Source organism: Musca autumnalis, unplaced genomic scaffold (assembly GCF_047663935.1).
Source record: "Musca autumnalis isolate F117 unplaced genomic scaffold, ASM4766393v1 scaffold_5, whole genome shotgun sequence".
In the NCBI taxonomy this organism is placed as follows: Eukaryota; Metazoa; Arthropoda; class Insecta; order Diptera; family Muscidae; genus Musca; species Musca autumnalis.
Window position 1 is genome coordinate 19,900,706 of NW_027412088.1, and position 122,882 is coordinate 20,023,587.

The window sequence follows — 122,882 nt, forward strand, 5'->3', positions numbered from 1 at the left end:
ATACACTTTGGTTGATGTTTTATCCACTTTGGTGGATGTTTATCCACTTTGGTGGATATTTTATCCACTTTGGGGATATTTTATCCACTTTAGTGGATGTTTTATCCATTTTGGTGGATTTTTTATCCACCTTGGTGGATATTTTATCCACTTTGGGGATATTTTATCCACCTTGGTGGATATTTTATCCACTTTGGGGATATTTTATCCACATTAGTGGATGTTTTATCCACTTTGGTGGATGTTTTATCCACTTTGGTGGATATTTTATCCACTTTGGGGATATTTTATCCACTTTGGTGGATGTTTTATACACTTTGGTTGATGTTTTATCCACTTTGGTGGATGTTTATCCACTTTGGTGGATATTTTATCCACTTTGGGGATATTTTATCCACTTTAGTGGATGTATTATCCACTTTGGTGGATGTTTTATCCACTTTGGTGGATATTTTATCGACTTTTGGGATATTTTATCCACTTTGGTGGATGTTTTATCCGCTTTGGTGGATGTTTTATCCACTTTGGTGGATGTTTTATACACTTTGGTGGATGTTTTATACACTTTGGTGGATGTTTATCCACTTTGGTGGATATTTTATCCACTTTGGGGATATTTTATCCACTTTAGTGGATGTATTATCCACTTTGGTGGATGTTCTATCCACTTTGGTGGATATTTTATCGACTTTTGGGATATTTTATCCACTTTGGTGGATGTTTTATCGACTTTGGTGGATGTTTTATACACTTTGGTGGATGTTTTATCCACTTTGGTGGATGTTCATCCACTTTGGTGGATATTTTATCCACTTTGGGGATATTTTATCCACTTTAGTGGATGTTTTATCCACTTTGGTGGATGTTTTATCCACATTGGTGGATGTTTTATCCACTTTGGTGGATATTTTATCCACTTTGGGGATATTTTATCCACTTTGGTGGATGTTTTATCCACTTTGGTGGATGTTTTATCCACTTTGGTGGATATTTTATCCACATTGGTGATCCACGTTGGTGAATATTTTATTCACATCGGTGGTTATTTTATCCACATTGGTGGATATTTATCCACATTGGTGGATATTTATCCACATTGGTGAATATTTATCCACATTGGTGGATATTTATCCACATTGGTGGATATTTTATCCACGTTGGTGGATATTTTATCCATTTTGGTGGATGTTTTATCCACTTTGGGGATATTTTATCCACTTTGGTGGATGTTTTATCCATTTTGGTGGATTTTTTATCCACTTTGGTGGATATTTTATCCACTTTGGTGGATATTTTATCCACTTTGGTGGATGTTTTATCCACTTTGGTGGATGTTTTATCCACTTTGGTGGATATTTTATCCACTTTGGGGATATTTTATCCACTTTGGGGATATTCTATCCACATTGGTGGATATTTATCTACATTGGTGGATATTTATCCACATTGGTGATCCACATTGGTGGATATCACACTGGTGGATATTTATCCACATTGGTGGATATTTTATCCACTTTGGGGATATTTAATCCACTTTGGTGGATGTTTTATCCATTTTGGTGGATGTTTTATCCACTTTGGGGATATTTTATCCACTTTGGTAGATGTTTTATCCATTTTGGTGGATGTTTTATCCACTTTGGTGGATATTTTATCCACTTTGGGGATATTTTATCCACTTTGGGGATATTTTATCCACTTTGGTGGATGTTTTATCCACTTTGGTGGATATTTTATCGACTTTTGGGATATTTTATCCACTTTGGTGGATGTTTTATCCACTTTGGTGGATGTTTTATACACTTTGGTTGATGTTTTATCCACTTTGGTGGATGTTTATCCACTTTGGTGGATATTTTATCCACTTTGGGGATATTTTATCCACTTTAGTGGATGTATTATCCACTTTGGTGGATATATTATCCACTTTGGTGGATGTTTTATCCACTTTGGTGGATATTTTATCCAGGTTGGTCAATATTTTCTACACATTGCTGAATTTTTATCCACTTTGGTGGATATTTTATCCACTTTGGTGGATGTTTTACCCACTTTGGTGGATATTTTATCCACATTGGTGCATGTTTTATCCACTCTGGTGGATGTTTTATCCACTTTGGTGGATATTTTATCCACTTTGGTGGATGTTTTATCCACTTTCGTGGATGTTTTATCCACTTTGGTGGATGTTTTATCCACTTTGGTGGTTATTTTATCCACTTTGGTGGTTATTTTATCCACTTTGGTGGATATTTTATCCACTTTGGGGATATTTTATCCACTTTGGGGATATTTTATCCACTTTGGCGGATGTTGTATCCACTTTGGTGGATGTTTTATCCACTTTGGTGGATGTTTTATCCACTTTGGGGATATTTTATCCACTTTGGTGGATATTTTATCCAGATTGGTGGATATTTTATCCACATTGGTGGCTATTTTATCCACATTGGTGGATATTTTATCCACCTTGGTGGATATTTTATCCACTTTGGTGGATATTTTATCCACTTTGGAGGATATTTTATCCGCGTTGGTGGTTATTTATCCACATTCGTGATATTAATGCACATTGATGAATAAATTAACCACGTTTTCGGATATTTTATTCGCTTTGGTGGATATTATATCCACATTGGTATTTTCTACACATTGGTGGATATTTTATCCACATTGGTGGTTATTTTATCCAAATTTGTAGATATTTATCCACATTGGTGAATAAATTAACCACGTTGGTGGATATTTTATCCATTTTGGAGGACATTTTATCCGCGTTGGTGAATAAATTGTCCACATGGTGAAATAATAATCCACGTTGGTTGCTATTTTATCAACATTGGTGGATATTTTAACCACGCTGGTGAATATTTATCCACGTTGGTTGCTATTTTATCCACATTGGTGGTTATTTTATTCACATTCGTGGATATTTATCCACATTGGTGAATAATTCAACCACGCTGGTGGATATTTTAACCACGTTGGTGAATATTTTATCCACGTTGGTGGATATTTTATCCACATTGGTGGATATTTTGTTCACATTGGTGAATATTTATCCACATTGGTGGTTATTTTATCCACATTGGTGGATATTTTATCCACATTGGTGGATATTTTATCCACGTTGGTCGACATTTATCCACATTGGTGGCTATTTTATCCACGTTGGTGAATATTTTGTCCACATTGGTGGATATTTTATCCACATTGGTGGATATTTTATCCACATTGGTGGATATTTTCTCACATTGATGGACAATTATACACATTGGTGGATATTTAATCCACATTGGTGGACAATTATCCACATTGGTGGATATTTTATCCACATTGGTGGATATTTTATCCATATTGGTGGATATTTTATCCACATTGGGGGATATTTTATCCACATTGGTGAATATTTATCCACATTGGTGATCCACGTTGGTGAATATTTTATCCACATTGGTGGATATTTTATCCACATTGGTGGATATTTTATCCACATTGGTGAATATTTATCCACATTGGTGGATATTTTATCCACATTGGTGGATATTTTGTTCACACTGGTGATTATTTATCCACATTGGTGGATATTTTATCCACATTGGTGGATATTTTATCCACGTTGGTGAATATTAATTTTGATGGATATTTTATCCATTTTGGTGATTATTTTTTCCACATTGGTGGTGATTATATCCAAATTCGTAGATATTTATCATTGGTGAATTAATTAACCATCTTGGTGGAAATTTTATCCGACTTTGGTGTAAATTTTATCCACTTTGGAGGATATTTATCCACGTTGGTGAATAAAATATCCACGTTGGTGAATAAAATATCCACGTTGGTGAATAAAATATCCACGTTGGTGAATAAAATATCCACGTTGGTGCAATAATAATTCACGTTGGTTGCTATTTTATCGACATTTGGTGGATATTTTATCCACATTGGTGGATATTTTATCCACATTGGTGGATATTTTATCCACATTGGTGGATATTTTATCGACGTTGGTGGATATTTTATCCACATTGGTGGATATTTTGTTCACATTGGTGAATATTTATCCACATTGGTGGTTATTTTATTCACATTGGTGGATATTTTATCCACATTGGTGGATATTTTATCCACGTTGGTCGACATTTATCCACATTGGTGGCTATTTTATCCACGTTGGTGAATATTTTATCCACATTGGTGATTATTTTATCCACGTTGGTGGATATTTTATCCACGTTGGTGAATATTTTATCCACATTGGTGGATATTTTATCCACGTTGGTGAATATTTTATCCACATTGGTGGATATTTATCCAAATTGAATACTTTATCCACGTTGGTGAATATTTTATCCACATTGGTGGATATTTTATCCACATTGGTGGATATTTTATCCACATTGGTGGATATTTATCCACATTGGTGGATATTTTATCCACATTGGTGGATATTTTATCCACGTTGGTGGATATTTATCCACATTGGTGGATATTTTATCCACATTGGTGGATATTTTATCCATGTTGGTGAATATCCACTTTGGTGGATATTTTATCTATTTTGGTGATTATTTTTTCCACATTGGTGGTTATTTTATCCAAATTTGTAGATATTTATCCACATTGGTGAATTAATTAACCACGTTGGTGGATATTTTGTCCACTTTATTTTATTCACCGCGTTGGTGAATAAAATCTCCACATCGGTAGCGTAATAACACACGTTGGTGGATATTTATCCACGTTGGTGAATAAAATATCCACGTTGGTGAAGTAATGATCCACGTTGGTTGCTATTTTATCGACACTGGTGGATATTTTATCCACGCTGGTGAATATTTATCCATGTTGGTGTATATTTTACCCACACTGGTAATGCCTTATCCACATTGGTAGATATATATTATCCACTGAGGTGAATAAAGTATCCACGTTGATGACATAATATTTTACATTGGTGGATATTTTATCCACTTGGGTGGATATTTATCAACGTTGGTGAATATTTATCCACGTTGATGAATAAATTATCCCCTTTGGTGAAGTCATATTTCACGCTGGTGGACATTTTATTAAAGTTGGTGGATATTTAGAGGGCATTTACTCCATTTTTATCCCTACCCTCGTAAATATTTTTTTGCATACATTCCTTGGCATAATTCCTATTTTACAAACCTTATTTCTGAATTCGCTGCAAAGAATTTTTTCCATACACATCTTATTTAAAATATTCTACATATGCAAGCCAAGTTTTGCTTGCAGCCATCCATGATAAGCTACTGTTTCTCTAGTATTTTAAGTTTATATGTAAAGCAAAAAATGTGACTTGCCACAATTTCATTTGGATGGAAATAAGAACTGGAATTCGGGAGGCGACATGCAGTTTTATTGTCCAAACAAAAAAGGTCAGTGGTAAATAATTTTTAATTTGATTTGTGGCCATAATGAAGCCATTATAATATATTGGAAATGTCGGCGTAATCACCAAAGTGAAATAACGCCACCACAGTGATGGAGGAGGGCGGGGAATATTGCCAAATCTACTGCTACAATAAATTTTCTCCAACATCAAGTGGAGCTCAGAGGGGTTTGCTAACTCACACACCGCTGAGTGACAGTCTGTCTAGCAGACCCGTCACTCTGCGAATTTACCATTCATTATCCTCTAAGCGGTCTCTTTTAAAAATGTCAAAAATTCATTTTATTATCTTGGCGAGATCGTTACGAAGTTAAGAAGTGTTGTTTTTGTCGAGATTTTGAAGTTTTCTAGCTGCTCCTTAGCCAAGCAGGCAGCCAACCACAGAAGTCTATTGTGGCGTTAACCATAAATCCACCCACCTGCAAAGCAGTTGAAAAAGTGCATGTTAGATGTTGGAAGAAACTAGGCATTGTGCGGTTAATGAATGAACGAATTGAATGAATGTTCCAGCACACTTATCTTTCTTGGTGGCTTGATTCGTTGGTTCGGTGGATAGAACCGCAACACCACAAAAGGTAAATAAATTTATTGTCTCTTGTCTATCACAAACTTTGTGTGTTACACTTTATAATGAGCCGAATTTGGTAGCAACATTTTGGTTGGTTGACTTGTCTTGCCGGCTGGATGTCGGGCAACCTGATAACAAATCAAATTATGGCCAATTAAAGTGACAATGACAAGCCGATTCTGATGACATTAGGGCGTTTTAAATTGAATAAGAAAAATGGTTAATAAGAATAATGATTAGATTTTGTTTGTTTGAATTGAATTTAAATTGAGTGAGAATTGTATGTGAAACGGCAAAACATAGCTGTGCAGAGAAGAGTACAAAATACTCGTAATGATAAGGCAATCACCTTAGAAAGGTTATCCCATTCTCCAAGAAATGTCGTTGCAACAGAAATTATTTTTAATTAATTTCTCGTTGGAGTTGAGCTTAAGAATCAAGGATTTTTTTGCGTGGCTTCGAATTTTCCGCTTTCCTTTTTCACTTCCAAAAAAATCTTCGATCAATAATCTCAACTCCAACAAGAAGTTAATTACAAAACGGGCAACATTTTCAGAAATTATTTTTGTTTAGAGAATTCTTATTTATTCCTCTTAATTCAAACCACTTTTGTGGTGACGCCTCCTAAATTCGCTGGTCTACCACAAGCATTGGCAAATTGTGAAATAAAAACGAGGTGTTTGAGGTCATATTGAAAATAGAAAAATTATTAATTATTTGTTTGTTTGTCATAAACTATTTCGTAGTTTGCTTTAAATTTCGACATAACAGAACAGCAGCTATTGTCAAGCATTGAGGGGTTGTATAACAACAATGAAAAGAATAGCATTGAGAACTGCAATAACAACAACAAAAACTAATGAAACACCCAAGAAGAATTTCATTAAAAAATCACGTATTCGTTGGTAGTTGCAAAGCGCAACAAGAAAGGAAAAACAATTCACTTGTTTCCAAAAAGTACAAGCCAAATATCAGAAGCAGTGTGATGGTGTACACCAACCAACTGCTGCTCTTATTAATGGGAAGAATGATATTCATACTGCGAACATTGTTTCATTGGAATTCCTTGATGTCATTTTTTTTCGTAGAACTAATATTATCCTGAAACTGACGTCAAATAGGAAAAGAATCAGGGGGCTTTACTAACAGCTAATGTCTACGAAAACATAAAGGTTCTACGAGCAAACCGGTCTCTATTTAAAAAATATCATTTTCGCAGTTGACTAAATAAGCCATGAAGTTTCCGTCATCAATAGGTAGGCGTTTGTGGAGTAGGTATTATAAACAGCTATGCAGGTATTATAAACTGATAGATCCAATCCAGTCTTCACGATCAAGATCCGTAATAATTAATATATTACAAGAACTCCGCTCGCCATATTCCAGCTTGTGGAATATCTAAAATAAGACCTACTTTCGCAGCAGAGTCCACGGGTTAAGCAAATGAGCAAGATGAGCTTCGCCGTACGGACCCTAAACACCCCAGAGATAGAGAACTGACATTGCAGGTCAATATCCACCACTAAGCAGTTACATTATTTACCACATGCACTGTGAAAACAAAAGCTCCCACTGAATGTGCAGGTTCATGGTCAGTAATTACACTCACTAATTACACAAAAGTTCCGGTAGTCACTTTCAATACCTTATATAAGTCGTTAACGAACGCACGAACAAGATTCTCAAGTCCCTAACCGGCACCATTTACAAACTTTCCAGAATGCAGCCCTGAGAACTGCAAATGTCTTAGTTGGACTGCACACATGAGGAGGCTAAGATATTACCAGTGCGTCGGTACAACAAAAATGTTGGTGGATATTGTATTTACATTCGTTGATATTTTATCCACATTGTTGGATATTTTATCCACGTTGGTGGATACTTTATTCATATTGGTGGACATTATATCCACGTTGGAGGATATTTTATCCACAGTTGTGGATATTTTATCCACGCTGTTGAATATTTTATACACGTTGGTGGATATTTTATCCATTTGGTGGATATTTTAAACATGTTGGTAAATATTTTATGAAAATTGGAGGATATTTTATTGACATTGGTGGATATTTTATCCATGTTGGATTTTCGAATCTGTACCTGCAATCTTAGGACTCTTTATAGAGTAGGTGCAGTTTACGTACTGACATATCTCCTTGGAAAGTACAATGTCGATATTACTGTGATACAGAAAATATGATACATAGCGAAAGCGTCACAACAACAACACCGAGCGGTAACGCAAAGTATTACAGCTGTTATGATACAGAGCACAAGTTTGGTTCAGGATTTGTAGTTTGTCGGAATTTAATATGTTTAGCCTCTAGTGGATGAATTTTTCAGCAACAGTATTTTTTGCGTCCATACACCCATCGAAGACAATGACGAGTAGATCAAAGCTATATTTTACGAACGATTAGAACAAAATCTGTGATCGGTGTCCTGTCTATGTCATTAACATTTTTCTATGGGAAATTGGAAAGGAAATTGAATATTTGGATTCAGTCTCTTATTTAGTTGGTCTTCTACAGGACGTTTGTCCTATAGGTCGACTTAAGATAGACTTCCATTCCTGTCTATTTGTTGTTTTATTTCTCAAAATCGGAATACCGCGTTTTTCAATCTCGTCGTCCATTTGTTTACTCCAGCAAAGCCTTGGCCTTCTAGTTTTGCGTGTACCACCATGCGGGTCGATCATCGCTCACTCTTATGACAGGACTTAGCCAACGCAATCGTTGTATGTCGATACCTTTAAATATGCTGATGTCGTTGTACAGCTGATAAAGCTAGATTTTTCGAAAAAAAAATTCTCTCAAACACACAAAGCACTGCCTTATCTGCTTGCACAAGTACCCAGGCTTCAGAACCACACATTAACACGGATCGTATCATTGATTTGTTTATTGCGATTTCGAGGTGGACGAAGTCTTTAATTACCTCAAAATCATGTGAACCAACTTCCACAGTTGGTCCGAGTTCTAGGAACGCATTTCGCGTCGATACCCCCCAGTGTAGTCTCCCTTGTCGCATTGAAACCGCAATTATTTCTCTGGCAGTATATTATAAGCAATGTGGAACAGACTTATGACCCTGTAGTTATTGACCCTGTGGACGGGACACAGGTAAAATTGTTGCCTTTAACAACTGTTTCAATAAATCACCGTAGCGTTTACACGAAGTAAGCTATTTTACTTTTCCTCAGGTACTTAATTGTAGTGAAATTCCAACATTAGTGGACTAGAACTTTTACGGAACAGCATGGAAAATATTTCGTTTTCATAGAATGATGCCTGAGAGTGCCCTCCTTCAGCCCAATTATATTTTTGTACACTTTTCGTCCATTTAGCACTTTTTAAATTTATTGAAATTACATGGGTAAAAATGTGTGTGTTTTCTATACCGTTTCCGTATTTTTAAGTATATGCATTTTTACATGAGTTTTTTGAAACCCCAAGTAATTTTTTTAATTTTTGAACAAAAAAATTTTTTTTAATATTTTTAAAATTTTTTTATTTATTTGTTTTGCTATTTTGTAGTTTATTTATTGGGGTTTGGTCATTTTTAGTATATGGAAAAATTAAAAACACTCATATTTTTTGAAAAAGAATAAAAAAATCAAAAGTTTAACTTTGACCTTGACCGTTTTTGATTCACTGGAAAGCTGTATGCCTATTCTGTAACTTTTAACAACTATCGATATTGTTTAAATTTCTTTTGTTATTGTAACAAAACCAAAACAAACAAATTAAATTGTCGATATTGTTAAAATTTCTTTTGTTTTTGTAACAACTACAAAACAAACAAATGAAATTGTTGTAAAAGAAACAATGAGTAAAGTTGTTAAAAAGTTACAGAATAGGCCCCCAATAAGCTCTTCGCGTTTCTGATTCTTGGGATTGAACTGAGGAAAAAAGTCCACTAGAGCATAGGTCTACGGTGAAAATCGAGCCTCCCGATTTTGACTTTAAGTTTTTTATCCACGTTTTTAGAAATGTTGGCATATAACAGCCAAACCATTGAGATTTTTTTTTAATCGATTAACAAATAGCTAATCGAATCGATCGAAAATCTCAATGGTTTGGCTGTTATATACATGTCTCTCTACACTTCCTAAAAGCGAGAAGTAAACCTAGAACTTGATGTATTCATCGGAGACAAGTGTATATCCACAGTCAGTATACTCGTCCAACGTCAAAGCCGGTCGTTCCGTCTGAACTTGCTTTCGTACCGACATGTCAAAAACCCCCATTTTTTATTATCACTGATTGTTAATTTATATATGGGATTCGATAGTAAACATATTGAAACTAAGGAAAGCAAAAAATATATAAAAATATTAGAAGGTGTGGGCGTGGCGTGCTCCTAAAAACGAAAAATGTTTCCCAATTTTGGAAAATACGTAATTTTTGCAAATTTCTGGAGAAAGAAACAGCTATTTCTCAGAAACTATAACAGATATTGTGTTCATGTTCATTCAGGTAGGTGGGATTGTTGCCTATAAGAGCCGTTTCAATAAATTACCGTAGCGTTTACACGAAGAGAGCTATTTTATTTTTCCTCAGGTACTAAATTTTAGTGAAATTCCAAGTTTAGTGGACTAGAACTTTTAGGGGACGGCTTGGAACAAAGTTCCGTTTTCACAGAATGATGAACGAGAGTGTCCTCTATCAGCGCATATATACTTTTGTAACAGTTCCGTTCGTTTAACACTTTTTTAAATTTCTTGAAATTACATGGGTAAAACTGTGTATTTTTTCCATACCGTTTCCCATATAAATCATAGTTTTCTTCCACAAATCGTCATTTTTTAAATATATGGGCTTTTATAAGAGTTATACGACTTTTATGAAAACATAAGGAGAATTTTTTCAATTTTAGAAAAAAATTAAATTTTTTGAAAAAGATTCTTGAAAAAAAATTTCAAAAAAATGTTTTCCAATTTTTACCATCAGCATTTATGCTAACCAGGGTATATACACTTTCATACGGGCAAAATGTGCCTCATCGAAGTAATGGTTTTAGACCCCAAGTATGTTTGGACGAAATGTGTTTCAGACAATTTGGAGTCCGTCTGTCTGGCTGGAGCGCACGATAACTCTCGAACGGATGAACCGATTCGGTTCACATTTTGGTTTTCGTAATATTTTGCCCAAAATTAGTTTAAGTTCGAAGTTCGGTCCACTCCTTCCGGTACCTCCCCCGCAAAAGTTCGAAAATGTTCGGAAAATTTGTGAGCACGATAACTCTTGAAGGGAGTAACCGATTTAGTCCATACTATGGCAATCGCGAAATGTGTACCATACTTAGATAACGTTTCACTATGGACTCAATCGGTCCACTCCTTCGGGTACCTCCCACACAAAATTTCGGAAAAGTTCAGTTTAGGGCCATCTCTCAAATCGCTTTGATTTTTGCTTTAGCAACTTGTATTCACTGCCCCTGAGAAAATAGCCGGAAAGTTACAAAAAGCCCTATGACACCGTGTGTAGTTGTTGCAGCGCAAGATAACTCTCGCGCGGAACTGAAATTCGGTCCAAAATGTGGCCTTGTGTTTAAGTTCGAAGATAAGCCATATCGGTCCACTCCTTCAGGTACCTCCCCCACAAAATTTCAAAACGTTCGGAAAAATTGTGCGCACAATAACTCTTGAAGGGAGTTACCGATTTGGTCCATACTTTACAAATCCTAATATATTTACTAGATATAGATCAGGTTCGAATATGGACTATATTTGTCCACTCCTTCGGGTACCTCCCTCACAAAATTTTGGATAAATTCACTTTAAGACCTGCTCTCGAATCACTTTGATTTTTGTTGAAGCAACTTGCATTCGCTGCCTCAATTACGGGAGTAAAAGCTTTTTTAGAGGCAAGTCCATACTTCTTGAGCAAACTGCCCGAAGGGTGTAAAAACCCCCTATGGCACCATATGTTGTGGCTGGGGATCCACTTCCATAACGGTCCTTTTAGCATCTCCTCCTCAAAACTTTTGATCTTTAATCCTAATCAACATTTTTGTCGGTTCAAATGTCCTAAATACATACGTATTTTGGGAAAAAATTGTTTCAATATACACAGGCTGAGGGTATATCTCTGTCGGCTAAGTCGACTGATACTTTTTTACTTGTTAGATATTGCATACATTTTATAGCGCTAATGCAGTTTGTCGAGTCGATTTTTTGTACAAATATTTTCGTTGTTCCCTTATCTTTAATTTTGCTAAAAAGGTCAAAACAAAATTCGAATTGGTTTCCGAGATACAACCGCGTTTTTTTCGAAAAATTTAATACATATTTAGCAATTTTTAGATGAGAACATAAAATCTTAGTTGGATCTGACAAAACAATACCCAACTAGCGTTTTTGTCTTTTGGGTCTGTACTTTCACAAAATCCTCGGTAGAAGTTGTTCGCACACGACAACCTTAAAAATGTTGGACAGTGTTATACTACGTTGATTACAGGAAAAATGCAAGAGGATTTGCCAAATATAGCAGATTTTAACAGTTTTTGACGCAAACAAATTCATTTTACGTCATTATTTTCTCCTACTGTTTAGCAAAATTTTGGTGAAGCGAGTGAGACAAATTTCTTATTGGCTTTAAGATATAGTCCACGCAAAACCCTTCATACATTTTGTCCAATAGACATTTTTCCACGCACGTCCATTGAGTGTAATGCCTCGAGACCTCTATATACATCGAATATGATATAACAAACATGGAGTATATTCATTACGGAATTCGTATTTAATAGTGGAATGAGTAAAGGTCCAAACAGAAAATTAAATTAAAAAAATTAATACTAAAAATGGTCTTTCCCTGGGCGGGAAAATCCGACAAAGTCCGTTATAGACTGGAAAGATTGCAGATACAAAATAATATCTGTTTATAAATTTTAAATCCTCAATGAATTACTCAGTCTGACAATGGACCCGAAGAAGTGAGGTAGAAAATACCTATTTTTTAATTGTAAAGTGTAAAATGCATAAAAAGTTGTCATTAAAAACAATACTACGGGCCAGCAAACCGGACCCGTTTCTGCTAGTAATTAATATATATTTCCATTGCAACAACCGCAACAAAAAATGCTTGTTAATATCCCTATTCTAAATTGCGGCTTAATCTGAAATGGCTTAAAATCATAGAAATCCATGAATTTAAACTATAAATTGCTATTCCCCAATGAACTGCTGAATACTCTCCCCAATCACGTACTGGTGTAAAGTTCAAACACTAAAAACTAATGACCTTGTCGAAGAACATCCCAATTTACACCTAATTAATATGCAAAAGGATGAGAAGAGGTCGGGCGCACCACTTGTATTAATTATTCACAATTTGTATTTTTGAAAAATGAAAAAAGAGTTCAATCGGCTGATCTGCATTTAAAATCCCCTTCAAAATGTACACACTTGAACGCACTTCTAATATCAGCACACACACACACACGAAAAAACAACAACATTTGAATAAAATAAACATTTTCACACCAATACAGCTTCACTTTCATTTTGGTTCAAGTGCATTTCGATTTTTTTTTTCACTGTGAAGTAAACATTTCAATATTTATTGAAATTTCAAAAAAAAAACGAAAAAATCCAGCCGAAAAGATTAACGATGAATGGTGGTGGTGGAGCAGAAACAACAACAACATTCCAAGAAATCGAAACGAATGAACAACTAATTTTTTTATTTTATATTTTTTCGATTTTCTGCTTTTTTTGAGATTACAATGCAAAAACAACAACACCACAATGGATTTTTTTTAATTAAACGAATCTCGAGCAGGAGGGCTAACTGTTGGATGGGCTACCTTTTGTTTTGGGAGCAGCAGCAGTAAAAGCGTATAAGCTGTTGAGCGTAGATGTGCTCACATCGTAACCTCTGTCTGGCTACAAGCATCCACACGCGGGGTTTTAACGAACGAAACGTGTTCAGTTGAATTTTATAACTTGAACGGATTGCATCAAAACGTTTAACGCCAAAAAACTAAACAAAAACAACGCGGATCATCCGCTCGCTTATTCCAACGTTTGTAAATATGTATTTCAATTTGTGCCCTCCTAAATGCAACAGCACCAACCAAATCAAGATCAATTAGTGTAACATACGAGTAGCTTTGCGCGCATGCTCAATACAAGCGTTTTTTTTTTTTATTTTTTCTTTTATTAAAAAAGATTGATCAGTGATCATTATTTGAAATTGAAAACAAACAAAAACAGAAAACTTGCTAAAACACCATTTGGAAACAGTGTGTCATAGACGCGACGGCCCGGCCGCGATTCCATTGCATTGGGCATTTGCCAGACATTCGGTTCGTTTGTTTCGAACGTTGCTATTGGCCCCGCCAAGTCTAACGATGATCACCGTTTGAAAACTTTAACTAATCGGAAAAATCCTCTTGCAGTGGACACACAGCACAACTTCCAGCCAGCAATGAGCTTCGTTTGCGCCGTATTGTCGAAGTTGCTTGCATTCTGGCTGGAAGAAGAAGACATGCAGTAATTCACGTAAAAAGTCAATTGGCTGAATACTCTCTCATTGATCTCCCTAAACAAAAAAATAAAAACCAAAACCAAAACTCCAAGTGGATTGTAAGAGCTTCCCCAACATAAGCAGCAAGCAAGTGTTTGTTGTTGGGGATTGCTTTTGTGGATCGTATGTCCGATACTCCCTCGTTTGATCATTCATTCAACGTTTAACGTATAGCGGCGTATAAGAGAAACCGCCAATCTTTTTACCTTACCTTAAGCTTGTTAAGTGTTCGTGTGTGTGTGTTTTGTGTGCCTTGTTAACCGTGTGTTGTGCAATAATTCTGAACAAATTTCCCTTTCAGTTGCTGTTTTACTGCTGAATTCGCACGTCTGCTTCTTTCTTACGAATTTCTTAAATTTCAAAGCGCGCAAACAATTAATTTTGAAAATTAATTTAGTTTCATTTTTTTAACGACGGTGGTGTTAATGTTCATTAAATATTTTTTATTTGAAATATTTTGGTGAACATTATTGCAAAGAAAAAAGTGAAAATAATATTCCCAAGTGTATTTTTTCACAAAAAAAAATGTAATGATGAAAGTGAAAACTGGAATTTTTTAATTGAAAATGTAATGAAAATAAAAGTGTTTGCCATAGGCTTTCTTTAAATATGTGAATGAATAATATGGAAGTAGAAAATTTGTGGAAACCACAATTGAAGAATAAAATAGATAATTTGCTTCAAAATAAAAGGAATCAAAGTCCCAATTTACATTGGGCGAGTTTACTTGCGGCAATTGTCATTTTGTAGGAGAGAGAGGTGAGGCATATGGTAACCCTTTGCCTCTCAACACCCTCTCTCACCGACAAACTGACAATTGCCGCAAGTAAACTCGCCTAATGTAAATTGGGACAAACTATTACATGACACATAATTGAATAAAATTAAAAAGATCAAACCCTACCGATTTTCAAAAAAAAAAAAATCAACTGAAAATTATGATAAATTATGACAAAGAAAAAATAAAATTTAAAAAAGGTTAATAAATCATTATGAAATAAATTTAAATTCAAATTATGGACAAATCACGGACATTTGTGCCATTTTATTAATAAAAATTAAAAATATAATTTTATTAAAAATTTACTAAAATTTTGAATATTGTATAATAAATAAAAAAATCAAACTACCACATGACACATAATTGAATAAAATAAAAGAGATTAAACCCAAAAGATTTTCTTAAAAAAATCAACTGAAAATTATGATAAATATTGACAAAGAAAAAATAGCATTTAAAAAAAGTTAAATTTAAATTCAAATTATGGACAAATCACGGACATTTGTGCCATTTTATTAATAAAAAATAAAAATATAATTTATTAAAACATTTACTAAAATTTTAAATTTTGTATAATAATTAAATATAATAAAAAAAGTATTGGAGGATGTATTAAATAAATAGTAAAAATATAATAAAAAAGTACATTTGTGCCAGATTAAAAATATTAAAAAAAAAGTTTATTAAAACATTTATTAAAATTTGAAATTTTGTAAAATAACTAAATATAATAAAAAGTGTTGGAAAATATATAAAATAAATAATATAAATATAACAGAGTTTTCTAAAATAACTACTGGAATGTGTTAAACAATATTTCAAAAACAATAAAAAATAAAATAGTTAATTTGGTACTGATACCAAAATTAAAAAAATTAAAGTTTGGTACTAAATGTGTTCATACCTACTCCTTACATGTTAGATTTCTCTAAAATAAATTAGTTATGGATAACTTCTTACTCTACTGTTTGAGAATAGCATCAAAAAAGAAAAATTTTACAGGTTGGATTTGGAGGTGAATTTAGTGCAAAAGTTAGGTGAAAGTAAAATATTAATATAAAAATAAATGAACTCTATATTGACCAACTTTAATTCGAATATTGAAAAACAATGTATTAAGTTAATTTTTATGCAGTTTTGAGTTTGTTACTTTTTGGGATTCATTATTGAATGAGCGTCTTGACTAAAGGACTTTTCGTCGGTGTCATGCTTAAGAGTTTCATACGCCATTTTTGACTTTTTGAGATACAGGTGGTTTCTAGCGTTTTCCGGTATGCTCTTTCTGAATTTCTAGTCGGCTTTCTCCTATCTGCTCTAGTTTCCGAGATATCCACGCCTCGAAGGGAAAGCATAAACTTTTTTTATTTTAGTTATGAAATTAATATTTTAAAAATTTACAAGTTTAAAAACACATTTCGAAAATCAAAATTTTAATTTTCGATTTAGAAGTTTTTAATTTATTGAGGCAAATATAGAACATTTTTTTGTCACTTTGTTCCATGTGATTTACAATATTTCACATTTGTGTCATAAGTGCGAATATAGAACAAATCGACAAAAATTCTTTTTTTAAAAAAAAATCTCTATAACTTTTATATTCCAGTACATATTCCTCTAATTTTTTGCAAATATGTTCTATACACTATTATTAATATTTCAAGTCAAAAATATAAATATTTGCTTTAGTCAGCTCCACACAGTTGTGACGCAAAACATTAAAATGCGATTATCTCAAAACGGGCAAACGGCGTATGGAACACTTAAGCATGACACCGACGTTTTGTAATGTTATTTCTTCAGTATAATTAGTCTGAGGATAATATTTTCAAACTATCAGCTGCATCTTTCCGCGACTTTGGAAATGGTTCCCAAAAAACTGAGGGCATCTTTCAGGGTAGTTTTGTCATTTTTTCAAATGTTTTAAAATATATAGAAGAGACATTGTGCGGTTTAGTTATAAGAAGGATACGTCATAATGTGGTCCTCAATGTAAAATTTGGAAAATTCAGCCATTTTGATTGATTACTACGGCTAGAACCCTAAAAATACCGAATATTGGACGGTACCGATTTATGGGGACAACATTAAAGGGGAGGGGGGGGGGCTTCATTAATCGACAATATTCTGATGGTAACCTACCTCCAGGAAAGATTAAGTGGCATTTCGGCCATTTCGAATTAATAATTAATAAACCTTCAAAATTCCGAAAATAGGTGTGTACCATTCATTATATTGGGACCCTATCAAAACGAGGACACAATTCAAAAATTTTTTGCAAGAAGGTTTGCTAACACTAGGGAATACCGATCGCCAAATTGTAGCCAATTTCATTGAAAGATGTGGTCAAGGCCCCCAAAATGCCAGAAATCAGGGGTGTCGTTCTATGGGGGCTATACCTAAAGTTGGACCTATGTTGATTTTTTTTTTTTTTGCTTCTTTTAATTTGTGTTGCGAAAAACCTAAATCTAAAATTTACTCAGGAAGTATTTTTGGCCGCTCTTTCCATACAAGTTCGACCACAGTGCACTTGTGCAGATAGATAAGACTATAGTTTCGGATGTCGCCACACATATTCATCAGTTCTTTTGTTATTGTGTAACAAGAAAGCCGACCGACCCACCACCGACTCTGTGTGTATCATCAGATCGTAAAAAGTGTCCAGAAAATTTTATATATAATTATTTTTAATTTTTCTATACAAAATGGAGTTTTAAAAAAATTAAAAATTTTCAAACAAAAATATATACAAGTGAAAAGTAATTTCCCACGAAATTAAAATTTATTAAATTAAAAGTTCAACGAATACTGTATTCTAATAGAGATTAAAAATAATAACACTGTACAACAAAATCGAACTTTTTTTAAAATTACAAGAAACCCCGCACAGATTATGAAAGTGGACATAAAAAAAGAAAACACGTGTATCGGCATCACGAGGCATTTTGAAAGTTTACGTCGCTATGTAACCGAAATAGGCGTGGCAAGTTTCGCCCATTTCTGCAGGTTTCGAAATATTCGGCATCAGATTCCTTGGAATCCTTGCATTTTAGGTACAATGTGTCTTTGGCAATATTACTGACAACAATGCGGGGTATCTTTTTATGAAAAAATTAACCCTCATGCGAGTCACTAAACGGGTCTTTTTGGTCCCTTTTTTAAAAATGTAAAAAAAGCTTCGTTAAAATGTGACCGTATCAGATCAAAATATTCTACAAAATTATTTGCCATAAAATTTTACGCGAATACACCAAAACTCTAAATCATACCTAAACGCCAGGAATCTGCCAAAAGTAAAATCACATTTTAGGGTTAGTGTTGTACTTTATCTGAGTTTATTAAGTTTTGTCCCACAAAACTTCATTCTAGTTAGAAGACGTCAAAGACAAAAATATTCTCCATCAAATTTCAATACAAGTCGCGGAATAAATGAAATATGTATTAATAATAAATATCAAGAAAATATGTACATCAAAATTGCTAACAAAACACACAAATATTTAAAAAAAAAATGTTTTGTTCTTTTGTCGAGCTCATGCATGAAAGTAACAAGAAATATAGTTTTAGACGAAAGATGTTAAAGGAGGAAATATTCTACACAAAATTTCACTGTAAGTCCCAGAACAAACTAGATATCTAAGTAAACACTTTGAGATGTTAAATAGTATAGCTACAAATGTCTTTTGGTCAGAGACTGATAATGAAATTTGATTTGGAACATTTCTTCTTTTAACACAATTCCAAAAAAGTGATGTATTTTAGGAGATTTTGACTCAGTATGGAATAAATTTTAATTAAGAGTCTAAAAGTTTAACAACTAATTTTTACCTATAATATCTAATTTTGTAACGTCATTTACTTAACAATGTATTTTACTTAGATATATATGTAGTTTGTTCCGGGACTTACAGAATATTTCTTCCTTTAACACCTTTCGTCTAAAACTAAATTTCATGTTACTTTCATGCGTCAACTCGAAAAAAAGAACAAAACAAATTTATTCAAAAACAAGTAAGAACGGCGTTAAGTTCGACCGGGCCGAACTTGTTATACCCTCCACCACAAGTTGTATTGAAGTAAAATGGAATAATTAGTTTCCTTTCGTGTATGAAGAAGACTTAATACTAAATTTCAGCAATTTCGGTAAAACAATGTGAGGCACCATTCTATGGGGGCTATTTCAAAACGTCGATCTATACCGACAAATTTCTGACGGAAAGTTTTTAGGCTCAAAGAAGACTAAATACCAAATTTCCTATATTTCGGTAAGAGAGTGTGGCTAAAACTTAAAAAATACCGAAAATCAAGAAGTAAGCTTCAATGGGGATATAGGAAGACGTGGACCTATACTGATAACACTCTTCTGGAATATTTTATAACTCTTGGAAGACGAAATAACGAATTACAGCCATTTCGGTTGGATATTGACGTCACAATCATCAGTATTACTAAAATCGGGAGGTACCGTTCTATGGGGGCTATATCGAAATGTGGACCTATACCGACGAATTTTAGTCAGCAATTTTGGTGGAATGTTGAAGACACAACCTTCAAAATACGAAAAATCGGGAGGTGCCTTTCCATGGGGGCTATACGAAGGCGTGGACCTATACCGACAAATTTAAAGAGGTAGTTTGAGTACCCCAACGAAGTCTAAATACCAAATTTCAGTCATTTCGGTGGAATATTGAGGCCACAACGTTCAAAATACCGAAAATCGGGAGGTACCGTTCTATGGGGGCTAATGAAGGTGTGGACCTATACCGACAAAATTCTGGGGGAAAGTTTTATACTCCTAAAGAAGACTACGTACCAAATTTCAGCCATTTTGGTAGGATAATGAAGCTAAAACCCTAAAAATACTGAAAATCAGGAGGTACCGTTCTATGGGGGCTATATGAAAGTGTGGACCGATACCGACAAAATTCTGGGGAAAAGTTTTATACCCCTAAAGAAGACTACGTACCAAATTTCAGCCATTTTGGTAGGATAATGAAGCTAAAACCCTAAAAATACCGAAAATCGGGAGGTACCGTTCTATGGGGGCTATATGAAGGTGTGGACCGATACCGACAAAATTCTGGGGGAATGTTGTATACCCCTAAAGAAGACTACGTACCAAATTTCAGCCATTTTGGTAGGATAATGAAGCTAAAACCTTAAAAATACCGAAAATCGGAAGGTACCGTTCTATGGGGGCTATATCAAAACGTGGACCGATATATCCCATTTTCAATACCAACCATCCTGCAAGTAATAAAAACTTCTGTACCAAATTTTGACTCTCTATCTTTAAAATTGCGAGCTGTATCTTGATTTCAACAGACAGACAGACGGACGGACGGACGGACGGACAGACGGACATGGTCAAATCGACATAGAATTTTATGCTGATCAATAATATATATACTTTATAGGGTCTCCGACGAATATTTCGATGTGTTACAAACGGAATGACAAATTTAATTATACCCTCCATATGGTGGAGGGTATAAAAATATTTGGGTATTTTGTCGGCAAACTTGATGTATATATTTTCTTGATATATATTGTAAATACATATTTCATTTTCATCGGCAACTTATATTGCAATTTGATGGAGAATATTTTTGTCTTTGATGTCTTCTATCTAGAATGAAGTTTTGTGGGACAAAACTTAATAAACACAGATAAAGTACAACATTAACCCTAAAACGTGATTTTACTTTTGGCAGATTCCTGGCGTTTAGGTACGATTTAGAGTTTTGATGTATCCGGGGGCCTATAGTACAATTTTACGACAAATAATTTTGTAGAATATTTTGGTCTGATACGATCACATTTTAAAGGAGTTTTTAACGTATTTTAAAAAAGGGACCAAAAAGGCCCGTTTAGTGACTCGCATGATACCCCGCATTGTTGTCAGTAATATTGCCAAACACACTTTATACCTAAAATGCAAGGATTCCAAGGAATCTGATGCCGAATATTTCAAATCCTATCAAACGCCTATTTCGGTTACTTCGCGACGTAAACTTTCAAAATGCCGATACACGTGTCTTCTTTTTTCGGTCTTCTTTCATAATCTGTACAGGTTTCCCTGTAATTTTAAGAAAAGTTCAATTTTGTTGTACAGTGTACTTGTCAAATTTTCATTTGTAAGATTTTCTTTTTTGGGACAATGGCCATTATTTGTGAGATTTTCTTTGTATACTTGACAATAAAAGTTTAAAAATATTAATTATCTTAAGGAGTTATCCCTACTTGTGCAGACCAAAAAAAAATAATTTTCATATTTTTTTTGAAATTTTGCCTGTTAGGGCGAAGATCATTTTTAATGATTTTTATACCCTCAGCCCTTAGGCTAAGGAGGGTACATACACTTTGATACGATGAAAATGTGCCTCATCGAAATAATGGTTTTAGACCCCAAGTATGTTTGGATGAAATGTGTTTCAGACAATTTGCAGTCGATTGAGCCATGTCCGTCCGTCTGTCTGTCTGGCTGGCTGGAGCGCACGATAACTCTCGAACGAATCAACCGATTCGATCCAAAATTTGACCTTAGTAATATTTTGTCCAAACATAGTTTAAGTTCGAAGATATGCCACATCGGTCCCCTCCTTCAGGTACCTCCCCCACAAAAGTTCAAAAATGTTCGGAAAAATTGTTGGTACGGTAACTCTTGAAGGGAGTGGCCGAATTGGTCCATACTTTATACATCTTAATATATCTACCAGATATAGATCAGGTTCAAATTTGTCCACTCCATCCGGTACCTCCCATACAAAGTTTCGGATAAGTTCATTTTAAGACCTGCAATCGAATCACTTTGATTTTTGTTGAAGCAACTTGCATTACGATGGTATAATTTTTTCAGGGGCAAGTCCATACTTGTTGAGCAAACAGCCCGAAGGGTGTAAAAACTCCAATGGCACCATATGTAATGGCTGGAGATCCACTTCCACCTAAAATTCATCCTTAATCTAGAAATTGGAAATCTAATTATTTTTGTTGCAATTATGCTCTTTCATTTTTTAGAAAATTCTTCATTACATCATAGCTTTTTTGTAATGTAGGTAGGATTGTTGACTTTAAAAAAATATTTTAACAAATTACCGTAGCGTTTACACAAAACGAGTGACATTCCAACTTTACAGTATTTCGTATTTGTAACGATCCAGTCCGTTTAACACTTTTATTAAATTTATTGAAATTAATAGTACCATTTTTGCACAAATGTGCGTTTTTTTTTAAATATATGAACTTTTATATAAAACCGATTTATAGATGAAAAACCAACAAATATTTTATGTAATTTAAAAAAACAATTTAATTTTTTTTTTAATTATTATTATATGTTTTATTTATTAGAGTTTGAACTTTTTTAATAAATAGGTAGATATAAAAACACAAAAACACTCATATTTTGATGCAAAATATTAAAAAACTCAAAAATTGAAATTGAACTGGAATTCTTCTGCAACTACTGAACCAAATTGAATCGTTTTTGATTCACATGAAAGCTGAAAATATCTTCCGGTGAATCAAAAACGACAAAGTTGTTCCTTAAAATTTATAGTCCACTAAAGTTGGAATTTCACTAAAATTTAGAACCTTAGGAAAAATAAAATAACTAACTTTGTGTAAACGCTACGGTAATTTCTTAATACGTTTCTTAAGACAACAATCCTACCTACCTAACAAATAAATAAATCCTATATATGATATAGTTTTCGAAAAATATTTATTTCTTTCTCCATAAATTTTGCAAAAAATGCATATTTTGACGACCAAAAATTGAGGCTTTGGGCAGGAAAATAGATTTCTGAACAATTGTTCATGGTAGGGGAATGGGCGTAGGGCATAGGTTTGCCTACGAAAAAATTGCATATATATCTTTGAAATCCGAGTCGATGAAATTCGATGAAAGTTTCTAAACAAACCCCGAACGGTCATTTAACTGCATTTAAACAAAACTTTTGTAAGGAAGGTCGATAGCAGAAGGAGTTGTCCGAAATAGTATATCTTCGTACTTGATTTAAGTTTGAGAGAAAGAGAAATATTACAATGTTTAACGATTGGACCAACGTCGGTCACTCCATGTCGCACCCACCAGTTATTTTCGTTGGTCAACATAGAATTTCTTAAAGCTTTTGGACCATTATATCGAAAAACATAATATCCGCTATAAATAGGACCACAAGAAGTACTTTCAGTAAAAATTTTAAAATGCTTCTCAAACAATAGCGAAACAAATTATTAATTAAAAGTCAACCAACGTTTAAATTTTGCTTTGGCAACAATCAGTACCAATAAAAATATATTTTTGTTTTCAGTGAAAATTTGTGAAAACGAAAAAAAATAAATTTAATGGCCGGTTTTTCTAAGACGGTTCAAATTCAAATTCGTTCGAATTACTACCAAACTCCTTTTATTGTAGAAATGTTAGTTTGTTTGAAAGCAAAAATAAAAAAAATTTTTTTCAAAACAACGGAAGCTTGGTACTATTTCGAACGAATTTGAATTCGAATCGTCTTAGTGAAACATGCCATAAAAATAAACATACGTTGTCATATTTGCTATACATTTTATTTTTTATTTTTTTATTTTTATTTTTCATTACTTTGCAATCGAAGCCATATGGATAACTCAATGGCCAATTCAGATATAATTACAAAGATTCCACCTTACTTCATAGCTACTCTATAAATAAAATATTAAACATTATTGTTCTTACAAACTATACATAAAAATTAAAAAATAATGATTGCATTGATTATAATTTGCCTCCTTTACATCATAACTACTCATATGTATATTATCAACATATAAAATAGGTAAGAATTAATATAGAATTTTCAAAAATATCATCGGTACAACCAATATTTTCTTCTTTATGCCATAGCTACTCGAAATTTCTTGAATCAGAAAACCATAAACAATTTCGTTATAGTGCGCGAAGGGCTATTTTTGGGCCAATTTTTTACCCTCAGCATTTATTCTAACGAGGATATTTACACTTTCATACGGGCAAAATGTGCATCATCGAAATAATGGTTTTAGGCCCCAAGTATGTTTGGACGAAATGTGTTTCAGACAAATTGGAGTCGATTGAGCAATGTCTGTCCGTCCGTCTGTCTGTCTGGAGCGCACGATAACTCTCGAACGGATGAACCAATTCGGTTCAAATTTTGGCTCTCGTAATATTTTGCCCAACTTAGTTTAAGTTCGAAGATGGGCTATATCGGTCCACTCCTTCCGGTACCTCCCCCACAAAAGTTCGAAAATGTTCGGAAAATTTGTGAGCACGATGGCTGGAGCGCACGATAACTCTCGAACGGATGAACCGATTCGGTTCAAATTTTGGCTCTCGTAATATTTTGCCCAAACTTAGTTTAAGTTCGAAGATGGGTTATATCGGTCCACTCCTTCCGGTACCTCCCCCACAAAAGTTCGAAAATGTTCGGAAAATTTGTGAGCACGATAACTCTTGAAGGGAGTAACCGATTTGTTCTATACATTGCACATCGTGAAACGTCTACCAGACTTAGATGAGGTTTCAATATGGACTCAATCGGTCCACTCCTTCCAATACCTTCCACACAAATTTTCTTCGGAAAAGTTCAGTTTAGGACCTGCTCTCGAATCGCTTTGATTTTTTTTTTTGCAACTTTTATTCACTGCCCCCCCATACGACGGTACAAGTTCCATCAGGGGCAAGTCCATACTTCATGAGAAAATAGCCTGAAAGTTGCAAAAAAAACTATGACACCGTGTGAGGTGGTTGGAGCGTAAGATAACCCTCGAACGTATCTGCCGATTCGGTCCAAAATTTGGGCTTAGTAATATTTTGTCCAAACATAGTTTAAGTTCGAAGATAAACCATATCGGTTTTCAAAGTTCAAAAATGTTCGAAAAAATTGTGGCCACGATAACTCTTGAAGGGACAGACCGATTTGGTCCATACTTTACTCACCTAATATATTTGCCAGACATATATCAGGTTTGAATATGGACTATATTTGTCCACTCCTTTGGGTACCTCTTACACAAAATTTCGGATAAGTTCAGTTTAGGAGCTGCTCTCGAATCACCTTGATTTTTGTTGAAGCAACTTGCATTTGCTTCCTCAATTACGACTAGAAATGCTTTTTCAGAGGCAAGTTCATACTTCTTTAGAAAACAGCCCGAAAAGGGTAAATAATCCCTATGGCACCATCTGTAGTGACTGGAGAGCACGATAACTCCCAAACCGGTCAACCAATTTGGTCCAAACGTTTGATCTCCTTATATTTTGTCCAAGTTTAGTTTAACTTCTAAAATGGCCCATATATGTCCTCTACAAAAGTTCAACGTTTGTGCCTAATGCACTATTCGCAAGTCCATACTTCTTGAGCAAACAGCCCGAAGTGTGTAAAAACCCCCTATGGCACCATATGTTGTGGCTGGAGATCCACTTCCATAACGGTCAATGTCGATCCATTCCATTTAGTATCTCCTCCGCAAAACGGAGGAGGGTTCAAACGCCCAAAATTTTTAAACCCCCTAAATACATACGTATTTTGGGTAAAAATTGTTTCAATATACACTGGCTTATGGGCACTTTACACGATATGTTTTTTACATATGAGTTGTCACTTTGCATATACATTTTGTATGGCAGAAGTGACAACTCATATGTAAAAAACATACCGTGTAAAGTACCCCTTAGGCTATATCTCTGTCGGCAAAGCCGCCTGATACTTTTTTACTTGTTCAATAAAGCGTTTCAAGCCTTATCTTATTAGTAGGTTGTAACAGGTTTGAATATTCTACAAGAATGTCCGCCAAATTATACTAAAGATGTCTAAATATTCCAATTCTATACATAGCCTAAACATCAGCAAATCCCAGTTAACTAAATTGATATGTAAAAATGTGTTAATTAAAAATGTTAGAACATTCTCAGTAATCAAATTGAATTCGCTGGAAAATAAATTATGTTATACCCAAATTCATTTAAAATGTGATAAACATAGTTTGATCTGAACATCTACATACCTACAACCAACCAAAAATAGACAAAAAGAAATCCAACACTTAATTAAATAAAGCAAAAAAACCGAAAACATAATTAATTGCCATCACAAAGTGTATCCTCTCAAATCAACAGCTGTCTAAAGGTCTAACCAAAGAAAAAATATGATTTGTGTTTAAATGTTTATTTTTCTGTTTGTATTGCAGCGGCATAAAATTCTCTAAAAAAATTTAGTGTTTCTATGATTAATGCAAAAAAGCAAAAACGTCAACTAAAATTATGAACGATTAACAAGTGTTTACGATTTTTGTGACAAAACAAATCGAAGCAAAAAAAGAAACAAACAAACGCCGTAGAGCAACGAGACACCTGGACAAGAACAACAACAACAAAAATGGAAAATAATTATAAATTAACAATTAACACAACAAATGCCGAACAACATCGCGGTTCGGTGTCATCGACAAATTCATTGGAGGTGCCAGCAACACCAACACGTTCACCCAAAAAGGTGTCATTCTCTGATGATTTGCCCTATGATAATGAAGGCGATAAAGTCAACCATCATAATAGCAACAACTACTCCATGTCAAAAACAAGTGATAAAATGATTAATAGCTTAAATCTCAATAGTACAACTACCTCGGATCAGCAACAAATGAATACCTCAACGACAACAACCACAAGTGCAGCACCAATTGTGGTGCAACACCACATGGAGTTAAAGTTGGAAAAAGAGTCACCCCCAGCAGCAGCAGCACAAAGTCCAGTTGAGTTTATGTTAATGCAAGCCGCACAGTATTTAGAAAAAATGCATGCTCCCGCCGCTACTGCAAAGGTACCACAACAAAACGAATCTCAGAGTAACAATCAGCATCAGGCCCACGATAGCCATAAGTTTAAAAGTAGTCTAAACATAGATTTAGTTGATGGTGGTGGTGGTGGTGGTAAATATGACTCAGGAAACGGAACACCTCAAACAGCGCAAGCAACAGCCGCCACAAAACTGTCTTATACGCCACCCTCTCCAACCCCGGCAATATTATCACTGCATGGAGATATTACTTCTCGCTCTGGCTCCGCATCACCCACAGGACTGTCAACAACCTCCACAGCTGCAGCACGTTCAATAAAATCCTCCATGTCATCCTCAGAATCCACAACATCTTTGGAACCGCCCTATAAACCACCCAGATCTTCAGTGTTGAATAGCAATAACAACAACAACAATTCAAATACGAATAACATCAGCCCCTCTAACTTAGTTGGGCAAGATTCTTCAAATATGCAAGAAATTAGCGAAGAACAAGCCGAACATGCCATCAAATACATGGAACGCTACAATCTCAATTTAGATAGAAACAACTGCAGTGCCATGGAATTGGAAGCGAAACGTGATAAAATTCGTTGGTTATTAATTTCTGAATGCAGTGCTCTGCTGGGTGAGGGGAAACACACGCGAGAAGGCTTTCGCAAGCTGTTTCTGCAAGAGGTAAGTCTCCATTGGAATACATTTCTGTAGTTTTAAGTTCTAATTGGAATTATATTCCATGGTGTCAGCAAACAATAGAAGATAGATAACTGAACTGTAACACATTGTTGATTCCGAAAACTTAAGGGCAAAAAGTACCTCATTTGTAATTGCTTTTGATCTACATGCTCTCTGTTTGCATTCCTATCCATCTTGCTGTATATGTGTGTAGATATGTGTATACGAGTATATCGAGGCTAGCATGAAGTGTAGCAAAACAAGCGTGTTATTGCTTTGACTCATCCATTAGTTGTGCCCCGTGCGAACTTTATTAATATTAGCAACACGTTTACGACCACTTAAGTGAAGAGCAAACTGTTCGTTGGGGGATTACTTTCCAAAATAGTTGTCTCGACAAAATTTCTTTATTAAAATTGTAAAACATATGCAAACAATTGTTAATAGAGCTGTTAATGTGTCATAAAGAAATCTGAAGCTAGGCAAAGCACCAGATTACCTGAAAATAGTTGACAAAATAGAGGTGTATTGTAAGGTCAGTAAGAAATCAATCTTGATCATATAGCATAAAATCTTTTAATATAAAATGTAACAAGTAAAAAGTATCAGTCGGCTTTGCCAAGGGAGATATACCCTCAGCCTGTGTGGATAGAAATACTTTTTTCCCAAAAAAACCTATGTATTTAGGGGGGTTTTCAAAATTTTGGGCGTATGAACCCATAAAAATATGGATAGGATTAAAGCGCAAAAAGTTGCGGGAATATCGATAGATAGGGCTTTTTTACCATACTAACCTACGAAAAACATAATATCATAATAACCACACAAAAACGTTGAACATTTGTGTGGGTGGTATCCAGAGGATCGTCGGACAGATAGGGCCCAAATTTGAATATAAACTTAGATCCAAAGTTTGGACCAAATCGGTTGCTACGTCTATGAGAAATCGCGCGTTCCATTTTAGCGAATATTTTCGAACTTTTTCGAAAAAATATTACGATATCCAAAGTGTGGACGAACGTAGTATTCTGTTCGATCTCTCCAGTCACTACATATGGTGCCATAGGGGCTTTTTACAACTTTCTCAAGAAGTATGGACTTACCCCTGAAAAAACTTTTAGTGTTGTAATTGAGGCTGCGAATGCAAGTTGCTTCAACAAAAATCAAAGTGATTCGAGAGCAGGTCTTAAAGTGAATTTATCCAAAAATTTGTATGGGAGGTACCCGAAGGAGTGGACAAATATAGTCCACATTCAAACCTGACCTACATCTGGTAGATATATTAGGATGTGTAAAGTATGGACCAAATCGGTGTCTCCTATCAAGAGTTATCGTGCGCACAATATTTCCGAACATTTTTGAACTTTTGTGGGAGAAGTACCGGAAGGAGTGGACCGATATGTCTTATCTTCGAACTTAAACCAAGGTTGCACAAAATATTACGGAGGACCGAATCGGCAGATCCGTTCGAGAGTTATCTTGCGCTCCAACCACTACACACGGTGTCATATTTGTTTTTTTGCACCATTTAAGGCTATTTTCTCAAGAAGTATGGACTTGCCCCTAATGAAACTTGTACCGTCGTATGGGGGGCAGTGAATACAAGTTGCTACAACAAGAATCAAAGCGGTTCGAGAGCAGGCCCTAAACGGAACTTTTCCGAAATTTTGTGTGGGAGGTACCCGAAGGACTGGACCGATTGAGTCCATATTAAAACCTTATCTAAGTCTAGTACACATTTCACGATGGGCAAAGTATGGACCAAATCGGTTACTCCCTTCAAGAGTTATCGTGCTCACTAATTTTCCGAACATTTTCGAACTTTTGTGGGGGAGGTACCGGAAGGAATGGACCGATATGGCTCATCTTCGAACTTAAACTAAGTTTGGATAAAATATTACGAAAGCCAACATTTGAATCGAATCGGTTCAACCGTTCGAGAGTTATCGTGCGCACCAGCCAGCCAGCCAGACAGACGGACCGACATGGCTAAATTAACTCCAAATTGTCTGAAACACATTTCGCCAAACATACTTGGGGTCTAAAACCATTATTTCGATGAGGCACATTTTGCCCGTATGAAAACCTAAAGGCTGAGGGTATAAAAATGTGAAAATTGGATATATTACTGACTTTTGCGATATCTCGGTTTTTTGCCCACTTACGCCAACATACTTTACATCAATATAAAGGCTGGGATTTGAACCCACATCCTTGAAAAACATATCAAAAAATGTTGTCATGGCGTGTTAGCGTTCAAAGCCAAAACTCATAACTTCAAAGTCAGCGCAAAAAGCGTTTGTCGTGAAGAAAATACATTTCTGTGGCCAAGTATCCGCGTTAATGTACAAAAACACATTTGCATTTGAAAAACGATAAGTTCTAGGACAGAGAAGCCATTACATAGTCGATACGTCCGAAGATTTGCTTTACCACCAATGAAACCAGGTAACGTAATTTGGTGACTATGTGGGTTCGAGTCCTTGGCTTTCCTTTTTCACTTGCAAATAATTTCAGATCATCAAGCTTAACTCTAAACGAGAAAATTAACAAAAATCATTAAAAATGATCTTCGCCCTAAAAAGGCAAAATTTCAAAAAAATAAAGGAGATCTTTTCTTCTTCAATTGACGGATTTTCCTTTTGGAATACTCCTACCAGAAGCGGAGATATTCGCATAAAAAAAACGTTGACTTTTCTCCACATAAGCTTTTTGCTTATTCCGACTCCTGAATATTACACTATGCAACACTGAAAATGCAAACAACTTCTAGTATGCATTTTTTGAAAGTAGATATTGAGACAACAAAAAACCCTAACAGGGTTTTCTCTTGTCAGATCCAGTTCGGATTTTATTGCCTCATCTATACCGGGCAAAAACTACAGTTTGTTGCATTTATCGGTCCTTTATCTCAGAAACGATTAGGAATTTGGCCTTACTTTGTTTGGCAATATTGTAGCCCTAAACTAGTAGAACTTATCTTTTGAACAGACCACATAAGAAAAACTCCATCTAGGGCATCAAAATCGATCAAATATAGACAATTTTACACAATTACTGAAATTCTGGTCAGTATCGGCTAAACTATTGGGAGTTGAACCAAGTAACCTTTTGCAAAAATCTTCCAAATAAAATTTTCAACAATTCTAAAATGCTTACTTCATGTTGTTTCAGCCGTATTTTGCATCATATCTTTTACAGCACGTATTTCAAACACAGTTCACACCAACAGTTTATTCTCCCATTTCGGATTTCACTGCCTTTTATTGATATTTTTATTAAATCGTCGTTGAAAAATGTACGTAAAACAATGGCATAGAGGCATTTTACAACAATGACATGTTCTGAAGAGTCGTGTATTACATTCCAGGGAATATTTTTCCAAAAATCTTCAGAAAAAATTAACGGTTTTGGAGATACGGTGTAAAATGTATGCAAATTGTGGAATTTTCGCATATATTTTGAAATTTGAGGCAATAAATGTAGTTTTTCGATTTAATTATTTCTCCAAATATTTTATTCTTGTCCTTATCTACAAATTTGCTTCCGATGTCAGAAGAAGATTCACATTGGTTTCAGAGATATAGTCCCGAATTTCTTTAAAACCCCAATATTTGACCATATTTATATGGGGCCATAAAATCCGAGCTGGATCTGACACAACAAAACCCAACTAGGGTTTCCTGTCGTTTGGGTCTGTACTTTCAAAAAATCCTCAGTTCGAATTGTTTGCACAAAATCACCTTAAAAATGTTGCACAGTGGAATATAAAAAAAAACAAATAAACCATATTTAATATAGAAATGGCGAACACTGAAAACTTTGTTGCACTAAGCACTAATACCAATTATAACCAATATTGAATTTTATTTAAGTACTGTTCGAACCATTTTAGTTCGATTTTCAAAAAAAAAATGAAATGCATGAGGGGCTTTCTGTCATCTGAAGGTAAAACATTCTTGTAAACAAATAAACCCAAGACCAATTATAGTACCATTTAGTACTTTTGGTAGCCTAATAGTAGTAATTTCCGATACCATTTCAGTAGATTGAAGGTACGTATTTCTTAAAACACGTCCATGACCCAACATTACACACCAATACTCGCGCTAACTCAAAAAAATACTAATTTCAGCTCTGTCCCTACACCCTACAACAAATTGAGTAGCACTTAGTAATTTTCGTATACCATATATGGTACGTATTTCCACAACCGCATATCTCAATCCTACTTACTTACTTGCGCACAGAACATTTGTTCCATAAGCCGAACTAAGGATAGATTTCCATTTTCCCCGATCTCTAGCAATCGCTTCCCAGTTAATGGGAATACCACGATCTTCGATGTCATCTTTCACCTGTTCTTTCCATCGAAGTCTTGCCTCGTCTGGTTTACCACCTTGTGGCTCATGTGCATACACCTTTTTAGTGTGGGAATCATCGTTCATTTTTATGACATGACCAAGCCAACGCAATCGCTGTAACTCAATACGCTTAACTATGTCCATGTCAGTATATATCTGGTAGTCCAAAGTATCATCTATTTGCCAATATTATTCGTCTCCTTATTTCAGAACTGATGTCATTTGTTTTATTTGATGCATTGCGCGTCGATACCATAAATTTCGTCTTATCTCCGTTCACTGGTATCCCTACTCTAGCAGATTCTTCTTCTATTCTTATAAAGCTGTTAATCACTGTTTGTTCCGATCGACCTATGATGTCGATGTCGTCGACATAAGCTAGCAGCATGTGGTTCTTATTGTATATCGAGCCATTTCTGTTTGTCTCAGCTTGAAGAACCTCAGAGAGGTTCTTCCCTATTTTAACTGATGATCGCGTTTTTGTTATCGTCATCTTGCAAATTCGTATCAGCTTTGCGGGGATACCAAACTCAGTCATGGTCTGATATACTTTTGTACGTAATGGACTGTCAAAGGCAGCCTTCTAGTCCACAAAAAGATGGTAGGTGTCGATCTGTTTCTCTTAGGATGAAAACCTGTTCAATGGTGGATTTGTCAGGTCTAAAGTCGCATTGATATGGGCCTATTATACCGTTGACTATTGGCTTTAGACGTTCGCATAGTATACTGGATATAATTTTATAGCCGATGGGGAGCAGACGTATGCCTCTATAATTGGAACATACAGTCTTATCTCCTTTTTTATGCACGGGGCACAGGATACTCAACTTCCAATCATCAGGCATACTTTCCTCCCGCCATATGGTGTTAATGAGCTTGTGCATGCATCTTATCAACTCGTCCCCTCCGGTTTTGAACAGCTCAGCCGGTAGCCCATCAGCTCCTGCCGCCTTATTATTTTTCAATCTACTTATTGCCGTCATAACCTCACTATGGCTGGGCGGAATGCATTCAATTCCGTCATCTGGGATTGGTGCTGTCGCCTCGTCATCATCGCTGCTGCTTGTTATCAATAACTTAGAAAAATGTTCTTTCCATGCCTTGAGTACACTTTCGATATCAGTTACCAGGTTTCCTTGTTCGTCTCTACAGGAGAATGTGCCATCAGTTTGACGTTTCACTCTTTGGTAGAATTTTCTGGGTTCCTTTTGACTCCTGTACATCTCGATTTCTCACATTCGCGCTTTTCCATTTCTCTCTTCTTTCTGCGGAAAAGACGTTTTTCCTCTATTCTTTTCCCCCGATATCGCTCTAGCGTGCTACGTGTTGCTACTGATAGTAATGTAGCTTTGTGCGCTGCATTCTTTTCTTTAGTAGCAGTACGACACTCTTCATCGTACCATGTGTTCTTTGGTGAAGGTTTTTCGTATCCAAGCAAAGTTCTTGCAGCTGTGTGCATGGATTGGGAAATCCTTTGCCATTGTGATTTTATGTTATCGGGAAAAGGAGTACTTATTAGGGTTATGACTTTTTTACAACCTCATATCCCTGTATCATAGCGTGGTGAGTTTTGCCATAAGATTACATAAAATCTTAATTATAAGGTGATTCGGTGAAAAAACCTCACGCACAAAATGATTTTAAAATTTGAATTTATCAAAATTATGGACAATTTTTTGAAGTCACTGAAAACAGATATATAATTGAAAATAAACTTTAGATCCACATGAGATAATTAAAATGACATAAAATTTATTTCTTACTATTTTTCTTCAATTCTGAGAATCGTGAAAATGTCGTAAACGCTTTTATTCAAAAAATACTTTTTTAACAAAAAACAAAAAATTTAAAATTTTTTCAAAGTGGCTTTTTTCGCGACTTTTTTAATGTTTGAATGAAACAAACGTTATTATAGTTATTAGTAAGCTTATATTTATTCATTCGTGCAACAACAAATAATTTTTTGAAAAAAAATTTTTTTTCATTTCATATATTTTTTCAAAAAATTATTTTTTTAAAATCGATTTGTGCGTGAACTTTTTTTATATTTCAATGGAATAAACGATAGCATAGTGATTAATAGGCAAAAGTTCATTCATCCCTGCTACAGGAAATCATTTTTGAGGAAAAATGTCAAAAAGTCATAACCCTAGTACTTATATTCAACAATTGCGTTAGTTGAGTGGAATATGCTGTGATTGTCTCCTGGGATTGCAGCTTTTCGATATCCAGCTTTCTCGCTGTGTTAGAACGAATTTTATTCGCTACGTTCAGCCGCGTGTGTACCTTGGCTGCAACAAGGTAGTGATCCGAGTCGATGTTTGCTCCTCGAAATGATCTCACGTCCAGCACACACGTCGCATGCCTTCCATCTATCACAACATGATCAGTTTGGTTTCTTGTTTTATGATCTGGTGACTTCCATGTGACCTTGTGTATATCGGGATGTCTAAACTTGGTGCTGCTAATTATCATATTCCTGGCAGCTGCGAAATCAATCAGCCTCATTCCGTTATCGGATATTTCACTGTGGAGACTAAATTTACCGATTGTAGGGCCAATGATATTCTCCTTTCCAATTTTTGCATTAAAGTCAACTAGAATGATTTTAATGTCATGGACAGGGCATCGATCATACGATCCTTAAAACGTTTGCGGGGGTCGTCAACATTTGGGGGATTTCTATTTTCCTTTGTTTTTTTCACGGTAGTAGGCTTTTTTATAAGGGAGGGTTACCAAACCTTCGCCTAAACCCTCGTCCTTTCTCATCCGGGCTTAGGACCGGCAATGGCGGTCCTACGCTGACATTAATACAAAATTAAAACAGTAATCTCAATTTTAGGATTCCAGCTCTATTTGTTCAGCCAAATCCAAATTGTACAAAATTTAGTACCATTTAGTACTCTTCGTACCCATAAGTAAAATTTTCCAAAACTACCTGAATCAAACAATCCAACAGTAATCTTAATTTCAAATTCCAGGATTGCAGCTCTATTCGATCACCCAAATCCAAATTGGACCAAAATTTGGTACTTTTCGTATCATAAGTACCAATTTCCAAAACATCGTCAATCCTACACTTCAACAATAGTCCTAATTACAAATTTAGGGTTCCAGCTTTATCCGTTCGCTCAAATCCAAATTGTACTCAATTTAGTACCACTTAGTACTTTTCTAACCCATAATTACGAGTTTCCAAAACTACCTAAATCCTACACTCCAATAGCACACGGTGCTCTTGAAACAACTTTAAATAGAAGGTGCTTACACCTGGAAACTGTTTGCGGATTCTGAAACTATAATGTTTATAGATGAGAAAAATAAAAAAAAACAAAAAACAAAAAATCCCGGAGCGCTTTTTAATTAAATCGCGATTCAAGTTGACATTTTTAGGGGTTTTTTAGGTTTTAATGATTTTGCTTGGAAGCCGCAAGCCTTATCGAAATAGGACTAAAGAAATTGTTGTAGCTATGAAAATTCTCTACAAGATTCACCTTTACGATAATTTCGTAGATTTTACCGTTATTGAGATATGTCATACATGGTGCGCCTTAACTAAGTTTAAGTGAAAACCGCTTACACCTGGTAAGTTTTTGAAACAACAATGTTCATAGGTGAGAAAAATCCTAAAACAAGAGAAAATTGCTGGAGGGATTTTTAAATAAATCGCTGTCAAAGTTCACATTTTTACGTTTATTATAGGTTTACGCGATTTTGCTTGGAAACTGCAAGTCCTATCGGAATGGGGCTAAAGAAAATTTTGTAGAGATATAGAAGTTCAGGTCACATTTTCATGTTTTTTTTTTGTTAGGTTTTCACGATTTGCTTGAAAACGGTAAGTCTTATCAAAATGGGACTAGAGAAAATCTTATAGTAAATTATAAATTCTCTATAAGATTGTTTTTACTAATTTTTTCCTAGGTTGTACCATTTTTAGATATTTAAGTTTTAGTTGGAAAATTGCAGTCATGACCTTGTTTTATAAGGAGACGTTACAGTCAATGCATTGTGCCAATTTGAACCTCTATATCTAACGGTAAAACCTACGAAATTATCATATCGCGATTTATTTAAAAAGCGCTCCGGCGATTTTTTTTTTTGTTTTTTGATTTTTCTCGTCTATGAACATTGTAGACTCAGAATCCGCAAAAACTTCCCACGTCTAAACACCTTCCTTTTAAAGTTGTTTCAAGAGCACCGTGAGCAATTTTAGTTCCAAATTTCAGGGTTCTTAGTGTCTTTAATTTTTCGCTCGTCTTTAATACTCCTGCAGTTTCTTCTTGTAATTTTTAAAAAAATAAATTTGACAATCCAAATAAACTTTTTTAAGTATTTTTCCTAAGCCTTTCTTCAAACTCAATTTTTCCCATATTGCATTGCCTCCGTTACACAACATTTCTTTACATTTCGTGCAATAGTCCATGCATCTTCTTCCAAAGTGATTGACAACTTCATAGTGGATGACCTTCACATATGTTCATCATTAATTCCTGTTCCATCCATCACTTTGTGGGCTAATTTCCATATGCACTGGGGAATAAATATAAATTCCATTTCATGAAATACCAATATTTACGAGTGAGTGTTTCTTAATAATCGTGTTACACGATTGGCATCGCTGCACTGCTGCATGCAAAGAAGGTGCAGAACATTAACATAAAATCTTCATTTAATAGCCATTTGTTTATGAAAGGCAATGGCGGTGGGTTGTGTGGATGTTAGGTGGTGCATCTTCATCAATAAACGACTGTTGTGTATAACCCACACCTGGTGGGCCATTGTCGTCATTGATGCACTAGCTGCAACTAGCGCATCATCATCAACATCAGCAGTACCTCCATTTAATGTAAGACATGTTCCACCACATTAACAATCAACAAAACTATTAGCCAAACAACAATTGGAAGCTGATGTCTGGCGTTTATCTATTGACTCTTAAATTACATTTAATCGGTTTTTGCTAAAAATTTCTTCAGCCTCATCAGCTTCCTCTTCTTCAGCCTCAGCCTCATCGTCGTCGTCTTTGAAATAAATTATGGATGTTTGTATGTTCATCAACTAACTGACTGGCTGACTGACTGACTCAAGCTGCGGCTGCACATTATCGCCTAACAGTTCATTAATATTTAATGATTTCAATCAACTGATGATGGCAATTGACTGGTGGTGCGCCGATGTTCATGTTCTGGATGAATGATGTCTATTTGAAAGAAAAACAAGAGAAATAAACATCAGCGAATTAACTAAAACAACACCAAGTGTTGTATTGACCGCTGTCGCCTCCGCCACGCCACTCCAGTACAAGACACGACAACTATGTGTTAGCATTGTTTTGTTTTAAAGCATGTTTAGCTCACAGCTGAGTTAGGTGAGGTGCCACTTTTGTATATTATTTCCTACTGACAACTTCATCCATCCATCCATCATCAATAAAAATACCATGCTATGCTAGACTTAATCCTATTTTTAAATTAGCATTAATTTCGAGTGTTCCCTAAGCGCATCGTATTCGTTTTATTTAAATGTACTTAATTCTGTGCAAGATCTAAAAGCCATAATAAAAGGTCTGCTATTCCATAGATGCAGGGATGGTGCGTTTGATAATTTTTTTAGGTTTTTAAAAGTCCAAAAGTTGTAAACGTCTAATTCGTCATATCTTAATATATAAAAGAGCTTAGTGAAGAGTGACTGACTGCCATATAGGTCTTCGGTTTCATAGAAGATATCTTGAGAAAGTTCTTCTTTTCAATAGGAGAGCTCTCGAAGGTTTCTATTCCAATAGGAGACCGGTTGAAAGCTTTTCTATTCCATAGGAGACCTTTCGAGTCTCGTATAGGAGGTCAGAAATCCCTTAATTAAAATGCCTTAGTAAATGTGGTTCACTGAGAAGAAGATAGACGATATCTTGAGAGGTTTTTTTTCGTACTTATGGGTACGGAAAGTACTAAATTTGATACAATTTGGATTTGACAGAACGGATAGAGCTGGAATCCTGAAATTTAGAATTAAGAATACTGTTGGACTGTAGGCTTGAGGGAGTTTCGAAAATTCGTACTTGTTCGTACTGTGACGCCGTGTTTTCACTTTGAAGCTGGGGTATGCTCAGCGTGAGGCCAGGGTCGTCACAACAATTTATTTTGATTTAGAGACATTAGAGAGAGAAATACATCAGTTGATTTCCTTTTTTTCATAATACGTTAGAAACACACTTTATTAACTATTTTTATCACACTAACACTGCACATATTTAGCACAGCATCGTTGTTCTGACAACTCAATATACTGGTACATAGATGGTAGGGTAAGTTTATATGCAGAAATGTTGGCACGAGATGATATGCTGGACGAGTCAGGTTTGATGTGGCTTGTACATGACGACAGCGGGACACAACAAATAGGGGACAAGGCGACAAATGGTGAAGGCACGGCGATTGGCAGCGACGTAAGCACAGCAACGGCGTCGGGATGTAGCAGTGACGGTCGGGTACGCGCTGTGGTGTTGTCGAAGTTCGTTTTACAACCCCACTCTACGAGACAGACACTATTTCTACGGCGTGTCGAGGTTGGTTTTACAACCCCACTCGACGAGACAAACACTAATGCTTCTGCGCGTCGAGGTTCGTTTGCACCCCACTCGACGAGACAGACACTATTTCTACGGTGCGTCGAGGTTCGTTTTACAACCCCACTCGACGAGGCAAACACTAATTCTTCTGCGCGTCGAGGTTCGTTTGCAACCCACTCGACGAGACAGACACTATTTCTACGGTGCGTCGATGTTCGGTTTACTACCCCACTCGACGAGACAAACACTAATTCTTCTGCGCGTCGAGGTTCGGTTGCACCCCACTCGACGAGACAGACACTATTTCTACAATTTGTCGAGGTTCGTTTGCACCCCACTCGACGAGACAGACACTAATTCTTCTACGCGTCGAGGTTCGTTTTACAACCCCACTCGACTATGTAGAAACTACTCTACTCTACTACCACACAAGCCGAGGTTCGTTTGCACACCACTTGACTCAACACCCGTCAACAGACGACTGCCCAGATTGTCTCCACAGCACCTCCTTTTACACCTGCTGGTGACAAGCCGGCGTTTGATTCACTTCTCATTGGCGTACTGAATATTAGTTTGGCTAGTTGACGCTAGGTGTTCCCCTCAAGGCATATTAGTTTCCTATATTACCACTAGGGGGCATTTGGACTGTTACATTTGAATTTTGATTTTGAAATAAATTCATTTTGTAAGAAAAATAGTTTATTGTAATCAAAAACGAGTACCTACGACTTTTGGGCGTTACAGTACTTGTGGAGTGTAGGACTGAGGTAGTTTTGAAATTCGTACTGATGTTCATGAAAAGTACTAAATGGTACTAAATTTTGTACAATTTGGATTTCGGATATGGAGGTAGTTTTGGAAATTCGTACTTATGTGTACAAAAAGGACTAGAGAGGACCTCTTGAAAGGTTTTCTGTTCCATAGAAGATATATTGAGATGTCTTGTGTTCCATAGAAAACCTGTTGAAAGGTCTTCTATTCAATAGAAAACATCTAGAGAGGTCTTCCATAGAAAACATCTGGAGGGGTCTTCTAATGCATAAAATAACTGCCGAAAGGTCTTCTATTCAACATAAGATATCTTGAGAGGTCTTCTATTCTTTAGAAGACATTGTGACGACGTATTTTCACTTCAAAGCTGGGGTAGGTTCAGCGGGGCCAGGGTCACAAAAATTTAATTGGTATAGGGCATTAGAGGAATGACACACAATTATTCTTTTCTTTCAAAAATGTTATAAACACTTCTTTAGTGATTAGTACTAAAATACACTTAACACAACACTATAATGAACACTATTATGATGCGTGGCTGGATTCGGCTGGAACGAAGTTTGAGCTTAAAAAGGGTAGATACTGATGGCAGGGCATTTAGCACGGCAGCGGGCGGTGGTTGTTGACGGAGAGGAATATTGACGACAGGATAGTTGGTGATGACTGTTGCGACGAATTCGGCACGGCGATGACCAAAGGACGTAGGCGTCAACGTGGCACCACATCGGTAAATATAGGTATCTAAAGCCAGGGGCACGGCAATCCCCCTCCTGACTCCAAACACACCGACACAAAATATGTCTAAAGTCAAGGGCACGTTATAAACCCCACTTGATTCTAAACAACACAACACAATATGCCTAAAGCCAAGGGCACGTTATAAACCCCACTTGACTCTAAACAACAACACAACTATTTTCTGTTTAGCCGAGGGCAACGTTATAAACCCCACTCAACTCCACAGAACTACCACTAAACTACTTCTACATTTGCCAAGGGAACGTTGTAAACCCCACTTAGCACACCAGCCATCAACTGACGACTGCCCCGAGTGTCTGTTTGCAGCCTCCTTTTATACCTGTTGGTGGCAGGCCAGCACAGCAACAAAACTGATTGTGTGATGACGTTTGGTAGTTCTGGTAATTGCCGCCAGGGTTACCGATGTTTATTTTGCTGTTGGTTAGTGCCTCCCATTACCACTAGGTGAGCCATTTTTTCCGTTAATTCAAATAATTTAAGTATTTTATTATATCAATGGAAATACGAAATAAATAAAATACTGATTGTAGTCAAAAACGAGGATATGGCTTTTGATCGTTACAACGTTTTAAAAAATCTATTGTAAAGAAGACTTCTTAAAATGTCTTCTCTATCATAGAAGATATTGTTACGGAATTAGGTTTGACTAATATTTTATTCCCCGATACGATTTGTACCAAATAAAACAGGGTTCGTTTTAGATTACGTTTCTACAATGCTTTATTTACTTTATTACACTTATTCGGAACCGACTTTAATTACTAAGCACACAGCTTGTCTCTAGTTTGCACGCAGCTATTTTTTAACCGATCTGTTCAGTTCAACGATTAAAACACAACTAACTCGCCGTTGCGGCTTCCACCTGTATTTACATCAAAATCCCCTCGTTCAAGAATATTCTAGAACACGTCTAGCAACACCTCGAAGCTGTGCAATGAACACATAGACGTGCATTCGCACTAAGCGAATAACCAGACTCACATACATGGGCGAAGATCAATACAAGCACAACAACAAACAAATGCAAGAAATAAAAAAGTAGCAAACTAAACGATAATTACATGATTATGGCAAAACAAACAAAAGCACATTAAAGAAAGGTAAAGTAAGAACTAGAATGATGAAGAGAATTCAACATGGTAGTTGTTGTTGCTTAAATAAAGTAACTGCGTAATAAAAACTTTACGTTACAATTCAAATTTTTAAATTAACGGAAATTAAACAAAATTAACTTAAATCTATCAGTTACATTCGTAACAATATTTTGAAAAGTATTTTATTTCGTAGAAAACTTGTTGGAAGATCTTCTATTGCATAGGGGACCTATTCAAAGGTTATCTGTTGTATATTGAGAGGTCTTCTGTTCCATTCGTCTATATAATATTTCTCCCGTTGAAAGGTCTTATATTGCAGAAAAGACCTTCCAAGAGTCTTTTGTTAAACAGGAGATGTCTTGAAAGGTCTTCTATTTAATAGAAGACCTGTCTTCTGTTTCATACCTGATACCTGTCTTCTTTTTCATAGGAAACCCTGTTAGAGGGTCTTTTGTTCCAAACAAGACCTCTTGCAGGTCTTCGGTTTCATAGAAGATATCTTGACAGGTTGTCTTTTCCATAGAAGATCTGCTGAAATTTCTTCTTTTCAATAGGAGAGCTCTCGAAGGTATTATATTCCAATAGAAGACCGGTTGAAAACTCTTCTATTCCAAAGGATACCTTTTGAACCTCGTATATTCCATAGAAGATATCTTTAGAGGTTTTCTGTTCTATAGAAGACGTCTTGAGAGGTCTTCTGTTCTATAGAAAATATCTTGAGAGGTATTCTATTCCATAGAAAACCTGGTGAAAGGTCTTCTATTGCAGAGAAGACCTCTTGAAAAGTCGTCTTTTCCATAGACGACCTCTTGATAGATCTTATATTCTATAGAAATCCTGTTGTCCTTTCAACACTCTCTTCTTCTCTGAATCGTCTTCTCTTCCATCGAAGATATCTTGAAAAGTATTCGACTGCAGAGAAGACCTGTTGGAAGTTTTTCTATTCCATAGGTCTTTCACAGGAAGTCTTCTATTGAAGGTAGAGTTGTACAATCTAGTTCATTTGAAAGATCTAGTTCAATAGCTCAGCTCTTTAAACTGAACTAGGTCAGTAATCTAGTTCATAGTTCACTGTCCAGTTCAATCATTCGGCTAAAATCGTTCACCGGCGGCTCTTAATCGGTCGTTTGATGAAAACGCATACATACACCAAATACAAGCAAACAAAAGACTAATATAATTTAACTACTCCATAACAAAAATATTACATTTACATAGTTTTATTGCATTCTTAAAGAAAGATTAATTCATTTTAGAAAAAAACATCCTTCATTTAGGTGGCTGGAAAAAAATTTTATGTTGTGTGTGTGTAGAAATTGTCATTGCGAAAAAGCTTTGTGCGTGTGTGTTTCTTTTTATGTTTTCCCTTTTTTTCTATCCAAAAAGGCAGATTCATTAGGTAATCGATTACATATTGTAATATGTTATGTCTCTATGTTTTTGTAGAAATCTTCATTTTCGGACTGCTATTCCATGTACCTTGATCCAAAACGTAAACAAACTGATCACATTACGAAGGCATCCCTTAACATAGACGACGCCGTCACTTTATGTATTTGTGAACGACTTGTTGAACTAAATTGTGAATCGTTCGTTGATCGTTCGGTCACCGACTGATTATAGTTCAGTGAACTATTGAACTATAATGAACTATATCGACTGATCTAGTTCATACACTCTTTTCAATGAATCGTTCAATTGAACTAGTTCGTTCATGAACTATACAACTCTAATTGAAGGACCTGTTCACAGTTCCCTCTACTATAGAAGACTTGTAAAAAGTATTCTATTCGAAACAATACCTATTAATGGGTATATTATTATATAGAAGTCCCGTTTAAAGGTCTACTATTCCAATGAAAAGCTATTAGAATGTCTTCTATTCTACAAAAGACTTGTTGAAGGGCTTATTTTCTATAGTAGGCCTTCTAAAAGGTCGTATATCCTACAGACGATTTTTTGAAAAGTCTACTTTCTTTCCAATTTCTGGTATAATATAAATTAAATGATCACATTGGCTCTCTTTTATTGATTTTGTATCCCTATTGTCCAACGGACATCAAGATTAGTATTCTACAAATGAATTTAAGTTTTTTATAGATCAACTTGAAAAGCGTATTTTTTTTTTTTTTTTTTTTTTGTCTTTGTTGAATTTATAAACAGTTTAACAAATTCCTCAACACTGCAATTTACATAAATTCTAAACAAATGCAAGCGCAAATATTAAATTTTTGTTAAAACAAAACAGAAACTTCATAGCTTTTTTCCTTTTGTTTAAATGTTTAAGTGTTTTCTGTAATTGACTGAAAACAATGGATTAGGTAGCCACCAGTGGTGAAGATATTAGGAGATGGTCGTTAAAGCGAAAACAAATAATAACCGTAATGCGAGAAACATTGTAGAAACATTGCAAAGTTATAAAGTAATTATTTTTGCACATTTTCACCGGTCATTTTGCTACCTATATGGGGGGTGGTGCTGGCAATTGATTTCCGCCAATTCCCTTCCAAAGACCTTCAAATGTTTTATAAATGTCATTACTAGCCAACTGAGTTTTAATTATTTAAACTTTTGGGGGGTTTTCGAATTTATCTTCATTATTTCATTAAAATTTTGCTACATTTCTGTCTGTTAATTCCACCGCGTTTTCAAGGTTTACTAACCCTAGCCATAGGGTGGAGCCATGAAGTAACAACAAAAATAAATTTAAAACCAAACAAAATATGGCTTCAAATTATGCAAAAATGATATGCAAGCTCACAATTTATTAAATATCAAAAATGTGTTTTGTTTTTGAAATAAAATTAGTATTCCAATTTTTTAGTTACTAACACGAACGCACTGTGGTAAGGAGTGGATGAAGGTGGTAATGCGAAATTCAGAAAATAAAATTAGAGAAAATAATATCCTTATAGAAAATAATATCCTTCGTATTTATTGAGTATTGTTGACAATGACTATCCGCCAATTTTAACCAGTATCAATTAACCACTGTGTAAAATTTGCTTTACAAATATAACCGGTTCGCTAAAGATCACAGTGCTGTTGTCTGCATCAAATAACAAACAAAAATTTGAATTTTGGACGGGTTTTAAATTTTGTTTTCGCATTTGACTCGTCATAAACTTTACTCTTTTCTTCGTGTGTGAGATGGAATTACAGTTAATAACCTCTCGAAAAAACGTGTACCATCTGCCTTTGTATTTAAAAATTAGCATAATTTTTGGAAACAAATAATAGGTATGTGATAGGCTAAGATAATTATGTAAAAACACGCATACTCGTGTGATGCTTAAGTGTTCCATACGCCATTTGCCTGATTCGAGAAAAACTCAAGTTAATGTTTGAGTCTATACAGTCTGAAATGGGGTGTAAAAATTCAATACTTTAAAAGCAAAGAATTTATCAGAAGTTGATTTTAGTCAGATATCTGTTATAGTCTAGAAGTTGTGGCCAATTTTTACAATTGCAAAAAGTTGCTGATTTGGGTTCCAATGGTTCTATTTTTCGTGCTTTTGACAGTTTGCTTCACATGGAACACGTTATGTCACATTTCACCAAACCAAATTTTTGTCAATTGTGTTCCACCTCCCTTACGTGAAGTGCTACTGAGAACCGGAAATTCAGGGGGTTAAACAAAAAAACAGTGGTATGAGAAAGAAAGTGAATGAAAGACTTGCTGCAATTCGAATAAAAGCTAAATTCTTCAATATCAACTTTATTTGCGCTCATGTTCCCACTGAAGAAAAGGACGAACAGACCAAAGATATATTTTAAGAGCGCTTAGAAGAAACATATGACCGTTGCCCTGCCCATCACATTAAAATTATTCTAGGCGATTTTAATGCCAAAATTGGAAAGGAGAATATCTTTGGCCCAACAGTCGGAAATTTCAATCTCCACAGTGAAACATCTGACAATGGTATGAGGCTGATAGACCTTGCAGCTGCAAAAAACATGGTAGTTAGCAGTACCAGATTTAATCATCTCGATATTCATAAGGGCCCTGGCTGTCTCCAGATAAAAGAACAAGTAATCAAATTGATCATGTTGTGATAGATGGAAGACATTCATCGAGCGTGTTGGATGTACGAGGCGCAAACATTGATTCGGATCACTACCTTGTTGCAGCAAAAGTACGTACCCGTCTAAACGTTGCAAATAAAGCACGAACAGACACAACGCGGAAGTTGGACATCGATAGGCTGCAAACACAACAGATAGCCACAGCACATTCCACTCAACTAGCCCAATTGCTTAATGAAAGCACTCCTTGTTCCGATAACATATCAGCACAATGGCAAAATATTGCCCACTCCATGCAAACAGCCGCAAAATCCATACTTGGATACCAGAGACCTCCACCAAAGAATCCATGGTATGCCCAGGAGTGCCGTGCTGCTACCGAAGAAAAAAATGCGGCATATATGGCTACTTTACAATCAGTAGCAACGCGTAGCGCACGAGAGAGATATCGGAGATATCGGAGAGAAGAGAAACGTCTTTTCCGCAAGAAAAAGAGAGAAATGGAAAAGCGGGAGTGTGAAAAAATCGAGATGTACAGGAGCCAGAATGAAGTCCGAAAATTCTTCCAAAGAGCGAAACATCAAACAGATGGCTTTGGTACAGGCACATCCTCCTGTAGAGACCAGCAAGGTAATTTGGTAACTGATACAGATAGTGTACTCAGGATATAGAAAGAACAGTTTTCAAATCTGTTGGTATCCAATAGCAGCGAAGACGACGAAGATACCACAGTCCCAATCCCAGAAGATGGAATTGAATGTATACTGCCCAGCCAAGATGAGGTAAGGACAGCAATAGAGCGGCTGAAGAATAATAAGGCAGCAGGGGCCGATGGCTTACCAGCCGAGCTGTTCAAAACCGGAGGCGACACCCTGATAAGGTGTATTCATAAGCTAGTTAGCACCATCTGGCAGGAAGAATGAGTACCCGACGATTAGAACCTGAGTATCATGTGCCCCGTCCACAAGAAGGGAGATAAGACTGTTTGCTCTAACTATAGGGGCATAAGTCTACTCCCTATTGCCTACAAGATCGTGTCAGGGATATTGTGCGAACGACTATGGGCAACGAGATAATTGGGCCATACCAATGCGTCTTTAGACCTGGCAAGTCCACCATTGACCAGATATTTACCCTGCGGCAAATCCTGGAGAAGACCCAAGAGATGCAGATCGACACCTACCACCTTTTTGTCGATTATAAAGCAGCCTTCGACAGCCCGCTGCGTTCAAAGGTATTCCAAGCCATGTCTGAATTTGGTGTCCCCGCAAAGCTCATCCGGCTTTGTAAAATGACTTTAAATAACACGAGATCCTCAATTAAAATAGGAAAGAACCTCTCCGAAGAGTTTGGTACCAAAAGAAGTTTCAGACAAGGAGAGAGCCTTTCGTGTGATCTCTTTAACATCCTGCTGGAAAAGGTTATACGAGAGGCAAACTTCAAAAGAAGTGGCACAATCTACACCAATAGTCACATGTTACCTGATTATGCTGATGATTTAGACATCATAGGCCGAACAGTAAAAGAAGTAACTGATACCTTTATGAAGGTCGAAGGAGAAGCTGCTAAAGTGGGTCTGGCGGTAAACGGTGAGAAGACCAAGTTGATGGTGTCGACGCGCAATGCGTCCATTGAGCTCGGACCGACTGTGGAAGTTGGTTCTTATAATATTGAGGTAGTAAAAGACTGCGTCTACCTCGGCACCTCCGTAAACACAACAAACGACATCAGTTGTGAAATACAAAGAAGAATTGTATTGGCCAACAGATGCTACTTTGGTTTAAGTAAGCAGTTTAAAAACAAAGCCACATCTCGTCAAACAAAAATAACGCTCTACCAAACACTGATACTACCCGTGCTGATGTATGGCTCCGAAGCCTGGGTACTTGCGCAAGCAGACACTGGCCTTACAGAACATTTGTTCCATAGACCGAACTAAGAAAAGATCTCCAATTCTTTCTGTTTCGTGCTTCGCTTTTTGGAATACCGTGCCTTGTCATCTCTTCATCCACTTGTTTGAGCCATCTATTCTTTGGCATGCCAATTCTGCGTGCACCGCCATGTGGCTGCTTTATAATCGACAAATAGGTAGTAGGTGTCGATCTGCATCTCTTGGGTCTTCTCCAGGATTTGCCGCAGGTTAAATATCTGGTCAATGGTGGAAAGGCCAGGTCTAAAGCCGCATTGGTATGGTCCAATTATTTCGTTGAACATAGGCTTTAGTCGTTCGCACAATATCCCTGACACTATCTTGTAGGCGATAGGGAGAAGACTTATGCCCCTATAGTTGGAGCATAAAGTCTTATCTCCTTTCTTATGGACGGGACACAGATGATCAGGTTTCAATCGTCGGTTACTCGTTCTTCCTGCCAGATGGTGCTAACTAGCTGATGAATACACCTTATCAGCGTGTCGCCTCCGGTTTTAAACAGCTCGGATGGTAGGTCATCAGCTCCTGCTGACTTATTATTCTTCAGCCGGTTGATTGCTGTTTTTACCTCATCTCGGGCGGGTGGTATACATTCAATACCATCTTCTGCGATTGGATCTGTGGTATCTTCGTCGACTTCGCTACTATTGGATACCAACAGTTTGGAAAAATGCTCTTTCCATATCCTTAGCACAGTATCTGTATCAGTTACCAGATTACCTTGCTGGCCTCTACAGGAGGATGTGCCAGTTCCAAAGCCATCAGTTTGATGTTTCACTCTTTGGTAGAATTTTCGGACTTCATTCTGGCTCCTGTACATCTCGATTTTTTCACACTCCCGCTTTTCCATCAATCTTTTTCCTGTGGAAAAGACGAAACGTCCTCTCTCATTTTCTCCCAAAACCTCTCTCGTGCGCTACGCTTTGCTACTGACTGTTAAGTAGCCCTATATGCCGCATTTTTCTCTTCGGTAGCAGCACGGCACTCCTGGTCATAACATGGATTCCTTGGTGGAGGTCTCTGGTATCCAAGTATGGATTTTGCGGCTGTTTGCATGGATTGGGCAATGTTTTGCCGTTGTCCTGATATGTTATGGGGACGAGGAGTGCTTTGATTAAGCAGTTGGGCCAGTTGAGTGGAATATGCTGTGTCTATCTGTTGTGATTGCAGCTTACTGATGTCCAACTTCCGTGTTGTGTCTGTTCGCACTTTGTTTGCTACGTTTAATCTGGTACGTACCTTTGCTGCAACAAGGTAGTGGTCCGAATCAATGGTTGCGCCTCGGAACGATCGTACATCCAACACGCTTGATGCATGTCTTCCATTTATCACAACGTGATCAATTTGATTTCTTGTTCTTTGATCTGGTGCCGTTATGAATATCGAGATGCTTAAATCTGGTACTGCTAACTACCATGTTTCTTGCAGTTGCAAAGTCTATCAGCCTCATACCGTTGTCAGATGTTTCACTGTGGAGACTGAATTTCCCGACAGTTGGGCCAAAGATATTCTCCTTTCCAAATTTGGCATTAAAATCGCCTAGAATAATTTTAATGACATGGGCAGGACAACGGTCATATTTTTCTTCTAGGCGCTCATAAAATATATCTTTGGTCTGTTCGTCCTTGTCTTCAGTGGGAGCATGAGCGCAAATAAAGCAGATTTTGAAGAATTTTGCTTTTATTCGAATTGCAGCAAGTCTTTCATTCACTGGGGTGAAGCTGGAGACCAGGTGTTTTAACCTCCGACTAACTACAAATCCGCAACCAAACTCATGCTTTGTGTCATGGCAGCTATAATACAGTGTGTCACCTTTAGGTGTTGTTGTGACGCCTTTCCCGTTCCATCGTATTTCCTGTATGGCAGTAATGTCGGCCTTGTACTTTTCAAGTACATCTGCCAATGCGTACTATAAAGAGTGCGAACATTCCAGGTACAGATTCGCAGATCATGGTCCTTAAAACGTTTGCGGGGGTCGTCAACATTAGAGGGGGTTGTTTTTCTTTTCTTTCGTTTTTTCATAGTAGGCTGTTTTTTCTAGGGGAGGGTTACTAACCCGACGCCCAAACCCAAGTTTTGAACGTTCTTATGGCTGAACGCGCGGCACATGTTAGCTCACTACCTTTAACGGGTGTTAAAGGCAGTTCCCCAGGTGACACCAAGGGGAGGTCAGTTGAGATGGTCTACTTGAGATGAAAGAGGGACCAAGATAAATCCTGGGCTTTGCCATGTTAAAGCCTGTCAGGACCGTTCCTTGGTATCTTCCATCCCCTACGTCACCCAGCAGGTCTTCATTCGGAAGGTTCTAATTGCTACAATTATTCTATGTGACAGAAGTCCTTTCAAGAGATTACCGCAGTAGATCTCTTGAAAGGAAGAAAATTTTTAAACAGATCTTTAATGGGTTAGCTTTTCTTCAATCAAATATCCAACAAATATTTTATATTTTATTTTTTTTATGTTTTATATTTTGTATTTTATATTTTATACTTTATTTTTTTATATTTTATATATTTAAAATTTTATATTTAAGATAATATTTAATCTATGCAAGCGTGTTTGTATCAATATGTTATCTATTTTTTATATCATGTTCTGACATGTTTTGGCAATAATGTTAATATTAATGTTGCTATTTTTTGTTTGTCATTACAGGAATTTCAAAAGAAACTTTTTCATCTTTTCGATTTGGATGGCAATGGTTATCTGGTGCAAGATCGCTGGATAGAACATTTAAAAGGACGTTTGACGTAAGTTTTGTGTTATCGCTTTTTTTAGTTGCACGAAAAAACTATCACATCCGACTTAACAGAATCAAACATACATACATACATATTTGCATCCATAGCCAGTCACATGCTAAACATTTCCCATTCTCTGATTTGTTAATCTTTTAATGCATGTTTAACAAGTGACTTGACCAAATAACGCACTCAACCACAAAACATGAATATTTACAAATGAAGATTGTTTGGCACAAGGAACATTAGTTGGTCAGTAATATAGGGATGACAATTTCTTTAATGGGAAGTTTCTTTTTTAAGAAAATTTTCAATTAACATCCCATAAGGACCAGAAGGTAGAGCTGTTTTTTCTAACAAACGATGAATCCCAAAACTAGTTCAATAATAAGTCAATGGCTGATACCGTACAGAGTGTCGAACATTAAACGAGACTACTTGCAGAGACGTTTTACACTTTTGTTGAAATACTGAAGAAAATCGATCAACACTACACAAAAAGTTTTACCTCAATACTAATCTCCTCCCTTTTGGGTTTGACACAACTTCCAGAGACGTTTTTCACTTTTGTTGAAAAACTCAAGAAAATCGATCAACACTACACAAAAATTTTTCACTCAATACTAATCTCCTCCCTTTTGGGTTTGAAACACTTTCCTTTTGTTTGCAAGGTGCGCAAAAATTCCCTTTAATTTTTAGCTTTCCTTCCCTTTTTAAATTAATTCTTAGTTCCCAATTAGTTTCACTACACTGCATTCCTATTACCCAATGACATGATTCGGACCATGTTATTCCCCAGAATAACATACAATGTGCGACGACATAAACTCCACTACTTTGGTGTTGACTTGACGTGATGTAAAGACGAAGATGCCACAACTTTGTTGTTAAACAACATTTTTTATAACGAAAATTTAATTTCTTGTTGTTGTAGTTGTTGCTTTTTCTACAGCAACCGTGAAGTGCAGTGAATGGTGTTGGCGTTGTCAATTGCTATTAATTTGTTGTTGAGCGCTGAGCCTAGGTAAATTTCAAATAACATTCATTACACCTACTTACACCTCATATTCATCAGACTATGTTCTTTTTCTATCTAAAAGAGAAGAGTTGCCTCCACAATATATTCTATAGAAGAGTTGGCTCTTCTATCCATAGAAGGGTGGCCTCTTCTATCCGTAGAAGAGTTTGCTCTTCTATCCATAGAAGAGTGGCCTCTTCTGTCCATAGAAGAGTGGCCTCTTCTGTCCATAGAAGAGTTGGCTCTTCTATCCATAGAAGAGTTGGCTCTTCTATCCATAGAAGAGTTGGCTCTTCTATGTATGGAAGAGTTGGTTCTTCTATCTATAGAAGAGTTGGCTCTTCTGTCTATAGAAGTGTTGGCTCTTCTATCTATAGAAGAGTTGGTTCTTCTGTCTATAGAAGAGTTGGCTCTTCTATCCATATAAGGGTGTCCTCTTTTATCCATAGAAGAGTTAGATCTTCTATCAATAAGAGAGTTGGCTCTTCCATTTTTAGAAGAGTTAGCTCTTCTAGCCATAGAAGAGTTGGTTCTTCTATCTATAGAAGAGTTGGCTCTTCTGTCTATAGAAGAGTTGGCTCTTCTATCCATAAAAGAGTTGGCTATTCTATACATAGAAGAGTTGGCTCTTCTATCAATAGAAGAGTTGTCTCTTCTATCTATAGAAAAGTTGTCTCTTCTATCTATAGAAGAGTTGGATCTTCTATCTATAGAAGAGTTGGCTCTTCTATCTATAGAAGAGTTGGCTCTTCTATTCATAGAAGAGTTGACTCTTCTTTCCGTAAAAGAGTTGGCTCTTCTATTTATAGAAGAGTTGGCTCTTCTATCCATAAAAGAATTTGCTCTTATATCCATAGAAGAGTTGGCTCTTCTATCCATAGAAGAGTTGACTCTTCTATCTATAGAAGTGTGGCCTCTGCTAGCCATAGAAGAGTTGTCTCTTCTATCCATTAAAGAATAGCCTCTTCTATGCATAGAAGAATTGGCTCTTCTATCCATAAAAGAATTGGCTCTTCTATCCATAGAAGAGTTGGATCTTCTATCTATAGAAGAGTTGGCTCTTCTACCTATAGAAGAGTGGCCTCTTCTATCCATAGATGAGTTAACTTTTCTATCCACAGAAAAGTTGGCTCTTCTATCCATAAAAGAATTGTCTCTTCTATGCATAGAAGAATTGGCTCTTCTATCCATGAAAGATTTGGCTCTTCTATCCATAGAAGAGTTGGTTCTTCTATCTAAAGAAGAGTCTTATATCTATAGAAGAGTCTCCTTTTTTATCCATAGAAGAGTTGCCTCTTCTATCCATAGAAGTGTTGAATCTTCTATCCATAGAAAAGTTGTATCTTCTATCCATTAAAGAATAGCCTCTTCTATCCATAGAAGAGTTGGCTCTTCTATCCATAAAAGAATTGGCTCTTCTATCCATAGAAGAGTGGCCTCTTCTATTCATAGAAGAGTGGCCTCTTCTATCCATAGAAGAGTTAACTTTTCTATCCATAAAAGAGATGGCTCTTCTATCAATAGAAGAGGCCACTCTTCTATGGATAGAAGAGCCAATTCTTTTATGGATAGAAGAGCCAACTCTTCTATGGATAGAAGAGGCTATTCTTTAATGGATAGAAGATACAACTTTTCTATGGATAGAAGATTCAACACTTCTATGGATAGAAGAGGCAACTCTTCTATGGATAAAAAAGGAGACTCTTCTATAGATATAAGACTCTTCTTTAGATAGAAGAACCAACTCTTCTATGGATAGAAGAGCCAAATCTTTCATGGATAGAAGAGCCAATTCTTCTATGCATAGAAGAGACAATTCTTTTATGGATAGAAGAGCCAACTTTTCTTTCAATAAAAGAGTTGGCCCTTCTATCCATAGAAGAGTTGACTCTTCTATCCATAAAAGAGATGGCTCTTCTATCAATAGAAGGGTGGTCCTTCTATCCATAGGAGAGTGAACTTTTCTATCCGTAAAAGAGTTGTCTCGTCTATCCATTAAAGAATAGCCTCTTCTATCCATAGAAGAGTTGGCTCTTCTATCCATAAAAGAATTGGCTCTTCTATCCATAGAAGAGTGGCCTCTTCTATTCATAGAAGAGTGGCCTCTTCTATCCATAGAAGAGTTAACTTTTCTATCCATAACAGAGATGGCTCTTCTATCAATAGAAGGGTGGTCCTTCTATCCATAGGAGAGTGAACTTTTCTATCCGTAAAAGAGTTGGCTCTTCTATCAATAGAAGGGTGGTCCTTCTATCCATAGAAGAGTGAACTTTTCTATTCACAGAAGAGTTGGCTCTTCTATCCATAAAAGAGTGGCGCTTCTATACATAGAAGAGTTGACTCTTCTATCCATAAAAGAGTTGGCCCTTCTATCCATAGAAGAGTTGACTCTTCTATCCATAAAAGAGATGGCTCTTCTATCAATAGAAGGGTGGTCCTTCTATCCATAGGAGAGTGAACTTTTCTATCCGTAAAAGAGTTGTCTCTTCTATCCATTAAAGAATAGCCTCTTCTATCCATAGAAGAGTTGGCTCTTCTATCCATAGAAGAGTGGCCTCTTCTATTCATAGAAGAGTGGCCTCTTCTATCCATAGAAGAGTTAACTTTTCTATCCATAAAAGAGATGGCTCTTCTATCAATAGAAGGGTGGTCCTTCTATCCATAGGAGAGTGAACTTTTCTATCCGTAAAAGAGTTGGCTCTTCTATCAATAGAAGGGTGGTCCTTCTATCCATAGAAGAGTGAACTTTTCTATTCACAGAAGAGTTGGCTCTTCTATCCATAAAAGAGTGGCGCTTCTATCCATAGAAGAGTTGACTCTTCTATCCATAAAAGAGTTGGCCCTTCTATACATAGAAGAGTTGACTCTTCTATCCATAAAAGAGATGGCTCTTCTATCAATAGAAGGGTGGTCCTTCTATCCATAGGAGAGTGAACTTTTCTATCCGTAAAAGAGTTGGCTCTTCTATCAATAGAAGGGTGGTCCTTCTATCCATAGAAGAGTGAACTTTTCTATTCACAGAAGAGTTGGCTCTTCTATCCATAAAAGAGTGGCTCTTCTATCCATAGAAGAGTTGACTCTTCTATCCATAAAAGAGTTGGCTCTTCTATCCATAGAAGAGTTGGCTCTTCTATCTATAGAAGAGTTGGCTCTTCTATCTATAGAAGAGTTGGCTCTTCCATCTATAGAAGAGTTGGCTCTTCTATCTGTAGCAGAGTTGGCTCTTCTATCTGTAGCAGAGTTGGCTCTTCTATCTATAGAAGAGTTGACTTTTCTATCTATAGAAGAGTTGGCTCTTCTATCTATAGAAGAATTGGCTCTTCTATCTTTAGAAGAGTTGGCTCTTCTATCTATAGAAGAGTTGACTCTTCTATCTATAGAAGAGTTGGCTCTTCTATCTATAGAAGAGTTGACTCTTCTATCTATAGAAGAGTTGACTCTTCTATCTATAGAAGAGTTGACTCTTCTATCTATAGAAGAAATGGCTCTTCTATCTATAGAAGAGTTGACCCTTCTATCTATAAAAGAGTTGGCTATTCTATCCATAGAAGAGTTGGCTCTTCTATCGATAGAAGAGTTGGCTCTTCTATCTATAGAAGAGTTGGCTCTTCTATCTAAAGAAGAGTTGACTCTTCTATCCATAGCAGAGTTGGCTTTTCTATCTATAGAAGAGTTGGCTCTTCCATCTATAGAAGAGTTGGCTCTTCTATCTATAGAAGAGTTGCCTCTTCTATCGATAGAAGAGTTGGCTCTTCCATCTATAGAAGAGTTGGCTCTTCTATCCATAGAAGAGTTGGCTCTTCTATCCATAAAAGCGTTGGCTCTTCTATCTATAGAAGAGTTGACTCTTCTATCTATAGAAGAGTTGGCTCTTCTATCTATAGAAGAGTTAGCTCTTCTATCAATAGGAGAGTTGGCTCTTCTATTTATAGAAGAGTTAGCTATCCATATAAGAGCTGGCTTTTCTATCCATAGAAGAGTTGGCTCCTCTATCCACAGAAGAGTTGGCTTATATATCGATAGAAGAGTTGGCTCTTCTATCCATAAGAGAGTTAGCTCTTTTATCCATTAAAGAGTTGGCCCTTCTATCCATATAAGGGTGGCCTCTTCTGTCGATAGAAGAGTTAGCTCTTCTATCCATATAAGGGTGGCCTCTTCTATCCATAGAAGAGTTGGCTCTTCTATCCATAGAAGAGTTGGCTCTTCTATCCATAGAAGAGTTGGCTCTTCTATCCATAGAAGAGTTGGCTCTTCTTTCTATAGAAGAGTTGGCTCTTCTATCCATAGAAGAGATGGCTCTTATATCCATAGAAGAGTTTGCTCTTCTATCGATAGGAGAGTTGGCTCTTCTATCCATAAAAGAGTTGGGTCTTCTATTCATAGAAGAGTTGGCTCTTCTATCCGCATAAGGGCGGCCTCTTCTATCCATAGAAGAGTTGGCTTTTCTATCCATAGAAGAGTTGGCTCTTCTATCCATAGAAGAGTTGGCTCTTCTATCCATAGAAGAGTTGGCTATTCTATCCATAGAGTTGGCTCTTCTATCCATAGAAGAGTTGGCTCTTCTATCTATAGAAGAGTTGGCTCTTCTATCCATAGAAGAGTTGGCTATTCTATCCATAGAAGAGTTGGCTCTTATATCCATAGAAGAGTTTGCTCTTCTACCCATAAAAGAGTTGGCTCTTCTATCAATAGCAGGGTGGTCCTTCTATCCATAGAACAGTGAACTTTTCTATCCACAGAAGAGTTGGCTCTTCTATCGATAGGAGAGTGGCTCTTCTATCCAAAAAGTTGGGTCTTCTATTCATAGAAGAGTTGGCCCTTCTATCCACATAAGGGTGGCCTCTTCTATCCATAGAAGAGTTATCTCTTCTATCAATAGGAGAGTTGGCTCTTCTATTTATAGAAGAGTTAGCTATCCATAGAAGAGTTGGCACCTCTTTCCACAGAAGAGTTGGCTTATATATCCATAAGAGAGTTGGCTCTTTTATCCATAAAAGAGTTGGCCCTTCTATCCATAGAAAAGTGACCTCTTTTACCCATAGAAGAGTTAGCTTTTCTATCCATATAAGAATTGAGAAGAGTTGACTCTTCTATCCATAGAAGGGTGGCCTCTTCTATCCATAGAAGAATTGGCTCTTCTATCCATAGGAGAGTTATCTCTTGTATACATAGAAGAGCTGACTCTTCTATCAATAGAAGGGTGGTCCTTCTATCCATAGAAGAGTGAACTATTCTATCCACAGAAGAGTTGGCTCTTCTAACCATAAAAGAGTTGGCTCTTCTATCCATAGAAGTGTTGGCACTTCTACCCATAGCTTTTCTACCATACCCATGGCTTTTCAATCCATAGGATAGTTGGGTCTTCTATCCATAAAAGTGTTTGCTCTTCTATCCATAAAAGTGTTGGCTCTTCTATCCATAGAAGTGTAGCCTTTTCTATCCATAGAAGTTTGGCCTTTTTTACCAATAGAAGAGTTAGCTCTTCTATCCATAGAAGAATTTGCTCTTCTATAGAATAGAACAGTTATCTCTTTTATCCATAGAAGAGTTGCCTCTTTCATTAAAAGAAGAGCAAGCTCTTCTATCTATCCATAAACGAGTTTGCACTTATATCCATAGACGAGTTGGCTTATCTCTCTATAAAAGAGTTGGTTCTTCCATCCATAGAAGAGTTGCCTATTCTATTCACAGAAGAGTTGCCTCTTCTATTCATAGAAGAGTTGGCTCTTCTATCCATAGAAGGGTGGCCTCTTCTATCCATAGAAGAGTTTGCCCTTCTATCCATAGACGATTTGGTTTTTCTATCCATAGAATAGTTGACTCTTCTACCCATAATAGAATAGAACAGTTATCTTTTTATTCATAAAAGATTTGCCTCTTTTATTAAAAGAAGAGTTGGCTCTTCTATCCACAAAAGAGGTGGCCCTTCTATATATGGAAGATTTGGCTCTTCTATTCATAGAAGAAGAGTTGGCTCTTCTATCCATAAAAGACTTGGCTCTTCTATCCATAGAAGAGTGGCCTCTTTTATCCATAGAAGAGTGACCTCTTCTATACATAAATGAGTTGGCTCTTCTATCCACAGAAGAGTTGTCTCTTCTTTCTATTGACGAATTGTCTATTACACCCATAAAAGAGTTGCCTCTTCTTTTTATTGATTAGTTGCTCTTGTATCCATAGAAAAGTTGCCTCTTCTATGATAGAAGAGTTCTGTCCATAGAAGAGTTCTATTAATAGAAGAGTTACCTATCCTATTTACAGAAGAATTGTCTCTTCTGGCTTTCATGGTTTTACAATTAATAATTTGGTTTTTTTAATAATTGTGTTTTAAAACTTATTTTAGCGAAGACAGACAAATGGACTATGCCGAACAGCTGGAATCAGTGGCCTATGTGATCTGTGGAGAGAACAGTAGAATTACCTTTAAAAATTTCACCGAAATATGGCATGCTCGTGGTGTAAGTTATCAACATCAACAAATAATACACCCTTATATTTTATATTTTTCTGCTTGTCATTTGTTTCTTTCAGATCTTAGATAAATTATACCGTCTCATTGATAGCGATGGTACCAATTCCATATCCACAAATCAAATCATGGAGTTCATATCTCATTTAACCAATTCCAGGTAAGAAACTTTAACGATTCAAGGTTTTTTGTTTGAATATATGTGGCATTGCTGTAGTGTAGATCAAGCACTGAAGTGAAGGGTAGATGGGGTGGAGAAGTTAATAAATGAACTTGGAAGAAAAATGTGCGGAACAATAAATTATGACCATGTTAACAGTTTACAATTTGTAAAACAAATTGATTTTTCTCCTGCGCCTCCCTCCTCTTGCTGTTCGTTTTTGCAATAGAACACATTTGTAGCTTTTGGAAAATATAACAGCATCCTCACAGGTTACAGAATTATTGAATATGGAACAGTGGTTACAAGAAAATTATTATATTTTGTATGCTAGAAATTCGACTTTGGGAAATATGAAAGTTGTAGAGGATGGAATCTTCAATATAAGGACCACTGTTAATACGTATGTAAATGACTGTTAAGGAGTTAAAAGACGACTGTCATCGGGTGCTAACTTCATGGGTGCATTTATACGCCTTTATAAATTACATTCAATTCTTCCTAGTTGACTTTTTACCACAGTAAATTTACTATATGAGAAAATGAAACGTTACTGATGATGAGGAGGACAACAAACATGGAAAACGTTTCAACACACACACAAGGAGAAGATCCTGCACACATAAAAACGCTGACAAGAACAGGGAAAAACAGCTATTAATCAAATGCTATGTTCTGCAGCTTAGTAATCTTTTAATTAATCTTTAATTTATTACTAAACCTTAACTGCAGAGGCACAACAACAGCAGCAACAACACAAACATCAAATACACCATGTAATGGTCTTTCAACGCGATTTGTAAAACTGGCCAATAGTTTGCCAGCCAGGACAGACGGACAACAAACACCGACTTGGTCAATGCAATTTGTTGGTATTATAATTGTTGTTCCTGGCTGTTGCTGTTGTTGTTCTTTCTGGCATTGCTGCATAAATTATTTATTGTCTATGATGTGATGCTTAAGTCGGCTATTTGTTTTTCTCTCTCCTTGCCTTTCTTTCTGTAGACCACGCACTGGCTTTGATAAAAGCTCTTTGGCCCGTTTGGAGCAGCTCTTTCGCAATACTGTGGGAAATGAACGTGAAATACGACGTGAAGAATTCAAGAAAATTGTTATCTCCAAGAATGTAAGTCCAAACCAAAGAACGAAGCAACCAATGGACGAATAGTCTGTCGTTACTGTTGTTGTTGCCGTTTTTTTCTAAAGGAATTCAATTTATTTATTGTTCGTGTCTGTGTTTTTTATTCTTTTTTTATTTTAGCCTTTCTTTACGGAACGTGTTTTCCAAATCTTTGACAAGGATAACTCAGGTTCAATATCATTACAGGAATTCATTGATGCCATTCAACAATTCTCAGGACAATCGGCAGATGATAAAATACGTTTTTTATTTAAGGTTTACGATATCGATGGTAATGTATTCATTTTGTTGCTATTGGTCTTGTTTATTCCTGTTTTACTTAAGCCGTCTCCATAGTTATCGGGACAGTGATAATGTAGAATATTTTAGGCTTGTTTGTGATAAATGCGTCTGATTGTTGTTTAAAGACAATATTAAGATTTACACAATATTTAAAAAGATAAAGTACAGGGCGATTTGTTAGCATGAAAAATAAGTTAATAAATAAATTGGAAGGCAGCTCTACAGACGTCCGGCCTTTAGGCCTAAAAGGCGTCTTTAAACACGCCCTGGGAGACATCCTTACAGGCGCCCAAAAAGGACGACCTGACAAGCGTCTTAACAAGCGCCGTGAAAAACACATTTAAGGAAGATTAGAATGGATACTTTATAGACGCCCTCAAAGGCGTCTCTATAGACGCCCTCAAAGGCGTCTCTATAGACGCCCTCAAAGGCGTCTCTATAGACGCCCTCAAAGGCGTCTCTATAGACGCCCTCAAAGGCGTCTCTATAGACGCCCTCAAAGGCGTCTCTATAGACGACCTCAAAGGCGTCTTTATAGACGCCCTCAAAGGCGTCTTTATAGACGCCCCCAAAGGCGTCTTTATAGACGCCCTCAAAGGCGTCTTTATAGACGCCCTCAACGGCGTCTTTATAGACGCCCTCAAAGGCGTCTTTATAGACGCCCTCAACGGCGTCTTTATAGACGCCCTCAAAGGCGTCTTTATAGACGCCCTCAAAGGCGTCTTTATAGACGCCCTCAAAGGCGTCTTTATAGACGCCCTCAAAGGCGTCTTTATAGACGCCCTCAAAGGCGTCTTTATAGACGCCCTCAAAGGCGTCTTTATAGACGCCCTCAAAGGCGTCTTTATAGACGCCCTCAACGGCGTCTTTATAGACGCCCTCAAAGGCGTCTTTATAGACGCCCTCAAAGGCGTCTTTTTAGACGCCCTCAAAGGCGTCTTTATAGACGCCCTCAAAGGCGTCTTTATAGACGCCCTCAAAGGCGTCTTTATAGACGCCCTCAAAGGCGTCTTTATAGACGCCCTCAACGGCGTCTTTATAGACGCCCTCAAAGGCGTCTTTATAGACGCCCTCAACGGCGTCTTTATAGACGCCCTCAAAGGCGTCTTTATAGACGCCCTCAAAGGCGTCTTTATAGACGCCCTCAAAGGCGTCTTTATAGACGCCCTCAAAGGCGTCTTTATAGACGCCCTCAAAGGCGTCTTTATAGACGCCCTCAAAGGCGTCTTTATAGACGCCCTCAAAGGCGTCTTTATAGACGCCCTCAAAGGCGTCTTTATAGACGCCCTCAAAGGCGTCTTTATAGACGCCCTCAAAGGCGTCTTTATAGACGCCCTCAACGGCGTCTTTATAGACGCCCTCAAAGGCGTCTTTATAGACGCCCTCCAAGTCGTCTTTATAGACGCCCTCAAAGGCGTCTTTATAGACGCCCTTAAAGGCGTCTTTATAGACGCCCTCAAAGGCGTCTTTATAGACGCCCTCAAAGGCGTCTTTATAGACACCTTCAAAGGGGTCTTTATAGACACCTTCAAAGGCGTCTTTATAGACGCCCTCAAAGGCGTCTTTATAGACACCCTCAAAGGCGGCTTTATAGACACCTTCAAAGGGGTCTTTATAGACACCTTCAAAGGGGTCTTTATAGGCACCGTCAAAGGGGTCTTTATAGACACCTTCAAAGGCGTCTTTATAGACGCCCGGCCTTTATAGGCACCCTAAAAGGCGTCTCTAAACACGCCCTGGAAGACATCCTTACAGGCGCCCAGAAAGGACGACCTGAAAGGCGTCTATACAAGAGCCGTGAAAGATACATTTAAGGAAGATTTAGCATGAAAAATACGTAAATGAGTGACTTGGAATGTATCTCCATAGACGCCCTGAACGGCGCCTTTATGGACACTCTGAAAGGTGTTTTTAATCACGCCCAGAAAAGCATCTTTACAGGCGCCTTTTATAGGAACCCTGAAAGGCGTCTCACTGACGCCACGAAAAGCGTATTTTTTGACGAATTTGTCGACGGACGTGAAGATAAATAGTTGCAGTTAAATATTTATGTTAAGTCAAATAGTTTTTTAAATAGTTATGTTAATAACAGAACTCTGTTAACGTGTTAGCAGAAAATCAAATTAAACTTCTTTAACTTTTTATACCCTCAGCATTTATGCTAACGAGGGTATATACACTTTCATACGGCCTATCATTTGTGATTTTATAGGTCTCTTAACCAGACCTACGTTTAGATTTCATTTCTTATCTGCTCGCGGAAAAATGGGCGATTAGAGAAGGCATTCTACAACAACAACTACTGTTTTGCTTTGCTGCTATTTTGTTTATAGAAACCCTGAAAGGCGTCTCACTGACGCCACGAAAAGCGTATTTTTTGACGAATTTGTCGACGGACGTGAAGATAAATAGTTGCAGTTAAATATTTATGTTAAGTCAAATAGTTTTTTAAATAGTTATGTTAATAACAGAACTCTGTTAACGTGTTAGCAGAAAATCAAATTAAACTTCTTTAACTTTTTATACCCTCAGCATTTATGCTAACGAGGGTATATACACTTTCATACGGCCTATCATTTGTGATTTTATAGGTCTCTTAACCAGACCTACGTTTAGATTTCATTTCTTATCTGCTCGCGGAAAAATGGGCGATTAGAGAAGGCATTCTACAACAACAACTACTGTTTTGCTTTGCTGCTATTTTGTTTATAGAAACCCTGAAAGGCGTCTCACTGACGCCACGAAAAGCGTATTTTTTGACGAATTTGTCGACGGACGTGAAGATAAATAGTTGCAGTTAAATATTTATGTTAAGTCAAATAGTTTTTTAAATAGTTATGTTAATAACAGAACTCTGTTAACGTGTTAGCAGAAAATCAAATTAAACTTCTTTAACTTTTTATACCCTCAGCATTTATGCTAACGAGGGTATATACACTTTCATACGGGCAAAATGAGTCTCATCGAAATAATGGCTTTAGACCCCAAGTATGTTTGGACGAAATCCGTTTCAGACAATTTGGAGTTGATTTAGCAATGTCCGTCCGTCTGTCTGTCTGGGTGGCTGGTGCGCACTATCACTCTCGAACGGATGAGTGATTTGGTCCAAAATTTGGCTTTCGTAATATTTTGTCCAGACTTAGTTTAAGTTCGAAGATGGGTCATATCGGTCCACTCCTTCAGGTAACTCCCCCAAAAAAGTTCGAAAATGTTCCGAAAATTTGTGCGCACGATAACTCTTGAAGGGAGTAACCGATTTGCTCCATACTTTGCACATCGTGGAATTTCTACCAGACTTAGATGAGGTTCGAATATGGACCCAATCGCTCCACTCCTTCGGTTACCTCCCACACAAATTTTCGGCGAAGTTCGTTTTAGGAGCAGATCACGAATCGCTATGGTTTTTGTTGTAACAGCTTGTACTTGCTGCCCCCTATACAACGGTTCAAGTTTCAGCAAGGGCAAGTCCATACTTCCTGAGAAAATCGGTCCACTCCTTCTGGTACCTCCCTCACAAAACAAAGTTCTAAGCTTTTCGCTAAAATGGTGTGCACGGTAACTCTCGAAGATAGTAACCGAGTTGGTCTATACTGTGCACATCGTAATATTTCCACGAGACATAGATTAGGTTCGAATATGGATTATATATGTCAACTCCTTCGGGTACCTCCCACACAAAATTTCCAAAAAGTGCAGTTTAAGAGCTGCTCTCCAATCCCTTTGATTTCTGTTGTAGTAATTTGTATTCGTTGTCCCCATTACGACGGAACTAGTTTTTTCAGGGGCAAGTCTATAGTTCCTGAGAAAATGACCCGAAAGCTGTAGAAACCCTACGACATCAGTAGCTGGAGCGGACGGTAAGTTTCGAACGGATCAGCCGATTCGGTCCAAACTTTGGCCTTCGTAATATTTTGTCCAAACATGGTTTAAGTTCGAAGGTGAGCTATATCGGTCCACTCCTTCGGATACCTCCCCCACAAAAGTTTAAAAAATTTCACTAAAATGCTACGCACTATATCTCTAAAACGGGCATGACGATTTGGGCCAAGGGGATCCAAAAGATCTCCTAATATTTTATCCAAATTTAGTTTAACTTCCAAAAATGGTCCACATCGATCTTCTCTTTAGGGTACCTTCACACAGGCTGAGGGTATATCTCTGTCAGCAAAGCCGACTGATACTTTTTTACTTGTTTTAATGGCTTTTTAATAACTCCATATCCGAAATCAATTTCCGATATCGAACATTTTGGGATTTCTTGAAAATATAGCCATGAACAGTTACACCCACAGTTCGAAAACTATAAAACCTGGGAACAAGCGGCTACCGGGAAATGAAGGGTACCTCAAATAGCTATCATATCCGAAATTAATTTCCAATATCGAAAATTTTGGGACTTCTTGAAATTATACACACGAACAGTTGAACATACAGTTCGAAAAAAGGTACCTCAAGTGGGGAAAAAACGGTACCTCAAGGGGGTATCAAAATGTTAAGGTCCATATCTGAAATTGATTTGCGATATCGAACATTTTTGGACTTCTTGAAATTATACCCATGAACAGTTGGACCCACAGTTCGAAATCTATAAAACGTGGGAACAAGCGGCAACCGGGAATGAAAGGTACCTCAAGTGGGTATCAAAATGTGTAAGATCCATATCCGAAATCAATTTCCGATATCAACAATTTTGGGACTTCTCGACCCATGAACGGTTGGACCCACAGTTCGAAAACTATAAAACCTGGGAACAAGTGGCTACCGGGGAATAAAAGGTACTTAAAGTAGCTACCACAATATGGGAAGTCCATATCCGAAATCAATTTCCGATATCGAAAATGTTGGGAATTCTTGAAATTATACCCATGAACGGTTGGACCCACAGTTCGAAAACTATAAAACCTGGGAACAAGTGGCTACCGGGGAATGAAAGGTACTTCAAGTAGCTACGACAATATGGGAAGTCCATATCCGAAATCAATTTCCGATATCGAAAATGTTGGGACTTCTTGACATTATACCCATGAACCGTTGGAACCACAGTTCTAAAACTATAAAAACCTGGGAACAAGCGACTACAGGGGAGTGAAAGGTATTTCAAGTAGCTACCAAAATATGGAAAGTCCATATCCCAAATCAATTTTCAATATTGAAAATTTTGGGACTTCTTGAAATTATACCCATGAACAGTTGGACCCACAGTTCGAAAACTATAAAACTTGGGAACAAGCGGCAACCAGGGAATGAAAGGTACTTTAAGTAGTCACCAAAATATGGGAAGTCCATATCCGAAATAAATTTCCAATTTAGACAATTTTGGGACTTTTTAAAATTTTACCCATGAAGAGTTGGACCCACAGTTCAAAAACTATAAAATCTGGGAACAAGCGGCCGCCGGGGAATGAAAGGTACCTCAAGTGGCTACCAAACTATATGAAGTTCATATCCGAAATCAATCTCCGATATCGAACATTTTGGGATTTCTTGAAATTATAGCCATGAACTGTTACAGCCACAGTTCGAAAACTATAAAACTTGGGAACAAGCGGCAACCAGGGAATGAAAGTTACCACAGGCAGGTATCAAAATGTGTTAGGGCCATATCTGAAATAAAATTCCGATATCGAATATTTTGGGACTTCTTGAAATTATACCGATGAACAGTTGGTCCCACCATTCGAAGACTATAAAACCTGGAAATAAGCGGCAATCGGGGAATGAAAGGTAGCTACGCCGTAAAAAGCGTTTTATGGATGCCGTGAAAGGCGTCTTTTTAGACGCCATGAAAGGGGTCCTTAGAAGCTGTGAAAGGCGTCTTTATAGCCGTTTGGAGAGTTGTCTTTATAGTCTCCTTGAATGGCGTCTATATAGACGCCCTGAAAGTTGTCTTTACTTAAATTAGGTTAAGAAGAAGCGCGATGAAAAAACTAGACTTGGGTAATTTTTTCTGAAGGATTTTTTTTTGGAATATTATACAGACTCTTACTTTACAATTTATGTGATTTTGTCCCGAGAAGCTTTCAGTTCTTGACAGTGCAAGGTTTTTGGATTAAGTCTACATATTGTCCTTATTGATTTTATCCATCGGGGCATCAGTTGCTGTTTCACTCCGATGGAAATTTATCTGGATGACCTCAAACAAATGTCCGATCATTCACTAAACTGGTTTCGCCTTCCTATTGTGTGCCGCTCGGAGGTTTAACCTCCTGGTTGTTATACCATCAGTATTTATGCTAACGAGGGTATGTATATACACTTCCATAGGGGCAATGTTTGGACGAAATCCATTTCAGACAATTTGGAGTCGATTTAGCAATGTCCGTCCGTCTGTCTGGCTGCTGCGCACGATAACTCTCGAACGAATCAATCGATTCGAACCAAATTTTGGGTATTGTAATATTTTACGTAAACTTGGTTTAAATTTGAAGATGTACCATATCGGACCACACCTTCAAGTACCTCCCCCACAAAAGTTCGAAAATGTTCGGAAAATTTGTGCGCACGATAACAATTAAAGGGAGTAACCGATTTAGTCCATACTTTTCACATCGTTAACTTTCTACCAGACTTAGATGAGGTTCCAATATGGACTCTATCGGTCCACTCCTTCGGGTACCTCCCACACAAAATTTCGGAAAAGTTCAGTTTAGGACCAGCTCTCGAATCGCTTTGATTTTTGCTGTAACAACTTGTATTCACTGCCCCCCATACGACGGTACAAGTTTCATTAGGGGCACGCACATACTTCCTGACAAAATAGCCCTGTGACACCGTGTGTAGTTGTTGGAGCGCAAGATAACACTCGAACGGATCTGTCGATTCGGTCCAACATTTTGCCCAAACTTAGTTTAAGTTGGAAGATAAGCTATAATTGGTCCACTCCGGCAGCTACCTCCCCCAAAAATTTTAAAATTTCAAAAAGTGTGCTCACGATAACTTTTGAATAGAGTGACCGATTTGGTCCATACTTTGCACATTTCTACTAGACATAGATGAGTTTTCAAAATGGACACAATCGGTGCACTCCTTCGGGTACCTCCCACACAAAATTTCGGGAAAGTTCAGTTCAGGACCTCCTATCGAACCGCTTTGTTTTTTGTTGTAACAACTTGTATTTACTGCCCCCCCCCCATACGACGGTATGGGGCAAGTAAATGCTTCCTGAGAAAATAGCCCAAAAGTTGTAAAAATCCCTATGATACCATGTGTAGTGGCTGGAGCGCACTATAGCACTCGAAACTTAGTTTCAGTTCGAAGATTGGTCTACAGCTTTCAGTACTTTCACCAAAATTTAAAAAAATGTCACTAAAATGGTATGCACGATACATTTTCTCGAACGTGGTAACCAATTTGGTCCAAACTTTAGATCTTCTAATATTTTCTAAAATGGCAAATATTATTCCTCTCCTTAAGGTACCTCCCCTGTAAAAGTTCACAATTTTTGTTTATGCGCAGTTTAGGGTCTGTTCGAAGATCCTTTGGAACTGTATTCCGATGCTATTCGTTGTGGTCCTGTTTACAGCGATATTATGTTTTCCGTGGACAAGTTCATGCTTCCTGACATACTGGTCCAAATGTTATACAATGACCCACTGAAATGACTAGTGAGCGCGATATCTATCGAAAAGATGCACTTTCATAATGGACTATGTCGGTCCATTCCGTCAAGTACCTCCTCCGCAACACTTTTGAACTTTAATCCTAATCTACATTTTTGTCTGTAGGTTCAAATTTTCAAAAAGGCCCACACAATTCTGAAAAAACCCTAAATACATTCGATCTGTCCGTAGATGAAAGTTTCAATTCACATAGGCTGAGGGTATACCTCTGTCGGTAAAGCCGACTGATACTTTTGTACTTGTTGTGTTGGTCATTCTCACCCTCGCCGTTCCATGCCCTCACTACTTTAAACTTAATGGCATTTGAGACATAATACGCCATGGGCTTAGTCTTTGTCAGACTAGAAAGATTTAAGTAGAGTAGAGGAGATCGTCTAGTCCCTCTGCAAGGGGAGTGCCATCGTCCTTCTACTTCCAGTGGACGGTATCTTCTCTTCACGTTTATCATCTGGTTGCCAAAGTTTTTGAACATTCATTTCATCTCGATTTTATAGGCATGTCTCTCGAAACGCAGTACACCGCCGCACAGTGGTTCAGAATCGTTTTTTCCTGGTTAAAACTCTGTAACTTTTAAACCGATAGAGTTATTTTCATAATTCTTTCTTGGCTGTTTCTTTCTCCAGAAATGTGCAAAAATTACGTATTTTCGAAAATTGGGAAACATTTTTCTTCTTTAGGAGCTCGCCACGCCCACACCTTCCAATATTTTGATCTAATTGTTCGCTTTAGTTTCAATATGTTTATTATCGAATCTAATATAGTAATTTGTTTGGTTTTAGGACCAGGACCGGCAGCTACTTCACTCGGAGACCTTGAGGTCCATTGTCATCATCCTTAAATTTAGCTGTATGTTGTGGTTGTTTGTTTAAAGTTGAGTGTGGTGTTGATGAGTTGTGATGAAAAATAAGCTGTTGTGTGTGATGACTGGTATATTCTGTGTTGATGTGCGCTGGTTGGTCTATTGCAGATTAGTTGATATGCAGTGTTGTGGTGTGATGAATGTGATGAGTAATGGCTATAGGTGTGTGCCTGCCGAGGTTGTTGTAGATGCTGGATTGAGGTTGTTTGATGTGAAGAAAAAGATGTACTGTGGATGTGGGTGTGTGGCTGCTGAGTCCATGGTTCAGAGATGAGCCGGTTATTATCCCCTGTGTGAAGAAGAATAAAAACAAAAGATAAGTTTTGTTTGCCAAGCCATGCAAGATTTTTGGCAAATTGGTATAAGTAGATGGGGTCTATGTCGGAGAAGAAAGTCAGAGTATTTATCTCATATCTACCGAAGAATCGATGTCTCCTCGTGAATAGCGAGGGGCACCTACATAGTAGATGTTTGACCGTCTCTGTTTCTTCTGGGTCTTGACATAGCCTACAATAGTCTACACTATTGTTGTCCCTTCTAGAAGTTAGGGACCTGACCATGTTATGACCGGTAATGAGTCCTACAGTGGTCTTTATCCCTAACTTATTTAGTGAAAAGAGAGAATTGGTTCTATATTGAGAGTAGCTAAGCCAGATTGCCTTGGATAACATACAGCCAGGTTCCCTTTGCCATCTTTGCCCTGCCTTCTCAAGAAAGAAGACGCGAAGTTTTCGGATGTAGTAGCACTTTGGTTGTCAGGTAGATGACTCAGCTGGTAAGTCAATCGACTGAGAGCCACCCCTTGCTAGTTCATCCGTCTCTTCGTTTCCCTCTATATCTATGTGTCCGGGAACCCAGCAAAGACTAACGATATCACGTACTTCAAGCAGAGCGTTTTTGCAGTCGAGGATAGCTTTTGAATTTATGGTCCACGACTTGAGGGCCTTAAGGGCCGCTTGACTATCGACAAAAATAGTCAACGGTCCTATAAGGCTGCTCCCAAGTTCTTTGACCATCTCCACTGCTTTCCTTATTGCCTGAAAAACGCTGCAATTATCATTGAGTTTGAAGGATTGCTTAATTGGTGGGTTTTCGCAGAAGTAGATGTGTAGATGGCCAGACCGCCAAGAGGAGGGCTACCACTAAACCAGGCATCCCTGCTTGGGATTGTGACGTTGATTTAATTGCGATTTAATTAACTTAACTTAAACGACGAGTTGTATAAATAATTCACATTTACATTTTCTTCATAACTTTAATGAAGCATCCAATAACAGAAACTAGTGTTGATGGATTAAATATATTCGTACATATTATTCATATTGTTCTGGTATAAAAAAGGAATACGAAGGAAATACGAAAATTGCCCTCTTCATCTCTCTACCCGCTAGCAATTCCAATAGTCGCAATTTAAATAGTCCTAAACTAGAGTTAAGTGGTACTAGTTCACAATTGACCCATAAGTAATGCGAAGGGAACCAATTGACACCTATATATCCCCAAGTAAACGACGAAGCGTCAGTTGTGACTTTTTACCACCACTTTTTTATAAATAAACTGGTGTATGACTGTAAACCTGGAACTAGTACAATACCACCTACAGGTAATGCATAGAGTGTCAATTGGTTACCTCCTATGACATCCCCATGCTAAAGTTTACAGTTGATTGCACTGTGATGGGTCAGAAGTGGAACTAGTTACTGTAACGCTGAGAATCGACGAGTTTCCGATGCCGAACTAGTCCATCTCCCACGCGGGTATATAATCAGTGATGTGATTGGATCCACTAAACTCAAGTAAATCGGTGAAGGGGGAGAGGACCTTTGCATGTCCACATCGTGAACACTGCCACACACCTGCCTCTCTAAGCCTGAAAGCCGTCCTCGCCGCCTGAAGGTGGATAGTGATGTCCAGAGGTTGGAGATCAAGTATCACATTCAGGGCGGCTTGAGGTGTGCTTCTAATGGCACCAGAGATTAGCAGAGACGCGGCTCTTTGAACACTAGAAAGATTGGACAGAAGTGCACTGTCCCCGAGAGCATGCCACCAGACAAGCCCACCATAGGTAAGAATGGGGAGAACCATCGTATCATACAACCAGTGTATGATCTTTGGTCTGAGACCGCAACTTTTACCAATGGAGTTCTTGCAGGAATAGAATGCCATAAAACCCCTCTTAACCCTCTCCTCAGTATTCCTTTTCCAATTTAAACGTTGGTCCAGGATAACACCGAGGTATTTGGCTTCCGATGAAAGTTTTGAAAGCTGGACGGTGTTGCCCAGCTTTGATAGCGGGAAATCGGGAATTTTGCGCTTCTTCGTGTAGAGTACGTGCTCAGTCTTTGTTGGATTCACACCAAGTCCATTGGTGCGAGCTCAGCGAGACAGCTGCACTAAAGCACGCTGCATAAGGTCTGATATGGTCGGCAAGAATTTGCCGCTTATGAGGATAACAACATCGTCAGCGTAGCCTATGCCTTAGTTGGTAATTATAGTAATTAACAATCGTTGACAAAAAAATTGTGGTTTTGGTCAGAAAAATCGATTTCTAAACCACTGTGCGCCGCTTCGGTGCAATGAGCTACGGCCTCGAATTTTTCACGTCCATGATCTGGTTTTGGTAACAAAGACTTTTCATTTTGCTGCCATATCCTTTGACACCCCGTGCGCCATCCATCTTATCATTAATTACCAACTTTAATATGTCACATTCCCAAGATGTTACAGTAATGGTAATTATCGCCCACGAGAGTGGCAGAGGTCACATGCGGGACCAGCCCATTTAGCTCACTGCTAATCATTGCAATTGGTCCACACCTTTGTAGGTTGTGATTTATCGTTGCCCATTTTCTCAATGGTTTTCTGATGGTGTTCATGTAGTCTGTCAGATCCCCTACTGTAGTCAAATTCTGTAACTCCTTTTTTGAGTTACCGACAAAAATCGGTAACATTAAAATGTTTATAATTCCAACCAAAGTAAAGTTGACAGAAATTCCTACCGATAGCAACAGTGTTGTCAACTTTTATTGATACTTTTCATTCATAATTTTGCGTTTTAATTTTTCCTATTTTTGTCGGTAACTCAAAAAATTCGTTACAGAATTCCACTACTGGTGTCGATCACAGTATAGCACAGTTCAAACATGTATTGCATTTTTGTGTAGCGACTTCTTTCATGTATCCGAGGCCATCTTCCTCTTTTGATAGATTCGAGATTTCTTTCAGAAGATTCAATGTATTCCTCACCTTATTTATGCCCGAACTCACTGCGTCGTCCTCTGCCAAACTTTTCTTTAAAATGAAACCTTTGCGTGCGTATTTATGAGACTTACTCGAGTGATTTGAAGGTGGAAAGCTTTTCTGTTCTTCGGTGGTTTCGCAGTAGTTTTCTCCTCGAGATATCTTATACCATTTTTCCCCTGTTTTCTGGAAAATGGAGGGTGCACGCCTTTATAGATTGTGACCGAATTTCTCGTTAACCATTTTCTCAGTGGTTTTCTGATGTTCTTCATGTAGTCCGTCAGACCCCTTACTGCTGCCCATCACCAGATAACACAGTTCGAACTTGTAATGCATTTTGACGTAAATAGATAACGACTCGTTTCCTGTATCCGCGGCCATCTTTCTCTTTTGATAGATCCTGGATTCTTTTCAGAAGATTCAGTGATCCTGCTCACCTTTTTTATGCTCGAGCTCACTGTGTCGTACCAGTATATGTGTATGCTGTTGACTTAGGCGAGTTGTGCCTATGTGTGTTTGTTGCACGGTAGGCTGCGAGATGTTGCCAGATCTTCTGGAAGCGTCGGCGACGACGACGACGTCACTCGTAGAACCGTAATCTAAACAAGCCCTGTTTGATTTGGTGCAACTCGTATCGGGGAATAAAACAACACGGTGCGCCTTAACTAATTTTAAATGGAAGGTGCTTACACCTGGGAAGTTTTTGCAGATTTTGAAACTTCAATGCTCATAGATGAGAAATATCAAGAAACAAAAAAATCGCCGGAGGGATTTTCAAATAAATCGCGATTTAAGTTCACATTTTTAGGGGTTCCTTAGGTTTTCAAGATTTTGCTTGCAAACCGCGAGTCGTATGTAAATATTGTAGCTGTGAAAATTCTCCACAAGATTGACCTTTATGATGTTTTCGTAAAATTTACCGTTTTTGAGATATGGAAGTTCAAATTGCGACAATTCAAAGTGGGACAAGTCTCCTTATAAAACAATGTTATGACTGCAATTTCCCATCTTAAACGTACATATATGTCTCAAATATGGTACAACCTAAGAAAAAATAAATCAGCCAATCTTGTAGAGAATTTTCACAGCTACAAAATTATCTTTAGTCCCATTTTGACATGACTTGACATGCATGAAAAATGTGAACTTAAATCGCGATTTATTTGAAAATCCTTCCGGCAATTTTTTTTTGTTTCTTGTATGAGCATTGTAGTTTCAGAATGTGCAAAAACTTCCCAGGTGTAAGCACCTTCCATTTAAATTTGGCTAAGGCACACCGTGACAAGCTTTCGAGGAAATGAGGAGTTTTGTTTAAGATCTCCTTGCGTCATATTCCTTTTAATGGTCTTGGATTTCCTTTCAGAATCCACGAGTCTATTCAGAAGATTCAGTGTCGCCTTCTACAAAGGACTCTCGGAACAGTCTACTCTATGTGGATATAGACGAGGTTTACCCGGGACTTTTGAAGGCGGGAAGCTCTTTTTCTTCTTCGGTGGTTTGTGATCTCCGTGGGAACATCCTACCACATGTTTTTTTCTGTCGCGTCTAGTTCTTCTTCGTTAAGCCCCTGGCAGTCACTTCTTATTTGTTGTGAGCTTTGCGATCCTCTCGCTCACTTCGGCCACCATCTTGTGAACATCTGCTTTAGTGGGGATTTTTACAACGGTTGTGCTTGTGTTGTTATTGCTGTAGGATTCGAAGTCAGAATCGTTTCTTGACAACCTGATGATGATGAACTTCCCCTGAACATCTCGTTCTCCGCCTCCCATTTGCGTTCTTGTAACAGTACCTTGTAGATTTGCTCATGATCGTTGTATGGTGATAAATTGTGAGTCGCAGGTAGATCTCCATTTCCCGCCTGTAATGAGTTATTTAGGCCCTGTACCGTTATTTTGATTGCATTTTCCTTTTAAGGTTTTTGCCTTTTTTATTTTTGGGGAATGGATAACTCCAAAATTTTCAGAGGCAGGTGTCTTTATTTACCACAGTTGAGGAATCATCCGTATATAACAAAATAAACTGTCTTCCTAAAAGAATTTAACTTCAAACTTGTCGGAAAGGAAATACGAGCATACAGCTGTGTATAAGTAAACACGCTTCATTTAGGACATTCCCTTTTAAATTATGTTTATGATAGGACAGGTTCGCTTTGCATCTTACAAACAACATAATGACCTTGGTGTACAATATCTACAGTGTAGTGTCCTACACATTTGGTGGTAATGCTTTAAATGGTATTGCCTTTACAAGTGTCTCTTTAGTTTGGGGGACATTCTACCAAAAAACGAGTAAAGGCATCGAACACAAAGCTGACTACAAAAAAATAATATCCTCACATTCCCTTTCCAAACTAGGCGGCTTATTATTTGTTAAGCTTTATTTATGTTGGCAATGATTTAGTTCTCCATCTTGTTGTCGTTGTTGTTGTTATTGTTTTTGTTGTTGTTTTTGTTAACGAAGACGATTAACCACTTATTGATTTATTACTTAAGGTGATGGTCTTATACAGCACAAGGAATTACATGATGTCATACGTGCCTGCATGGAAGAGAATGGCATGGAATTCTCTGAAGATCAGGTAAGAAGAAGATGAAGAAGAAGCAAGCATAAAACAGCAATAATCATAATGATGATTTATTTGTAAGCAACAATTGCCAATTGTTCCGTCTTTCCAATTTAAACACACACTCCACACATTGACACGTAAAGGAGTTTGCATTCTCAATGGCCATTCAAGTCATAACCACCAAACAACAATGTGTCCCAATGGACAATTGGATGCAATGGCCAAAAATAAAACATTCATAAATGACAATAAAACATTATTTCCTATTTCTTGCCTTTCTTTTTTTTTGCCTTTTTTTCTTTCTCTCTGATGATGCTGCGATCGACCGTCTGCAACCTGCGCATAGATTGAAGATCTAACCACAGCCATGTTTGAAGATGCCGATCCATACAATCGTGGCGAGATTACTTATGAGGCTTTGAAAAATCAATTACATAAACATGGTGGCCTATTGGAGAATCTGAGTATAACGTGGGTTGTAGTTCTCTGTCACTTTGTGGCGAATGGAGGTTAATTAAATATTAATGTTGTTGTTGTTTTTTAGAATTGATCGCTGGCTTGTACCAATGGCCCAGGATACTCCACCGGGTAAAACAAAATCAAAGCTTTGGAATTCCATACCCATTCCCCATCAATTGACACCGGCCTACATGCGGAATAACCACGTCTTTGTAACCTATCTTCTGGTCTATATAGCCATAAATGCCTGCCTGTTTATATCCCGAGCCATACAGTATCGAGCGAGTAATGGATTTGTTATTGTGGCCAGAGCGTGTGGTAAGTTATGGAAATTTGCAGAAGACTGTTAAGGAGTTCATGGACCACTGTTAAGAGTTTTATGGACCACTGTTAAGGAGTTTATGGACCACTGTTAAGGAGTTTATAGACAGCTGTAAAGGAGTTTTTAGACGACTGTTAAGGAGTTTACCCACGACTGTTATGGATTTTACAGACGGCTGTTAAGGAGTTTACAGACGACTGTTAAGGAGTCTATAGGCGAATGTTAAGGAGTTCATGGACCATTGTTAAGGAGTTTATAGACAACTGTTAAGGAGTTTATAGGCGAATTTTAAGGAGTTCACGGACCACTGTTAAGGGGTTTATGGAGCCCCGTTAAGGAGTTTATGGACCACTGTTAAGGAGTTTATAGACCACTGTTAAGGAGTTTATGACTCCTGTTAAAGAGTCTATAGGCGACTGTAAAGGAGTTTATAGGCGACTGTTAAGTAGTTCATGGACCACTGTTAAGGGGTTTATGGACCACTTTTAAGGAATATATGGACCACTGTTAAGGAGTTTACAGACGACTGTTAAGGAGTCTATAGGCGACTGTTAAGGAGTTTATAGGCGACTGTTAAGGAATTTATGGACCACTGTTAAAGAGTTTATGGACCACTGTTAAGCAATTTGTGGACCACTGTTAAGGAGTTTATGGACCACTGTTAAGCAGCTTGTGGACCACTGTTAAGGAGTTTATGGACCACTGTTAAGGAGTTTATGGGCCACTGTTAAGGAGTTTATGGGCCACTGTTAAGGAGTTTATAGACGACTGTTAAGGAGATTATAGGCGAATGTTAAGGAGTTTACAGAAGACTGTTAAGGAGTCTATACGCGACTGTTAAGGAGTTTATGGACCCCTGTTAAGGAGTTTATGGACCACTGTTAAGGAGTTTATGGACCACTCTTTTGGAGTTTATGGACCACTGTTAAGCAATTTGTGGACCACTGTTAAGGAGTTTATGGACCACTGCTAAGGAGTTTATAGACCACTGTTAAACAGTTGGTGGACCACTGTTAAGGAGTTTATAGACGACTGTTAAGGAGATTATAGGCGAATGTTAAGTAGTTTACAGAAGGCTGTTAAGGAGTTTACAGACGACTGTTAAGGAGTCTATAGGCGACTGTTAAGGAGTTTATAGGCGACTGTTAAGGAGTTTATAGGCGACTGTTAAGGAGTTTATGGACCACTGTTAAGGAGTTTATGGACCACTGTTAAGGAGTTTATGGACCACTGTTAAGCAATTTGTGGACCACTGTTAAGGAGTTAATGGATTACTGTTAAGCAGTTTGTGGAGCACTGTTAAGGAGTTTATGGACCACTGTTAAGCAGTTGGTGGACCACTGTTAAGGAGTTTATGGACCACTGTTAAGGAGTTTATGGACCACTGTTAAGGAGTTTATGGGCCACTGTTAAGGAGTTTGTGGACCACTGTTAAGGAGATTATAGGCGAATGTTAAGGAGTTTACAGAAGACTATTAAGGAGTTTACAGACGACTGTTAAGGAGTCTATAGGCGACTGTTAAGGAGTTTATGGGCGACTGTTAAGGAATTTATGGATCACTGTTAAGGAGTTTATGGACCACTGTTAAGCAATTTGTGGACCACTGTTAAGGAGATTATGGACCACTGTTAAGCAATTTGTGGACCACTGTTAAGCAGTTTGTGGACCACTGTTAAGGAATTTATGGACCTCTGTTAAGCAGTTTATGGACCACTGTTAAGGAGTTTATGGACCACTGTTAAGGAGTTTATGGACCACTGTTAAGGAGTTTATGGACCACTGTTAAGCAATTTGTGGACCACTGTTAAGGAGTTTATGGACCACTGTTAAGCAGTTTGTGGACCACTGTTAAGGAATTTTTGGACCACTGCTAAGGAGTTTATGGACCACTGTTAAGCAATTTGTGGACCATTGTTAAGGAGTTTATGGACCACTGTTAAGCAGTTTGTGGACCACTGTTAAGGAGTTTAAGGACCACTTTAAGGAGTTAACGAGTTTACAGACGACTGTTAAGGAGCCTATAGGCGACTGTTAAGGAGTCTATAGGCGACTGTTAAGGAGTCTATAGGCGACTGTTAAGGAGTTTATAGGCGAATGTTAAGCAGTTTATAGACGACTGTTAAGGAGTTTATAGGCTAATGTTAAGGGGTTTATAGGCGAATGTTAAGGAGTTTATATGCGAATATTAAGGAGTTTATAGGCGAATGTTAAGGAGTTTATAGGCGAATGTTAAGGAGTTTACAGACGACTGTTAAGGAGTCTATAGGCGACTGTTAAGGAGTTTATAGGCGACTGTTAGGGAGTTCATGGACCACTGTTATGGGGTTCATGGACCACTGTTAAGGAGTTTATGGACCACTGTTAAGGAGTTTTTGGGCCACTGGCAAGGAATTTATGGCCCACTGTTAAGGAATTTATGGAGCACTGTTAAGGAATTTATGGACCACTGTTAATGGGTTTATGAGCCACTGTTAAGGAGTTCATGGACCACTGTTAAGGAGTTTATGAACCACTGTTAAGGAATTTATTGGTCACTGTTAAGGAGTTTATGGACCACTGGTAAGGAGTTAATGGACCACTGTTAAGGAATTTATAGGCGAATGTTAAGGGGTTTATAGGCGAATGTTAAGTAGTTTACAGACGACTGTTAAGGAGTTTATAGGCGACTGGTAAGGAGTTCATGGACCACTGTTAAGGCGTTTATGAACCACTGTTAAGGAGTTTATGGACCACTGTTAAGGAGTTTATGGGCCACCGTTAAGGAGTTTATGGGCCACCGTTAAGGAGTTTATGGACCCCTGTTAAGGAGTTTATGGACCACTGTTAAAGAGTTTATGGACCACTGTTAAGGAGTTTATGGACCACTGTTAAGGAGTTTATGGACTACTGTAAAGGAGTTTATGGACTACTGTTAAGAAGTTTATGGACCACAGTTAAAGAGTCTATATGTGACTGTTAAAGAGTTTATAGGCGAATGTTAAGGAGTTTATGGACCACTGTTAACGAGTTTATGGACTCATGTTAAGGAGTTTATGGACCACAGTAAAGGAGTTTATGGACCACTGTTAAGGAGTTTGTGGACCACTGTTAAGGGGTTTTGGACCTTTGTTAGGGAGTTTATGGACCACTGTTAAGGAGTTTATGGACCACTGTTAAGGAGTTAATGGACCACTGGAGTTTATAGACGACTTTCAAGAAGTTTATAAGCGAATGTTAAGGAGTTTATAGGCGAATGTTAAGGAGTCTATAGGCGACTGTGAAGGAGTTCATGTACCATTGTTAATGGGTTTATGGACCACTGTTAAGGAGTTTATGGACCACGGTTAAGGAGTTTATGGACCCCTGTTAAGGAGTTTATGGACAACTGTTAAGAAGTTTATGGACCACTGTTAAGGAGTTAATGGACCACTGTTAAGGAGTTTATGGACCACTGTTAAGGAGTTTACAGACGACTGTTAAGGGGTTTATAGGCTACTGTTAAGAAGTTCATGAACCATTGTTAAGGGGTTTATGGACCACTGTTAAAGAGTTAATGGACCAATGTTAAGGAGTTTATAGACGACTGTTAATTGGATTATAGGCGAATGTTAAGGAGTTTATAGGCGAATGTTCAGAAGTTTGTAGGCGAATCTTAAGGAGTTTACTGAAGACTGTTTAACAGTTTACATACGACTGTTAAGGAGTCTATAGGCGACTGTTTAGGAGTTCATGGACCACTGTTAAGGAGTTCATGGACCACTGTTAAGGAGTTTATGGACCACTGTTAAGGAGTTTATGGGTCACTGTTAAGGAGTTTATGGACCAATGTTAAGGAGTTAATGGACCACTGTTAAGGAGTTTACAGACGACTGCTAAGGAGTTTATAGTCGACTGTTACGGAGTTTATAGGCAAATGTTACGGAGTTTACAGACGAGTCTTAAGGAGTCTATGGGCGACTGTTAAGGAGTTTATGGACCACTGTTAAGGAGTTTATGGACCCCTGATAAGGAGTTTATTGATCCCTGTTAAGGAGTTTATGGACCACTGTTAAAGAATTTATGGACCACTGTTAAGGAGTGAGTTTATGGACCCCTGTTAAGAACTTTATGGACCACCTTTAAAGAGTTTATGGACCACCTTTAAAGAGTTTATGGACCACTGTTAAGGAGTTTATGAACCCCTGTTAAGGAGTTTATGGACCCCTGTTAAAGAGTTTATTGAACACTGTTAAAGAGTTTATGGACCCCTGCTAAGGAGTTTATGGACCAATGTTAAGGAGTTAATGGACCACTGTTAAGGAGTTTACAGACGACTGTTAAGGAGTTTATGGACCACTGTTAAGGAGTTTACACACGATCGTTAAGTAGTTTATAAACAACTGTTAAATAGTTTATAGGCGAATGTTAAAAAGTTTATACACGAATTTAAAAAAGTTTCGCTTCTCTTTCAGGACAATGTTTGAACTTCAATTGTGCCTGGATATTGGTGCTAATGTTGCGGCATTCCCTCACGTATTTAAGATCCCGAGGCCTCTCCACCTATTTACCACTAGACAATCACATCTATTTGCACAAACTCACCGGGATAGTGATATCGGTATTTAGTCTACTGCACACGATAATGCATCTCTTCAATTTCTCTATAATTGTGGTTAATGATCCGAAAATAAATGCTGGACATTATACCATTGGAGAATGGTTGCTGACAGATCGTCCGGGCCTCTTTGGTCTCATACCAGGTTGTGCAAATCCCACCGGAATGGCATTGTTTATAATTCTGTTGATAATGGGTATATGTTCACAACCATTTGTGCGTCGCAAAGGTTCCTTTGAGGTATTCTATTGGACCCATTTGTTGTATATACCCTTTTGGATATTGGTGTTGTTTCATGGACCGAATTTTTGGAAATGGTTTTTCATTCCGGGCATTATTTACACCGTCGAGAGGATTTTAAGGTTTGTGTGGATGCGTGGTGATCATGGCAAGACATATATCAGTTCCGGGTTGCTGTTGCCTTCGAAGGTGATACATTTGGTTATAAAACGTCCAAATAATTTCAATTTCCGTCCCGGGGATTATGTTTTCGTTAATATACCGGTTATAGCCAACTACGAATGGCATCCATTTACCATTAGTTCGGCCCCAGAACAGGAAGACTATATGTGGCTGCATATACGCACAGTGGGCGAGTGGACGAATCGTTTGTATCGTTACTTTGAAAAGGAACAACAACGTTTACACAATGGTGAAATTATTGCCCACAAGCAGGCTATACCCACCTCAAGTCTCTTGCAGATTAGTGAAGAAAATTCCAAAACAATGTCGCCAACACCACAAACAGATTTTCTGGCACAAAATTTGGGAAAAATTCAACACAGCAGCAGTTTTGATTCCAATATGGTTGTGAAAACACTGCAGGATGTTCCCACGCATCCAATGAGACCACCACGCCACAACTACACCCCTTCGAAGTTGGCCACCGAAAGCATAACGGCCAGTCATGTGGCGGACCAAGCACGCAGCAGTAATAACAGTAGTGGTGATCGTATACGCAGCTTTAAGAAAACTTTACAAAGGACCTTTTCTCGCAAGGATCAGGCTTCGAAGGAGAAACGATTATCGGGCCATTCGAATGATGGTTTTGTGACGGATGACAACGATTTAGCTGGCAACACGGAGTTGGGTAAACGAAGAAAACTGAGAAAGTTAATGGGAGACAAACCACCGCTGGAGAAAAGTGTTTCACTTCCCGATATCGGCGTTAAAACGAAGCGAAGAGATCGTATTAAGGCGTAAGTAATTTGGATTTAGGGAACATTTGCAATATGGGAAATTATTTTTCCCGAACTGCTTTATATTTAACTTATTCCATGCTGAGTGTCCTAGATGTGGTTGATGTCATTTGCGGCCCAAGATGCCGCAAGGTTTGCCACGTTCCTATATTCCTGTGGATATCAATCAAATGCTTTTATACTGATATTTTGGAGATCAAATTTTGTATTTTTTTACTTTATTTTTCTCCCTCCAGTTTGCATAATTTGGGACGTTCGGAATCGGAACGGTCATTTGATGAGACACGCATACGCCGAGCCAGATTACAAAGTGTTGGTTTAGCTTACATGAGTCCGCAGAACAAGTCTTTGGCCCAAAGTTTCCGTTATATGCGCAATAAGCCCACCATTATAGCTTTTAAGACGCCAAGTGTGGAAGAAAGTGAACCGGAATTTGAGGCGGCGAAGCAAAATCACTCTGCCCAAACATACAATGCCATGCAGGCGGAAGAGGGAAGAGTAGGCACAGGTGAAAAACTAAACAAAACAATTCGAAATAATTTCTAAAACTCACTCAAATAAATTGTCCTTACAGATCTTAGCGGCAACATTAAGGATAGCACTCAAGGCGAGACTGCCGATTATGTGGTATCAAAACCATTGGAGGTAAGAATTACCCGCTTCCATACCTTTTGTTACAAATAGACTATTCTTAGAAACTCATTCAAAAAACACTTAAAATGCTACCAAAAAATCCAACTAACTTTTCTAAACAAATTTGATTGAGAACTGCTACTACACCACATTTCATACAACTCTTTTAGGATTACACCAACCACCACCACAACAACAACAGTAAATCAACAACAACAAATAATCGAGTGGGACGTTTTAGACGTCCCACATTTTTGCGTTCATTATCAACTTCCATTAAAAATCGAGGCAGTAGTGGCAGTATACCCGCCAATGGTACAACTAACTCTGGTGGCAAGGTTACACTTGACGCAGGCGTGTTAGAGGTTTGGGATTTTTTAGATAATTTATTTTGAAAACAATGCAATTTAAAAATTGGAACATTGAAATAAAAAATTGTCTTCCTCCTCTGAAATTAGATATTCATTGATGGCCCATATGGTGCCCCCTCCTCACACATCTTTATGGCCCAACATGCCGTGTTAATTGGCACTGGTATTGGTGTCACACCGTTCGCCTCAATTTTACAATCCATTATGCATCGCTATTGGAAGGCACGCCACCATTGTCCCCGTTGTCTCTTCGAATGGGCCAGTGATATACCGAAATCGGTCATGAATCTACGAAAAGTGGATTTCTTTTGGATAAATCGTGATCAGAGATCATTTGAATGGTTTGTCAATTTGTTGTCTCAGCTGGAAATCGAACAGGCCGAATTGGGTGGTGCCATGGAAAGGTAGGGAGGCGAAGATTTGATAGCAAACTAAAATTAATCTATTGTTTTGTTTTGATGTTTTCTTGCAGGTTCCTGGACATGCACATGTACATAACAAGTGCCCTGCAGCGTACCGATATGAAGGCCGTGGGTCTACAATTGGCCCTGGATTTATTACATGAAAAGGTGAGAAAATTTTATTGGAGATTTAATGTTCCAGAAACAAAAGTAGACTGGAATAATTTTAGTTAACAGCATAAGCACCGGACAGATAAATATTTTTAAAATTAAGAGCTTTTTATACCCTCCCCCATATGGAGGGTATAATTAAATTTGTCATTCCGTTTGTAACACATGGAAATATTCGTCTGAGACCCTATAAAGTATATATATTATTGATCAGCATAAAATTCTATGTCGATTTAACCATGTCCGTCTGTCCGTCCGTCCGTCCGTCTGTCTGTCTGTTGAAATCAAGATACAGCTCGCAATTTTAAAGATAGAGAGTCAATATTTGGTACAGAAGTTTTTATTACTTGCAGGACGGTTGGTATTGAAAATGGGCTATATCGGTCCACGTTTTGATATAGCCCCCATAGAACGGTACCACCCGATTTTCGGTATTTTAAAGGTATTAGCTTTATTATCACACCGAAATGACTGAAATTTGGCACTTAGTCTTCTTTTAGGGTATAAAACTTTCCCACAGAATTTTGTCGGTATCGGTCCACGCCTTCATATAGCCCCCATAGAACGGTACTTCCCGATTTTCGGCATTTTGAAGGTTTTAGCTTCATTATCACACCCAAAATTTCTCCCAAAATTTTGTCGGTATCGGTCCACGCCTTCATATAGCCCCCATAGAACGGTACTTCCCGATTTTCGGCATTTTGAAGGTTTTAGCTTCATTATCACACCCAAAATTTCTCCCAAAATTTTGTCGGTATCGGTCCACGCCTTCATATAGCCCCCATAGAACGGTACCTCCCGATTTTCGGTATTTTGAAGGTTTTAGCTTCATTATCACACCGATATGGCTGAAATTTTGCACTTAGTCTTCTTTAAGGGTATAAAACTTTCCCCCAGAATTTTGTCGGTATCCGTCCAAGCTTTCATATAGCCCCCATAGAACGGTACCTCCCGATTTTCGGTATTTTGAAGGTTTTAGCTTCATTATCACACCGATATGGCTGAAATTTGGTACTTAGTCTACGTTGGGGGTATACAACTTTCCCCCTAGAATTTTGTCGGTATCGGTCCATGCCTTCATATAACCCTTAGAGAACGGTATTTTGAATTTTCGGTATTTTGAACGTTGTGGCCTCAATATTGCACCGAAATGGCTGAAGTTTGGTGTTCTCAACTTTCCTCCGAAATGGCTGAAATTTGGTATTTAGACTTGGTTTGGGATACTCAAAATTTGTCGGTATAGGTCCACGCCTTCATATAGCCCCAATGGAAAGGTACCTCCCGATTTTCGGTATTTTTAATATTGTGGCTTCAATATTCCACCAAAATGGCTGAAATTTGGTATTGAATTTTCTTTGCGTCTAAAATTGAATTGAAAATAATTTTTCCATTTTACTTCAATACATTTCGTGGGTTGAAAAAATATTCTTTAAAAATCCACACCTAAGAGCCTCTGAGTGCTTGAACAAATATTCTTTAAAAATCCACGCATAAGAACCTCTGGGTGCTTGAACAAATATTCTTTAAAAATCCACGCATAAGAACCTCTGGGTGCTTGAACAAATATTCTTTAAAAATCCACGCATAAGAACCTCTGGGTGCTTGAACAAATATTCTTTAAAAATCCACGCATAAGAACCTCTGGGTGCTTGAACAAATATTCTTTAAAAATCCACGCATAAGAACCTCTGGGTGCTTGAACAAATATTCTTTAAAAATCCACGCATAAGAACCTCTGGGTGCTTGAACAAATATTCTTTAAAAATCCACGCATAAGAACCTCTGGGTGCTTGAACAAATATTCTTTAAAAATCCACGCATAAGAACCTCTGGGTGCTTGAACAAATATTCTTTAAAAATCCACGCATAAGAACCTCTGGGTGCTTGAACAAATATTCTTTAAAAATCCACGCATAAGAACCTCTGGGTGCTTGAACAAATATTCTTTAAAAATCCACGCCAAAGGGCCTATGGGTGCTAAAAAACTATTCTTTAAAAATCCACGCCAAGATACCTATGGGTGCTTGAGAAAATATTCTTTAAAAATCCACGCCAAGATACCTATGGGTGCTTGAAAAAATATTCTTTAAAAATCCACGCCTAAGGGGCTCTGGGTGTTTGAAAAAATATTCTTTAAAAATCCAAGCCTAAGGGGCTCTGGGTGTTTGAAAAAATATTCTTTAAAAATCCAAGCCTAAGGGGCTCTGGGTGTTTGAAAAAATATTCTTTAAAAATCCACGCCTAAGGGGCTCTGGGTGTTTGAAAAAATATTCTTTAAAAATCCAAGCCTAAGGGGCTCTGGGTGTTTGAAAAAATATTCTTTAAAAATCCAAGCCTAAGGGGCTCTGGGTGTTTGAAAAAATATTCTTTAAAAATCCACGCCTAAGGGGCTCTGGGTGTTTGAAAAAATATTCTTTAAAAATCCACGCCTAAGGGGCTCTGGGTGTTTGAAAAAATATTCTTTAAAAATCCACGCCTAAGGGGCTCTGGGTGTTTGAAAAAATATTCTTTAAAAATCCACGCCTAAGGGGCTCTGGGTGTTTGAAAAAATATTCTTTAAAAATCCACGCCTAAGGGGCTCTGGGTGTTTGAAAAAATATTCTTTAAAAATCCACGCCTAAGGGGCTCTGGGTGTTTGAAAAAATATTCTTTAAAAATCCACGCCTAAGGGGCTCTGGGTGTTTGAAAAAATATTCTTTAAAAATCCACGCCTAAGGGGCTCTGGGTGTTTGAAAAAATATTCTTTAAAAATCCACGCCTAAGGGGCTCTGGGTGTTTGAAAAAATATTCTTTAAAAATCCACGCCTAAGGGGCTCTGGGTGTTTGAAAAAATATTCTTTAAAAATCCACGCCTAAGGGGCTCTGGGTGTTTGAAAAAATATTCTTTAAAAATCCACGCCTAAGGGGCTCTGGGTGTTTGAAAAAATATTCTTTAAAAATCCACGCCTAAGGGGCTCTGGGTGTTTGAAAAAATATTCTTTAAAAATCCACGCCTAAGGGGCTCTGGGTGTTTGAAAAAATATTCTTTAAAAATCCACGCCTAAGGGGCTCTGGGTGTTTGAAAAAATATTCTTTAAAAATCCACGCCTAAGGGGCTCTGGGTGTTTGAAAAAATATTCTTTAAAAATCCACGCCTAAGGGGCTCTGGGTGTTTGAAAAAATATTCTTTAAAAATCCACGCCTAAGGGGCTCTGGGTGTTTGAAAAAATATTCTTTAAAAATCCACGCCTAAGGGGCTCTGGGTGTTTGAAAAAATATTCTTTAAAAATCCACGCCTAAGGGGCTCTGGGTGTTTGAAAAAATATTCTTTAAAAATCCACGCCTAAGGGGCTCTGGGTGTTTGAAAAAATATTCTTTAAAAATCCACGCCTAAGGGGCTCTGGGTGTTTGAAAAAATATTCTTTAAAAATCCACGCCTAAGGGGCTCTGGGTGTTTGAAAAAATATTCTTTAAAAATCCACGCCTAAGGGGCTCTGGGTGTTTGAAAAAATATTCTTTAAAAATCCACGCCTAAGGGGCTCTGGGTGTTTGAAAAAATATTCTTTAAAAATCCACGCCTAAGGGGCTCTGGGTGTTTGAAAAAATATTCTTTAAAAATCCACGCCTAAGGGGCTCTGGGTGCTTGAAAAAATATTCTTTAAAAATCCACGCCTAAGAGTCTCTGGGTGCTTGAAAAAATATTCTTTAAAAATCCACGCCTAAGAGTCTCTGGGTGCTTGAAAAAATATTCTTTAAAAATCCACGCCTAAGAGTCTCTGGGTGCTTGAAAACTTACTTACTTACTTAGCTGGCCCATTACCACTTGTATGCGCCATCTATTCCTTGGCCTGCCAATTCTGCGTGCACCGCCAAGCGGTCCGTATTTATACGCCTTCTTAGCGGGTTCATCATCGCTTATTCTTATGTTACGGCCTAGCCAACGCAATCGTTGCATCTCGATACGTTTAACAATACTGATGTCGTTGTATAGCAGATACAGCTCGTGGTTCATGCGACGTCGATATTCACCGTCAACGCAGATTGGTCCGTAGATCTTTCGAAGAATTTTTCTCTCAAACACACCAAGCACTGCCATGTCTTCTTGCGCAAGTACCCAGGCTTCGGAGCCATACATCAGCACGGGTAGTATCAGTGTTTTGTATAGTGTTATTATTGTTTGACGAGATGTGGCTTTGTTTTTAAATTGCTTACTTAAGACAAAGTAGCATCTGTTGGCCAATACAATTCTTCTTTTTATTTCACAACTGATGTCGTTTGTTGTGTTTATGGCAGTGCCGAGGTAGACAAAGTCTTTAACTACCTCAAAATTATAGGTACCAACTTCCACCGTTGGTCTATGGACGCATTGGACGTCGACACCATCAATTTGGTCTTTTCGCCGTTTACCGCCAGACCCACTTTCGCAGATATTCCTTCGACCTTCATCTTACAAAGCCGGATGGGCTTTGCGACATTGCATGGACATACCTTTGATCGGAGGGGACTGTCGAATGCTGCTTTATAATCGACAAAAAGGTGGTAGGTGTCGATCTGCATCTCTTGGGTCTTCTCAAGGATTTGCCGCAGTGTAAATATCTGGTCAATGGTGGACTTGCCAGGTCTAAAGCCACATTGGTATGGTCCAATTATTTCATTGACCATGGGCTTTAGTCGTTCGCACAATATCCTTGACACTATCTTGTAGGCAATAGGGAAAAGACTTATGCCCCTATAGTTAGAGCATACAGTCTTATCTCCTTTCTTGTGGACGGGGCACAGGATACTCAGGTTCCAATCGTCGGGTACTCGTTCTTCCTGCCATATGGCTAACTGATGATGAATACACCTTATCAGGGCGTCGCCTCCGGTTTTAAACAGCTCGGCTGGTAGGTCATCAGCTCCTGCTGCCTTATTATTCTTCAGCCGGTTTATTGCTGTCTTTACCTCATCTTGGCTGGGCGGTGTACATTCGATGGTATTGAATCTGGGATTGGGACTGTGGTATCTTCGTCTTCTTCGCTACTATTGGATACCAGCAGATTGGAAAAATGTTCCTTCCATATCCTGAGCACGCTATCTGTATCTGTTACCAGATTACCTTGCTGGTCTCTACAGGAGGATGTGCCTGTACCAAAGCCATCTGTTTGATGTTTCACTCTTTGGTAGAATTTTCGGACTTCATTCTGGCTCCTGTACCTGCCTTATTATTCTTCAGCCGGTTTATTGCTGTCTTTACCTCATCTTGGCTGGGCGGTGTACATTCGATGGTATTGAATCTGGGATTGGGACTGTGGTATCTTCGTCTTCTTCGCTACTATTGGATACCAGCAGATTGGAAAAATGTTCCTTCCATATCCTGAGCACGCTATCTGTATCTGTTACCAGATTACCTTGCTGGTCTCTACAGGAGGATGTGCCTGTACCAAAGCCATCTGTTTGATGTTTCACTCTTTGGTAGAATTTTCGGACTTCATTCTCGATTTTTTCACAATCCCGCTTTTCCATTTCTCTCTTTTTCTTGAGATGAGATGAAAGAGGGACCAAGATAAATCCTGGGCTTTGCCATGTTAAAACCGGTCAGGACCGTTCCTTGGTATCTTCCATCCCCTACGTCACCCTCTGTGTGCTTGAACAAATATTCTTTACAAATCGAAACCTAAGGGCCGCCGGGTGCTTGAAAAAATTATTTAGCAATCCACTCAGATAACTAAAAACGATACACCAATGTACCTATTTGCGTTACTACAATAACAACCTGCAGTAAAACTTGGACTGAACTTTACAGACCTTTTGTCTTGCCCCAAAGCTCGCGAGGTATTGGCCTCCGGTGATTGAAAATGCTACCGTTGTAGAAGGGCCAACAAGGAATATCAGCGATTTATTTGTGTTGCTCGCAGCAGAAGTTTTTTAAGCTTTAGGGCTATTATGTCAGGATGTATAGACTTGTCCACGAAAAAAAGTATATCATTGTAACCAAAACCACAACAACTACTTTCTGTAAAAATTCTAAATAATTCAGAAAGAGCCCCAAAACTGCAATATGGCACATTTCTGATCGACTTTCGGTAGCCATAATACATAGGCTATAAAATAAGTTTTAGAAATTAAAACCCATTTGAAACTATTAAATGAAAATATATGGAGAAATGAAGACGTGTAAACTGATTTTAAACTTACCTTTGGCATGGCAATGTTATAGATATATTTGCTAATGTTGATAGAAGATTGTATGAATATTGAATTGGATATTTTTGGTATCAATAATGAATGAATGAAGTTAAACATGCAAACTGAAAAGAAAAATAAAACAAACTATTTTGAACTTTTCCATAATTTTGCAAAAAATAAATAGAAAGGGCAAAGAAAATAATATACAGTACACAAATACTAATATAAAAATATTGTTCTCGCAATTTTTTTTCAATTTCTTGTACTACTGTTTTTACTTCTTTACTATTGCCAATTAATAATTGTTTATGTTTTTTTTTTCTTTTTATTTCATTTTAGGGTAAACGTGATCTTATTACCGGCCTGAAGACACGCACCAATGCAGGGCGACCAAATTGGGATAAGGTCTTCAAACAATTGCAGGCCCAAAAGAAGGGCAAAGTTACAGTATTCTATTGTGGACCACCACAGCTGGCCAAAACATTGCGTATCAAATGCGATCAATATGGTTTTGCATTCCGCAAAGAGTGTTTTTAATTCGACAATTTTCTCGTATAACACTTAAGATGATACTCTGCTCTCCCCATCTCCCTCCCATTTTATAATAGAATTAATCTCTTTTTTTAAACTTTATAAATAAGTAACATAATTTTGGCATAAAACAAAGGTAAAAGGGTCGTAAAAACTGTAAAAAATATTCAAAATCTTATCCTAAATATTTAAGTGTGTAAATTACTATACCCATTATCATGTGTTTTTCTTTTGTTTTTGCATAATAATTTATTTCTTTCTTGTATCTTTTTTTTTGTAAATGTATTTAAATTAAATATTTGTATACATAGTATTGTATATACATAATAATTTTGTTGAAACATTTTGTTTTGTTTGTTAACTTATATTACGAATTAATAAAAAAAAACGCAAAAAACATCGTTAGTACTAAAAACGAAACTTAGCATAAAGTTTTTTTTTTTTTGATATAATGCCTCCAAAAAATGTCAATACATTGTGTGTAATGTATAAAATGGTCCAGAACAGCTGGAAAGTGTAGTTACCTTTTGTGTCATCTCTTTTAATTCCTTTGCCATATGGCAAAATTAATGGTGGTGGGTTGTGGTTTCCTTTCAATGGTTATTATTTCATCCACCACATTGTCAACATTATAAAATTCTTTAAGTTCAGCAATGGCCTGTTCCTCGATTTGTGTCAAAGCCAAGGATTTGTTGCGCACCCGTTCATAGTACTCCTTTTGGCGTTTTTCTTCAGCCAAAATTTGTGTAAAACTATTGGGTGCTGCTGCAGCGGGAGGTGAAGTGGCTGTTTTACTATTCGTTTTCATCATATTGGCAAATGAAGTGGGATCATAGGAACTACCCGTGGGTACATCAAAATCAATACCATTCATAGAAGGTGGTGATTGGGCCATTGGTATCGTGCCCCAGGCATTTTGAGGTACCGGCATAGATTTGCTTTCATTTACAACAACTGGTGCTCTCCACGATGTGGCAGCATTTGAGTTTTCCGATGTCAACCTTTTACGTTGTTTTTGTGATAATTTTTCTCTCGGCGAGGTTGTTAATTCGGCAAGATTTATATTGTACAATACCTTTGAGGTTAAGTCTTTTTCCGGAGAAATATCCTTTGTTGCTGTTACGTCTAGAGATTTGTTATTAAGACTAGTAAATGCAGACGAATTAGTACTACTGGAAGGTGATGTGATTTCTTGTTTCATTATTTCATTCGTTTTTATTGCTGCCTCAACGGTGGGGGTTACTTTTTTCTTTTGCTCCTTTTTATCCACCACTTTCATCCACGATTTAGCCTCCAATTGCAGTTTATTTGCCGCAGTTTCAGCTTCTTTTATTACCGCCGACTTTTCATTACCTTTCTGCTTTTCCTTATTTTCTGACATATTCAATGTTTCCATCATTGAGGTTATGGCCTCTCGCTCATATTGCCTCGTACTTGTCTGTTTCGTCTTGTGTTCCTTGGCCTTGGATTTATTCATAGCCCTATATTCGGATTGCTCTTCTTCATCCATGCGATAACTCAAATCCACCTGGAAATCTTCCACACAACTCAAAAGACATTCATCATCCACAGCCTCGGAACTGGGTGTAATCATGCGATAATCAAAGACGTTTTTAAACATTTGCCTATAATGGGCATTAATGCATTTTATAGCCTCCGGCTCACAATTGTACAGACTCTTTTGCAGCAAAACTCTTGCCAAGTTCTGGCATATGAAATCCAAACAACCCTTTTTCAGAACTTCACAATTATACATTGTGGCAAATTCCAACATATCACCACATTTCCGAATGGAAATTTTATCCAATAACAAAATTTCACAAACCTTACGTAGTCGCTCAATAAAGAATTGATCACAGAAGACAATCATGTTGTAGAGGAAAGTTTCACGATATTGTTGCCGGCGAAAATGTTCGACGTCTTGACTATAGAGGAACTCCACAATGGCCTGCATATATTCATAGGGAACGGTAGTTAAATTAATTGTGCTCTGTTCAGCCCAGGTGTGGGTAAACATCATTTCAAAATATTCCAAACGTGCCACTAGAACACACTTGTGGGCCGGTAATTCTACGTTACTTTCACATATAATCCGTATGTCATAGAGGTTGGGGAAGTCAGTTGATCGTAGGCGATTAAAGCGATATTTGGACTTGTCCACTGTGTGAGGTAAATAGAATGGACTTTGTTGTAAATAACTGGAAGAAAATATAATACAAATTAATTTGTTAGGTTAGGTTAAAGAGGACAATAGGCGTGGTTTTTTTTAAGATTTTTAACTAAACCCAAAGATGGCAATAGGCGTGGTTTCTTTTAAAGATTTTTAACTAAACCCAAAGAGGACAGTAGGCGTGGTTTTATTTAAAGATTTTTAACTAAACCCAAAGAGGACAATAGGCGTGGTTTCTTTTAAAGATTTTTAACTAAACCCAAAGAGGACAATAGGCGTGGTTTCTTTTAAAGATTTTTAACTGAAACCAATGAGGACATTAGGCGTAGATTTTTTAAAGTTTTTTAACTAAAACCAAAGAGGACATTAGGCTTGGATTTTTTAAAGATTTTTAAATGAAATAGTCTTGGATTTTTTTTTTTTAAGATTTTTAACTGAAACCAATTAAGACATTGGGCGTGGATTTTTTAAAGATTTTTAAATGAAATAGTCTTGGATTTTTTTTAAAGATTTTTTTAAACCAATTAAGACATTGGGCGTGGATTTTTTAAAGATTTTTAACTGAAACCAATGAGGACATTAGGCGCGGATTTTTTAAAGATTTTTAACTGAAACCAATGGGGACATTAGGCGTGGATTTTTTAAAGATTTTTAACTGAAACCAATGAGGACATTAGGCGTGGATTTTTTAAAGATTTTTAACTGAAACCAATGAGGACATTAGGCGTGGATTTTTGAAATATTTTTAACTGAAACCAATGAGGACATTAGGCGTGGATTTTTTAAAGATTTTTAACTGAAACCAATGAGGACATTAGGTGTGGATTTTTTTAACTGACAAATGAGGACATTAGGCGTGGATTTTTTAAAGATTTTTAACTAAAACCAAAGAGGGTAATAGGCGTGGATTTTTTAAAGATTCTTAACTAAAACCAAAGAGGGTAATAGGCGTGGATTTTTTAAAGATTCTTAACTAAAACCAAAGAGGGTAATAGGCGTGGATTTTTTAAAGATTCTTAACTAAAACCAAAGAGGGTAATAGGCGTGGATTTTTTAAAGATTCTTAACTAAAACCAAAGAGGGTAATAGGCGTGGATTTTTTAAAGATTTTTAACTGAAACCAATGAGGACATTAGGTGTGGATTTTTTTTAACTGACAAATGAGGCTTGGATTTTTTAAAGATTTTCAACTAAAACCAATGAGGACATTAGGCGTGGATTTTTGAAAGATTTTTAACTGAAACCAATGAGGACATTAGGCGTGGATTTTTTAAAGATTTTTAACTGAAACCAATGAGGACATTAGGAGTGGATTTTTTAAAGATTTTTAACTGAAACCAATGAGGACATTAGGCGTGGATTTTTTAAAGATTTTTAACTGAAACCAATGAGGACATTAGGTGTGGATTTTTTTAACTGACAAATGAGGACATTAGGCATGGATTTTTTAAAGATTTTTAACTGAAACCAATGAGGACATTAGGCTTGGATTTTTCTAAAGATTTTCAACTAAAACCAATGAGGACATTAGGCGTGGATTTTTGAAATATTTTTAACTGAAACCAATGAGGACATTAGGCGTGGATTTTTTAAACATTTTTAACTGAAAACAATGAGGACATTAGACGTGGATTTTTTAAAGATTTTTAACTGAAACCAATGAGGACATTAGGCGTGGATTTTTTAAAGATTTTTAACTGAAACCAATGAGGACATTAGGCGTGAATTTTTTAAAGATTTTTAACTGAAACCAATGAGGACATTAGGCGTGGATTTTTTAAAGATTTTTAACTGAAACCAATGAGGACATTAGGCGTGGATTTTTTAAAGATTTTTAACTGAAACCAATGAGGACATTAGGCGTGGATTTTTTAAAGATTTTTAACTGAAACCAATGAGGACATTAGGCGTGAATTTTTTAAAGATTTTTAACTGAAACCAATGAGGACATTAGGCGTGGATTTTTTAAAGATTTTTAACTGAAACCAATGAGGACATTAGGCGTGGATTTTTTAAAGATTTTTAACTGAAACCAATGAGGACATTAGGCGTGGATTTTTTAAAGATTTTTAACTGAAACCAATGAGGACATTAGGCGTGGATTTTTTAAAGATTTTTAACTGAAACCAATGAGGACATTAGGCGTGGATTTTTTAAAGATTTTTAACTGAAACCAATGAGGACATTAGGCGTGGATATTTTAAAGATTTTTAACTGAAACCAATGAGGACATTAGGCGTGGATTTTTTAAAGATTTTTAACTGAAACCAATGAGGACATTAGGCGTGGATTTTTTAAAGATTTTTAACTGAAACAAATGAGGACATTAGGCGTGGATTTTTTAAAGATTTTTAACTGAAACCAATGAGGACATTAGGCGTGGATTTTTTAAAGATTTTTAACTGAAACCAATGAGGACATTAGGCGTGGATTTTTTAAAGATTTTTAACTGAAACCAATGAGGACATTAGGCGTGGATTTTTTAAAGATTTTTAACTGAAACCAATGAGGACATTAGGCGTGGATTTTTTAAAGATTTTTAACTGAAACCAATGAGGACATTAGGCGTGGATTTTTTAAAGATTTTAACTGAAACCAATGAGGACATTAGGCGTGGATTTTTTAAAGATTTTTAACTGAAACCAATGAGGACATTAGGCGTGGATTTTTTAAAGATTTTTAACTGAAACCAATGAGGACATTAGGCGTGGATTTTTTAAAGATTTTTAACTGAAACCAATGAGGACATTAGGCGTGGATTTTTTAAAGATTTTAACTGAAACCAATGAGGACATTAGGCGTGGATTTTTTTAAGATTTTTAACTGAAACCAATGAGGACATTAGGCGTGGATTTTTTTAAGATTTTAATTGAAACCAATGAGGACATTAGGCGTGGATTTTTTAAAGATTTTTAACTGAAACCAATGAGGACATTAGGCGTGGATTTTTTAAAGATTTTAATTGAAACCAATGAGGACATTAGGCGTGGATTTTTTAAAGATTTTTAACTGAAACCAATGAGGACATTAGGCGTGGATTTTTTAAAGATTTTAACTGAAACCAATGAGGACATTAGGCGTGGATTTTTTAAACATTTTTAACTGAAACCAACGAGGACATTAGGCGTGGATTTTTTAAACATTTTTAACTGAAACCAACGAGGACATTAGGCGTGAATTTTTTAAACATTTTTAACTGAAACCAACGAGGACATTAGGCGTGGATTTTTTAAACATTTTTAACTGAAACCAACGAGGACATTAGGCGTGGATTTTTTAAACATTTTTAACTGAAACCAATGAGCACATTGGGGGTGGGGGGTGGTGTTTTAAAGATTTTTAACTGAAACCAATGAGGACATTAGGCGTGAATTTTTTAAAGATTTTTAACTGAAACCAATGAGGACATTAGGCGTGGATTTTTTAAAGATTTTTAACTGAAACCAATGAGGACATTAGGCGTGGATTTTTTAAAGATTTTTAACTGAAACCAATGAGGACATTAGGCGTGGATTTTTTAAAGATTTTTAACTGAAACCAATGAGGACATTAGGCGTGGATTTTTTTTAAGATTTTTAACTGAAACCAATGAGGACATTAGGCGTGGATTTTTTAAAGATTTTTAACTGAAACCAATGAGGACATTAGGCGTAAATTTTTTAAAGATTTTTAACCGAAACCAATGAGGACATTAGGCGTGGATTTTTTAAAGATTTTTAACTGAAACCAATGAGGACATTAGGCGTAGATTTTTTAAAGATTTTTAACTGAAACCAATGAGGACATTAGGCGTGGATTTTTTAAAGATTTTAACTGAAACCAATGAGGACATTAGGCGTGGATTTTTTAAAGATTTTTAACTGAAACCAATGAGGACATTAGGCGTGGATTTTTTAAAGATTTTAACTGAAACCAATGAGGACATTAGGCGTGGATTTTTTAAAGATTTTTAACTGAAACCAATGAGGACATTAGGCGTGGATTTTTTAAAGATTTTTAACTGAAACCAATGAGGACATTAGGCGTGGATTTTTTAAAGATTTTTAACTGAAACCAATGAGGACATTAGGCGTGGATTTTTTAAAGATTTTAACTGAAACCAATGAGGACATTAGGCGTGGATTTTTTAAAGATTTTTAACTGAAACCAATGAGGACATTAGGCGTGGATTTTTTAAAGATTTTAACTGAAACCAATGAGGACATTAGGCGTGGATTTTTTTAAAGATTTTTAACTGAAACCAATGAGGACATTAGGCGTGGATTTTTTAAAGATTTTTAACTGAAACCAACGAGGACATTAGGCGTGGATTTTTTAAACATTTTTAACTGAAACCAACGAGGACATTAGGCGTGCATTTTTTAAACATTTTTAACTGAAACCAACGAGGACATTAGGCGTGCATTTTTTAAACATTTTTAACTGAAACCAACGAGGACATTAGGCGTGGATTTTTTAAACATTTTTAACTGAAACCAATGAGCACATTGGGGGTGGGGGGTGGTGTTTTAAAGATTTTTAACTGAAACCAATGAGGACATTAGGCGTGGATTTTTTAAAGATTTTTAACTGAAACCAATGAGGACATTAGGCGTGGATTTTTTAAACATTTTTAACTGAAACCAATGAGGACATTAGGCGTGGATTTTTTAAAGATTTTTAACTGAAACCAATGAGGACATTAGGCGTGGATTTTTTAAAGATTTTTAACTGAAACCAATGAGGACATTAGGCGTGGATTTTTTAAAGATTTTTAACTGAAACCAATGAGGACATTAGGCGTGGATTTTTTAAAGATTTTTAACTGAAACCAGTGAGGACATTAGGCGTGGATTTTTTAAAGATTTTTAACTGAAACCAATGAGGACATTAGGCGTGGATTTTTTAAAGATTTTTAACTGAAACCAATGAGGACATTAGGCGTGGATTTTTTAAAGATTTTTAACTGAAACCAATGAGGACATTAGGCGTGGATTTTTTAAAGATTTTTAACTGAAACCAATGAGGACATTAGGCGTGGATTTTTTAAAGATTTTTAACTGAAACCAATGAGGACATTAGGCGTGGATTTTTTAAAGATTTTTAACTGAAACCAATGAGGACATTAGGCGTGGATTTTTTAAAGATTTTTAACTGAAACCAATGAGGACATTAGGCGTGGATTTTTTAAAGATTTTTAACTGAAACCAATGAGGACATTAGGCGTGGATTTTTTAAAGATTTTTAACTGAAACCAATGAGGACATTAGGCGTGGATTTTTTAAAGATTTTAACTGAAACCAATGAGGACATTAGGCGTGGATTTTTTAAAGATTTTTAACTGAAACCAATGAGGACATTAGGCGTGGATTTTTTAAAGATTTTTAACTGAAACCAATGAGGACATTAGGCGTGGATTTTTTAAAGATTTTTAACTGAAACCAATGAGGACATTAGGCGTGGATTTTTTAAAGATTTTAACTGAAACCAATGAGGACATTAGGCGTGGATTTTTTAAAGATTTTTAACTGAAACCAATGAGGACATTAGGCGTGGATTTTTTAAAGATTTTTAACTGAAACCAATGAGGACATTAGGCGTGGATTTTTTAAAGATTTTTAACTGAAACCAATGAGGACATTAGGCGTGGGTTTTTTAAAGATTTTTAAAGGAGGACATTAGGCGTGGATTTTTTAAAGATTTTTAAAGGAGGACATTAGGCGTGGATTTTTTAAAGATTTTTAACTGAAACCAATGAGGACATTAGGCGTGGATTTTTTAAAGATTTTTAACTGAAACCAATGAGGACATTAGGCGTGGATTTTTTAAAGATTTTTAACTGAAACCAATGAGGACATTAGGCGTGGGTTTTTTAAAGATTTTTAAAGGAGGACATTAGGCGTGGATTTTTTAAAGATTTTTAACTGAAACCAATGAGGACATTAGGCGTGGGTTTTTTAAAGATTTTTAAAGGAGGACATTAGGCGTGGATTTTTTAAAGATTTTTAACTGAAACCAATGAGGACATTAGGCGTGGATTTTTTAAAGATTTTTAACTGAAACCAATGAGGACATTAGGCGTGGATTTTTTAAAGATTTTTAACTGAAACCAATGAGGACATTAGGCGTGGATTTTTTAAAGATTTTTAACTGAAACCAATGAGGACATTAGGCGTGGATTTTTTAAAGATTTTTAACTGAAACCAATGAGGACATTAGGCGTGGGTTTTTTAAAGATTTTTAAAGGAGGACATTAGGCGTGGATTTTTTAAAGATTTTTAACTGAAACCAATGAGGACATTAGGCGTGGATTTTTAAAGATTTTTAACTGAAACCAATGAGGACATTAGGCGTGGAATTTTTAAAGATTTTTTAACTGAAACCAATGAGGACATTAGGCGTGGATTTTTAACTGAAACCAATGAGGACATTAGGCGTGGAATTTTTAAAGATTTTTTAACTGAAACCAATGAGGACATTAGGCGTGGAATTTTTAAAGATTTTTAACTAAACCCAAAGATTGATATGTCTATCAATTACAATACAATTGTTTTTAAAAAATACTATGCAATATTTCCCATAAATTACAGTTAAAAAACATAAATACTGGTATACATATATGAATACTTACTATTTTAAATAATTTGCCAGGTTTGTGATATGAAATTGTTCCACAAAATTTAAAAAGATTTCACAAACTTCATCCAATTCAGCGGGTGCATCGGTATGTAAACTGCTTTGAATATCTTCAAGGTCTGAATAAAAAGAATAGATACAATATTTAACAGTATTTTATTGAACTTATGTAACACAAACAGATTCTTACTTACCCTGCTCGTTGGGCAAATAGTTCGAGTAGATAAACTTCAATATGATTTCAAACATTTTCGATGTCAACAATTCCATATTCAAATAAATATCCTTATCTTCATACATGGATATTAATTCCTTAAGACCAGGAGCTCTTGCATGTATAAGCAATTTATGTGCTGGAAACTTTTCACCATCAACATGAAACAGAATATCATGTATGGCATCATATTCTGAAACATCATGATACAGTTTCTTGAAAGTATATTCTTCAGGATTCAAGGTGGGTGCTTTGAAATATTTCACAGTGGATTCTTGTAGGCATGCAAACGATGCAAAATCATCATCACAAAATATATCAACAGCACGATCAAGTTGTATGATATGTTGTAGATCAATACGTATCATAAAATCTTTAGCCATTTCCGATGAACGATAATCACTGCGTGACCAAATGTTGCCCAAATCTTTTGATTGTCCTGTTGATTCACCTGAGTTATAGTATTGAGGCAGTGGCACTTGTTGACATTTCCCTTTGTAGACATCCCCTTGGGATAGAATTAAAACTTGATTGCCTTTGTAGAAGATTTTGTCGATTTGTGTTAGGCGGATTTGTGAAAAGGAACATCTGTGTGGAAACCAAAATCATTTCAATCCTTTAGTTGTGCAAAGAAATATTTTTCGAATTTACCTATAAAAGTTTTGTGTTAATTGATACCACAAGAACACCACATTGGTTTGGGTTAAGACCAACAATTTGAGAGCACTGGCGCTACCTTTATCCGATTTTGCATTATTGCCTTCAATAACAGCAACACTTTTCAGGGATTCGTAGCTAAAATACATAATAAAGTTGTCATCATTGGTAAAGAAAGGAGGGATATCATACTTACTTTGGTGCCTTAATTACTTTCATTTTGTAATTGTGGAAGAGTATAATATTATTATCCTTGGTCACAACCACAGTGGCAGCATTATTGGCTTCAACAAATTGTATGGAAGTTTTGGCAGGTAATTTCATCTAAAAAGTAAATAAGTTTTTAATTACAAGAATAACATAACTATGAAACATATATTACCATTTTTGGTACTGGCACCGTCTTGGTGTTGGCATCAAAGCCCATTTGACCCAAATTTGTACCCCAAACGTAGATGCATTTCTCCGAATATGCCAATGAGTGGTAGTCTCTTGCAATAACTTTCTGCAGACCCTCTGCTCCTTGGTCTCTTAGCGATACAACTTCTTTAAAGTTTAATAATTTTCCACCAGCATCACGTACACCCAATTGTTGATCCTCATTAAGGCCACACGTGAATACCAACGAATGATTGGTCAGCACTAATGAATGTTTACGTGATACACTTATACATATAATTTCTTCTCCAGCATTTTTTAAAGTTATTTTAACTCTTTTTGGTGTACTTAGAGTATTTTCATTGCCAATACCCAAACGTCCACCCTTGCCATGGCCCACAGAATATAAATGCGATTTTTTATCCAAAAATAAACTATGATATGCTCCCAAGGCCACTGATTGTATGGATATTTGCTCCTTTCGAAAGAAATCCAACATCTGCGGCATGTGATCTGTACCCTGATCATTATTAACACCTAAATTGTAATTTTTATTGGAGCCCCACACCAACAGTTCATTATTGGGTGATCTGAAAGTGAAAGAAATAAAAAGAGGGAAATTATTACGAAAGGAGTAGGTTGAATGTTTGGACAGGACTCGAAAGAGTCCACACTTCCGATGTATTGCTCTGATACATAAAAAAGCTTTGGTTTTCACATAAGTTTAGGGGTTGATTATGGATAGCAACTCAAGTTGCATTGCTAAAAGGGAAAATCATACAATTAAGTGAAACGACAAATTTTTTTCGAAATTTTTTATGATCAATCCGAATCTAGTCCAAACATTCAACTTAAGCCGAAACATTTCTTAAAACGGTTCTGTTAAATTTTTGGTTCATATATCGCGATGTTTCTCTGAATCATTGATTAAAGATGACAGTTTTGCTGTCGTTCATGTGTAATGGAATTGCCACCCAAATCATTATATGTAAATTGCTCTAGAAATATAGTCCACATTTAACTTACGCTTTAAATTGCTTGGGGAAATCACACATTCGACAAACTTGTTGCAATGGAGAACGTGTATCTTCATCTAAAATATCAATGCTGGCTCCATAGCGCAACAACAAGACCGCACAATCAATACAACCATAAAATATTGCCCGATGTAAAGGTGTACTACCCGATTCAAAATCTCGACCACTAATGATAGCTCCATGATTTAGTAGCCATTCTAATATATCATAACGATCCACTGAGGCAGATAAGTGAACAGCGGATCTACCCTAAAAGGGAAACAAGTTTAGAGCAGAAAATGATATTCTAATCTATTCCTTCTCCTTACCAAATCATCAACGATGTCCACAAAATTGCAACATGTCTTGGCCACATATGCAGATAGTTTCTCATCCTCCATGGAACGTTTAGTCAAGGCATTTGTTATAATATTTCCATGCTCCCGCAAACGACACTTGCGTGTACAATCATATTCATAATTTTTTGGATTGAACATGCCCAAAATATTTAAAATATCCCGGTTATTTATAGACTTTCACACGGAGCCTTGTTTCTTTCGCGAAAAATGATATTTTAGCCAAGACGACATCAGCTGTTTTTGTTTACATCGCAAGCCCGTTATCGAAAGGTTATCGATTATGACAAAGCCGGTCGATTATTGACATTACCCAGCAAAATGTTCGATGCCGAAGATGCTATTCAAGAATGGGTGCAAGTGAAATGGAATGTCATTTTTTAGCATCTTCACTCATTCTTTTTACAAAAGATGCAATTCTTTTTCAGATCCTAAGTATGTCATCTTCATTAACTCGGTGGAATGGCATCTTCAACAATTCTTTGGCATGGCATCTATACCAATGCTTTAGCATGTCATCTTAACTAATTCTCTAGAATAGCATTTTCGCTAATCTTTGGCATGAATTTTTCACGTCTGGTTCGGAAAATGCTGTACTGAAATATGATTTGCATGACTTTTTTATTTATTCAAAGCAATTTATGAAATAACTATAATTTAATTATCATCAAAATTATAATTGCAGTTTGTTGTTGCAACAGTAGTTGATATGTTCATTTTTCTGCTTAATGAATGGGGCTACATATTGAAGTTTGTTAGTAGATTTGATGCTGAGCAGATGTTTTGTGTAATGAGACCTTGCCCTATAGAAATTTAGACGGCAGCGCCATCCCGAGCGTATTGAGTCAAAATACTCTGCTTTGACGCTCCTCAGCTGAGATAAATGGTGGATATTCTCCGAGGACCGCATGCAGACGATAGAGAGTTGTTTATTGGATCTGCAACTGCATTCATGTGAATACTTCTTAAACCTGCTTGATAGGCTTGTTGATCCTGGTTCTGCTCCCATCGACCATGACATTCAACTCTATTATTCTCAACTCTGCCGCCCAAATGGTGAACAAAGTGGCCATAGATTTATTGGCTGTAATTTGTATATTCCTCGCGTGAAAAAAGGTGGTAAGATCAGACAAAAATGAATTCAGCCATTCACAAATGTCATCAGGGAAGGCACCTGATACCAAGATCGTACAATCATCCGCATACGTTATATGTTAGACAGTTCCTGCAATATCACCTCGGACAACTCCAAGTTTCACTCTACGGGTCTCGGACATCTTGATCCTAATTTCTACGCACGACAGGCGTCCAAACATATAATTTATTATCCAACGTTTCAAACTTGGCCGGAGCGTAGTCTGCTCGATGAACTTAAACAGCGTGGAGTGCTTGACAGTCTCAAAGGGTAACTATCACTGTTCTATCACACGGCTTACTTTGATTGAGTCCTCGACATGATGAAATTAAATAGATCTTGGTCCTCGACTAATATGTGTGGAGATCGCGTGCAGCGCAGTTGTTGTGCTGCTTGCGGATCCCATGTTATTGATCGGCAACTAGACAGTTATTTCTGATGCTGGGGAGGACTAAAGCCTCAAGGGCCTTTGTTAAGGGCGACAAAAGCGAAATTGGTCTGCACGATTTACCTTTGCTGGCATCCTTGCTAGGCTTCAGTAGCTGGTATATTTTCCAGACTTCGGAAACGATGTGTGTGGCTAGCGACAGGTTGAGAACTTTATTGAGTTACTTGACATTCGGCCGTCCAGCTGTTGTAGTTTAAGCACCGCCGCTACTCGCAACATAGTTTAATTTCTCCGCAACTGATTGATTCATCTTACAAAAGTTTTTCAGTTCCCATCACCAGTACAGATTGCGACATGGACTCTCACTGCAAATTACTATTTCGTGAATTTTATTTTACGAACAGTTTGGAAATGTACATTTTTTTCAAAGACTTATGCTAAGTTTGCATTTACGAAATCCACTCGATTTCAACTGCCAAATCCATAGGTTAAACGTCAAATGAAATCCAGATGAGATTTCGTAAATGTAAACCAAGCATTAGAACAGTATTTAGTCCCAATTTACATTGGGCGAGTTTACTTGCGGCAATTGTCATTTTGTAGGAGAGAGAGGTGAGGCATATGGTAACCCTTTGCCTCTCAGCACCCTCTCTCACCTACAAACTGACAATTGCCGCAAGTAAACTCGCCTAATGTAAATTGGGACTTACATCTGGGTTTTTTTTGTCTTGTAGGGATCTACAAATCGACTTGTAAAGCAGGGCTCTCTAGAGGCAAGGAATGTTGAAACGGATTATAGTTGTGGTTATGATATAAAGGAGATGTAGTTGTGGGTAGACGTGATGTGGTTGTAGATGCGTAGAACCCAATAGTTCAGGTGTGGTGGTGATGGTATTGAAGGTGATGACGGGTGAGATGTAGTGATGTATAGACGTTGTCTGCAGATTGGGTGTACTTTTCGGATGCAACTGTAGGAGTAGAAAGAGATTGGGTCTGCACGATATCCCAAAAGATTGTGCAAATTTGCACAAACTTTTACAAAATGCTGTTCGATAACAAACTTGCAAAGTAAAAGAGAGAGAATTTGGAGACAATTGTCAGAGAATATTGGAGAGTTTTGTTTACAAGTTTTTGCAAGGAAAATGTTTCTTGTAAGAATTTGCAAGTTCGATCAGCTGATTTAAATTCGAATGTTTTTTGGTGGACATCTTGGCAAAAACATAAACAAACGCTATTGAAATAAATAGACATAAAAAAGGCAACAAATTATTAAATTAATTATGGAAAACGATGTTTGTGGTGATAAATGGAAATTAAAAAAAATGGTAGAAACCTTCAATTGTTAAATTTAATCTTTTCCGCCAACTTCTTCTTATCAAATCAGCTGACTTCTTGCTAGATTTGGCAAATTGCTATTCGATAACAATCTGCAAAATTTTTGCTTCGAGAGAGTAAAATTGATGGAGAGAGGTTACTGAGAACTTGCTGAGTGCTTGCAAGTACTTTTCACTTGCGAAATTATCGTACACACCTATTGTAGATGAGAGTGTAGATGTGGTAGTTAGATATAGAAGTAGTGAAATTGTAGTTGTGAAAATAGAGGTTAGTTGTAGCTCGGACGTGGTTGACAATGCTACTGGGTAGGGATGGTGCTTGTCCTGTTCCCAGCCCGTTGGAGCCATTTTAAGCCTTTTGCCATGTGTAATAGATCCGACGGCTTTGCTTGGTAGAATGCTGTAAGAGATTGGATGGTGTGCACACCCATGGTGCATTGTCTTCTGGAAAGGAGCATAGGACAGCGACATAAAAGGTGCTCGATCATTTCTATTTCTTCCTCATCCTTGCACAGTTTGCAGTAGTCAGCTGTGTGGTCTGCTTCCCATGTGCTCGTCATGGATCCTATTCTGCAGTGACCTCATTGAGAGCAGTGAGGCGGTTCTTGACTTGGACGGGATTGGCCAGATTGCCCTTGATATGCTGCAGTTTGGCGTGTTTTGCCATAATTTTTCCCGTCATATTTGCTCTATTGTTTGCTGTGGATCGGTGTCACAAATCATTGAATTCTACTACTCCATCAAGCCACCACTGTGCCACTTCAGGAAAACAATAGAGCAAATATGACGGGAAAAATTATGCCAACAATGGCAAAACACGCCAAACTGCAGCATTTTCACAAGAGGCAAAATCAGCTGTTAACTTTATCGAAAATATATCGATTATAAATAAGCCACATTCACTGGAAAATGACAGCTCAGAATAAATCATTCGTTTTGCGTTTTGATTGGTTTCATTGGTTTTGGCCTTCTGAGCATTTTTATAAATTTGATAAATTTGAAGTTAGAAAAAGGAAAAAAATGAATGCCCAACTAAAATCTGACTTGGAAAATGCCCGCCAATGCCTTTTGGATACATATAACTTGGCTTTAACATTTGGTGGAGCGGGTAAGAAAAACAACAACACAAATCTAACTTTTGCGCCGTATTCATCAAATTTGAAATTTACACCAATCTGTGAATTTGTTACATAGCCAATCCAAAAAATTACACCGGTATAGTGGAACGCAGAGTAACACTCTACAGATTGCGCGTTGATCTCAGTACATAGGGGACACATTTATATAAATGAACCAAAGTGCAAAACATCCAATTATCTAAAGTTTGAAAAACTTCAAATCTTTACAAAAAATACTTGTGGATGGTGATTATAATTTGTTACAATTACATTGTCTAGGTTGTTCGAAAACATGTGATTAAATAAATTGAATTGAATTGAAAATACTTTTTTTTCTTTCAGATACCCAAAATCCCGATACATTTCTAAATCTAGCTGCGGATCTGTGCACAATTTATGAACAATTCAAACGTCATGAGTCCAGCTTGGAGTGTGCCAAAGAAATGCGCACAATGGCGGAATTTGTTGAGGAATACAAAAACCAACAACGAAATAAAGAAAGCAAAAAATATAATCCCAGAAATACAACAGAATTTAAAAACTTTCGTGATCAACTAATACAAATGAAAAATTTACAAGATGGTGCCTCTGGTAGCGGACCAAGTCGAGTGGAATGTGATGATTTTGTTATGGAAAGTGAAATTAACGTTAATGATCCCATAACAAAACAGCGAATGTCGAATCCTGTTAAGAATACAATATGTGGTCATCATTATGAAAAGTGTCACATTTTGGAGGCTATCAGTGTAAACAAACGCTTGAGATGTCCAGTGGCAGGTTGTGGTAATAAACAATTTGTTCAGCAACAACATTTGGTCGATGATAATCTGTTTAAAGCCCGCCTACAACAATTGGCCGAACAGGAATCAGATGAAGAGGATTAAAGAGAGGAAGGGGTTTTTTCTTACTATAATGAAACCGAAGTTTAAGTTTTGAATTAACATCTAAGTTTTTTTACTGATAAATTCCTTTGTTAAATTAATAAACAAAATATGAATAAACATTTCCACTGCTTGAATTAAATAAAACTCTACAATTCGTAAGATACTACAATTTTTGGGGGAACTGCTAGGTCCGCAACTTACAAAATTTTATAGAGTATAGGGGTTTTATCAACATTTGCTCTATTCCAGTACGCAAGAATCTACTAATTTTTACTATTTTTTTTTCGATATCATAAAGGAAAAATTGTTATCGTAATAAAAATTAGTAGCTTCTTGCAGGTTCTGGAACAACCCCTGGGGCTGGATTCGAAATGAAAAATATTTCCTTTATAATTTTTTTCATTTGACAGTTTTTTCCTTTGTGAAAGTTTTCATTTCACATTTTCATAAAAACAGAATTGAGCTCCTGGCATGATACAATAAGAAGGTAGCAGCAACTGCCGTTTTTGGTAACATAAGATGTCAAAATTTGAAATAAATTCAATGCAATTGACACATTATGTTACCATCAGCTGGGCTTCAGCTGGGCTGATAATGCTACCTTCTTATTGTATCATGGCTCCAGGCATGTTGAAAATTTACCTTTAAATTTGTTGCTTCTTCTCTCAAAGTGTTTATTCTCATTTCTCCAATCAGTGGCCGGGTGTTTGAAAAACTTAATTTGTTGTAAGTAAATTGTGATTCCAAATTTATTGTATAGTTGCTGGGTATATGTTATATACTTATATATCTTGAATGATTTGCCTTAACACTAAACTAAAATTAATTTTACATGAATTGTTTCTTTTTCCGCTGCTATGCTGCCCCTAATACATCTGCTGTATATCAGAAAAATTTCAATCCATGTCAAATCATCATCAATCGGCTTGTGATATATTTTGCGAAGCACTAATAAGAGTATCCCGCAAATCCTTGGTGCTTTGTATATGCACCCTCACAGTATTTAAGAATGTGGGATATGGCATTGGTCCCTGAGTTGTATCGTGTAAGTAGGGTTCTGTACGTAAAGTTGTTACAGCTCCGGGAATATAATGTTGACTGGAGGATAACTGTTGCATGCACTGCATAGCAGTTTTAAGATGCAATTCGATTTGGTCACAATAGGCATAGAACTCCTCTAGATGTTTATCAAATCTATTCGCATTCAACATTGTATCACGCTTTAGATTATCGGCCATATTATTCTGTTGTAAAGTGAAGGCAGCTCCACGAAACGTGGTCAGCAAGGACTCACGCATTGGAATAAAGAGGCATTTAACTTTGGAAATGTTGTCGAGCTTTTCAGCCTGTTGTTGCTGCTGCTGTTGTTGTTGTTGCTGCTGCTGTTGAGGATTGGCCATTTGTTGTTGCTGTGGTTGTTGCGGAGAAGATTGCATTAATGGCGACACACCCATCGGATTTGGACCAACTCCACCAATTTGTTGTTGCTGCTGTGGCATGGCGTGCATATTCATGTTTGGATTCATTTTTTCCCTTTTTTGCTACAATTATCTTTTGTTTATTTGGGACTTCTGGGTTTTCACTTTTGCAATGGAACGATTCCGTGAAATGAACTATGAAAACTATACATCACAGATCAAAGCCAAATAATGTATTTTGCGACGCCGTTTTTATCTGAAGTTTTCATAGTACTGAGCTTTTTTATTTACTGTAAAAGTGCGCCCGACAAAAAAATGACCGTTGCATTTTCGCGAGAATTGGTTTATTCAAATCTACTTTGTTCTCCGAGAACTACTTTGCACATGTTGACAATTTAACATGAAGACAAAGTAAAGATGTGTGGGAACACGCGTATTGCAAAAAAAGACATGTAATTTTACTGCGTTTATGAAGGCACACAATGAACGCATCACGTTTATATCTGATGCATTCCTAATTGCAATCTAAAAAATTTCAAAGCAGACATCGTTTACTTTTTGTAAAATACATTATTAGTATTATATTAATTATTAATATTATAATATATTAAATACATAACACAAATCTGTCATTTCTAACTGTTTTTTCTTGTTTTCTTCGCAAATGTCAGTTCTCACAACACTACTTAATACATATGTAAATATCAATCGCAGCGCAACAGATAAGGTAGCCCTCCATAAATTTGATAAATACTGCGCAACATGATGCGGTGAAGATCGGATTTTTTGCCCTTTTTCTGCTACAATTATCTTTTGCTTATTACTTGCTTAAAAGCAGGGGTGAGCAAGCCTGAGTGCTGGCACACAGGTAAATTGTGAAAACGTACCCAGCAAAATCTTCGATGCCAAGGATGCTATTGAATCATGGGTGCAATTGATCTGACATGTCATCTTTTTAGCATTTTCACTCATGAATTTTATATGAGCGTGACCACCACCATAAGATGACATTCATTTTCGGATCTTAAGATGACATTCATTGTCGGATCCTAAGCATATCATTTAGACCAATGCTTTGACATGTCATTTTCACCTACCCTTTGGCATGACATTTTCATGTCTTTTTTGGAAAATTCTGTATTGAAATATGATTTTCATGACAAACCAAACTCTTTATTAATTCAAACTAATTCATGAAATAACTAGAACAAATTTATCAGCATAAAGTTTACACCCAAAATTTCAATTTTATCACCGCCGCTGCACCGCAACAGAGTTTACTTCGTCCACTCTCAGCCACTGATTTTGTTTCATCTTACAAAAACTTTTCTATTATCTTCTCATCATCAGTTGAGATTTCGACATGGAATCCAACAGCACTCCTTTAAGAATTTCTAGTTCGTGAACCAACATTTAATTTGTAATTTTATAACAAAAATTTTGGAAATGTATACTCTTTTGTTTTGATGTCGCTACATGTACGGATGTACAAATCGACTTGTTTGTTTCTAGTGATCTGTACAAATGATTCAAATGCTGATGAACAGATCGGATATTTCACGACTTCCTTTGCATGGGTATAAATGCTAATGAAAAGATCGGATCTTTCACGACTTGCTTGCCAATGCAAAATATGCCATGAAATCACGTCATCGCATAGAACCCCTTCCTTCAAATTTTGCTGGGTACCCAGCAAAATGTTCGATGCCAAAGATGCCATTCAATCATGGGTGAAAGTGATCTGGCATGTCATCTTTTTAGCATCATCATCGATGAATTTTATATGAACGTACACCCCAAAAGATGTTATTAATTTTTGGATCCAATGCTTTGACATGTCATGTTCACCAATTGTTTGGCATGTCATTTCCACTAATGCTTTGGCATGTCATTTTCACCAACCCTTTGCAATGTCATTATCATTACCACGAGAGTTTTAACAAAGTTGGTTGTGATTTCGAGTCTCCTACAACATCAAACCTATTGTAAATAATTAATCGTATATATTTAGAAAAATGTGTATAAGTAAAAACACAAAATTCATCTCTATTGGATCGATGGAATTGGTTCAAATGCTGATGAAAAGATCGGATCTTTCAAGACTTCCTTTGCATGGGTTCAAATGCTGATGAAAAGGTCGGATCTTTCACGACTTTCTTTGCATTGTTCAAATGCTAATGAAAAGATCGGATCTTCCACGACTTCATTTGAACCAATGCAAAAGATGCCATGAAATCACAAGTTAAATGCCTCTTTATTCCAATGCGTGAATCCTTGCTGACCACGTTTCGTGGAGCTGCCTTCACTTTGCAACAGAATAATATGGCCGATAATCTAAAGCGTGATACAATGTTGAATGCGAATAGATTTGATAAACATCTAGAGGAGTTCTATGCCTATTGTGACCAAATCGAATTACATCTTAAAACTGCTATGCAGTGCATGCAACAGTTATCCTCCAGTCAACATTATATTCCCGGAGCTGTAACAACTTTACGTACAGAACCCTACTTACACGATACTACTCAGGGACCAATGCCATATCCTACATTCTTGAATACTGTGAGGGTGCATATACAAAGCACCAAGGATTTGCGGGATACTCTTATTAGTGCTTCGCAAAATATATCGCAAGCCGATTGATGATGATTTGACATGGATTGAAATTTTTCTGATATACAGCAGATGTATTACGGGCAGCATAGCAGAGGGAAAAAACAATTCATGCTAAATTAGTTTTAGTTTAGTGTTAAGGCAAATCATTAAAGATATATAAGTATATAACAAATACCCAGCAACTATACAATAAATTTGGAATCACAATTTACTTACAACAAATTAAGTTTTTCAAACACCCGGCCACTGATTGGAGAAATGAGAATAAACACTTTGAGAGAAGAAGCAACAAATTTAAAGTTAAATTTTCAAATGTTTTAACACAATATGCCAGGAGCTCAATTCTGTTTCTATGAAATGAAAACTTTTACTGCTATGCCTAAATACGACCGTATTCCCAGGTCGTGTGTGGTGCAAAAAGTAGAACACATGTATTCTTATGTCATGTTCACACGAGCGTTTCAATTACGTTGTTCGCCTGTCGAACGACGTACACAAATTAACCCGTTTCCACGACACCATTCGTAATTAATGCCATGTTCATACCAGCATTTGAATAACGTCGTTCGTTCTCATAATTACGTACACGAATTAACCCGTTCATACGACATGGTACATCATTCATAGCAACATGATTCATATTTTCATAGTTTTTGTTTACTGATTTTAAAGAAAGTTTCAGCCAAAAGACGAGTAAAGTTACTTGACATGAACTGAAAATATATTTGTCCTTCCTGCAGATATCTATTTAATATTAAATTATATTAGTTTCATTCATGTTTTCTGTTTTTTCTCACAATTTTGGTGTTTTCAGTATATTTTTAAATTTTTCTATTTTAAAAATTAACGACAGAGAGACCTGCCAAAATAACTTTTTGGTATACAGACTTTCCGGCAGGCATTTGATTTTTGTTTCTAAATTTGTACGCGAATTTGAAACGATGGAAAAGAAATGCAAGTGCAATGAAAGAGAAGACACAATTTGCTATGATTTGAATGTATATTAGTCGTTAAACAGTTTACTTTTCATTCATACTTTGCAGTTTTTCTAAAAATATTTGGGTTTTTAATACATTTTTAAATTTTATATTTTTCCTGTCATAATTTATTTATTTCGATAAATTCTCTCATTTGTTAGAGATGGGACATATTTTATCGTCGTTCTCAGAGTAATTTAAATTGAACAATGTACACAAATCGTTGTTCGTTCTCAATATTTTGTATGGGAAATGAAGTAATTACATGGTAATTTGGGGTCGAACAACGAATAGAGAGCGAAATACCGTCAGTCTGAACAAGGCATAACAGAAACATAAACACAATTTCCTTCATTTTTGTTTCCTTGTTTTCACGAAAATTTGAACCGAAAACACATAAAATATACATTAAATGAATAGGAAAAACAGTAGACTTTCCTTCAAATGTATCTTCTATATTTAACTACACACATTTCATTCATTTTTTCCATAAATTCTGAATAATTTTGTATTTTCGATTGTTTGAGTGGAGTATTCCCCCATTGGCTCAACTTCATTTATTACCCTCTATTATGCCTTGTTCAGACTGACGGTGTTTCGCTCTCTATTCGTTGTTCGACCCCAAATTACGATGTAATTACTTAATTTCCCATACAAAATATTGAGAACGAACAACGATTTGTGTACATTGTTCAATTTAAATCACTCTCAGAACGACGATAAAATATGTCCCATCTCTAACAAATGAGAGAATTTATCGAAAAAAATTAATTATGACAGGAAAAATACAAAATTTAAAAATTTTTTAAAAACCCAAACATTTTTAGAAAAACTGCAAAATATGAATGAAAAGTAAACGGTTTAACGACTAGTATACATTCAAATCAAAGCAAATTTTATCTTCTCTTTCATTGCATTTTCATTTCTTGTCCCTCGTTTCAAATTCACGTACACATTTCAAAACAAAAATCAAATGCCTGCCGGAAAGTCTGTATACCAAAAAGTTATTTTGGCAGGCCTCTCTCTCGTTAATTTTTAAAATAGAAAAATTTTAAAATTATCTGAAAACACCAAAATTGTGAGAAAAAATAGAAAACATGAATGAAACTAATATAATTTAATATTAAATAGATATCTGAAAGAAGAACAAATATTTTTTCAGTTCATATCAATTAACTTTACTCGTCTTCTGGCTGAAACTTTCTTTAAAATCAGTAAACAAAAACTATGAAAATATGAATCATGTTGCTACGAATGATGTACCATGTCGTATGAACGGGTTAATTCGTGTACGTAATTATGAGAACGAACGACGTTATTCAAACGCTGGTATGAACATGGCATTACAGAGAGTAATGTTTTTCAAAACGAACTGACAGTGTTGCAAAATTTTACTGATCGCTACCAATATCATGATTTCATCCCGGCGAAGGGAATTATCAATTGGCTTCTCAGTTTTTGAAATGATGCCTTTTTAGCGAAAAACCGAACTTTTTAAGTGTCTAGTATTCTCATATGAATGAGAATCACACTCACTTTTCGGCTTTTCCAAAGAAACACCAAAATCAAAATATTTTGCAACATGTCAGCACGTATCAACTAAGAATTCTTCGAATTCTGTGAGTTGAAAAGAACACCAACACAGTTGCCTGTGAGGTTGTTATTGGAATTTTGTTTTTTTGTTTTTTAACAAAGCTCCATTCATTCGCCCGTGCCTCGGCTGTTTTTTGTTTGTTTTGTTTATTGTTGAAGTTCAATCTCATTTTCGATTGTTTGAGTGGAGTATTCCCCCATTGGCTCAACTTCATTTATTACCCTCTATTACAGAGAGTAATGTTTTTCAAAACGAACTGACAGTGTTGCAAAATTTTACTGATCGCTACCAATATCATGATTTCATCCCGGCGAAGGGAATTATCAATTGGCTTCTCAGTTTTTGAAATGATGCCTTTTTAGCGAAAAACCGAACTCTTTAAGTGTCTAGTATTCTCATATGAATGAGAATCACACTCACTTTTCGGCTTTTCCAAAGAAACACCAAAATCAAAATATTTTGCAACATGTCAGCACGTATCAGCTAAGAATTCTTCGAATTCTGTGAGTTGAAAAGAACACCAACACAGTTGCCTGTGAGGTTGTTATTGGAATTTTGTTTTTTTGTTTTTTAACAAAGCTCCATTCATTCGCCCGTGCCTCGGCTGTTTATACCCTATACCACAATGTGGAAAAGGGTATAATAAGTTTGTTTTCCCAAAAATTCATGTAACGCCGCGAAATATTCGTCGTAGACCCCTCATGTGGTATACCAAACTTCATATCTCGACGAGATAAAGCGATTTAGCGATGTGTGTCCGTCCGTCCGTCTGTCCGTCCATTAAAAATTGTAATCAAGCTAGAGGCCGCAATTATGGACCGATTGTCACGAAATTTAGTATGGAGGTCGGGTTTGGACCAGAATAGAACTGATTAGTTTTTGGCGATGATCGTGAAATGTTAAAGGGATGAAATGGACCAAAAACAAAATTTTTGCTCGATTTTGTAGCCGCTCTGTAGGTCGCAATAATAGTCCGATCGGCGCGAAATTTTAAACGTAGTTTTGGTTTGAGATGAAGAAGTAGCGTGCAAGTCAACGGTATGATCGGATAATATTTAGCGGGTTAAATTGATCAAAACTTTTGTGTGAAAATTGGTAAAATTTCTAATGCACATCTTATAACTTTATCCCAAGAAGACGCGTTTAGTGGTATAGGGTATCACATGGTCGGCCCCGTCCGACTATAGTCTGTTCTTACTTGTTTTTGTTTGTTTTGTTTATTGTTGAAGTTCAATCTCATTTTCGATTGTTTGAGTGGAGTATTCCCCCATTGGCTCAACTTCATTTATTACCCTCTATTACAGAGAGTAATGTTTTTCAAAACGAACTGACAGTGTTGCAAAATTTTACTGATCGCTACCAATATCATGATTTCATCCCGGCGAAGGGAATTATCAATTGGCTTCTCAGTTTTTGAAATGATGCCATAGACTAATTAAGTAGAGACTACGAACGCTCTCATTTTTCATTCTCAACCAGATGTCGCACGAATCGATTTGGGGCTAGTCATCTGACTCAAGCCAGACTGGGGCTAGTCAAATGACTCAACTTCGAAAACAATTTATTTGTTTTTCTACCAAATAGGGTCTCTGTTTGCAAACTTCGCCACTTTAAAATGTACTTTACATGTGAAATTAACTATGTCAATCTTTTTGATAGGCATATAGTTCGTAAATGTTAATATTTTTAGGAGTTTTCGTTTGAGTGAAACAAGTAGCTGTCACTCAAACCACAAACATGCGTAAACGACATCTGTGTCGCCGCAGATAAATAGTGAGAGCCATTCTTTGTCTCTACATTAATTAGTCTATGATGATGCCTTTTTAGCGAAAAACCGAACTCTTTAAGTGTCTAGTATTCTCATATGAATGAGAATCACACTCACTTTTCGGCTTTTCCAAAGAAACACCAAATTATTTTCAATATATTTTTATGAACAATTAAAAGTTTATGGAATTTTTTTATTTATATTTTCTAATAATTTGCATTGTGGACGATTTTAGACAAAATAAGTAATGAAATAAATTTATTTTATTTATTGATATAAGTAATGAAACATCAAGAAAAATTAAATATTAATTCTCCCTTAAATTTGCCTCTCTCGGTTTTGCTCCGCTCTGCTTAAAAGGCTTGCGACTTTTCGCTTTTTCCTCTTGTTCAATGAAACGATTCCATGAAAAGAACTATTAAAACTATACGCAGTTCATATATCACAGCCAAAGAATGTATCTGGCGACGCCGTTTTCGTCAGTGTTTATTGAAGTTTTCATACCACTGACCTTTTTCGTGTATTGCAAAAGCGCGTCTCAAAAAATTACCGTTGCGATCTCGAAAGATAGATTCGTTGGAATTTCGTGCAAAAAAATTATAATCGACGCTTTAAATTGAAGTGAAACAATAAATTTTAAAAGAGCCCCCAAAAAATCAAAAGTCCATAAATGCCAATTCCAATTCTATCAGTTTTTTTATAAACACAAATAAAAGTAGTTCATTTCACATTTTACAGAAATCAATTCTTTAAAGTAGACGTAAACGGCAATTAGGAGCGCCACATTGACAATATAAAACTTTACCGGGAACTACACCAACTTCATAATTATAATTCCATGTTAATTCTGTGCCAGCACGTATATTACAGGAAGCAAAGAAAGCCACCCAAGGGAAACGCAAATCGTGTGTGTCGACAAAAACATTCTGTACAAACATATTGGGTGAACAGGAATGCTGGCAAGTGAAGTAGAAGAACAAAAGACAAATGTTTTACTAAAACAAATGAATATATGAGATAATACCTACATTGAAATAACGTCCCAAATTGCCAGATATTTTGGCATCCATAACATAACAAGCCTCATCTTTGCCATAGAGTTTACGTATGGAACTAAATGAATGGTAAACAAATTAAATTGTGCATTGTGATCAAATTCTTCTTTGACATATTTACTTACTTTTCCCTTACAGAGTCCTCATTCATGTCCGCATTTGGATTAAAGTTTATAACTTGTCTCTCTTGTGAATCCTCATTATTAGTGCTATTGGATTTATTTTGTTTCTTGGATCGTGTCAAGAATGATTTGCTTGGTGTGAACTCTTCATCCAATTCTGGTTGATAAGGTTCCTGTTATAAGAAAAGGAAGGGAAACATTTAACGGTAAACATAAAGGAGTCCTTCTGTTATTGATGGGTAAGTGTATACAACTGATTATTTTTTTACCTCTTCTTCTGGTTCTGGTGGTTCTACCTCCGACTCATAACCTTCTTTAATTTGTTCGGCAACTTCTATATAATCCAACTCTGCAAAATACTCATCTCCGGCATCTTGACCTCCCTAAAAAGATCAATATTTTTCAATTGAGATTTGTCTTAGGTGTTAAATTGCGCCCTTACCTCATTTGCCTTTGCCTCAGTCAGCAAATGCCCAGCATAAATGCACACAAAACTACCACGTGGCACATCATTAATGCAACGCAGACCCCATCCTCTATTCGATGTTTTAAAAACTTGCAATTTAATTTGTAACGAATGTTGGACAACCCGATTCAAGCAATTCTTCTTACACTTGCAACGTGCATTACATTCATAAATTCCTGTGGGTACATGCTCCAACAGCCGTTTATATTGATAACCCACTTCCTCAGTCGGGGTATTTGGATTACCATACTTGGCACCAGCCAGTGTCAGCTGCCAGCAAGAACATTTTGATTTGTCCGAACAATCATCTTCACACTCACAACCGACAAAGAATTCTGGATCGGTATTTATATGAACTCCCTCTGTGGGTATAACCTTGGCCGAATATTTACATTCCGGTGGCAAGGTGTTGTCATAGTAATTAACCAATGGTATAGCCATTTTTTCCTGGCCATTGGATATGTCGCGTTTCTGAACAATGGCACTGTCAATGACATATTCAGCCAAACAATTGATTTCGGGACTAAAATCAAAATTATCCACATTTAAGGTGTTGTTCGTAGTACGCAAATAATGGCGTAACTCCTTCATGTTTCGCATAATCTTGCCACATGGACCACGATATGTAACAACTTTTTTGATTTTTTGCCTTAAAATAAAACGTTCCCAGCCGGAAAGCAATGGTTTTGATAGAGGGCTATAGGCACTCAAATTATGAGTGATTTCAAAGAGACAATCTGGCGAACATTTGTGCGGTGTAAATTTACGCGGCGGTAAGTTTCTTTTGGCGGTATAATAAACAACCTGAAATAAAAACACAAAATAATAAAATCAAGGGAAATTAAGCGAAATGTTAAACTTTTGTTAGCGAGTTACCCCACGGTATTGTTCGAAATTTTAGGAGACGAAAACTTCGGCCAATTTGGATACTAATTTCGTAAGTTATGAGGCCAGTCATTTAATTTGTGCCGACAGGAGTTTTAGGCTCTTAGGCCATTATCGCAGAAGATATTGCCTTGCCCCACCCCAAAAAAAAATGTACCACATTAATAGAGGCCGCGAGGACTACCTGCTCCAAAAAGTCCAAAACGAATCGAGACATGTACCTAAACTGCACTTTTGCGAAAAATGTTGAATTTTTGTGTGAGAAGAATACTGCAATTTAGATTGTTGTTGTAGCAGCAAAGGTTTGATGTTGGGCTAGCAGCCGCTAACCGAAACGCTTTTGGTTTTGGGTCATTACGGCTCCATGAACCCGCTGCGTTGGTGGAGTCGCAATTTCTGCCATTTTTAAACATCAAGGCATTTTTTGACATTTCCCACTTTTCTTTGTTTTACTATGTACCAAAAATACGGGAACTGTAATCACGACACAGTTAAAAACATATCTTCGTAGTCGTGACGAGACCTATCCTTTTAACCAACGTTTCATAGCAGTCCGGGTGGTGCCCTAAACAAGACCAGAGATGTTTTACTCACCTTTCCTTTAGGTTTATTCTCATCTTCAACATAAATTGTTGAATTATTCAAATGTTTAACGGGTGGTGTTGGTGCTGGAGCAGATGATGCCGATGTATTATTCATCATAGACTCTGGACGTCCAAATGTTTTACGGGCCACAGCTCTATTGGTTTCATTTGTTTTCTCAGCTTGTTGCTGTTGCTGCTGCTGTTGTTGTTGCTGTTGTTGGGCCGATGATTCTTCATCTTCGGTGTAACGTATGAAAGGTTCCGTGCGCTATACGAATAACAGAAATAAAAAACAATTGAAATTGGAAAACAGAAACCCCAAGCTTCAAAACTTACCCTTGAAAGTCTTGAAACCGGTAAAGCAGAATTCTTTTGGAGACTCTTTTGATATTCTTTAAACACCGGTCCCAAACGCAAAGAACCACGATAAATCCATTCCGTGTGACTCTTACTACCCTCAAATTGCATAAGCACCAAACTACAATCAATATCCACAACACGAGCATGTAACCAATAGCCATTCGATTCGGTATTCATAGACTGGCCTTTTTGCGTTTGCACCATGGGACGATTTATGGAATATTGTGTTAGATATTTCTGTATGAAATCTCTGGAAGCTGGATGAACATCTTCCCATACATTTTCCGAAACGCTGCAAACTAGGCGCACATCTTTGTGGTAGACATATTGGGTGTAACCATCATCGTAGAAGATTAGGTATCTAAAAGAGGGGGAGATAAAAAAGAAAATTATTTTTTCGCTTCTGGAATATATGTACATATGAAAGCCAGACACTGAAAATGTCATCACAGCTACAACAACATCAAATATGTATAGGTAAAAATGATGTTACTGGAAATTATCCCTCTCAAGAATTTGGAAACCGTTGGTAAACTTTTTACAACAAAGAAGACCAGAAAGAAGCAATCAGCGATGATTCGTTCCCTTACTAAAAGCATCCTCCAACGCCATGGCACATCCGAAGGGACTATAGATACTCCTTGTACAGTAGGACAGAAGATAAGATCATTGGAAGTCCATCTTAAATTGACTTCAAGAACCATCTTACAGTACGAGGTATATCAAAACCTCTTAAGACGTCAATTGTCATTCATGGAATGTTCCAGGGTATGGCTTCGAAGACCGCACATATCAGAAAGAAAAACTATTTACCTGAACTTATTATTAGGTTTCAATGGTTCAGCAATAATACCGGGATAGAAGGCGCTTTGCACATTGATTTTTTCGCGTCCCCTTGCCAATGAGGTGGCATCAAAGTAGGCAATTACTCGAGTACCTATAAATATACATACATCACCACAAATTATTTAACCACAAACACACCATATGAAAAAATCCCGAACTTACCAATCGGTAAACGAACACTTGGAGGATCATAATAGGCCAAATATTTTGATGGTACTGTTTTTAGAGTTGTATTTTGAGCTTTAAGAAATTTAATTCTATAATACTTGACATTTTTCACTGTCATGCCTTCAACATATTCGAGAACCCTGCACGGGACCCAACTTGCAATTGCATTATTTTTGACCGCATAATAGGTACCATTCAACTGTATGGCAGGTCTTTCAATTTCTCCAACGGGTGGTATGGGCTAAAAGTAAAAAAAACAAATTCCATAATGCTATGGGTCATTCAAACAACCAAATATGAACCAATCTGTACCTCTTGCTGTGGCGCCTCTAGTCCCATAATACGACCACTATTCAAATCCAATGGTTGCAGTTGGCGTATTTTAATCTTCGGACATGAATATAAACCTTCATGCATTTTATCAGCCTTTCGTTGTAGGGACTTGAGTTCATTGTCCACATATTCTGTTTCCATTTCTAAACGTTTTAAACGCTCTGACAGTATGGTTTTTGACCAGGTTAATTGATTTTGTATTTCAACACGTTCCAACACCGATTTAATGGTGTTGTTTAGCTCTGTTTCAATGAGCAACAAATCATTTTGAGAAAATGCCGATTTGCCTGGTTCAACATCTTTGGAAGTACCAGATGTGTCCTCTTCATCACTGCTATCAATAATTTCCACAAACTCCTGACGACCACTTGGTATATTTTGCAGTAGCAAGGGTTGTTTTGCACTTATCAAGCCACAATATTCCTAGAAAGAAGAAAAGGAAATAAGTATAAACAAAATATCTAAAATTCCCAAAATCAGGTGGATCTACATACCTCATACATATCCAATGCCTTGTCATAGCAATCGGCACAAATATATTGCACCTTAAACTTCTTTTTGTTGACTTTGAAAAAGCTAAAGGCAAATTGTGGAACTTTAAAATACTGTTTATGTTTGTGAGGACATTCATAGTTAATACACTCCTTATTATAGAAGACTTCGTCCGTTGTGTCTTCATCATTGGCATCTTCCTCAGAGGCTTTGTTCTTCTCTTCCTCTTCTTTGCTTATTTCTTCCATTGACTTTTCAGCAACAACTGCCAACAGATTATCATCGTCTTCTTTTGTCTCAGTTTCGGGAGTCTTTTTCTTGGACTCTTTAGCCAATTCTTCATCAGTTTCCATGGGTTTTACTTCATCATTCTCTGGTTGTTTTTCTGCTGTCGCTTTGTTTTCCATCTCATCATCGTCTTCATCATCTATTTCAATAACGGGCATTGGAGGTTGTTCAATAGTTATACAATCATCATCATCATGACTTTCGGATTTTTTATTAGGAGATTTAGCTTTTGCAGTCTCTTGCTCTTTTGCGTCCTTGGTGGGATCTACAATTGTGGCATCAGTGGTTGCGGTTTCCTTTGCGGCATTTTGGTTTCCTTCATCCATTTCTTGTATATTTTCATTAACTTCCGATGTCTCATCGATAATTAGATTTGTAGATTCTTGAGATTCACATGTGTCCATATTTTCACTATGATCAATGGTGGTATCTTCCTCCATAGCATCATCCTTGTTTGAATCTGTATTTATCGTGTCAATTTTATCCGTGTCATCTGATTTGAATTCCAAATCATTTAGACTTTTATTGTCTTCTGTAGTTGAACTTCCCTTATCATCTGGTTGTGGTTGTTGTGAAGTAATAATTTCGGCAGTAGTATCTTCAGCAACTTCAACTGATTCTGGGCCACTTTTTTCTATAGCATCGTCCATGGATTCTGCAACCGGTTTTGGTGTACTATCTGTTACCACGGCATCCTTTTCTGGCTGTGGGCTCTTTTCCTTGGCATCGTCAATAGCCACTGTTTCTGTCACTGATTGTATTGGACTCTCTTTTTGGGTATCAGTCTTTGCCTCTACATCATCCACTTTAACTAGTACTGGCGGTGAAGGACTCTTCACCTGGACATCGTCTGCAGGTTCTTTTGGTGAGATGGGTTGCAGAATATCATCATCGTGTTTAGGTTCTCTTGGTGAGATGGGTGGCAGAATATCATCATCCGGCTTAGGCTCATCTGCTACATCTGACTCCTTAGCTGGCTCTAAAATCTTACTTTCCTCCTCTAACGCGGGAGTATCTAAAACTAAATCCTCATCTCCCTCATCAATATCTGGAATATCTAAAAGCTTGTTTTCGTCTGTTGCTAATGTTTCAACATCAGTCTCCATTGCTTCCGGCTCATCTTTTCCATCTAACTGTTCCTCCTCAACCGGTGTTTGGACGGTTGCTTTATCCACACTCTCTTCCGTTATTTTGTCTATCAAAGGAACTGTTTCATCTTTCGTTTCTATTTTGTCTTCTAAGTCGGTTTTCATTTCCTCGACAACCGCCTCCTTTTCAGTTGTTTGTGTATCCTGTTGTGAGGTTGTTTTCTCTAAAACTGATTCATTGGAAACAGCCGGCGTTTCTTCATTGCTTTCCTTGGGTAAATCCATTTGTGCAGGCGCAACTACTGTGCCCTCATTTAATTCACTTTCTTTAGCTTCTTCAGACATTTCAAATTGTATATTTTAGAAACTTGAAACTTTTGACTTGAAAATTAATCTCAAACAATTTTTTGCAAACAAATAAGGATGCGGAGTCAGATGTGGAAGCGAGTCGATTTTCGGTCGGCGGCGCGCCGCCGCTTCTCTTTTTTTAAGGTTTTAGCCGCCGCCGATTACATCGGCTCAAATCAGCTAAAAATCGCCGCCGTCAACCCGACTGGAGATGGCGCGAACCGATATTTTTTTAATCGATTTAACGGAAAAACGCTGATTATCATTCTAGTTGTTGCTTTACTTTTGAAAATGCCAAGACCAGCAAAAGTAGCTCTTATGTTACACGCTGAAACTTTCATACGAAACTTTCCCATTTTTTTTTTTCATATAATATTGTTGACCTTTGATCAGTATTTTCTTCTTCTATTCGTTTGGTCATAAATAAAAAACAGATAAATTTTTGTTTTTTATTGTTTGTTTATTTTTCCAATATTTCGACTATCTCCGATAGTCATCATCAGGGAAATATCTTTAAAAACACATATGGTCTGTTCCAGTACTGCACATTTCTACACATTTTTACTATTTTTTTCGATAACATAAAGGAAAAATCGGTTATCGGAGTAAAAATGTGTAGAAATGTGTAGTACGGGAACAGACCAATAATTATTTTTATAAAAATATAAAACAATTGTTAGAAATAATAATTACATTGTTGTTTCTTATTTTATGATTCTAACACCTTCTTCCATCCTCTTCTGTTGACAAGAATTTTCCAACTAACTTTTCTTGTGCTTTTATCTGTTTTTTATTTATGACCTCAAGCTAAACGAATAGAAGAAGAACTTTCCCATTGTTTTGGCGTTCTTAGGTCGAGTTCCCCATTACAGTAATTTCATAAAATTACTTTTGTATGGAACTCGATCTATGAACGCCAAAATAATGGGAAAGTTTCGTATGAAAGTTTTAGCGTGTAACATAAGAGTAGTAAAGGCTAGAACAGAATTAATCGTCGCTTGCTTTGCTTGCTTCCCATGGTACAATTACAAAGGTAGATGCATCGGCGAATTGCTACAACAAAGCAACTTTTTTTTGTAATGTAAACTGTCAAAATTTTCGCCAAATGGTCTCTTGTTGTCTCGTTTTATCGCTTGTGTTTGTCTATAAAGTGTAGACATGCTATCTCTTACTTACCGAATCATATGGTTTTCTGTTTTGATTTTTCATGGCGAATTCCTAGTTTTTTGACGTTTCAGATTCGATCAGCTGGGCTGAGGCATCTACCTTTCTAATTGTACCATGCTAGGTACACATTGCAATTTTTGAATGACAGCTTTGCTCAAGTAATCGGTTGTGTTGAAAGAAAATTCTTCAGTTTTGAGCAAAATAAATAAAAAAAAACAAGTAAAAAAGGATCAGTCGGCTTTGCCGACATATATATACCGTCAGCCTTTGTGAATTGAAACATGCATCAATGGACAGATCGAATACTAGCTAAATATGGATTTGGATTGAAATACGTGATATCGCTGTAAACAAGACCACTAGGTAAAAATGTTCAAGTGATCCTCGAACAGACACTTAACCGGTTTGCCCTGTTTATGAAATATCACGCGTACCATTTTAGTGAATATTTTCGATTTTTTTGGGGAGGTACCGAAAGGAGTATATCTGCAAGCACCACCTTCAAATTTCATCTAATATTGGAAGAAATACTACGACATGCAAAGTGTGGTGCTCCACTCAGTATTTGGTTCGAGAGTTGTCGTGCTCTCCAGCCACTACATGGTGCCATAGAGGGTTTTACACCCTTCGGGCTGTTTCCTCAAGAAGTATGGACTTGCCCCTGAAAAAACTTTTACTGTCGTAATTGAGGCAGCAAATGCAAGTTGATTCAACAAAAATCAAAGTGATTCGATAGCAGGTCTTAAAGCGAACTTATCCGAAATTTTGTGTGGGAGCTACCGGATGGTGTGGACAAATATAGTCCATATTTGAACCTGATCTATATCTTGTAGATATATTAGGATGTGTAAAGTATGGACCAATTCGGCCACTCCCTTCAATAGTTATCGTACGAACAATTTTTCCGAACATTTTTGAACTTTTGTGGGGGAGGTACCTGAATGAGTGGACCGATATGGCTTATCTTCAAACTGAAACTATGTTTGGACAAAATATTACTAAGGCCAAATTTTGGACCGAATTGGCAGATCCGTTCGAGAATTATCTTTCGCTCCAACCACCTCACACTGTGTCATAGGGGTTTTTTTGCAACTTTCAGGCTATTTTCTCAGAAAGTATGGACTTGCCCCTAATGAAACTTGTACCGTCGTATAGGGGGCAGTGAATACAAGTTGCTAAAACAAAAATCAAAGCGATTCGACAGATGGCCCTAAACTGAACTTTTCCGAAATTTTGTGTGGGAGGTACCCGAAGGAGTAAACCGATTAAGTCAATATTGAAACCTTATCTAAGTCTAGTACACATTTCACGATGGGCAAAGTATGAACCAAATCGGTTACCCCCTTCAAGAGTTGTCGCGCGCACTAATTTTCCGAATATTTTCGAATTTTTGTGGCGGAGGTACCGGAAGGAATGGACCGATATAGCCCATCTTCGAACTTAAACTAAGTTTGGGCAAAATATTACAAAAGCCAAAATCTCATCTGGATTTCATTTGACGTTTAACCTATGGATTTGACAGTTGAAATCGAGTGGATTCCGTAAATGTAAACTAAGCATTAGACTAAATTCGAAAAGTCGATAAATCGATTATTGCTTTCCATTACCTATCCCTAGTCGACTGTTTGCTAAAAATTATTAGCTTTGTTCCTTTACATTTTTAATGGTAAGGGTGGTAAAAGAGAAAAGTGTCAAAATTGCTCCCTTATGAACATTTTTACCAGAAAAGTAAAGGAACGGAAAAATGGTAAATCCGGCAGCAATGTCAAAAAGAAACATACAAAATAAATTTTCGTCTTTTATTTCACAGTTTTTAATTTAGTTTTGTCAGCGTTCGACT

General features: G+C 37.0%; 6 protein-coding genes across 11 annotated transcripts; 3 read left to right on the plus strand and 3 right to left on the minus strand.

The window, feature by feature from the left end:
• Window positions 1–13,921: 13,921 nt before the first annotated feature.
• Window positions 13,922–88,622, plus strand: Nox (NADPH oxidase). Of its 6 annotated transcripts, none has more exons than XM_073988090.1 (17): window positions 13,924–14,024; window positions 26,508–27,793; window positions 49,955–50,049; window positions 57,402–57,516; window positions 57,590–57,687; window positions 58,693–58,813; window positions 58,949–59,099; window positions 73,321–73,406; window positions 73,741–73,865; window positions 73,939–74,171; window positions 78,607–79,948; window positions 80,185–80,456; window positions 80,523–80,593; window positions 80,752–80,946; window positions 81,040–81,356; window positions 81,425–81,521; window positions 88,011–88,622. In XM_073988090.1, exons 2-17 carry the CDS (start codon window positions 26,696–26,698, stop codon window positions 88,206–88,208), a joined length of 4,614 nt encoding a protein of 1,537 aa, XP_073844191.1. In that variant the 5' UTR covers window positions 13,924–14,024; window positions 26,508–26,695; the 3' UTR covers window positions 88,209–88,622. The 6 variants fall into 6 exon arrangements, with proteins under 6 accessions (XP_073844194.1, XP_073844191.1, XP_073844192.1 ...); XM_073988088.1 differs by lacking the exon at window positions 13,924–14,024 and adding an exon at window positions 14,821–15,092; XM_073988089.1 differs by lacking the exon at window positions 13,924–14,024 and adding an exon at window positions 14,824–15,027.
• LOC141404620 (inhibitor of Bruton tyrosine kinase) lies at window positions 88,426–100,384 on the minus strand. The gene is made up of 8 exons (XM_073988094.1): window positions 99,582–100,384; window positions 99,263–99,522; window positions 98,241–98,826; window positions 98,055–98,182; window positions 97,853–97,996; window positions 97,182–97,789; window positions 96,983–97,106; window positions 88,426–90,400 (listed from the first exon to the last, which is right to left on the minus strand). Exons 1-8 carry the CDS (start codon window positions 99,747–99,749, stop codon window positions 88,744–88,746), a joined length of 3,675 nt encoding a protein of 1,224 aa, XP_073844195.1. The 5' UTR covers window positions 99,750–100,384; the 3' UTR covers window positions 88,426–88,743.
• Window positions 100,385–103,288: 2,904 nt separating this feature from the next.
• Window positions 103,289–104,611, plus strand: LOC141405215 (uncharacterized). Its single transcript, XM_073989309.1, has 2 exons — window positions 103,289–103,573; window positions 103,926–104,611. Exons 1-2 carry the CDS (start codon window positions 103,375–103,377, stop codon window positions 104,465–104,467), a joined length of 741 nt encoding a protein of 246 aa, XP_073845410.1. The 5' UTR covers window positions 103,289–103,374; the 3' UTR covers window positions 104,468–104,611.
• Window positions 104,612–105,187: 576 nt separating this feature from the next.
• On the minus strand, window positions 105,188–106,091 carry ix (mediator complex subunit intersex). The gene has a single exon (XM_073989322.1). It carries the CDS (start codon window positions 105,991–105,993, stop codon window positions 105,385–105,387), a length of 609 nt encoding a protein of 202 aa, XP_073845423.1. The 5' UTR covers window positions 105,994–106,091; the 3' UTR covers window positions 105,188–105,384.
• Window positions 106,092–108,114: 2,023 nt separating this feature from the next.
• Window positions 108,115–108,711, plus strand: LOC141406215 (mediator of RNA polymerase II transcription subunit 29-like). The gene has a single exon (XM_073991412.1). It carries the CDS (start codon window positions 108,115–108,117, stop codon window positions 108,526–108,528), a length of 414 nt encoding a protein of 137 aa, XP_073847513.1. The 3' UTR covers window positions 108,529–108,711.
• A 4,800-nt stretch (window positions 108,712–113,511) lies between these two features.
• egg (SET domain bifurcated histone lysine methyltransferase eggless) lies at window positions 113,512–120,053 on the minus strand. The gene is made up of 11 exons (XM_073957999.1): window positions 118,154–120,053; window positions 117,639–118,082; window positions 117,321–117,567; window positions 117,126–117,249; window positions 116,289–116,673; window positions 115,963–116,220; window positions 114,460–115,287; window positions 114,287–114,400; window positions 114,021–114,190; window positions 113,869–113,953; window positions 113,512–113,796 (listed from the first exon to the last, which is right to left on the minus strand). Exons 1-11 carry the CDS (start codon window positions 119,870–119,872, stop codon window positions 113,590–113,592), a joined length of 4,581 nt encoding a protein of 1,526 aa, XP_073814100.1. The 5' UTR covers window positions 119,873–120,053; the 3' UTR covers window positions 113,512–113,589.
• Between the last annotated feature and the right edge of the window lie 2,829 nt (window positions 120,054–122,882).

Excerpts from the sequence above, each read along its gene's own strand:
- Nox (XM_073988090.1), top strand. The coding sequence starts at position 26,696 with ATGGAAAATAATTATAAATTAACAATTAACACAACAAATGCCGAACAA. Across the intron at positions 73,866-73,938 it reads TTGGAGAATCTGAGTATAAC|AATTGATCGCTGGCTTGTAC; the intron begins GTGGGTTGTAGT and ends GTTGTTTTTTAG. Across the intron at positions 80,947-81,039 it reads TTGACGCAGGCGTGTTAGAG|ATATTCATTGATGGCCCATA; the intron begins GTTTGGGATTTT and ends CTCTGAAATTAG.
- LOC141404620 (XM_073988094.1), bottom strand. The coding sequence starts at position 99,749 with ATGTTCAATCCAAAAAATTATGAATATGATTGTACACGCAAGTGTCGT. Across the intron at positions 97,790-97,852 it reads TTAACACAAAACTTTTATAG|ATGTTCCTTTTCACAAATCC; the intron begins GTAAATTCGAAA and ends GTTTCCACACAG. Across the intron at positions 90,401-96,982 it reads CTGGCAAATTATTTAAAATA|TTATTTACAACAAAGTCCAT; the intron begins GTAAGTATTCAT and ends ATTTTCTTCCAG.
- LOC141405215 (XM_073989309.1), top strand. The coding sequence starts at position 103,375 with ATGACAGCTCAGAATAAATCATTCGTTTTGCGTTTTGATTGGTTTCAT. Across the intron at positions 103,574-103,925 it reads TTTAACATTTGGTGGAGCGG|ATACCCAAAATCCCGATACA; the intron begins GTAAGAAAAACA and ends TTTTTCTTTCAG.
- ix (XM_073989322.1), bottom strand. The coding sequence starts at position 105,993 with ATGAATCCAAACATGAATATGCACGCCATGCCACAGCAGCAACAACAA.
- LOC141406215 (XM_073991412.1), top strand. The coding sequence starts at position 108,115 with ATGAAATCACAAGTTAAATGCCTCTTTATTCCAATGCGTGAATCCTTG.
- egg (XM_073957999.1), bottom strand. The coding sequence starts at position 119,872 with ATGTCTGAAGAAGCTAAAGAAAGTGAATTAAATGAGGGCACAGTAGTT. Across the intron at positions 118,083-118,153 it reads AGGCATTGGATATGTATGAG|GAATATTGTGGCTTGATAAG; the intron begins GTATGTAGATCC and ends TCTTCTTTCTAG. Across the intron at positions 115,288-115,962 it reads AGAATAAACCTAAAGGAAAG|GTTGTTTATTATACCGCCAA; the intron begins GTGAGTAAAACA and ends TTTTTATTTCAG.